General features: G+C 39.5%; 3 protein-coding genes across 3 annotated transcripts; 2 read left to right on the top strand and 1 right to left on the bottom strand.

Annotated features, from left to right (window-relative positions):
- The first annotated feature begins 23,903 nt into the window (after positions 1 to 23,903).
- LOC134748772 (probable phospholipid-transporting ATPase IM) lies at positions 23,904 to 86,078 on the top strand. Its single transcript, XM_063683551.1, has 26 exons — positions 23,904 to 24,187; positions 34,692 to 34,750; positions 36,316 to 36,528; positions 43,161 to 43,366; positions 51,039 to 51,169; positions 54,222 to 54,421; positions 58,956 to 59,174; positions 59,633 to 59,741; positions 60,354 to 60,493; positions 62,063 to 62,185; positions 64,281 to 64,460; positions 65,351 to 65,461; positions 65,793 to 65,966; positions 66,396 to 66,567; positions 67,136 to 67,240; positions 67,419 to 67,571; positions 67,945 to 68,101; positions 69,477 to 69,572; positions 70,959 to 71,123; positions 72,166 to 72,317; positions 72,976 to 73,199; positions 74,067 to 74,292; positions 75,045 to 75,148; positions 82,498 to 82,671; positions 83,397 to 83,576; positions 84,709 to 86,078. The coding sequence occupies exons 1-26, from the start codon at positions 24,007 to 24,009 to the stop codon at positions 84,940 to 84,942; spliced, it is 4,188 nt and encodes a 1,395-aa protein (XP_063539621.1). The 5' UTR covers positions 23,904 to 24,006; the 3' UTR covers positions 84,943 to 86,078.
- Positions 86,079 to 87,656: 1,578 nt separating this feature from the next.
- LOC134748720 (uncharacterized) lies at positions 87,657 to 89,570 on the top strand. Its single transcript, XM_063683493.1, has 2 exons — positions 87,657 to 88,783; positions 88,992 to 89,570. The coding sequence occupies exons 1-2, from the start codon at positions 87,726 to 87,728 to the stop codon at positions 89,521 to 89,523; spliced, it is 1,590 nt and encodes a 529-aa protein (XP_063539563.1). The 5' UTR covers positions 87,657 to 87,725; the 3' UTR covers positions 89,524 to 89,570.
- Positions 89,560 to 142,808, bottom strand: LOC134749099 (unconventional myosin-IXb-like). Its single transcript, XM_063684003.1, is given in 41 exon segments — positions 89,560 to 93,131; positions 96,311 to 96,495; positions 97,092 to 97,233; positions 97,369 to 97,484; positions 98,016 to 98,198; positions 99,503 to 99,640; positions 100,194 to 100,895; positions 101,945 to 102,106; positions 102,497 to 102,766; positions 103,314 to 103,500; positions 103,688 to 104,332; positions 104,572 to 104,736; positions 105,457 to 105,616; positions 106,802 to 107,031; positions 107,068 to 107,430; positions 107,467 to 108,001; positions 108,140 to 108,369; positions 108,406 to 108,768; positions 108,805 to 109,167; positions 109,204 to 109,485; positions 110,617 to 110,729; positions 115,255 to 115,426; positions 116,036 to 116,158; positions 116,603 to 116,683; positions 117,692 to 117,783; positions 119,064 to 119,265; positions 119,456 to 119,627; positions 120,120 to 120,367; positions 121,001 to 121,195; positions 122,758 to 122,946; positions 124,475 to 124,558; positions 126,032 to 126,142; positions 128,367 to 128,515; positions 128,962 to 129,097; positions 130,226 to 130,472; positions 130,792 to 130,931; positions 131,920 to 132,100; positions 134,063 to 134,976; positions 137,575 to 137,687; positions 139,698 to 139,841; positions 141,965 to 142,808. Coding segments are annotated over 41 exon segments (9,411 nt in total). The 5' UTR covers positions 142,001 to 142,808; the 3' UTR covers positions 89,560 to 92,983.
- Positions 142,809 to 144,179: the final 1,371 nt, after the last annotated feature.

Here is a 144,179-nt window from a genome sequence, read left to right as displayed (position 1 = left end):
TTGATGACATTTAACAATCTATACACCTTATTATAATGAAATAAGGTCCACGGTCCACGCAACGGTCACGTAGCGAGTCGTGCTACGAGCCACTTGGACCTCTAAGTGCGCCGCCGGTGCACGTGTCCGTGGTTTGCACTTGGCCTCAATGCCCGCCTTCACGACACTTACCGGCCGCTTAGTCATAACGAGACAACTTTAAGTCTGGCATGTGATTACACATAATTGCTACGAATGTCTGGTTCAAGTTATAATAGGGTTTTGCTAATCGCCAAGGTTGTTGCTTTGTAAATTAAGCTAGCAGGAAAGAGACAAAAAAACCTGATATGTCCATAACGTTACTGGAATTTCATTAACGATACGTTTCGCATGTTGAAACTATGAAGATTCCTATTTTGACCTTGTTTTGATTGATTTAGGAGGGATTAGTGTGATTGTAGGCTAACCTTGTTACGAGAAGTTGCAACATTAGTGGATGTTGCGGATGACGCGTTATGAATGGACCATGGCTCATGGCTATAGGTTGTGCAGTGTGCTTAAGAAGTAGTTACTCTGTAAAGATTTTAATATGTATTTTTAATATCTCTTACAAAATTGACAAAACGGGACATTTAAATGGCATTATTTCTTGGTGTCCCTTTTCCGTCGGCCACAGGGTTTTATGTAATTGACACATAAAGTTCCTTAAGTGTTTCGTCGTCTAGTTATTGTTGTAAGTATTATAAACAACATACATGTATGTATGACATTAAATATGAATTTCTAAAAAGTACAAATTGTCAGGAAGGCGGTATTTCGCATGTAATCTTAGGTACCTATGTAGATAATTAGGCGTTTTCTAAAATAAATATTGAACACCTGATTCTTTCAAATCTATTCTTGGGCTCATTCTACTCAGAATCGACAGCATTCTCCATTCTCCATCCTGCCATTAAAGAAAGATGTCCCAGCAAAATGTCCATATCATTACGTCACGTTTTAGTGTGAAAAACTTTTTACTTGTACATATGGTAGAAGAGCCGGCAGTAAAGTTTCGAACCAACGTGATACCGCGATGAGATGCACAATGGTTTCCCATAAAACTGATGCTAAGTCCGAATTTGATAGTCTGCCACGGCGGAACTAGCCGAAAGTACAAAAAAAATAGCCACTTCCGGTGCGAAAAAGGGGGGGTCATTTAACCATTCTGATACTGCAATAAAAGCTATGGCATCAGTTAGAAATTTACTGGTAGATACAGAAAAGCGAAATCTGCCAGTATGATTCCTGCCGGAAGTGCTTGGCATACGCTCTCAAAGGTGACCATCAGGACCCCTAAATTAACCCATCTGATACCAGCATGAAACCAATTCCAGTCGGTAGATATGAACCTTCTCTTCAGGAATATATAAGTCTGCCAGGGCGCTTTTAGCCGAAACACCTTGACATACGAGATTATGTGAGCAACATCCGTGGAACCCGTATTTTGGAATTGTACACATTACAGACATTTTAATTATTGCAGGCTTATGATTTATTACCTAATGCTTATATTTGTATATTTTTATGCCATTAATAACATATATTTCAAATTTATTAATATACACAATATAATTTGGGCATTAATTTAATACCTGCTTACGGCTTTGTACTTCTTTGTTTGCCTTATAAAGGTGCTAACAAATTAGCTACCGATATCTTTACAGTTGATAGTACTCGGCTCCTGAAGTATATGTAAGTATGAAACATTATAGGTTTTATGATGTTATTTTGAGAAAATTGGAAAACAAATTTGCTTTGTAAAAAAATCTCTGTTAATGAGATAATTAAATGAGACCTCATTGAACAGATTCTAAAACCTCTTTTAAATATAAAACTTAACTGGCCACTTCACGCTGATAAATCAAATGACACGTTGACAATGACATTTAAGACAAACAAGCAGTTAAATACATGATGATTATTTTTTAGATAGAATTATAATCCGTTTTCATAGTTTTATTTCATGAGTAACTATCGCGGTAACCGAAGACAATATTATATAATTTATTTATTTTGTTCGGTAAATAAAATAAAAATTATGAGAAACTTTCTTAATTTATATTAAAGGTTAATTGTTCTAGTGTTCTAGTACCAACCATCTCGTAAAACCTTATATATAAATAATACAATAATTTCAAATTACAATATCCTTTATTTACCAAAATGAACAAAATTATTATTATTACATACTTATTGTAAACGGGTGTAAAAAGACAGGATTTTCAACGTCAAGGACGATTTTTACCAATAATCCAAATATGAACATTTTAAATAATTTTTAGGGTTCCGTACCCAAAGGGTAAAAACGGGACCCTATTACTAAGACTCCAATAGATTATATTCTGTTTTTTATTCCGTAATCCGTAGACTAAAATGACATTTCATGTGGTACTAAGAAATGTCATGTCTTACATATGAAACGTCATTTTAGTCTACGGAATAAAAAAACAGACCTTAGTTATCTCAATTTGTAGTGTTATAAAACAACACCCTGAATGTTAAACTACGTCAGTTTTGCGTCAACGTCAAGAAATGTAGGGGAGAGGTGGGCATGACGGGATACTTAATGTTTCAAGTCCAATAAAACTAAAAATGCTATTTTTTTAAGTTTTTGTTATTTTTATTTTTATCTTTGGTAATCAGTCTTTCATAATCAACACTTGCTAGGAACTCTCTAGTTAGATAATTAAATTAAAAATAAATTAAAATGGCCAAAAGTGCCTTCTCTCCATCTTGCCCCCAATTATGGTAAGATGGGGAACCCCTAAGGGACAAGATAAGAATGATTCATATAAATATTATATTTAGGGCCTAAACAAAACTTAAATTTTTGGCTTTTGGGTCCATCGTCACGAACTGTTTTACTTTTATTTCTTAAGTCGTCTGAGAGACAGAAAATGTGTTTACAGCTAACATGTACCCCATCTTCCCTTGTTAATTTTATTGTTTGTTGGGTTAATTTTATTTTTATTGTTTGTAAAAATTGACATGTAAAAGTGCCCCTGTGGCCTATTTGCTGAATAAATGTTTGATGTTGATGTTGATGTTGAAGAATAAATAAATTCAAATCCGCAATTCTTCATCAGTTTATCACTTTAAAACTACGGCCGTCAAGATGTACCCCATCTTGCCCCATGTGCCTAATGAAATTCGAAAGTTTTTTGTAAAATAAACCGTACTTGAAACCAAACAAGTCCTTAGCTGTTGGCGTGATTGCTGGGCCATAGGAATAAATTAACAGTATATATGTGCTGGTGATAATAAGGAAACAAACGCAAACCAAATAAAACACAAAAACCGGCCAAGTGCGAGTCGGACTCGCGCACGTAAGGTTCCGTGCCATAATACCATTACGCAAAAAATGGTAAAAAAGTCACGTTTGTTGTATGGGAACCCCACTTAAATATTTATTTTATTATGTTTTTAGAATCATTTATTCATCAATTGTGCATTACAGGTAATGAATACAGGTGTTATAAACAATTAGCTATAGTTTGTTATAACGGCAACAGAAATACATCATCTGTGAAAATTTCATCTGTCTAGCTATCACGGTTGATGAGATACAGCCTGGTGACAGACGGACAGACAGACAGACAGACAGACAGAAAGCGGAGTCTTAGTTATAGGGTCCCGTTTTTACCCTTGGGTACGGAACCCTAAAAATAACAAGGGATATGGCAAAAACAGTTTTTTGCAAATAAATAATTAACGACACCATTTGTCTAGCCGGTCACTGTGCGAACTGATTGCTATGATGGTGACGCATCGTCATGCGTTAACGGGATTCTGATGGTTGGTCAGTCGTGTCGCCATATAAAGCCGCTACCCCGTCTTACTCGTCTTGCCCCTCTCTCCCCTACATAAGATAGTGATTAGATACACCAAATAGGTGAAAAAACGCCTCAAGCGTAAAAGAAACCACCAAAAATCATTTTATGTCGCATTACAAGCCTGATTTAGCTATGAATACTAATACCCCCTTATTCATAAAACTTTACGAGCCTGAATTAGATAAATTATGTTTTATCCTTTTCTTACAAATACATAAGTCAAAATGACAGACAAAGACAAACGATTCATATAGCTAATTCAATGACTATTAATCATATTAATCACATTATTTAATTTATTTTAACTTAATTTATTATAAATATGTGTTATTAATAACATAATAATATACAAATATAAGCATAGAGTAATAAATTAATAAGCCTGCAGTATTTGAAATGTCCGTAATATGTACAATTCCAAAATACGGGTTATACGGGTACCACGGATGTTGCGCCACATAATCTCGTATGTCAAGGTGTTTCGGCTGAAAGCGCCCTGGCAGACTTATATATTCCTGAAGAGAAGGTTCATATCTACCGACTGGAATTGGTTTCATGCTGGTATCAGATGGGTTAATTTAGGGGTCCTGATGGTCACCTTTGAGAGCGTATGCCAAGCACTTCCGGCAGGAATCATACTGGCAGATTTCGCTTTTCTGTATCTACCAGTAAATTTCTAACTGATGCCATAGCTTTTATTGCAGTATCAGATGGGTTAAATGACCCCCCCTTTTTCGCACCGGAAGTGGCTATTTTTTTTGTACTTTCGGCTAGTTCCGCCGTGGCAGACTATCAAATTCGGACTTAGCATCAGTTTTATGGGAAACCATTGTGCATCTCATCGCGGTATCACGTTGGTTCGAAACTTTACTGCCGGCTCTCCAACCAATATGTGCGTGACGTAGGTAGTGGAATGTAAAATTTTCATACAAATTTTTGGGACACTTTTTTATCATCAGGATTGAATATGCTAGTGATTCTGAGTTGAAAGAACCCAAAACATCAGGATCTTTGAGAATCAGGTTTTCAATATTTATTTTAGAAAACGCCCAAATTGCTCGTCATTTCCTAGTAATCGTTTAGGTAGTGTGGTGTGAAGACGTCCACCGTGCCAGGTGCCAAATGAGTCTTCAATGAAAGTATGAAAGTACGGCGGAACCCAACCGGCTCACCTTGGGCTTGCTTACGCTAAATACACAAACTATGAAACAGTGCGTCCCGACCGCCGCGCCGAGCACACGCTCCACTACCGCGCCGTTAAAATAAAACGCGTTAATAACGCGCGTACATATACCCGTTATTTGGTTCTAAATCAAGTGCCTTTAATTTTGTGTGTAGTTTTTAACATAACTGGATTTAAAAAAAAAACCGTTTATGTAAATAAAAGTGACGTGTGAATGGTGTGATGAATAAAAAAATAACTTCTCATTCGGATTGTATTATATTATCTTCGGTAAATAAATTATAATAATGTAAGTATTTACCTGGTTTTAAAGTTAAATATGCCGTTATCGATAATGTCGTCAATTAACCTGAACATAGTTGAACAAATTAGGTTTGCTTCACAGAAAACCGTTTGCTTTAACGATTTGTAATATTTTGTTAATGGTTAAAAATAAATTTCCGCAATAAATACCTAATTTGAAGTGTTATAATAGAAGACTTAAGCGCCAGTAGGGTATTTATGGCCCTTAAAACCATTGTTAGTTCGCTGTGATATTGACTTAATGAAGTAAGTATTTTTTCACCACACCAGCTGGTAAAGGCTTTCTTGATTGTTCAAAAACTATTAAGAAAGTTGCATTTTATTCACATGTGAGGCAAAGTAATCAAATGCAAATTTTGAGTTGTTTTAAATGATGATTTTTGAATGATAAATATTTAACATTAATTTTGAATCGATTTGCTTTGATTTTGTTTGATATTTTTTTTAGTACTTTCCTTCTGTTGGTGTGGTGAAAAACTGTGTTTCACTTGGTGGCAAAATTTGTTTAACCCTCGTGCCTTGAAACCCTCGCCACGCTCAAGATTCCATTTTTCGAACCACTCGCTACGCTCGTTCAACGGTATATTGACGGTTTATAATAGACCCCCGAAAAACGTCAGAACGTATCGTTCCAAAACACGTACGAGTAGGAATTCTTCATATTTAATTAATGAAAATAAAGTTTTAAATTTGATAAAGACGCTATATTTTAGGTATTTTATTGTACAATTACAATAATGAATAATGAATTTTAAAAATACACAGATTATTACGCAAAATAAATAATTCTACTTTTAACAACCTCTACTATAGTTGACAAATATGTAGTAAGCGTGGTGGTAAGTATATCTGCAATTCGGACCGTATCTTACAAAGTTTTTTTATTTAGAAAAGAAAGTTGTCGATTGAAGTGTTAATTGATGTTCATTATTTCCATATTATTTTACTGAAATTTATTTCGTTTTGTTTTTGTGTTTGATTGCGGTAATTAATCTTAATTATTAAAATATCTTAAGAAAACATGAGTGAATAAGTGATAAAGAAGGATTACATTTTTCAGGTTGTCTAATATGTTCGCACTGCTGAGGTGAAAAGTTGTGTGTACTACAGTCTACACGAGATCAAAGTTATTTACATCTCATGCGCTTTTAAGTCCCTTACTACGCTCAAGATTCTAAATTAGAGATTATTATACTACATATTGATTGGAACTAACACGATTTTCACTCGTAATTTTAAACTAACACAGGACTTAATCGCGTAAAAACTTACGTTTATCTATGGCCTGACGTTTTGAACGTGACGTTACGTTCGTGGTCACAGGAAGACTGGCGAGGAATTGTATCAACATCTTCTTGCTGCGCGGGTTTTGCGAACTACCCGCACTTGATCTTGATTATTAACTTGATTGATTGATATTGATATTCAGATTAATTTCACTTCCAGCAATAAATTACCGTAGCAAGCCTGTCGCCTACTCATACTTAGTATACTTAAATTACCTACATGCAATTCATAGTATCATTACAATTGCATTATTAGTTAGGTAATTAAGTAGGTATTGCAAAGTACGTATAAAAAGCATAGTTTTTATACACTTTGTTTTCCAATTTGCTTTGCAAGATTGTATATGGTCTATTTATGGATTCATGGTCGTTTCAATTTTGGACAATTTTACAGTTGATTTCTGTTAAAAGCCTTCGTCTATGTTGTTTATACACTGCTTATTAAATTAAATGAAACAGTTGAAATACGAATGAACGTTGATGATTAATTAGTAATGTAAATTTAACTATACAACCGCTTGCGTTTTCTCGAGTTACGTATAACCTTTCTCGGTTCGGTTGCATAAAACTTTTTGTTTTTGACTGAAATTAAGTATTTTGTAACAGCAACTGGTTCTTTCAAGTAATTCGCCAATTTCACAATGCACAAATACTGACATTATTGCTAAATTCTGTAACTATTCTTTGTGCAATGCCGATTTCCCTAGAAACATTCAGGGCGGTTCCAAATATTGAGTTGCCAAAATAATAATAGATTTAGATTTAGATATTTATTCTCATAATATAAAATTACAATATAAATTATCTTAGACTAATCTACACAAATTTATATTATGATCGTCAGTACATACAATTTACATTATTTGATAAATTCAAAAATACAATTTTATTACATAATATACATTACATTATCAAATAAATTCAAAATTATAATTTAAAAATGTCTGAGTAAGTAATCATAATTTTATCCACTTATGTCAAAAACAAAATTTTTTGAGTAACTAGTTACGAGTATCTCTTAAGGGGCCCACTGACTATCAGTCCGCCGGACGATATCGGCCTGTCAGTTGTTCGGAACTGTCAAATTTTTGTTCTAACTGACAGGCCTATATCGTCCGGCGGACTGATAGTCAGTGGGCCCCTTTAATGATCGTCAAGTTCTAAGTAAAAACTAGGTACAAATTATAATACAGAACAATTTATGAAAAGCATGTCAGTTAAAACTAAAAGTTTAACGCAAATAAGTAGGTAGATGACTAAATTTGCAAAGTAGAGCACCGGTGGACCGGTTCATGCTTGTGCAACATAACAACATGGTTGACCGTAATGTCCCCCGCGTAAAGTTACCCATTATTAGTATATTATCCTAGTTATGTTCCACAGAAAAATAACAAAAATATGCGACCACGAAAAACGTCTGTTCTTAAAATAACCCTGTCTCTACAAAAATATGATCATTTTAAACAGTATAATAACCAGAAACCGTTTTTTTACGAAAATAACTAGTCAAACTTATTTTTACTTCAACATTTGAAATGGACCTGCACATTATATACCTAGACTACCTAGTACCTAGTTTAGGGTTCTTTTATTCAAAGCAAATCGTTTTGCAGTTACAAAAAGTTGCAGATTAGACAAGTTATAAGTTAAAATCACTTTGCCAGTGAATTATACCATGTGTTACAACATGTAAATTATTCAGGGGTGTTATCAGGAAACCCTTATCAAACCATTTTAGAGCAATCATGACAAAATAATCCAATTATATATAATAACGACTTTTTAACTATGTATTAGGCACTTAAGAGTTTTGAATGATTCACGGTTAGTTTCACTAGACTTATATTGACCGGGATATAGACCGTGGTCGAAATATAGGGAGCTCATAAACAATACAAAAGGTAATCACGGTTTATTTCCCGGTCAATATAAGTCTAGGTCAATATTAGGCACTTACTAGCAGTTCAATCAGGTTTATATCAATCAGGAAAATATCACATATGTACATTACTTATCATTTTCCTCGTAATATTTCATTAGAGCTGTTCTACAAATCTGTTGCGAATTAAATTGTGAGTTCATTAAGTGCGAATGCGAAGGTCTTATACCTAGGCCAGAGTGTAGGGACTTTACTTACCTACAAAAAAATGTGTCAACATTATGGAACGCTTTTAACTTCTCGTGGATTTCATGGACGTGGAACGTGGATCCGCGTAGGTGGGAGGAAACTATAAAAGAAGTACTCGCGGCAGTCACGGCCGCCGTACACGAAAAAGCTTAAAAAATTAAGACACTTTTCTACAAAGAAAACGCGCGTTTTCTACACAATACATTAAATTAAATTGTACACATAAAAACATTAATTCTTTAAATTGTAACTGAGCACGTTCACTAAACTAAGTGGCGTTTACGTGGAACCGGATAACATCATCAAAATAAGGCCACGGCCTTCTCTGCTGTGTAGTGTAAGAATTTACAGGTGCGATTATGTTCCTTGCAAATAAATAACCCCCGCTTCGGCGCCTTTGGCCCACTTTGGCCCACTTTGGCGAGGGAATTCCTGCCTGACAATTACTGTACGAGTGATAAATGGGTTTAAAAACTTTGCTCACTAGTTAGCAGGTTATTGCATTGCGATTATGATAATCCCATCAAAAACATTACATGTAAAAAGATGCAAGTCTCGCAACCCAGTTCTTCTACTACAAAAAAGTTTTGAGATGCAATGTGATACCAAGTCGGTTATTTTAGTCAGTGCCAGGGGGTGTTAAAACCGTAACAATATTAGATACTTACCTTTATTTTTTTAATACTTATAATGACTTGCAATCGCACGGATACATAATGACATAAAGATAATTCGTCAAATATTTGAAATAATCCTAATTGAACATAGCGCCAGCCCTAATAATGACATACAGTTTGAGCAATACACATACAAGTAAAGCATTGTGTGCGATTGCCAAGTCATTATATGTATAAAATAAAAAAAAGGTAAGTATCTAATATTGTTACGGTTTTAACACCCCCTGGCACTGACTAAAATAACCGACTTGGTATCACATTGCATCTCAAAACTTTTTTGTAGTAGAACTGGGTGGCGAGACTTGCATCTTTTTACATGTAATGTTTTTGATGGGATCTCATCTCTTTTTGTAGGCAGTCCTTCTTTTCGTGAACTCATACCCATACCATACTCATGCTATGTATACACATATCATAATTATACACATCTTCATTCATACTCACATCGTACAACGTAGTGTATCTATACTTAACATACTAATTTTAGGAACTGCAAAACGTAACTTTGTTATTGCATATGTTTATATAGGATTACAAACTTACTTGTGCAGTTATTAAATCTCTAAAACGTGACTGATATTGCAGTATTTTTAAGTTTTTATTGGCTTAATACGCTAAAAACTAATTACGTTTCAAATTTGGAGCTTGTGGGTCTGCTAGAAGTACCTTTAATTATGATGATCGTGAGTGAGTGTGTCAGTGACAAAACTAAGGAACTTTGACATGCAATAACAATAATTCTTGAACTACATGTTCAAATTACATGCTATTGAGAATATATCTAAATCATGTTATGCTTACGTCAATGAAAATTCAGGGTTCTAGCTTTAGCTATCACAAAATTACAGAACGTTGAAAATGGCCTGAGTCGCTTCGAGAAAAGGATGGTACGGCCGTGCCTCTTTGTTTTGCTCGACTTGGCGGGGGCACTGCCGTGCCCCCAGATAGAAACCTAAAAGCGCCAACTGGGTGTAGCGCAAATTTACGTTTTCGTTTAAAACTGACGGCCAGTACAGCTGTTTTTATTTATTTATTCAAACACTGCAAGGTGTTCCGGTACGACCGGTACGTTAGTCCTGTTATTTATTCAGTGGTTGGATTGGATCTAATGCAGCTAGCCGCCCTTTGCAATATTTTACGTTTTAACTCCATTACTTACACGCAACCGCTGAAATTTAAGCTGTTTAAATCGTAACTTATTTATACTATTATATTATTATGAATACTACGTAGATTATTAGAAATGTAGAGGTCGCGTTGTACATACCAAGGGGTGAAATAACTGATTGCATTAAGAGTGGATCTAATTAAATAATACTTCGTCTATCTTCGGCTAGAGAACAGTATCCGTACCATACCTTGAGTCACTGACAGTGTCAAAACTGACATATACTCTAACGTCTACGTAATTTACTTTTTATACATTTCGCTCGCACTATATGTCAGTACGAGCGAGATGCATAGAAATAAAGACGTTCCCGCTAGCGTATGTCAATGCCGAACTGATTCCGTGATAAACAAAGATAAATACGTCACCACAAATATTTACGAAGCGCACAATTTTAATCATACTTACTGAACAAACTAATTCCTATTAAATCACATTTAGAAACGGGTCTATCGCGAATTTATTTTGTTACCTTTATTTACCGACGTTTCGACACAGGTTTCACTGGTCGTGGTCGCGGCTAACTGACGTCCCAGCAAAATGTCAAAACAGAGATTTGTGTGAATACCCCACGAAAAGTGCATTTAAAGTTTGAGGTAGACATCACATTTTCAAACCACCCACTACACATAAAAGTTAATTATTGTCAATAGTCCGACACACAACACTCACAACATCCACGCACACATCCGAAGATAGATCCCTTGGCTTTAACTTCTGGATCACTGGTCCCCAAGTTGCTGATAAGTTAAAACCATCTTCCCTATTAAAATTTCTGGGGTGCTTCTTGATTTCAATCGCTTCTCGAAAAAAAAAAAACTAATTCCTGCCTCCGAATATTTTGTACACCACCAACATGCATGTTTTGTAAAATACGAGACGTAATGTATCATCAATTCATCAACTATCTATATACCTATATTACATACGTATCACTGAAAGATCATTAATAAAAATGTCGAAAAAAAAAACATCAGATCAGATCTTGTATTATTTTATTCGTAATAAGTAAAAACGCAAATATATATTATGTTATGACACGGTTCAAACTGAAGCATAATACACGATACACGACACGATTATTAGCTGGTACTATACACCCTCAGTATAAGATTTGATATGCGCATTTATATCGTTTATCGGCATAAATAAAACATCTGTCACGTTGTGATAAGTATATAGGTACATGCGAGATTTACCGATATTTTATTCTGTGATTTATTGCAATATTAATATTGTTTAAAGTTTTTTTTTTATATCCATTGAAATAGACTTGTGTATTAGCTTATTTTTCTGAGCTTTTTTCGTGATAGTTATACATGCAGACAATTAATTATTAACGGCTATTTAATTTAACAGTCATAGAATTTGATTTATAATATGTACCATTTCGTACCTTTTCTCAGTGATAATCAATATGAAAGCCGCTAGGGCTATCACTTCACTGCTGCACTGTGACAAGGTACGATATGCTATAGTAATCAAATTCCTTGACCGTATCTATATGGCATGACACGTGACGGCTATCAAGCAGCGCATCTCAATTCACCCAATGAAGTCTAATTTGTCTCATTAGGAGCACTGCTTGACGGTCAGTCTCTAGGCGGGACTTATTAACGGTTTGAATATACGGTGGAACGAGGGACTATGAGATTGACTTCTGAAGCTTCGCTTGTTTGGCGAAGTGGTTCGAAATTAGCACTTTAAATTTATAAAATAATAAAATAATTTAATAAAATTATTTTATTTTATTTAGAAGTGTTCAAAATACCTGTGAGGAAAATAATTCTAAAGATATGCTATGTGTGATATACATATATGCATTCTTTTTGTATGTGCCTTTAAAGACACTTTAATATTTCGTTATGTAATGATCATGAAAACTTTTAAAAACGTACAATTTCCTCATAGGGATTTTAACACAAGACAAGAGCATAATAACGGAGTTGTTATTGAATATTTAAGTGGGGCTCCCATACAACAACCGTGATTTTTTTGCCGTTTTTTGCGTAAATGGTACGGAACCCATCGTGCGCGAGTCCGACTCGCACTTGGCCGGTTTTTCTAGGGTAATATTTACCTTTATGCATTTCGTTTAGCTGCGAGTAAGGCTGTACTATAGGACAAAACTGAAACACATGTCATATACGAAAGAAACATCATTGAGGCCTCCAGTTCTCAGAGCTGCTGTGATCGAATCAAGACTAGTTACATTTGTGGCAAGGCTGGTGTCGGTGATTTAAAATTTGACGGGCGCGAGATGTTTACGATGAGTGCTATAAGTAAAGCAGTGATGTGGGACATATTTGCGGTGTGAAATACTGCGCCAATCTAAGAAAACGAGAGGTACAAATGCGGTGCTAGTTTCTTAATCCACTTATTATTAAAATGACAGACGAAACGACAAGAAAATGCAACGAACATTCTACGCCCGCAGCCCCGTACAATGTACTATATATTTAAGACCTATGATTATTATGAAATATTGATATGATTATGACCTAGAAATTTTACCTATGATTTTCGTCGTGAAAACTTCAAATAACTCATAACAACAATGGGTTGTATTATAAGATTACTATGATAACGTTATATTGTCGAGACTAAGATTTTGCGATAAGCAACTATATAACCGGTTATATTAATACCTATTAAGATTATATTAAGACGCCAAAGATTAGTTAGGTAGGTATATCTCGTTCGTCGTAGGTCTTAGGCTGACATTTTCACATCGTTCGTCGTAGGCTGACATTTTCAGTTTGTAATACCCGATCGGAAAACGGGATCTCAGTGTTGTAGTTATTTACATGCCTACGTTTCCGCACCTGAAAATGATGAATACCTAATTTAAAATTCCACTGGATAATAATTTGACGGTCTAATTTTTTATGAGTTACGTTGAATGCCGTCTTCTCAATTAACGGGGGAATTTTATCCCATAGGCACGTGTTTTGCCAAAAAACTCAGGGTGTTTTTCTTGGTAGACCAGGATTCAGTTTGTTGTAGGAATCATGTTCATTCAATGTTCAAAGCATATTCCACGAAAAATGGAACCTCTTGTCTATGGGCAGTTATAGCCCTGATTTTTGAAAGTACAGCTAATACATGCCTGTATTAGCTGACACTGGCCTTTCCTGTACAGAAATTACAAAATTGCAATTCAGTGACAAATCCTTAAGGCAGAATGCGACCCGCTTACTCGTAGGAGGTAACAGTTAGCTATAAATAGTAAATACCTAATATTTAGTGGAGTTTAATATTGTGTGTTTATGTTGTTACAGGAAGGCGACGTGCACCGGGGGCGCGCAGGATGCGGTTCGCGCCGCGCGGTCCTCCGCCCTTCACAATACCACCTTACCGCCCGCTACGTAGAAGACCTAGATTACCCTCAAGTGTCCTTTCATAATATAACGTGTAACTTTTTGTACGCCGCTTTTATACCGACCTTTAAGTATAAGTACGCACAAAGTGTTAAGTGTGTGTGTTAAGTGTGTAGAGTGAGCGTGTGTAAGTGTGGATGGTGCGGCCGACATGGGAAAGTCCTCGGTGAGAACACATGGCCAAGGTGAGTGACGTTCGGCCTCGGCACTTGTCCTCAAGGATGACTCTAAGTCTATTTATTTTGCTCATCTGCTTATTGTTATAAAAGTAATTAACGCTTTAGATTGTATAAAGGAAAGACGTACGTACTACTTTTATTAATGAGGTAAAAAGTATGCGGCCTTAGGGCAAAGATTTTTAAGTACCAGTCAGCTTCAAATAAAAAGTGACAGTCAAAGTGGCCAAATTTATCGCAACATATCTTTGTTACTTTCGTAGGAAGGGTGTGTTGCGAATGTTGCGATATATAATTTAATGAAATGACGGACTGTACTGTACATAAGAACTAACACCGTTATTCATACGTTTATTAATAACGTAATAACGTAACGTAAAAGTCACTCATCAGACAACCTCAAACATGTTATTGCAGTCCTTATTTGTCTCTTTGACATAAGTGTTTGTTAGAATGGGATAAAATAAAACATACATTAACCATTAGACGCTTGTTAAGTTTTATGAATAAGGGATTAATCTATGTACAGTAAACAAAACTATTAGCCTAGCACCCAGTGCTAATATTTTCCTGATTGTACGTACACAATATGCCAAGATGCTGTCGTAGACCAATGCTCATTTGTATTTGTGTTCTTGAACTTTCGGCTTGGACGTGTTGGTTTGCTTTAATGGCACTTGTTCATGTAGCATCTAGCTTAGATACAAATGTCGCATGTAGACTAATTCAAAGGGTTACGTATTCACTAGCCTAACGACTTTACTTAGCTAGTATTTGAGAATACGCTTAGCTCTAATATCCAATATTTACGCGTAATAACTATTATTTATTCTATGTTCTAGTACTTCTATTGCCTATTGATTAATTCACTGTCCATTAAAGTATACGTTACTATAAAAGTATACACAAAAAAATGCAAGCTTGCTTAAGAGCCAACAGGAGTGGTCATTTCTCCATACAAACGTACTCGACTGTTTCCTCCCTGGTTTTTGAAGCTAGAGGAATGATTTTTTCAACACAGATTAATATTGTCAATATCTGTGTCGGTGTGTTTTGCTTTTTTTGATATTTTTGTTTTTTAAGGCGCTAGAGCCCTTCAAACATGGCCAAAAATGGCCTCACTGACTATGCCGCAATGAGAGGCGTGGTATTCAAAACTGGTATCAATTAGCCAAAAAATCAAAACAGTCCGACACAGACAATTTCATAATCATTTAGATTTCCAAATTTGGTTACGATTGCTTAAGTTTTGGAGGAGGAAACAGTCGAGTACGAAACCTCGATTTTTGAGATTTTTACGCAGGATTTTTCGCCTAAGCTGCAGTTGTCCTTATCGCACTAATTTTAGGGGCGGGGTCAAGTTTCTAAATACGTACACGGACAGAAAAGTGATGGGCAATAGTCGACATTGAAAGTCGATAATCTAGTGATGTGATAAGTTATCGATAAACCATAACAAAGTCGCGATTTGCCTCTTAGTAGGCGAAGTAAGTAAAGTGAGTATGCACTTTGGCCTCAGGGGATATCGTTTAACACTATTTATTATTCCTTGGTTCATACAAAGCTGAGCTGACGCACTAGCTATGGTAGAAGAGCCGGCAGTAAAGTTTCGAACCAACGTGATACCGCGATGAGATGCACAATGGTTTCTCATAAAAGTGATGCTAAGTCCGAATTTGATAGTCTGCCACGGCGGAACTGGCCGAAAGTACAAAAAAGATAGCCACTTCCGGTGCGAAAAAGGGGGGGTCATTTAACCCATCTGATACTGCAATAATAGCTATGGCATCAGTTAGAAATTTACTGGTAGATACAGAAAAGCGAAATCTGCCAGTATGATTCCTGCCGGAAGTGCTTGGCATACGCTCTCAAAGGTGACCATCGGGACCCCTAAATTAACCCATCTGATACCAGCATGAAACCAATTCCAGTCGGTAGATATGAACCTTCTATTCAGGAATATATAAGTCTGCCAGGGCGTTTTCAGCCGAAACACCTTGACATACGAGATTTTGTGGCGCAACATCCGTGGTACCCGTATTTCGGAATTGTACATATTACGGACATTTCAAATACTGCAGGCTTATTAATTTATTACTCTATGGTTATATTTGTATATTATTACGTTATTAATAACATATATTTATAATAAATTAAGTTAAAATAAATTAAATAATGTGATTAATATGATTGATAGTCATTGAATTAGCTATATGAATCGTTTGTCTTTGTCTGTCATTTTGACTTATGTATTTGTAAGAAAAGGATAAAACATAATTTAACTAATTCAGGCTCGTAAAATTTTACGAATAAGGGGGTATTAGTATTCATAGCTAAATCAGGCTTGTAATGCGGCATAAAATGGTTTTCGGTGGTTTCTTTTACGCTTGAGGCGTTTTTTCACTTATTTGGTGTATCTAATCACTATCTTATGTAGGGGAGAGAGGGGCAAGACGAGTAAGACGGGGTAGCGGCTTTATATGGCGACACGACTGACCAACCATCAGAATCCCGTTAGTGCATGACGATGCGTCGCCATCATGGCAATCAGTTCGCACAGTGACCGGCTAGACAAATGGTGTCGTTAATTATTTATTAGCAAAAAAACTGTTTTTGCCATATTCCTTAACATTTCTAGGGTTCCGTACCCAAAGGGTAAAAACGGGACCCTATAACTAAGACTCCGCTGTCTGTCTGTCTGTCCGTCAGTCACCAGCCTGTATCTCATCAACCGTGATAGCTAGACAGATGAAATTTTCACAGATGATGTATTTCTGTTGCCGCTATAACAACAAACTGCTGCTGTTATAAAGGGAAGATGGGGTACATGTTAGCTGTAAACACATTTTCTGTCTCTCAGACGACTTAAGAAATAAAAGTAAAACAGTTCGTGAGAAGGTATTAGACGATGGACCCAATATCCAAAAATTGAAGTTTTGTTTAGGCCCTAAATATAATATTTCTATGAATCATTCTTATCTTGTCCGGTAGGGGTTCCCCCATCTTACCATACCTGGGGGGCAAGATGGAGAGTAGGCACTTTTGGCCATTTTAATTTATTTTTAATTTAATTATCTAACTAGAGAGTTCCTAGTAAGTGTTGATTAAGAAAGACTGATTACCAAAGATAATAATAAAAATAACAAAAACTTAAAAAGAATACCATTTTTAGTTTTATTGGACTTGAAACATTAAGTATACCGTCATTCCCACCTCTCCCCTACATTTCTTGACGTTGACGCAAAAATGACGTAGTTTAACATTCAGGGTGTTGTTTTATAACACTACAAATTGAGATAACTAATCTATTGACGACCGGTCTGGCCTACTTACTGCCCGCAAAGCCGATGGTCTTGGGTTCGAATTCCGATAAGGGCATATATTTGTGTGATGAAAACATATATTTATTCCTGAGTCATGGTTGTTATCTATGTATTTAAGTATATATTTATATATATAAGTATGTATGTATATCCTCGCCTAGTACCCATAATACTCCCAATATTTATAAATAACAACAGAAATACATCATCTGTGAAAATTTCAACTGTCTAGCTATCACGGTTCATGAGATACAGCCTGGTGACAGATGGAACGGACGGACAGACGGACAGCGGAGTCTTAGTAATAGGGTCCCGTCTTTACCCTTTGGGTACGGAACCCTAAAAATGATGTACAATGCTCATATTTGGATTATTGGTAAAAATCGTCCTTGACGTTGAAAATCCTGTCTTTTCACACCCGTTTACAATAAGTATGTAATAATAATAATTTTGTTCATTTTGGTAAATAAAGGATATTGTAATCTAAAATTATTTTATTATTTATATATAAGGTGCTAACAAATTAGCTACAGAAATTTTACGAGATGGTACTTTACACTAGAACAATTAACTTTTAACAGAAATTAAGAAATTTTCTCATAATTTTTATTTTATTTACCGAACAAAATAAATAAACTATATACTACTAATATAAAATCTAAAAAATAATCATCATGTATTTAACTGCTTGTTTGTCTTAAATGTCATTGTCAACGTGTCATTTGATTTATCAACGTGAAGTGGCCAGTTACGTTTTATATTTAAAAGAGGTTTTAAAATCTGTTCAATGAGGTCTCATTTAATTATCTCATTAACAGAGTTTTTTTACAAAGCAAATTTGTTTTCCAATTTTCTCAAAATAACATCATAAAACCTATAATGTTTCATACTTACATATACTTCAGGAGCCGAGTACTATCAACTGTAAAGATATCGGTAGCTAATTTGTTAGCACCTTTATAAGGCAAACAAAGAAGTACAAAGCCGTAAGCAGGTATTAAATTAATGCCCAAATTAAATTGTGTATATTAATAAATTTGAAATATATGTTATTAATAACGTAATAATATACAAATATAAGCATAGAGTAATAAATTAATAAGCCTGCAGTATTTGAAATATCCGTAATATGTACAATTCCGAAATACGGGTACCACGGATGTTGCGCCACAAAATCTCGTATGTCAAGGTGTTTCGGCTGAAAACGCCCTGGCAGACTTATATATTCCTAAATAGAAGGTTCATATCTACCGACTGGAATTGGTTTCATGCTGGTATCAGATGGGTTAATTTAGGGGTCCCGATGGTCACCTTTGAGAGCGTATGCCAAGCACTTCCGGCAGAAATCATATTGGCAGATTTCGCTTTTCTGTATCTACCAGTAAATTTCTAACTGATGCCATAGCTATTATTGCAGTATCAGATGGGTTAAATGACCCCCCCTTTTTCACACCGGAAGTGGCTATCTTTTTTGTACTTTCGGCCAGTTCCGCCGTGGCAGACTATCAAATTCGGACTTAGCATCACTTTTATGGGAAACCATTGTGCATCTCATCGCGGTATCACGTTGGTTCGAAACTTTACTGCCGGCTCTCCAACCACTACGAGATTAAGTCCTGGCTACCCCCCAAAAAGGGAGGGGAAAAGTCGGCTTCTGCGGTCCAGTTTGCCTCTATTTCTACCTATCTCTTGATATGAGATCAAATTTGGTATAAATTTTGTGTAAATTAGGGACGAATAATTTATTTTAGAAATAATAGTTTCACATTTTCATACACAAATCTGAATATACGAACGAAAAATTAAAACTATATATAATTTTTGGTCACAGATTTGCTCTTTAGAAGCAAATTGTGGTGATTTGCACTAAAAATTAATTACACAATTTAGTTTATTCATTCTTTATTTAGAAAAGTATCAGTTCTAAGTATTATATATTGCTTTATATTTTACAAGTTTCACTATTATTCAAAAATTGATTTTAAACAAAGTATTAATTTTATTAAAACTTTTGTGACGTGATCTCATGAAAGGGGCTCCACGAGGCGAAATACATTTTACGCCAATTATTTTCTTTTTTTTTTTAATTTACAACAAAGACGAAAGTTCGAAAAAAATGTGGTTACTTAATAAAAAGTAAAACTAAAAACATGATATGTTTTAAATACACCATATTATTTCCTAATTTTTAAAAGAATATTTAATACCTTTAAAATAATATCTGTCTGTCTGTCTGTCAATCTGCCTGTCCGTCTGTCACCAGGCTGTATCTCGTGAACCGTGATAGCTAAAAAGTTGCAATATTTACGGATGATATATTTCTGTTGCCGCTATAACAACAAATACTAAAAACAGAATAAAATATTTTTTTAAGTGGGGCTCCCAAACAACAAACGGGATTTTTTGCCGTTTTTTGCGTAATGGTACGGAACCGACTCGCACTTGGCCGTTTTTTGTTAATAGCTTTGAACTTTTTTTATGTGGGAATAAACGCTTCGAATACATTTTTAGACATCATTCTGAATCCAATGAGGTATCATACGTATTTTTAGGAGTTAGTATCTCTATTAGTGGCAGCCGTACAAGCCCAATTTCAAAGAAAAACCGCAAATCGATGTACAGGTTAGCCGTTTGGCACACGCATACTAAGAGGTCAAAACAAAATTTTTGACCCGCAGTTTCTAAAAAAAAATCCCTTAGGAGGGGTATGCTAAAACATTTTTTTTGTATGAAAAAAAAAAACATATTTTTTTTCCAAAAACCTATCGTGTGTGGTATCATACGAAAGGGCTTTTTGAGGCGATTCTAAAATTATACCACATCATTACATTTTAGCCATTTTTTTGTAAATTAAAACAAATAGAATTTTCAAAACACACCAAGTTTGGGGTCAAGTTAAAGGGTTAAGTAGAACTGTGTCACTTTGTATTGAAAAAAAAAACTAAATAATTTTTTTATTGCTTTTTTGGGGTTACATATGAGGATATCACGTATCATTTGTACAAAAAAAATCAGCCATATCGTATCTGGAGGAGCCCAAACTTGGTATGTTTTGAAAATTCTTTTTCTTTCAATTTAAGAAAAAACCGGCCAAGTGCGAATCGGAATCGGGCGCCGAGGGTTCCGTACATTACACAATTTAAACAATGTATTTTTATGTGAAACGTGAGTGAAAGGTAAATTGCGGTTTACGATTTATAACGTATTAAAAAAAAACTACTAACTAGATCTCGTTCAAACCAGTTCTCGGTAAAAGTTGGCAAGGTAATGTACATCATATATTTTTTCAGTTTTATCATTCTCTTATTTTAGAAGTTAGAGGGGGGGTTACACATTTTACCACTTTGGAAGTGTCTCTCGGTCTCGCGCAAACTATTCAGTTTAGAAAAAAAATATATGAGAAACCTCAATATCATTTTTGAAGACCTATCTATAGATACCACACACGTATGGGTTTGATGAAAAAAAAAAAAAATTTTGGGTTTCAGTTCTAAGTATGGGGAACCCCTAAAATTTTTTTTTCCTATTTTTAAGTGAAAATCTTAATGCGGTTCACAGAATACATCTACTTACCAAGTTTCAACAGTTCTTATAGTTTCGGAAAGAAGTGGCTGTGACATACGGACGGACGACAGACAGACAGACATGACGAATCCATAAGGGTTCCGTTTTTTGCCATTTGGCTACGGAACCCTAAAAATGGCTAAAATGCAATGATGTGGTATATTTTCAGAATCGCTTCAAAAAGCCCTTTCGTATGATAGATGAGAAGTATACGATAGGTTTAAAAAAAAGTTTTTTTTTATACAAAAAAAGGTTTCAGCACTCCCCTAAGGGAATTTTTTTTAGGAACTGCGGGTCAAAAATTTTGTTTTGACTAGTATATACGTGTACCAAACGGCTAACCTGTACATCGATTTGCGGTTTTTTTATGCGAACAGCTTACACTATTTTTTTCACCACCTTGAACCTTTTGTAGACTAGACTATTGTCCCAAAATATTGGGCGACGACCGGTCGTCTGGCCTAGGAGGTAGTGACCCTGCCTGTGAAGCCGATGGTCCTGGGTTCGATGATATGATATGATGAGCACAGATATTTGTTCCTGAGTCATGGGTGTTTTCTATTTGTATTTAAGTATTTATATATTATGTATATCGTTGTCTGAGTACCCATAACACAAGCCTCCTTGGGCTTACCGTGGGACTTAGTCAATCTGTGTAAGAATGTCCTATAATATTGATTTAATATTTATTATTATTTATTTATTTATTGGGTTTCATATTTATTCCGATCAGAATTAGGAGCTCTTCAATTTATACCTATTTTTATCAAAATCTGACACATAAATAAAAAAACGGACCATCAATAAAACTGTATAATTACATCAAAGTAAGAAATATCACATGTCACATGTTTCTTTATTATGATAATTTTATCTAACCTGAGGCTTTCTTTTTTTCTATTCAACGGAGCCGGAGAGCGGCAAATTTGTTTTTCAAGACGCTTGCTCGAAAAGATCTTATTTCATGCAGGTGTACTGAAGGGAAAAGGCCTATATTGTTCCCGAGGGAGTTATAGCTTTCTTTTTTAATTAGGTATGTCACTAATTCATACGAACCAAGTAAGTTATAAGTAAAATACTTTGTTTAAAATCAAGGTATAAGGGAGTTTTACTTTTAAAATACTCACGACTATAATTTAATATTTTTGTTTATCATATTTAAAAATATTTAATTGGATTAATTTAACAGCCGTTATCTTGTATGTTTTTATACAACAATGTTTTCTTGTATGTCCATATTGTGTTATGTTTTTTTACTATTCTGTAACTCGAAATGTTAATTAGATTGCAGGTTGTAGAAGGATATTGAATTTAGTTACTAAAAACGCGAGCGGCGTGAGGCCGGCGAGGAGCGCAAATAACGTGCGCGTCGGTGTGCGTGCACCACACACACTGGGATAGTCCCTCGGTACGCAGTACCGCCCCCGTCGGCGCGACGACGATATTCTCTTTCAAATCTCAAAATTGAGTTTGGTCTCGGCTCCTGTTGGCTCTTAATAATTAAAAATTGTCGTTGATAATAACTTAAATACTTATTAAAAAATCAATAAATGCACTGTCATGTCAAAGTAATGAACAAAAGAATATGCATAATTTCAGCTGTTTCAGTTGCCCCCGTGGACATAGAGTAAAATTTATTGGGTTTGATACCATCAATGCCATAAGTACTGTTTAGATTACTACGTAGGTAATAGTTGTAGGATCAAGGCTGGCTCAAACCTAAAGTGACGTATTATACAATTCATATGACTAAAACTAAATTATAAACTTTCGATCTTTTTATTAGTTTAGGTTATATATTTTTTAGATAGCCAATGACTATAGGCAATAATGGGGTGTTAATATAAGATTGTTATAATTTAATTAATGTCAATAAAATCCTACATATAGATCCTAATAGGTAATACCTTTGGTCTCCATCATCAGACCAGCTTGATGATAACATGACTTTGTATATAAAGTAATAATACATTATTGATTTACCCAACCTTCCTTTCCTAGTCTAGTGTTCAGCTTGAATAGCGTGACGACCAATTTTTTTTTAACTTATGCTACGCTCCCAAAATAAATTGGAGCTGGTCATAAAAATGGTTAAATCTCCATAATTAAATTGTGTATCCTTGACGTGTTTCGGCTTTATAAACTATAATAATTTTGTTAGTACAATATTAATTTTTAACTGTTATTAAATCTTTTTTTGTTAAAATTATATGAAAAAAAAAAATGGTTTTATAGCCCATCACGCACATTAACTCGCCGTTTACCGCAAAATACCAATTAGTACAAAACTTTACAACAGTAGAAGTCAATAGACTTTACGAAAGTTTAATTTAGTAGCAGATATAAATGTAATAAAAAACAATAATCGGATCGGGATTCGTATTGAGCTCGTTGTGTTTTTGACATTGTTTGCTTTTCACGGACATGTGAGGAAACGGACGTAAAAATCGAATAAAAGCCCAGGAGTGAGTAGACTAGGTTACGACTTGATTTTATTCTGAACAGTTAACCCCATTTGAGTACATACGTACAAATGTACATATATATAAAATATAATATTTGAGATTTTGAGCTTCAAAAGTGCCGCGTAAGTTTTCAAGGCGTTCACGACTGTAAATGTAAATAAATATAACGCGCGATAATCGTGTGTGCTGAAGCCGTCAAACATCCACTGCGCACGTTGCTTGTTGTGTAGCCGGAAAAATCTCGTTTTGTCGGTTTTTCTAACGGCAATGCAGGAAAACGTAGAGAGTTTTCTCGATTAGTAGCGGCCAACACCGCGCGAGATGAGAGGGCAACACAGGTCTCAGATGCGCGCGCCGTTCGGGCGGCGCTAGTGTGTGCTGCGAGTCTCGGCCCTGCGGCTCGGCGGAACGCGCGTGCGGTCGCTGCTAGTGCTCAGTGGTACGGTGCACCGGGGTGGCCGGGCGAGACGGGCGGCATGGGGCGGCGGTAGCGGCGCGGATGTGCGCGCGCTCGGAGGCGGTAGAGCTGGAGGTGCTGGGCGCGGAGGGCGAGCCGCGCCCGCCGCGCCCGCTGCGCCTCTCCCTGCTCGAGCTGCTGGGCAAGCTGGTGCGACGCGAGCCCGCGCCGCCGCACCGCCGCAACCGGCACAACCATCGCTTCCGCACCTTCGTCTCCTGCGGTTCGTCTATTGATTCCTAACCCTATTTACACTTGTGCATTGTGTAGCGATAGGTAACTATTACGCGACCTTTGTGCGTGTCATGAGTTTTCCGACTGAAATGTAGCATTATTTAAATTAGAACGTCCGAATTGTTGATACTTCACAAGGCGTAGAAATATAAAGGGAGTGGATGGTGGCACAGATTGGCCAAGGTTAGCGTCGCGCCCCCGCACGGTCAACGGCCGAGCGTTTCGGCGCGCACAGTATGAACCGCCGTCGCTGTTTGTTATCGATTCACCGCCGACGTTCTTCTTAGCGATATTGTTTAACTTACTACTACAGTGTAGGGATAACTTTCAAGGAATCTATTTAACAATTCTATTAAGTAGCTTACGAGTTTGTGCAAGTTACCATAGTCTACCAATATTTCCTGTTATTTCTTTACTTTTTAACTCATGACTCATGAGTCATGAGTAACTGAGACCAGCGGGACCCTATGATGGCTGCGTTTATGACGTGATAAGTACTCACAATACCTTATAGGTATGTAAATACAGAAGGTTCACTATTTAACAAACCCGACAGTTGGCAGAAAAATACCGGTATTGTACCCTTTTCGTGACTTTTATGATAGTAAAGATCTAATCTGTTCCATTGTTACATGTTGTCATTGTAACAATGAAAAACATTTTCTTATGCTACACCACCCATAAATGAGGTCCATGAGCAAGTTTACACGACATATCTCTTTAAATAAAATAAAACCCCACTTAAAGCGAATTCAATTTTTAAAACGCCGCGAAATATGTGAAGGGTATCATAGGAAAATGTTTTCCATTGATTCCAATGACGAAACAAGAATGTTATGCACGTTACAATGTTAACAACGTGGAACAAATGAACAGAATACATCTCCATTTAGCAAATAGGTCAACGCGTAGGTTGATCGAGCCGCGGTCGCTAAAACAAAACTCACAGATTTATTAGATTTTCATATCCCAGATACTATATAGAATGACAGTGCGACTGCCCAATCCGCTCAATCGAACTCATTCTAGTACAAAGCCTGATATATTGAGGTGGACAAGCGAACAGTTTAAATATGTACGAGTAAATACGTTGAGTAACCCTATTATTATTATTATTTGTGTTTGGGTGCTTTCTATGTATTTATGTATTTGTATATTATAGGTATATATATCGTTGTCTGAGTACCCATAACACAAGCCTTCTTGAGCTTACTGTGGGACTTAGTCAATCTGTGTAAGAATGTCTTATAATATTTATTTATTTATTTTTATTTGTATGGGAGTTTGGGAGGAGACTAGCGGACACCTGCCGCTGCCGTGACAATCAGTCTCAAAAATTGTGTAAGACAGGTGGTGACTGGCCAACTCATTGAGTGGGCCCTACAACGGCCGCACGCACAGTGCGACAATAGATCTACACTTCATAGCGGCTGTGAGGTTGTAGTGAGGTGAGGCTGCGGTAGCCAGTTCCCGGTTATCCGTTCAGCAGGCCGCCGGCGTTATGACATTTTACACTTCCAACCTGGAGCATAGGTCCCGCTCTTGCGACTCCACCCTGGCCGGCCACTCAAGGCAAGCACAGAGGCGAGGGCCAGATGAAAGGGCCCTCTGGAATAGGGGTCCGCGGTGTCGCCACTCACCGTCAGCTCGCCACAAACTGCCCCCGCTACATTATTATTATTATTATTTTGAATAGCAAATTCCTTTAAATCAATGAAAATTACTTCACTTAAAAAATCTATTTGAATCTTCTTAATACCGTAGACATTAAGGTCGATTATTCCTTTTTTTTTATCTCAAACAATATCAACCATCATAAGCAACAAGTGGAGCTCTCAATCAGTGTTCATTCATCTCGTGTAGGCGGTTGCCCATCTTGCTGTGAAATAATAACTTGAATGTCAAATATAATTCAATTCAATTTATTTATTTAAATAACTCCAATGGCCCTTAATGGTTAGTATAACAATTAAGATTAAAACTCAAATTTATTTTGTTCAGAATTTTAAACCTACGCAAACTCGTGTAAAACTTGGAACGGTCTGCATTTATTTGCAAGTCAATGATATTGTCACATCTTGGGTTAATTCGATCGAATTTTATTCATTATTAAAAATCTCCGCCTAGTATCCCACATAACTGATTTTCTCCCTTTTTGGATATCCCGTACGAATACGTGAATAAGTTATTGATGTCCCGTATCGCCACTTGATTATATGACTGACTAGGCACAGTTCGTTTAATTTCGAACGCTTTACGTTTTTATCCTATCCAGTGATGTTAAATTAAACCTTTGATCCTGTATGAAGGGATTTTTACTTCAAAAGGGAAAAAACTGAAAGATTTACTCATCCAGTTTTTCTGTCTTAAAGATGTATTTCTGCCTACACTAAGCTGAACTGTACTGGTAAGTATACTGACAGCATTTGAAAAACACATTGTCGCACCACTGCACTATGCAATTTAAACTTCGCCTGACCTAGCAACTGCACTACAACTACTTACTACTTTTTATTTACTTACGATAGGCAAGGAATAAGGAATAGACGAGTTATTGCTGTAGTTACTAGTTGCCCATGATGGCCACGATCATACAATTTAATGCACTCAGCTTTGGGTTTCTTTACGAGTCTTGTTGTTAGTCTTGAGTTATATTCGAGTTGAAGGAAGGCATCGCAAACCGGACTAATCCTATATAGTACACAACCTAATTTCCCTCTGGGCTAGCAGAACGTCTGATGGCACTGGCAGTCGTATTCGTAAAACCTATACTAATTCTTAGGATTATGTTGAAATATGAAAATGAAAAAAAAAAAGGTAAAAGGTTGGGACTTCCTATTAAGTATATTATACTACCTGTATCAGGAAGCCCCGCTCCTTCGTAGCAACAAGTTGTAGGTTTAAGAAAAAGTAAAGACGTAAGTGATGTTGTAAAGAGGAACCTTGACTCCTTTAGTATGCAACCGGGAATACGGTAATGAGGAGAAATTAAAATAACAGTTTTCTCAATTAAAATAACAAATAAGTACAATTATGCTGCTTTCACGTAGTCCGGTCACGCATTGCAAATGAAATTTCGCAGTCGTGTCTGGAAGATACGCAGCTGTAGTTTATCGGGCGTACTGCTAACGCGCGAAGTGCCCATGAAAACATGATTAGTCGTAAACCGGGAGAAAAATCGATCGGCGTCTGCTTGGCGCCCGCCCCAAGCGACGCGTCTAACACTTCAGCGAGGGCGCTATAGCAACAAACCGCCGCCACGCCCCGCGGGCGCGTCATAACACCGGCTTCATAAAATGCACTCGGTCGATTTCTTCTACAAACGTATACAGACGTAAAAGTATACCGAGATTTTAACTACTTAAACTTCTCGGGAATCTCGATGTATTTGTACCAGACGTTAGGTTATGTTGCTAAGAATTTTGCCCATTTGTCTGGACCGCCGTCCGTGCGTCAAATGCGTGTCGTTTCTTATAATGAAACACTGAAGATTTACGTAATTAAATATGTACTTGTTCTTTTATTTTGCAACTATGCTGAATAAATAGGTTAGTTAATGAATCAAGTAAAATTGTTCTTAGTAATTTAAAACTTAAAATCGATCGACAAAATCGCGCACGCGATGAGTGTCACCTGTAGTGTGTATTTGGGTTTTTCCTTATGGTATTCACTGACGTCACGACTTTTTTTATTTGGTAACCCTATGTATTCCTAGCGATGTTTTATCTCTTTGTGGGTGTTGTTAGCAACTTAGCAAGGCGACCCATGTTTAAAGCGACTAAAACAAAACAAAGCCTTAAGAGCACGGCTAATTACTCGAGCTGCCCTGCCCGTCTATCCCGTTCCTTGCCGAGTTGAATACTCATTCGACCAGTGTAACTGCGACCTTAAAATCCGTAACAACTATTCATAATCAGATGCCACTTCTTTACTGATTTGGCTCATTTGGCTGAGTTGAGCGTTCGCTAAGTAAAGTGAAATAACTCCTGTTCGTGACATAGCCTGTATTATGTCCGTTCTTTAGAAAGCTTTGAGCTTAAGCTTGCATTAATAACTTCCTGATCTTTATGAAGATGAATAAGGACACGTACATTTAATGACATTCGTAGGCAGTTCGCGATGTAACTGCGACGGCCTATATGTATAGGGAACGTTGTTACTTATTATCACATGCATGACACGTCGCTTTATTTAAATAATCCGCACCACATTAAATTTGTGATATTTACTACCGACGACCGGTCTGGCCTAGTGGGTAGTGACCCTGCCTGTGAAGCCGATGGTCCTGGGTTCGAATCCCGGTAAGGGCATTTATTTGTGTGATGAGCACAGATATTTGTTCCTGAGTCATGGGTGTTTTCTATGTATTTAAGTATTTATATATTATATATATCGTTGTCTGAGTACCCATAACACAAGCCTCCTTGGGCTTACCGTGGGACTTACTCAATCTGTGTAAGAATGTCATATAATATTTATTATTATTATTTATTATTATTATCACTACTATCATCAGAAATAATTATGTTTTGAAACGAAAGACACAACGATGTTTTGGACGTTTAGTATCACCTTGGGCTTGCGTAGCTAAAACTAAAATTACTAAGAGTATTTACAGCCGCAATAGATGAAATATTTTATTTATAAATATTAATTACATTTTACATTTTCATACCAATTATGATTCTACGTGTAAAACGTAGCATGATTAAAGTCCACAATTTAACTTCTAGGCGTTAATAAAACAATTTAGCTTGATAAGTAATTCATAAAAATGCGTCAAATAAACACACTCTTCTTTCGTGTATACACAAAAGCAGTGTGCTTGGAGAATGTACCTACTCTACGACAAATAGGTATTTATTTGACAAATATTTTTTTTTGTTCTACAGACACGTTCAATAACATTAAAATTATGCAAAATGTTGAATCCGCGATGGTGATTAAATTTTCATAAGATTTGCGAGTTTAAAAACTTAAATGTGAGTTTGTGAATGTCAACTTTTCAAATGTTAATTGTTTGACATTTTCCAAAAGATTAATGTAAATACCCAATTAGGGTGGAAACTCCGCAAATAAACCCAGAATGATGCCGGATTTAATTACGTTTATAGCTCACGAGATAATGATCTATTTACCAAACAAGATAGTAAAGGACTATTGACTGTTTATTTATAAAATGATTACACGGGTACCTTTTTAATAAGTACATTTATGCGCATTTATTTGGTAATCGTAATTAAACTAAAACCATACAACATGCACACGTGCATAAGAGAGACACTCGGCAAGACACTGAACAACCTTTAAATTTAAATACATATTTATATCAAATTATTAAATAATTACCTAAATATGGCTAATAGAAGGAAGCTCAAAGAAATACATTCTCATGGTTATTAGTGAAAATAAAAAGTTTTCCTATCGACTTGTTGCAACTACTTTCATTGGGGGTGGTCTGTGTTTGATCCCTACACAAAATACATATACTGATATTACATTTTAATTGATATTTCGTCACGATTTTCATCAACGTGTAAAACTTTTGATGGACGTGATCATAATTAAATAAATATTATAGGACATTCTTACACAGATTGACTAAGTCCCACAGTAAGCTCAAGAAGGCTTGTGATGTGGGTACTCAGACCAACAATATATATAATATCATCATCATCATCATATCAGCCTTCTATCGCCCACTGCTGAGCATAGGCCTCTCCTCGCGTACGCCACTTATCCCGGTCCTGAGTCAATCTCATCCAGAAGTGACCCGCAGTCTTCCGAATGTCGTCCACCCAACGAGCCAACGGACGCCAGGCACTCCTTTCGTCTGAAAGCGGCCACCATTCCGTTAACATTTTGGCCCACCTGCCATCACTCTGTCTGGCAACATGTCCCGCCCAGCTCCATTTAAGTTTGGTAATGACGTATCTAACGTCTTGCACTTTGGTGGTTTGGTGGTGGTGAATATACAAATAAAAAACACCCAAGACTCAGAAACAAATGTATCTGTGCTCATCACACAAATTTCATTTCATTTCATATTCATTTATTTATTGCATTCCATATGTTATTACAGATGATATCCTAAACTAAATTGTCACAACATGGACCCTGAATAGGGTATAGCAAGTTTACCTTAATAGCTAAAAACTTAAAATTACCTTATAAAATATATTACCTATTGCTTAATATCTCAATTTACTACGTATACTTTCAGCAGCATAAGCAGTAATGTCAATAAAAAATAACAATAATCGAATTTTAAATTGTTGTGAGTCATACTAACGCTAAACTGTCATAATAACTAGCGTGTAATTTAGCATAATAATAATGTCAATTCTTTAAATCATTCCATTACATCAAGACAATAAAGTTATTTTTAGTAAAGTAGAAATTAATACTTATTCGTTATCAGATGTCATAAATTCCTGATATGAATAAAATGATTTATCAATTAACCACGATTTCAGTTTGTTTCGAAATATATTATACGTTTCAACTTCTTTAATATAGTCTGGGATTTTATTATATATTTTTATTGACTGGTAATGTGGCCCGTTTTTATATATGGCTAATTTAGGTTCTGGGAGAACTAGTTGTCTATTTCGACGCGCGCTTTTGACGTACTGGAAGTCAGATATATGTTTTCTTACAAATAGTCCAACCTCCAGTATGTAAATACAAGGTAAAGTAAGAAGCTTTAGGTTAGTAAAATGTGGTCGGCAGCTTTCTGGTTGTCGGATGTTAGCTATAACACGTACGCATTTTTTTTGTGCGATAAATAGATCTTCGACGTCTGTGCTATTCCCCCATAAGATTACTCCGTACCGCAACCATGCGTAGGCATATGCGTAATATGCAGAAAGTGCACATTCTACGCTTGTGTTCCTTTTTAGTACACTTAACGCAAACAAAAAACGTGATAGTTTGTTCCTGACCTCTTCAATATGCGTTTTCCAATTTAAATTCGTGTCAATGTTTAGTCCTAATAGTTTGAATGAACTAACCTCTTCGATGCCAAGTTCTTTTGACGTTGCCGATAAATCTAAATCTTCTTTTTGGTACGGGTGAAACTGAATTAATTTGGATTTGCTCATATTAAGTTCCAAATTATGTTCATTTAGCCAGTTCCTAATTTCTGCTAAAGTTTCGTTGATATCACTTTGAAAGTTATGGTTTATGGGACTTCTTAACAAGAGGGACACATCATCTGCGAACATGATGCAAGTGTGTTTTGTAATTTTGGGCAAATCATTTATATAAACTAAAAACAGGATACATCCCAAAACTGACCCCTGAGGTATTGAACAATTGGTTATTAGGGTGTCTGATTGTATGTTTGAGATAAATGCCCTTACCGGGATTCGAACCCAGGACTATCGGCTTCACAGGCAGGGTCACTACCCACTAGGCCAGACCAGTCGTCAATAGCCAGGTCCACACAGGGCGAGCATACGCGCGAGGAAATTTCCTCGCGTATAAAACGGCCGGTGTAGACTGTAGACGTGCCTCGGCCGAGGCGGCGCGCGCGTGTGTGGACCCGGCTAATAACAGCAACTTGAAAATATTTGTAGACCGGATCAATATTTACTGATTTAATCACCCGCATTAATTGTATTTACAGTTTCTAGGATTCCGTACTTCCGTAGTCAAAAATAAATCCTTATACTTTAGCCATGCAGGCCAATGGAAACTTACATTTTTATTTCAAAATAATGTATTTTTTTATAAATTGCTCGTGCGTCTCGCTTGCTTCAATATATGTCTAAAGAAGTACTAGTGACATGTACGCGCGTATGATACAATAGTTATTTGTTATACAAGGGTGCAAAGTTGTATTTTACCCGCGAGTGTAGAATTGAAACACAAGCAAGCGAAAGGATTCTATAGGTGAACCACGAGCGAAGCGAGTGGTTCTAAAATAGAATCCTGAGCATAGCGAGTTTTTCAACACACGAGAAGTAAAATACATTTGCGCCCGTGTATAACACAAAACTTTTCACCTCACTATAGCGAGGAAAATGCAACATCCACAGGCGTTAGATCATCTTCATCACTGGAATTACTCATTTCTTTACGATATTATAACAGAAAACTCTGGAAGTTGTGTATTTTTACGCGAGTCTGTGAGAAAAGTTTTTTAAAAAAAAATTGGTCGACAATGTTGACTAGTGATGTACCGACTAGTGATTTGGCCGACTAGCCGACTGGCCGACTAATCGGCGCTCAGGTGGCCGATTAGTCGGCCGACTAGTCGGCTAGTCGGCCGAATCCGTAATCATTACTTTCTCTATAAAGTTTACATAGGGATTTTCACTGCAATAACTTTGTCTTATTATGTAACACTAAACTCTCGCGTTTTGTACACATATTTAATGATATTAACGGGTCTACCGCGATAAAAATTCACTATTTTCTACCTGGTCCAACACAGCAAAAACCATTTGCGTCGCGATATTTATCAAATTACTAATTGAAAGATGTTTCCTGCCGATGTAAAGACTTAACGACTGGTCGTGTGGAATAACAATTCAACTATTTATTACCATCCCCAGTGACCATAGGCTGTAGAAGCATTGTGCTCCGCCATTACTCATAACAGTAATAATTCCTCTGCGGCTTGAGTGATATAGAATTTCCTTATGAGACCCGCGTTTTGTAAGGTTGGTAGGTCCTACCTAGCAGCTTAATTAAAGACACCTCAAGTAATAGAAATAAAATTACCTATAATTCATATTACTTACTTTCGTAAATGCAACCAAATACAAAATATGATACGGTCTGCGACGACATTACGATAATAATAATTGTGTATGTACAAAACATTTCGTACGCAACCCAAATAGATATTTATCATTTGATATTCGCTGTTTATATCGTTTATGTCCTGTTTTTTCTGTAATTAAGAATAGGCCGACTAATCGGCCATTTTGGCCGACTAGTCGCCGACTAATCGCCGACTACAAATGTGGCCGATTAGTCGGCTTTCCCGACTAGTCGGCGACTAGTCGGTACATCCCTAATGTTGACATTTCTGACGTATGAAATGTCAACGATGCGTTTTGAAATTGCATCGACTCAACTTGTGCATTCAGAATTATATTTAACATCATTATAAAAAACAAACGTTTCTTATGGAATTTTAAGGTTTATGACTTAAAATCATTAAATAAAGCTAAATTTGGTATTTTTCATTAGATTCTCAAACCATTTATTTAATGATAATTAATATCGAACGAATCATTATCATAAACGATTTACGTTTTGTTATCTGTCAAGCTACTTAAACACGCTCCATCCAAGGTCAAATTACTTTCCCCACTAGTGGATAAAACGCGTTTTTCCCCGCTTGTATTGAAGGATAAAAGACAACTTTCCGAGCTAGTGAGGGGAAAAATATTTATCAGTACGGTTTTTACTCACTCCGCTTTTTGCCGTACTGATAAATATTTTGAAATATGTCTCACGATAGTTTGAGCGCGTATGATACGTTTGAATGTTTGAATTGATCTTATGTCTGTCTGTTCGTCTTGTACATCTTAGCGCAATAGTTATCTTGGTACTAGTTTTGGTATATATGATGAAACTGTAAAGAAAGATTTATTTACAATAGCAATATTGTTTTCTGTAATGAGGTGTGCAATAAAGAGTATTTGTATTCTATTGTATTGTATTTCGATTCATAAATCCATTTGTGATTTTTTTTTAAGTTATGCAACCCATTTCCGCGGTTTCATAAGACACTATAGATAGAAAAGAACACATAACAAAATGCAAGTTAAATGTGAGCTGAAGAAGCCCAATAAGTACATCTTTTGCTGCAGCGCGCTATTTAGGTGTCAGACACCTTGGCGCGTTGTATGTGGGTAAATGTATCCTTTAATTTATACCCATTTACAAGGCTTTTGCTACCACTTCCCTGAGAGTTGATCCATAACATCTATAGAAGTATTTATTATATACTTGTATTTGTCTACGTCGATTGTTTTAAATATCCCGTAATATATCAAAATTTGATATAATAAGTTGCCCGTTTTCCGTTTTACAATGAAACAGGCCAAAATATAACACCTGAAAATATTCCTTGCAGAATTTTTTGCAGGTTCATACACGAGGCATTTTGTGTTTCTGTCGAATAAACAGCATTCAGCCTTTCCACATAGGTTTTTTTCTGTATTATGATCCTGAATATAATAAATATAAAAACTGTTTGTTGTAATTAAAATTTAGCATTGTAAATGTATGAACTCCCACTTATTAGATACTCGTATATGTATAAGTCTTAAATTTACGTAGTATGTCTGGTGTAGGTATAGTAGAAGTTAAGCATCTATATAGACGATATACATAAAAATCTTAACTGTGTACAACTTTTTACACACATTATGGCCCTTCTTATTTTTAACTACACAGATCTTTAATGTTATTAATGAATTTGATATCTAACGTAGCTATTTATTAACAATGTATCTGTTTTCTTGTTTCAGAGAATGAACGGAGAATCAAAGCTAACAATAGGGAATACAATGCCCAGTTCCGTTACGCTGTAAGTCTATTTATATTATATCAGTTATATCACACACAAAATGCAGCCGTATTATTCTTTCACGGCACTGTCGGCTCCTTTGTTTCATTCGCTTTTAGTAAATTAGATTGTCACTTCACACACGAAATGTTATTAGGTAAATCATAGAGGCGCAGTCTTTGATGTATAGGTATAAAGTCAACAAAGAGATACAATTGTAAATGGCTGCATTCGAAAAAAGCTATAACTAATAATTAATAGAACTATAAATAAAGCTGAAGCTTTTGTTGTTGAGGACGAATGTTGCTTAGCAATTATGACGAGGTCAATTCATTGATTGATTCGGAGTATCTCGGAAACACCTTACTTTTGTTGTAATTTGATTATCATTTATAGTTGTTATGTCATTTCCGTTGCTTCCTATTTTAAAGTAAAATAAATAAAACATAAACATATCCCATACTTACTAGATACTTAGATATGAGAAACACTGCTAAAATTATGAAAGCTCCTGTTTCAATTTAAATAAAACCGGCCAAGTGCGAGTCGGACTCGCGCACGAAGGGTTACGTACATTACACAATTTAAACAATGTATTTTTTATGTGAAATGTCTTTAAAAAACCCGTAGGGGTCGGATCAAAAACTAAGTAATTAAGTCCGACTCACGCTTGACTGCACATTTCTAATAGGTTTTCCGGTGATCTATAGGTAAAGATCCATTTTGTGTATTTGTTTTCAAAATTTTTGACCCAGTAGTTTCGGAGATAAAGGGGGGGGAATGGTCATTTTCTTGAATAACTTCTAAACTGTTTATCTTAAAATTATAAAAAAATATATTTGAGATTCTCACAATGAGCTCTTTCATTTGATATGTAACACGATATAGTTTGACAAACTTTATTTTTTAATTTTCTCATTTACCCCGTAAAAGTGGCCCCCGTGTTTAAAATTAATTTGTTTACGTTACATGTCCATCTTCGGGTCACAAACTTACATATGTGTACCAAATTTCAATTTAATTGGTCCAGTAGTTTCGGAGAAAATAGGCTGTGACAGACGGACAGACAGACGCACGAGTGATCCTATAAGGGTTCCGTTTTCTTTTTCCTTTTGAGGTAAGGAACCCTAAAAAACTCGAGCACATTGTACTCTACTATGTTATTGACTCAATTTTGAACTGAACAGAAACCTACATTCCGAAAATAGTGGTGCTTTGAACATTCTTAGTCCACGAAAATTACCCTCCCCTTTTTCTTTGAAATAAAAAATAATATGCACACTTAAATGCAAATTTGCTCATTTCACACCAAACAATCCACACATATCCTTAGTCGTTACACATACTAATGCGCACTACTTACACTTTAATGTTTTGGCTACTACTATTCAAAATATTGAATTTGTATTATTTTACTCACTGTTATGCATATGGCATCATATGGCACAGGAAGGTATGGTATATAAAGTTAAATAGATTACAATAGAACAATGAGTGAGACGATATGGTCCGTCGCGTGCCAAAGCAACATTTCTTTAAAGTTTAAAGTATTTAGATACGACTGACTGTTCACTGCTTTGTTCCAGAACAACTACATCAAAACATCGAAGTATTCGATCATAACGTTCCTGCCGCTGAATTTGCTGGAGCAGTTTCAGCGGCTAGCCAACTTCTACTTCCTGTGCCTGCTGGTGCTGCAGCTGATCCCCGCGATCTCGTCGCTCACGCCCATCACCACTGCCATCCCGCTCATCGGCGTACTCGCACTCACTGCCGTCAAGGACGCCTACGACGACTTCGTAAGTTGATCCATCGTGCTGTGACTTTAACGAATAAGTAGTTAACTTCTTTACTCCCTGTGTCTGGTCCTGCGAAGAGAGATTAAGAGTGCAATTTAATTAAAATAGGATATACAATAGCAATTTTTTTAACACATTCATTACCACCCACACAAGATATCCGCGCAAGGCCACAAAAATTTAGTCATATAAAGCTGTAGTACAACGATCCCGACTACCGGGTCGTCCGGCCTGGGAACGAAAGTCGAAACCATAAAATACCCGATAGTCGGGTTTTCGGCATTGAATGTGTTAATGGTGCTTTGAATTGTAACAACACATACAACAATATTGAAAGCGTCAGAAACACGCACATAGATATCACATATCGATGTTTCAGTTTTATTGCTTTAGTTAGCATTTGGCATACAAGTAGGTACTCTGCATTGATTGTAAATTCACACTACTAAAATAAACAACAGCGTCTGGAAATGCACAAATTTAAGTGATTATCGATATTTGGTACAGGAAATAAACACGTTCCACGACTTTAACATGGTTTTGAACTAAATACATAATAATAAATATTTACTTTAATTAAATACCCTGGTGTATAATGGTGATAGGGCTTAACTATAGATAATCGCACGGTAGAGGGTATATTTAATATTCAAACGATTATTCTAAGTAGAACAGGGTTTGGTAAATCATCAGTTTTAGGAATGTCAAATAACCACAACAGTTGGCTGGTATATCTTTCAGAGCCGCAATCATAGGTCCAACCAAATAGCCGCGTAAGGCTCGCGAGCCGTGGTTTGACGACCCATGTTCTAGAATAATCTAGAAAAACGATCTTCAACATACATAGAACATTGATAGTCTGTCTAAAAATGTAGCAAAAATCTCCCATGCTCCCCGGAGCCGATCTTGCAGACCGCCATCGCAGCCTAGCTCCTTGCGGCTAATTGGAGTGCCCTCGCCGTTGTCAAAGCCTACTTCGGAAGGGCCTCCACCTAATTCGACACATACTATGGACTGATCTATTAGCTAGGAAATTTGCTTTAAAAATAGAAACAATTTCAAAGATCGAGAGGGTGATTAGAACATTGTAATCTTGTTATGAATAGGTTATATTTTTTTGGTGGAAGTATTGTGTTGACAGCTGACAGATTATTTTTGTAATAACTATTAGTATAACCCGTTCGTATAAAAATACCGCAAATCGATGTACAGGTTAGCCGTTTGGCACACACATACTAGAGGCCAAAACAAAATTTTTGACCCGCAGTTCCTAAAAAAATTTCGCTGCGGCTTTCGGGGGGTGGTAAAACTTTTTTTTTTTGTATGCAAAAAATAAAAATTCCAAAACATATCGAGTGTTACGAAAGGGCTTTTTGAGGCGATTCTAAAAATATATCACATCATTACATTTCGGGCATTTTTTTTAAATTAAAACAAAAAGAATTTTCGAAACATACCAAGTTTGGGCTCCTCCAGACACGATATGGCTGATTTTTTTTGTACAATATACCACAAATGATACGTGATATCCTCATGTCTAACCCCAAGAAAGCAATTTTGAAAATAATATCATTAGCAATTTTTTTTTAATTTTTCAATTTTACAAAGTTACACAGTTCTACTTCAATACCTATTTCACGAGACTTATGGAACTATACTGCAGATACGGTACATGTTAATCATAAAATGATACGTAATATCCATATATCCAACGGGAAATACCTCTTTAACCCTTTAACTGCGCCTTTTCATCAGTTGGTATAATTTGTTTAGTTATTGACACAAAATATCAAGATTGTATCCTTCAGAAAGCAATTTTGAAAATAATTTCATTTAGATTTTTTTTTTAATTTCTCAATACTGTAATATTGAAAAATTATACACATGAAAAATATTTTAAAAAATTCTTAAAGAAATTATTTTCAAAATTGCTGTATTGGCGTTAGATATCAAGATATTACGTATTACTTATGGTATATTGTTCAAAAAGAAATCAGTAAGGTACATATATCGTACCTGAAGGATACAATCTTGATATTTTGTGTCAAAAACAAAACAAACTATACCAACCGATGAAAAGGCGCAGTTAAAGGGTTAAAGAGGTATTTCCCGTTCGATATATGGATATTACGTATCATTTTATGTTTAATATGTACCGTATCTGCAGTATAGTTCCATAAGTCTCGTGAAATAGGTATTTAAGTAGAACTGTGTCACTTTGTAAAATTGAAAAAAAAAAAAATGCTAATGATATTATTTTCAAAATTGCTTTCTTGGGGTTAGACATGAGGATATCATGTATCATTTGTGGTATATTGTACAAAAAAAAAATCAGCCATATCGTGTCTGGATGAGCCCATACTTGGTATGTTTCGAAAATTATTTTTGTTTTAATTTAAAAAAATGCCCTAAATGTAATGATGTGATATATTTTTAGAATCGCCTCAAAAAGCCCTTTCGTATGATACCACACTCGATAGGTTTTGGAAAAAAAAAATTTTTTTTCCATACAAAAAAAATAATGTTTTACCACTCCCCCGCAGCGAAATTTTTTTAGGAACTGCGGGTCAAAAATTTTGTTTTGGCCTCTAGTATGTGTGTGCCAAATGGCTAACCTGTACATCGATTTGCGGTATTCCTTTGAAATTGGGGTCGAGCGGCTTCCGCTATATGATAGGAAAATGAAAATAAGGAGAAAACTATAATCTTTGATCAATTATATTGGATCTTTTTTGGGGTTCCGTACCCAAAGGGTAAAAACGAGACCCTGTTACTAAGTCCGTCCGTCTATCCGTCTGTCACCAGGCTGTATCTCATGAACCGTGATCACTAGACAGTTGAAATTTTCACAGATGATGTATTTTTGTTGCCGCTTTTTTTGTTTATAGTGTCACATAATAAATAACCGAGTAAAGTTGGATTAAAAGTCCTAGTTAGAGGTTACTTTGGGAATTAATTGTATCAAGGGAAGTGTCATAATTCTTGTATCGGAAGGTTATAAATTAAAGATAATATGATCAAGAACTACATACATTTTTCCCACGTCTACGAATATCAACGTCTCTTAGAAAAATATGATCATATAAGGAGATTTTGCGCCTTCTGGCTCAGGGAACCGCCTTAATCAAAAAGCATTGCCAGTCAACATTTTTAACACACACCACGCTTAAAACCTTTAGGTACTCATTCAATTACAAATATTAACACAATTTGAGAGCAGGTAAAGAAGCTTGTAGTGCAGGTAGGTCTGAGGGTGATACTTGCAGAGTGAGGTATGTGTATAAATTACAATTGGCACTTGATCAAAGATAGACTGATCGAAATGTAGATATACTCTTATAGCGTGTTTGCGTCACTAACGTAATAAGTATGATCATTATCGCAGAATGGAATGATCCACTTCTTTATAAGCTGCAATTATCATTCCGTGATTCATGCACAGTCAATCGACTGTTGCAATGTGCGATGGAAACTACCTACTGCATGTAGAGCAACCCCATTGTATTGCATAGTTACCAAGGACGACGCGTTATCTTTAGGTGGGCTTCACTTGGCACAAATTTTATATTAAACATCTCTTAAATTTTTAATACCAAAGGCAAACAGTAACAAAACCTTAAGGTCTACTTTATCGACTCGTCAAAAACATACAATATACGCGATGTAGTCAATCTTTTTATAGTATTTCATGCAATAGTTATATAAGATAAGATAAGGCAAGAAAGGCCAATGGTTGTGGGTTAAGATGTGAGCCGAAGCCGCAAACCGTCCTGAAGTGAAGTCTGTACCGCGCTATAATAGGGAATAGATGAAAAAGTCAGCGCTGGTGGCTTAGCGGTAGGAGCGTGCGACTTTCAATCCGGAGGTCGCGAGTTCAATTCAAACCCCGGCTCGTACCAATGAGGTTTTTCGGAACTTATGTATGAATTATCATTTGATATTTACCGTCGCTTTTCGGTGAAGGAAAACATCGTGAGGAAACTGGACTAATCCTAATAAGGCCTAGTTTCCCCTCTGGGTTGTAAGGTCAGATGGTAGTCGCTTTCGTAAAAACTCGTGCCTACGTCAATTCTTGGGATTAGTTGCCAAGCGGACCCCAGGGATAACGCGAGGAAGGAAGAAGAAGATGAAAGTCTTGCAGTTTTATTTATATATTTTTATATGACATCAAAGTATAGGAGACCGAATATGGTTTTATACGAATAAATACGACTCACAGAAACTACGGCCACGTGTTACATAACAAATGATTAGGTATAAGCGTTACTTCTATGCCCTCTCATTACTCAAACCGCCCTCGTAAATCCGTGCTACATGTAGTTTTTATTTGTCACTTTAATACAGTCCAACCAACCATACAGTACACCATAACTGCCAGCATGCAGCTGCATATTTTATATATGTGACGGCGTCGTTTTTCGGAATAGGTAATGCCACATTACGTGTTGTCTATAAAGTCAATTTATATTCTAAACCTACGGTATACCATATTTTTCTGATATTTTAATAATGATAATAAAACCAACACACATGATTTTATAACTTACAAAAGTAGCAACTTAAAACATCATTAATAGGCTCGCCTTCACAAATAGGTATATAGGTACGTACAGGCCGCATGAGATTTGGTTCAACATCCTGCGCGTACGTCACGCCATATTCACTAATACAATATCAGTTAGTCATTCGCATTAGTCTAACTATCTATAAGTCGAGGGTGAGTCAGTCGTCAAACATCGTCAGTCAGTGAACCGTGAATATAAACATTAGCAATTTAGCACGTCAGTATTACGTTTTGTTCCGGAAATTACTTTATAACAATCGATCTATTAGACAAAGTTCCTACCGCGGACATAGACAAATAATATTGCAATAGGCAGATTTATAGCTATTCCGTAACGAGAGAAATGGCAAGTTAAAATTTTTGGCGAAGGTGAATTTTCAAACCCTTTTTAGGGTTCCGTACCTCAAAAGGAAAAAACCCTTATAGGATCACTCGTGCGTCTGTCTGTCCGTCTGTCCGTCTGTCACAGCCTATTTTCTCCGAAACTACTAGACCAATTAAGTTGCAATTTGGTATACATATGTATGTTTGTGACCCAAATACGGACATGTAACGTAAACAAATGAATTTTAAACATGGGGGCCACTTTTGGGGGGTAAATGAGAAAATTAAAAATAAAGTTTTTCAAACTATATCGGGTTTCAAATGAAAGAGCTCATTGCGAGAATCTCAAATATATATTTTTTTTATAATTTTAGGATAAATAATTTAGAAATTATTCAAGAAAATAGGCAAAAAATGACCATTCCCCCCTTTATCTCCGAAACTACTGGGTCTAAAATGTTGAAAAAAATACACAAAATAGATATAAACCTACAGATTACAGGAAAACCTATTAGAAATGTGCAGTCAAGCGTGTCGGACTTAATTACTTAGTTTTTGATCCGAACCCTACGGGTATTTTAAAGACATTTCACTCACGTTTCACATAAAAAAATACATTGTTTAAATTGTGTAATGTACGGAACCCTTGGAACGCGAGTCCAACTCGCACTTGGCCGGTTTTTTTACTGTTTTTTTTTTTAAACTACTATTTCTCGGAAGGACAAATGCACTAAGTACCACCTAATACAACATAATATCTGCTGGACAATGGGTGTTTTGTAGTCTTGTGTTTTTATTTATGAAGTACATAGATCACAGATTGTTATAAATGCAGCATTATGTGGAAATCAAGTAAAGCACTCAATACATAATCGATAAGATATACGAGTATACATTATAAATACCACACTTCTTTCTTTGAGTTTACTTGTGTCCCCATTTGCTAAGTACCTGTTAGCTGTATACTTCTAACTGTCTTATATCAACATGTACATCATATGTCAATGTATTGTCTGTCACAGAAATAACTTACAATTAACCTTAACAGTTGTGTTGTTAGTAACTTTGTACCCTACCATTCAAAAATCATTAGTACGTAAATTAGCCTTTCTAGTTTTAACGTAGTCCATAGCTAAGTGATTACGTAAGTGGCTGTGAGTTATCGAGCAGATGTCCGCGGACTGCGACCTTCATACCTGATTTACCTTTGTCCGAAACGGAGCTTCTGAGGTCAAAAGCTTGTCCCGAATCGCTTGGCCAATAGATACCTGTAAATATATCGGGTTAATCGGGAAGGTATCGTTTATTTGGAAAACTAGGACACAAGGCCGATTCAATAAGGTGTCAATGTTACAAGGACATTTATTAATTTGGGAATAGCTGTGATTATTTCTGCGAGTTATTTGAATGACGTTTATTTTTCAAATGAAAGTATGAAGTATTGAGTATGTACGATCATTATTTCTCATTTAATTTACTCTAACCCTAATAGTACAATTGACGCTGACAGCAATTAGCTTTGCCTGGTCAGGAGCCTAGTCGAAAAATATAACTACAATCGAGAACGACTTTTCCGTCTTAGGGTGGTATTCCACCTGCCCATTTTTTTGTCCAATGTGTATTTGCGTCTCACATTTTGCTTAGTGAGAGAGTGATTCGCAATGCACATTGGACCAAGAAATTGGACAGATGGAATTCCAACCTTACATATATAACCTTGTATAACGTACTATTTTGTTTACAGCAACGTCACCAAAACGATTCCCAAGTGAATCACCGGCGCGCGAAGACGCTGCGCAATGGCAAGCTGGTGGAAGAGAAGTGGGCGTCTGTTCAGGTGGGAGACGTCATCCGGCTGGAGAACGACCAGTTCGTGGCCGCCGACATCCTGCTGCTCAGCAGCTCGGAGCCCAATGGGCTCTGCTACATTGAGACTGCTGAGTTGGATGGGTAAGTGTTCATATTAGGAATGTGTATAGGCCAGAGCACACCGGCTGCGTGTGCGTAGACATATTCAGTCAGCAATACTATAATCTTAACTCCCCTGCATACATTTTGATATGTACGTGCGCGTAAAATGTTGGAGCCGTGCCCGCACACGTCACGCAAGCGGTGTGCCGTCTCTCATAAGGATCTGTATAATACAATAACGCGCAAGTCCACGCGGACGCGTCCGGTGTGCTCAGGCCTAATTTTTTTTAATTTCGCTTATACATGACGGGCTATAATAAATAAGTCTCAAATTTTGTATCAGCTACAGTTAAACCGTGTGACTTCTACATACGATGAGCCAGGCAACCACGCGTAGTAGCCGCTTTTATGTTATCGCTTTTTCTAGATAGTTACGTTTTTTACTGTAATTTGCATTTATTCTTAGTTCCGTATTGTCCATATCATTATACTCAAACTTGACAAGTCAAACAAAAAAATAATAGATGACCTTTAAGTCTAACAGATAAAAACTTTATGTAGGTGGGTAGCGTATGGCTTTTTAGAAATAAACTCTGTGTGATCCCGCTCTCTATTAACTAGTAAATTATATTTTTACTGTAACTTAGTTACGTAAAGAAGATAAACTTCTAATTTCCCTCTGTAGATAACAAAAGCAAACCGTTCGTTGAACATGTTAATTAACTTCTTTTTGCGTAGTTTTTTTACGACTTAATTAGCGTGGGCTGAACTAATGCGGGCAGCTTATGCTTATAACATTAATGTCTCTACCTTCGGTAGAAAAAATAGGCAGGAATTCCATGAAATAGTAGGGCCTACACTAATAAAAATGCGCAATGAGACCCTGTACAATGTATGTTTTACTACGCACTGTACATGTTTACAGTGACTAACAGAGTTACGTTTGTCATGCGGTTTGACTGTGGTTTTAAATGACAAATGACTGTTCACAGTTCACTTTGCACTGCGGAATATTTTTTTCACAATTAACACCTTAATCCCGAGGTAACGTGAGGCAAATTATTTACACAGGTAAAACGTATGCAAAAACTCTAATCCGACACAGGATTTTTGCAATAAAACCTTTTCGGAGTCGGCGAAAATGTCATGTTAAAGAAGAGTTGATTAGTTTCGGTGGATGACACACAAAGTAAGTAATAAACACTTTTGTACAAAAAAGGATTGGTTATAGCAGATAATATAATGGTGAATAGCAGAAAATCAATGTTTACATACAACCAGTCAATATATTATAGTGTATGTACATTACATAGTTATGTATAAAAACTGTCTTGCCGGGTTTGTGCCAACTGCCAACGATCTCAGCCAATAACAGGACTGAAGTGCTACCGCTCTCAGGGGAATCCCGTCTGTACAGCGATAAATAAAATATAGGTGTCGTATAGTTGCGACATGTTAACAGCAACTTAGTGCACGTGCACAACTGCACAAGTGATAAATAGCAAAATAGCATACATAAACAGTGTTCGTTCATTACGTACACGCAACGCGTTGTATACTTGATCAAGTATACAACTATCAGTAATAGTGCGACAATCCTTTTTTCCTCCCAATTATTACATATTTCCCGCTCATTTCATGTAGGTCGTAGGTACACTAATGTACAGTCAGCAAAACTTTCAGCTTAGCACCCCTGCATACAATACATATTTGTATACAGGTGGTACTAAACTAATAATTTTGCTGACTGTACTTAATTTTAAATACTTCAGGCGCGTCACGTTTAGCATGAACTGACATTACTCGTATCAAAGACATATATAGCTCCGTATAAGATGAATAAAGGCTAAGGAAAAAACGTGCCTCGGAAAGCAAGAAAATTTCATTCTCGCATAGATGGCGCTACCACCTTTGGCCTCTTCTCGGCTAGATGGTGTTGACACTGTTGACGGTTTCGTTTGTTATTTAACAATTTTAACACATCGTAACAAAATCATATAAAAATAATAAATAGGTACAAATTAAAAATCATTTATCCATATATACACGGTGGCTAAAAATAAGTGCATTCCCGTTGCCAGGGAGGTTTTGGGATTATACTGAGCAACTTTTACTATGGGACTAACCCCAAAATCGCGAAAAAAAATTTGGCTGTTTCATAAATTTTGGCTGGTCCATTTTGTATGGGAGCATGGGAGGGTAAATTTTTTTTCGCGATTTCGTGGTTGGTCCCATAGTAAAAGTTGCTAAGTATAATCCCAAAACCTCCCTGGCAACGGGAATGCACTTATTTTTTAGCCATCCCTGTATATGTATACATTTTTTGATATTTTTATACATTTTTATTTTTAGTTTTTAGTTTAGTTTTTATTTTTATACATTTTAATCTTGTGTCGATAGATGGCAGTAAAATTCACATATTTATGAGCCATTTGTCTTGATCGCTATTTTTGACTTCGACTGTACATAAGTTTCGAAAAACTCATACAAGCCGGGGTTCTAACCGCGAACCATAGGAACATTCGGGTCAATTACGAAATTTCTGATAAAGGGTCCTTTCATTAGTTTACAAGAATAGGTGTAAGAAAACCTATTCTTGTAAACTAATGAAATGACTAAATAAAACTACTTTTACAGGTTAGTAGGTACACGTTATTTTGTTCTCGTGCAATTCTATTTAGCGTGATTATCCTTACTATAGGGTTGTTGACACATGTTGAATTCTGTAACTAAATCTACCTATAGTTCAATATACTAAGATAGAAAATGAGCAATTAATTTGTCACAATAAAGTGAAAACTTGAAATAAATATGGGTATAATAAAGAAATACAAGACCTCATAGGTTCAAAATTGTAGTTTTTTTTTTAAACATCCAAAAAGGAAAAAAATAATGGTACCATTCGATTCCTTCTTCTTCTTCTTCTTCTTTGTGTTAGGGGCTATATAAGGCTCTAAAGCCTATGTGCGACCATCCCTGATCTATTGTGATCGCCACCTACTACAACTCTCGATCCAAACGACTGGTACCATTCGATTCCTTACAGTACTATTAGTTATTCTGTGTCCTTACAGTTTATTAAAAATAATATTGTACAGCAACAATATACATAAACCACAGAATAACTCATAAACGCAACATTTCACCGACAAAATCGCACCGCATTCATTGTTTTACATACATCGAAACGGTTTCTATGCAATAGCGACGTTACATCGTAAGTATCGTAACGTCACGATGTATTGCCATTTTCTTAGTAGGAGCGTTTCGTCAGTAAAGTGCGGGTGCCAGACTTTGATCATCATTTGTGACTTTTGTATTGCTTTAAGGCAACGGGTCCCATACAGACATTTTATCATCGAAAACAAACCTGATACCTAGTAAAAATTTGTCAACTACCCTATTAGTACTATTAATACTTCATCTGTATTCTTTGTTATTAAGTTTTCCTGTTTCAACGCTTCACTTACAAGCAAGCCATTGCGTGACCTTCGTCAATCCGCAATCTTGTATGCATACTTTATGGCGGGCGGCTAGAGATTTTCCCTACTCGCGTAATATGCTTTCAGCTTGATTACTTGTATATTACTATGTGGCAGGTTTTAGCACTAAGCTATTACATATTTACTATACACAAAATAATTATTATGGAGTAGACAGACATACAGAGATGACGAATATATCGTGGAGCGGTTGTGACAGTTATGTTATGGCACTATTTGTTTTGTACCTGGATTTCAAACATGAGCTTTTGACAAGTTTCTATAAAGTTGCTCAACGTTGTCGCCACACGCTACGCCAAACGTTGCATGGCATAAAAAAACAGTGATTCTCTTGTTTCTAATATTCCAAACAGCTGTATATAATTATCTAATTTCCAATAATATATGTTAGAAAGGTGACCGCTATTAGGAATTAGATGTAGACTGCTCATTGGTAGATAATATATAATCACTGTATTTTCAAGCCTAGAATTTATTTAATTTATTTATGTATTTGATTTATTTGTTTAATGACGGAAATTTTAATTTAATTTAATTTTAAGATTTGTTTTCATGTACCTATTTATTGGTATTTTAATTGTGCTCGTGATTTTAATGTAATATGGATCTTGTTATCTGCAATAAAGAATACAATACAATACAATTTATACAAAATGTACGGCAGATGTGCAGTAGGACAGCGCCACCTAGTTGAAGTTCATAAAACCTCTCGATATATTTTTCACTATGTACAGTCAGCAATACTATTCGCTTAGCACCTTTGCATACAAACTTCTATGCAGGGTCGGGGGGGGGGGGGGGGGAGTCACTTTTCTCTGCAGCTGACTGGTCTGCTTCAGTTTATTTCAGTTCTATATAGATTTACTAATATGGATGAAAAATTGTTTGAATGTCATGACCTCTATCCGTTGAATGCATTGACACTAGGGCTCCCGGTATCCGTGTTACACGCCGATACGAATACCCGTGTTCTTAAGACCGGCGGTACTAAGAACCCGGTTTACACGGAACCGCCGGGATTCGAAAACGTTTCGAAGGAACGTTCCCAAGAAACGTATCTCAGACACGTATCTCCGTTTACACGGGTACTTAAGACCGTTCCGAACGGGTCTGAATACTCCGAACCAGTTTGAGCCCATGTACAATGGTAACAAGGTCCACTATTATTATGTTGACTTCAGATGAATTCGTTTGTCGTACGATTTTTAAAGTGAAGCTTTTATTCTATCGCCCCAATTTATTAAGTTAAGATTAAAACCGCGATTTTAATACCGTAAATCGAATTAATTTCCGATTTTTTTTAGTTAAATGCCTACAATCCGAAAAAAGTTTCACTTGCATCGTGGTTTCATAAAACCGCACAATTACTTTTTTTTTTTAATTGTTTTTAACCGTATTGATAAAACATAGGTACTGAGCCATCTTCCTAATCTTCCTATGTTTAATAGTAGGTATACATAATTTTTATTTTAAACTATTTATATCATTTAATAAAACCGATTTCTTCTAAGCTAATTACAAAATTTTGATATCGATCATAGTTTTTTTTTATAATTACGTAATGGTATAGTATTTTCGTTAATAATAGGTGTGCAGACAGAATACAATATTAATTAAAAATAACAGTTTAATTATTTCGTGGTTATTTTTATCTCGGAACTATTACTGCTTTGCGAAAACAACAAACCTGCCAACGGCGCAAAAAAGTTATTAGTAGGTACACAAAAGCGGGATTATCGAGTAATTTTACCCAAGAACCATAAAAACCCATACTACCTTGGATAACTTGCGATAATATTGCTAATTACATTAAGATAGATCTTTAAATTGGTAATCATTCATAATTCACTTTGGTCACTTTCGCACTAGCGTTCAGGTAATAAACTTAAATGCGCACGTTGCCGACCGGTGGTCCATCCATCCATTGTTTTCCAATATCCTTTTGTTTGTCATCGTCGAAAACATGTAGGTTCCCAAACTATTATCACAAGTGTCACCGCCAATTACAAGCTTTATGTCGTTGTAATAAGGTCAAAACATCTGCACAAGAAAATGTTTTCAATTGTTTTGTAGCTGCACCGCACTAAAAAGCGTTTTACTGTGGTAAGAGGTACCTAAAGTAAAAACAATTAGAATTTATTGAGAAGGTGCAATTTTATCAAGTTGATTTAAAGTGTTTATTAATAACTATAGCGACCCGCCCCGGCTTCGCATGGAGAGTCAAGCATAATAAAATACATTCTGTAACAAGTATTCACTTCGGAAGCCTAATAATACTAAGAGTTCAATGTCCATTTATCTGCCACCACTCACTAGGCTGTATCTCATGAACCGTGATAGCTAGACAGTTGAAATTTTTACAGATGTATTTGTACGGAGCCTTCGGTGGGCGAGTCCGACTCGCACTTGTCTGGTTTTTTTTAGAAGTTAATAATGGGTTAATTATTCTTAAAATATAGACAGACAGCCATGGCGCACTTTTTTGTAGACCAATGAAAAAGAGACAAGTCCACCATACATTGATATCAAATAGATTGGGCAGCGTTTTCGATTAAGCCAGCGTGATTTTTTCTAACTTCATTAGTAAACATCGTCATATTTCTACCAATTTAAACAAAACCTTAACAAAATATACACATAAACATTCCCAAAGAAAAACTTCATTCATAGGTGAGGTCTGGTTATCGCGAACATACAGACAGACATACGGATCCGGCGCGGGACTTTGTTTTATAAGGTTTACCTACATTATATGACAAGAAATACAATTTCATATCATGTTCTTAAATTAAACTTAAAATAAAGAAGCAAGTTAAAATTGTATTTTTTTATAAATACTTACTTAATGCCAATTTCGAACATTAGTTTGACTTCCTGCCTGCCTACATACTGAACTCGATGGTTCTAATATTTTTTTTAAATAGGTACTAGCAGGTTTTTATATTATATTGCTAACCCGCAACGTAAAAAAAAGTAGCTATTTAAAGTGCTATATAAAATACTATACTTTGATAAGAAGCGTGAATACTCTTAATACCTATTGCAAGCAAAAACTACATGCTCAAGAAAGGAGTTTCTAAACCGTTTATTGAATTTCGACTCTATGACCCACGGAACAAGGTTAAATATGACAGAAACTCGTCATGAATCTTTTGTCTATTCATTTGTAGCTGGCGTTCGTTCCTTCGCTACTATCGTCAAGGACGTGTCCGGAGCCACGGATAAATAAGATACGTATCTTCGAATACCCGTTTATCCGTGTACACGGGTCTTAACTACACGTTTCTTAATTAAACGTGTGGAACGGGCCAGAAAACCGTTTACGTATTATTCGGAAACGGGTATTCGAAACGTGTAAACGAAACACGGATTCGACCGCGAGCCCTGATTGACACTATAGCGCCAAGTGGTGGTAATAGCAATTACGCCAATCAAGTAATTACCACCTTTGTGCATTGATTATGGCCGTAGAGTAACTTATACTAGAGCGGTACTGTCATAGTAAATTTTGTAACCCCAGTAAATTCACTGCCATCTGTCGACACACTTTAAAACTAAAAATGAAGATTTATAAAAATACGATAGAATGTATTTAAACATAGATAAATGATTTTTTTTATTTGCATTGATTATTTTTATGATTTTGACCCATGTTCTTTCACTCATATGCGTTAAAATTGTTGAAAAACAAACGAAACCGTCAACGCCATCTATACGACTGTAGGCCAAAACTAGTAGCGCCCTCTGAACGAGAATCAAATTTTCTTGATTTTCGAGGCACGTTTTTTCCTTAGACTGTATCCATCTATTACGGAGTTATATCTATCTTTGTTATGACGATACTAGACGTATAATTTCTACTAAAGAAACCCGGTTTAAGCATTGTATATTCTAGAATTTATTAAACAATAAAGTAATTAATACCTTTGTGCATTTATAATACCGTAATGACTTATGACGATACTAGGTGTGTTATTTCATTGCCGATAAAAAAGTTAAAAATCGAATTAAATGAAATTGTATAAGTTTTAGTTACGCAATGCCAATTGACTAAATTGTAGGCGAATTAAAATTTAACTTATTTTTTATTTTCGTTGATGATAAATTATTAAACCTTTATGCGATCGTTACAATCGCTTTTTGTCTGTAAACTTTAAAGGCGATGATGCCCGCTTTAACTGTCTATTTAAACTTTTGTTTTGTTACAGGGAGACAAATTTAAAATGTCGTCAGTGCCTTTTGGAGACGGCCGCGATGAGCCAGGACGACGCACAACTGGGCGCCTTCGACGGCGAGATCGTCTGCGAGACACCCAACAATCTACTTAATAAGTTTGATGGTAGGATAGACGCTAAAGAGACACTGGGTGGTCATTTCTTGCCCTGTGAAGACAGCCGCGTTGGACCTAGACGACAACTTGGCGCCTTCGAGGCACCAACCTAAACAATCTACTTAACAAGTTTGAATGTAGGATATAAAACACTAAGGGACACTGAGTGGTCATTTCTTGTTATACAGAGACGCGCGATGCGCGATGGGCTTAAGGCTCGGCCAAACACAAGGCGAGACGCAGCGCCGCGGTCGCGCGACGCGACCGCCGCCCATGCTAACAGGTTAGCGACGTCAAACAGACTGCGTCCCGCCGGTATCGCGCCCCGCTTCTGTCGCGCGCCGCGCCGCGCGGCCCCTTGCGTCCACGCGGCGCGGACACAGCGGCACGCTGGGTCACATCAGTCGGACGTGAATGAGAAACCCTCCGCGCGCGCATGCTGCTGTATCGGGCGCGAGTCACGCCCGCATCGCGCCGCGTCCGCGCCGCGTTCGCTCGCGCGATGAGAGCGTGTTGAGAGCGCGAGGCCGGCGCGATCCGCGCGCGACCTGTTTGAACAGGCATCAAACGGCGCGGACGCGGCGCTGCGTCGCGCCTTGTGTTTGGCCGAGCCTTTAGACTTCTGGGTGCCATGGACGGCTAGGCACCCATTGAGAAAATTAACCAACAAGAAATAACAAAAAAAAGAGAAAAACAAATAATTGTACTGTGTAGCCACAAATTTTTGAAAGATGAATAAGGGGATTGTGATTATTACGAAAGGCTGTTTTGGGGCTTCTTTTACCTGGTTAATCAGTCCTTGGAGGATATAACCAAATGGAGACGCCTTGTCTGTAATTCTCTGTACAAAACAGTCGGCCGATTTTTTCACACGTCAAATGTATACGTAACGTAAAAATAGCCATGTCAGATAAACGTCAGTCCATACAATGTGTATTACCATTGGTCATAGAGTTTCATCAGAGGGGAACGCCTGTTAATGGCTACTCCCTTTGGTTATATCCTTCAAGGTTCATGCAGTAGTAGTCCCTATCGTAGTTGTGGTTTACAAACAAGCGTAGGTAGGTACTTACATTTTGGGAACCCAATGACCTTTTAACTGACCGTCAGTCGTAAATCTCCTAAAACAAATATTGACCAAGTACTCAACTTCCCGCGCATGACGCCATGAAGTCCTAAAACTACGCTTACGTAACCGACCCAAATATTCACACTTACATCATAGGCTTTAGGTATAAAAGTTTTTATCGGCCTATTAGCCGTAGGTCGATTTCTGCCAATTCCTAAAGGTTTAAGAACTTTTGTTCGTATAAACAACTTACGTCTTTTTAGATCAGAAACCAGATCAGATTGAGTATAAAAATGTCTCATTCGGTCATTCGACCCCAAATAATTTAACAAGGTGCAAGGTATTCATTAGTTTGATTGAACTACATGTTGGAGCGGCCTTTTTCGAGGCGTGTACGGCTCAGTGGGCCAGTAACCTATTTTTGTAGACCACTTCGCAAATTGTGTTAATTAAATGCTAGTCATTTTTATCATTCGGTCAGCTAAATTCAGTATCAAGCGGTAGTAAAGTACGAGTATGTTGAATTGTATGATAGTAAGTATCTAGTGAAATGGACAGTAACCGAATATTAGACTCTAGACGTAGCTGCAAATCTCGTAAATCTTAGTTGCTATGCGATGCGAGTTCTTTAGATTAAATGGTCATGCGGATAGGGGATTGCTTTAGGATGCAAAAGCGTTATGCTGTTATGACAAAGACTTTTAAGAATTAACTGTCAGCGAAGTGCAGGGACTTCCCCGCTAACAGTTATAAGCGATAACAACTTGCGCCATGGTATGGATAGGTTGTAAACTTTGGTGTGCCAGTTTTCATACTATATATTTATTTGCTAGTTGCTAATAACGGATGTGAGCCATAGGCTCCGGGAGGGTCCTACAATGGCAGCCGCGTAACCGATAGACGTTCACACTACGGCACACCGACTGTGAGTGTAATGTGAACGAATCCTAAAATAAATATTTATGGGTTGATACGTTGATTTCAGTCCGTTCACCCGCATTCGAAACAGTATTTGCGAAACGGCTGGAAGAGCGCTATTCGCGGATGTCGTAACGATTGACGACGTTGGGTAATGTAATGGTACATACCCCGATAATATTACATGCTGGCTCGAACGTGCCGGTGCCGACTATTGTGATGTGTGCATTTACGACTATAACTACCTGTGGTCTATAATTGAATTTTGACTTAACTGCATACGGACTATTAGTTTTTTACAAAACGTCTGTTAATATAACTCGTAGGCATCTTTATCGCAACAACATATAAAGTTGATTGAACAATATAGTTTTAATTATAATTAGCACGTACGTTTATAAACGAATGTGAAAGGAAGCTTGAGGAATGTTAAATTATACCCAATTAAGTAAACTTTGTTAAGGAAAACTTGAATAATAAATGGATAAAATATGTAGTTAGAAAAAATTAACTTGTTAAACTACTCACGTTTTATTGAAAAGGAATTATTTTAACTAGGTACGGTACATCAAACATACTACCTGGGCCGTGTTGCATAATAAACTACAACTAATATTATAAGCGGAACTCCTTTTCTAATTCCACTTATTAGAAAAGGAGTTCCACTGGTAATATTAGTTATAGTTTATTATGCAACACGGCCCTGCACCCTGATCTGATTTTAGAGGTCTTAAATTGGGAACTGAAACTTTCCTCTTCACTGATTTCCAAATCGCAAAAGTGATTAACGTTAACGTGAAGTTATAAAAATTGGTGCCATTCTTGTCGTATGCGATTTGTTGTTGCATTATATGCGATATATTTATATGCAAACCCTTTTTACAATTACTGGCTCACCCCTAGGGAGTAGGTAATTTAAAACCCTGCCTTAGCCACTCCGGGTCCACCTTTGGTATGGTAGCCAAAGGTTGACCCCGAGAATTAAAGAAACAGCTCCGGCGATCCAGTCAGCGCTCTATTTTTACGTCTCTGGTTGCATTTATGACATTTATTTAAATTGTTGATTATTTCCAGGCACGCTGACTTGGCGCGAGCGAGTGTTCTCTCTGGACAACGACAAGATCCTCCTGCGGGGCTGCGTGCTGCGCAACACCTCGTGGTGCTACGGCGTGGTCGTGTTTGCCGGCAAGGACACCAAGCTCATGCAGAACTCCGGCAAGACCAAGTTCAAGCGCACCAGCATAGATAGGCTACTTAATTTTCTTATTATAGGGGTAAGTGTTCGCACAGAAGAAAAGCTAATGCCGTATAAAGGAGACCGGGTATTGTCGTCTGACAGGTTGGTTGTCACAGCAGTCCCCCGTCATCCATGTATCGGAGTGGCCCGGGTATTCACAAATATCATGAACACGTCTCTATTGAAAAGACTATTAGAGTGTGCATGTTTTGATATAGATGTGCTCCACGTCGATGAAAGTCGTGCCATATGCCATATGATTAGAGGAATTGAAGGATATGGAAATGAGGGACGAAATGACCAGCATCAGTGAGGGATGTAAAAAACATAAAATAAGGTCGAACGAAAATAACTAGGTGATCCTCGGTATAAATTTATTCAAAAAGTCCATCATTCGAAGTGGCTGATACCTACCCATAAAATTGTCATGAGATATGCAAGTGTCTATGCGTGTCAGGTGAAATTTATTTAATAAATTTTATCAAAAATGTACCATAACTCATAGCAACAGTGTCAGTGTCACACAAGCTGAATAATAAAATGAACCTAGGGTAGGCTGTGCTTGTCGTCGATAGGTTCTGTTCTAGGAACTGTTAAAAGTAATAAAACCATATATCTAAAACAATTATAGAGCGAATGTCCGCTCAAATATTGTGATATGGTGCGATATCGGAGTAAAAAATAGCCCTTGCGTGATATAATGTCGTGTTTGCACTCTGCGCCGGTGCCGTGCCGGATACTCCAAGCCTGGCCGGGTTGACGCACACATTATACTTCTAGTAGCAATTTTTCATTAAGCATGGCAGTATACTATGCGTACATGGCAAGCTAAGTATGTCACGGGTCTCTTATTTTTATAAAAAAATGGGAAAAGATATTTAAAAATGGATATTTTATTGGTAATTCCAACATAGAACATAAAGGAAAAGAAGGAACGTAATTGTATGTTTCCAGTGCTATTGCACTTACCTCAAATGAAATTCCACAACTTTTCCGTGTTTATAAATTATTTGTTCTTATTAAAATGTAAACAAATTGACACCACACATTGTCAAATTGAATACAACATTCTGACAAATATGGCCATAATTGTCAAGCTCAGGGACAAACATTACTCACAACCGTAATGAGAATAAGGATAATTAACTTTGCAAACATAAAAGCGAGCTCTTTATTTCAAATCACAGTCAACGTAGCGAGTCAATGTATTGATTTTGTTAAGTTATTTTTGGCCCTGCGTCATCTTCACATATTATACGGACGGTAATCTTTACGTTTAAGTATTAAACTGCGCCTTATTCCTACCGCTTTCCTACCGAAGCCAAACTAGGCGCGAGCTACTGCGTTAATATTTATCGTTTCAATTTAATGGCATTTTGTTTTTGTAAATCCATACTAATATTATAAATGCGAAAGTGTGTCTGTCTGTTACCTCTTCACGCTTAAACCGCTGAACCGATTTAGTTGAAATTTGATATAGAGATAGTTTGAGTCCCGGAAATCATCCTATAAGGGGGTGAAAAGGGGGGTGGAAGTTTGTACGGGAAATCGATAAAAAGCAGATTGGATAAAAAATAAGCTACTCAAATTAGTAACTCTACGCAGACGAAGTCGCGGGCAAAAGCTAGTAATATTATAAATGCGAAAGTGTGTCTGTCTGTTACTTCTTCACGCTTACTTAGTATGGGGATAGTTTGACCTGTGGGGCAGGATATAGAATAATTTTTATCCCCGAAATCATCTCTTAAGGGTGTAAAAAATGGGGTGGAAATTTATAGTCGACCAATTTGGGGGTGAAAAAGGATGGATTTAAAAGCAGATTTGTTTAAAAATTAAGGTACCCAAATTACTAATTCCATGCAGACGAAGTCGCGGGCAAAAGCTAGTTTGTAATAAACCTAACCCAAGCGATCAAATTACCCCTTTTTTATCGGAGTGGGAAGGCCATTGATGGGGGGGGGGTGGAACTCGCCGCTCCAGTCCCCTCTCAGCTGGCGAGAGGGGAGGGAGAACATGGCCCTACCCACTAAACCCACTCCGGCGTTTCACCCTCTTTGCCGTTCGCGAGAGCGCCATGGGATCGAGTACACTTCACTCCACCATGGCGCACTTAAGATTACATTACCCTACTACGCATAGAGGATTTCGCAGCCATATTTACGAGTATACTGGTTTACCTCAGACGTTTCCTCGCGGCGCGGCGGTTAGTCCGCAATAGAAATAACATCTCTGAATGTAAACAAACGCGTCGCGGTGTCTGGTGCTCGGCCAAATGGTAATCGAACGCGATTGATTGCCTGCCACGTTACCATTCTATTAACAAATAGACGGGATAAAACGATCATCGCGATTATAACAGTTCCCTACTTGTTAAGTGTGAGAAAGACAACGTTTTACCAGGGGGGTGTCACTTCGCAGTTTAGGTATATTTGGCCGGCGCGCCTCCCGGGCAGGCGTATGGCAATGGGCTGCCGCTCGACTCGCTCAAAATTGAAAATACATAATGCCTTCGAAACGTAAATCTATAGATATTGTTCTGTTTACGGATGTCTGAATAAACGGAAGAAAAAGTAAGCACAAATAACATTTTTTTAAATTCCGGACTATATTAACCGACATATTTTCAAACGAATAAGTACTTCTGTGGCATACCTACTTCCGTGAGAATCAGACATACTATCTCCGGATAAAAAAATTATGTTTACAGAATCAACGTTTGTAATTCCTACATATTTATCTTAAAAATAATAAATCAGTAGGTATCGGTACAAAAACTTGTCAAGTGACAACCCCGTGCCGACACTCGCAGCTCGGTCATAAAACTGCGGCGCGCAAAGAAGATTCACGGTTCGTGCGCGGTCATAAGTTTCAATTTTGCTTGCAGGCGCCGAGTATAGGTATTATTTTATACCTAAATCTGACTTTTGTGGAGGAGTGAATTTTCTGTACGGTAGTACTACTAGTTAATCGGTGGTTTTACATCCATCCATACTAATAAATGTGAAACTCAGTCTGTCTGTTTGTCTGTCACGCTTAAACCGCTGAACCGATTTAGATGAAATTGAATATGGTGTTAGTTTTAGTTATGAGGAAGGATATGGAATATTTTTTATATCCAAAATCCTTCCGTAAGGGGTTGAAAAAGGGGCTGAAGTACGGGGAATCAATATAAAGCAGATTGATAAAAAATAAGGTAAGATAAAATAAGATAAGATAACTGACTGACTGACTGACACTGACTGGCTGTCTGACACTGACTGACTCACACTGACTGACTGAATACCTACATCACTATACATTTTCTATATATTCAAAGCTTAATAGCATCGATCGCAGACGTTTCTGCTTGTTAAAAATTAATTTTCTATACCCGCTTGTTTAAACTAATCAATTTAAAACCTTTTTAGAGAAACGTGTTCATAATAAACACTGGCCACTTATAAAAATTATCAAAATCGGCTGGCTAGAAAAAAAATTTAAAGAAAGATCATATTTCGTTTTTTTTTACATAAAACTATAAAGTAAATGAAATTTTGCATATTTGTCAGTATCACTTGAAAGCCACATTATCAAAAAAAAAATACAACCCAAAACTCGCTGGGGTCAGATTCACTTAGCTTATCCTGACCTTTGGTACGGAAATAGTTTAGAGTTGTGGGGAAGGATATAGATTAGTATTTACCTCCGAAAACATTTACAGGATATTTTTATACAAAATATTAATTGACTTACTTGACTTATGGTCCTATATCTCCTAGATGGGGCAGAGGGCATCCACAGTGCTCCGCCATCCCGTTCGGTCTTGAGCTTCGCGCTTCATTTCGCTCCACGTCTTGCCAATGGTCGCCGCCTCTGCGATGATCGTCCGCCGCCAGGATTGCTTAGGGCGACCACGTTTCCGCTTTCCTTGGGGATTCCAGTCTAGGGCTTGCCTCGGGATGTGAAAATATAAATTAAATACCTAATAAATATATGAAAGACCAAAGTCAAAGTCCAAATTAATTTAATGTATAGGAATAATAAATATATTTATTTTCTAACAAAATTTCCGTGAGGCACTGACATATTAAATATATTAAACCGGGCACGCAGTCTGCGTCGGGCCACCAATGCGAGCGCTCATTAAAACTGCTCCTCGTTATGGAGCGAAACATATCGAGCAATCATCGACTTTATAAACGTGAGCCGGTTTAATATATTTAATATTTATTTCCTCTTGACATTCATATGTAAAGAGAAAATAAATATATTCATATATGCTAGAATATCATCATTAAATTTAAATTACATTTAAACGGAAAATGATTTATTGAAATATATTTATTATGCATTTATAATCATATAGTGGTAATCTGGTAATTGGATGAATGCCAGCCATATACATACATTTCAACTTCAACCTACCTGTCGTGGGAGCAGTCACAGTTGTTGATGGATGAACGAGTGAATGAATTAAATTATGTCCATGTGTTCTGCACGGTGGCGTGCGGCGTGTGGGAGTGGCTGGTGGGGCGGCACAGCCAGGCGGACCTGCCGCGAGCGAGTGAATGAATGAACGTTTGTCATTGCAGATAGTGTTCTTCCTGCTGTCAATGTGCGTGTTCTGCACGGTGGCGTGCGGCGTGTGGGAGTGGCTGGTGGGGCGCCATTTCCAAGCGTATCTGCCGTGGGACTCGCTGGTGCCCGTGGAGCCCGCCTCGGGCACCGTTGTCATCGCGTTCCTCGTGTTCTTCTCTTATGCCATCGTGATGAACACTGTTGTGCCTATATCGCTATACGTTTCCGTCGAAGTAAGTACAATTCTATTTTTTTTTTCATTTAAGTTTACTGTTTACCGATATCAGGGCTGACATCAATCATGACCGGCATACTGTCCGCGCGCGAATTCCGTGCACGGCTGAGGAATGTTAAGAATGTTGGGTGTCATGACAGAGTGGTGTCATTTTGTACGTACGGGCGCGTACATCCCCCCCCCACTTCCTCGACCTCCGAATGCACGGAATTGGCGCGCGGACAGTATGTTTGTCACATGCTTATAAAATTTTTACTAACTTGCCTGTGCCTCAATAAGGGTTAATTCATATTTGTATCTGCGAGATTTAGCTACTATTAAAACAATGAGTATTATAACTGAAAATTACAGTATTAAAGCTGGTTTAAATGAAAAATATACATTTTGTTTGAATGAAATTAACAATAACTTTAAGACACTACTCTAAAAGTATGAAGTACAACTGTCCCGTTGCAGGTAATAAGATTTGCGCAGAGTTTCCTTATCAACTGGGACGAGAAGATGTATTACGAGAAGACCGGGACGGCCGCCAAGGCGCGGACGACCACGCTCAACGAGGAGCTCGGTAAGTTTTTTTTTCGATTTATGTAAACTTGAGATTTTAAGGTCACACATGGGCTCGTAGAGGTCGATTCACGAAAGCTGGCGCGAATGAAATGAATGAGTGAATGGAAATATCTATGTGTGTATCAGATTAACCAATAAAATTATGACTGGCTGTATACCGACTTGTTAGTCAGTCACACAATGACAGATACAATTCGTTTCGTTCATTCCATTCGTGCCAGCTTTCGTGAATAAACCTGTACGCTTGCTAGTGCAAAGGCAAAGCAGCGGTTGTAACTCACGCACTGTTTAACCCTTTGAAAGCCACGTTTATCGTGTACGGCGCGTCATCGTGAACCTTGTCGCAATGCACGAAGGTTGATATTGGGCTGTAGCCGCACGCGTCATTTGACGTCTTTGGCGGTCGAAGAGTTGAGGCGGTTGTATGCTCACCTCGCGGCAGCAATATGGGTCGCGGAAACCCTTTTAACCGGCGCTATTGGAAATATTTGCGGTTAATTGCGTACGACGTGACGTACAGCGAGACTGCGTTTGCTTAGTTAAAGAAACGAGGACTTACGTTACTTTGAAAAAGCAACCACCAAGATTGCAATCTACATATTTTTTTTAGGTCAAATCCAATACATATTCTCGGACAAAACGGGCACGTTAACACAGAACATAATGACGTTCAATAAGTGCTCGATCGCGGGCGTGTGCTACGGCGACGTGGTCGACGAGCACACGGGCGAGGCCATCGAGCTTAACGAGGTATTTATATCACTATACCACTCTCTTAGTATGATATCCTAGTGAAGAACGCACTACTTGAAAACGCACTCGTAAATTTGTATAAGATTTTACCTTACACTACCTGTGTCAAGACACACAAAGGGGAGCAATCGTAGGCGTGGCTTTGACAGCTGAATTAGGTAACGCCGTAAGATGATATTAGTTTAGTGATAACTGGATTGTCAAATAGTTGACAACCTAGTTACCGCTAGATGTTTGACAATATGCAGCGATATTTAGTTCAGACGTGGAAATTATGCCTACGATATATTTCTCCACTTTTTTACCTACAAATAGTCCATGAAAGTACCTCGGGCACATTAGGGGCCTTTAATCAGGTAGTTGTAAAACACGTGTTGACGCGGTTTGCGCCATGCGATCTTTCTAACTGAATATGAGCTTTCATCGTGCCCGAAACATGTAACCTACAGAGCCGTTTCACATTAATTAAACGAGGGAATGTATATTTTTGGTCATGTAACTCACACAGTTTATAGTTATACTTATGACTGCGTTTGAAAGTTTTGCATTTTTCATTATAAGGATTGTAAACATTTTTTTTTCTCAATAAGACTGTAGTCGAGCACTTTTATCATTCTAGACATCACGAGCATGTAGGCATTCATATAATGTTTGCGCTGCGACTGCACAGCGCACCTAGCGACCATAATTTTGTTTTGCATGGAGTGGTTTCATAAAGTTTGAATTCTTCAAGTGAAGATTGTGAATTGAAATGTTTTGTCCCCGTCTAGCTTTGGGGTGTTTCGTCTGAAACGTAACCTTTAATGTTGAGTTTACCTTTGTTTTGTTTACCAGTTTAGTTTGTGCATGTTTACTGCACAGGTTTTGTATAATTTGTGTTTATTGATACTCGCATCCTCGGATGCGTAACATCACATAATGTTGTTTACACTACAGTTTGCCATCCACCGGTCACAATATATCACACGTATTGCATGTACACACAATGCAGTTTGGTTTAGTAGCTTTATTTGCAATTATTATAACTATTATAAGTTATATAAAGCTCGCCTACAGGTTCCTAAGGATATTTTATCAATATATTTTTAAGCGCCTAATTTTTGTTTTCCCGCGTCATTATTTTCTTTCCACATCGATGCCTCGCGCTTTTTTCTGGCTGAGATCATGACATCTATTTTTATTGAAGAAAATATTAAGATACGTAGGTACTAATTAGGATAAGCCAAGCGCTAGGTAGCTGAATTTAGCAGAGAATAGATGGGATGGCATAAATGGTCGTGCCACAAACATAATTCAAATACAGATATGTATCAATATTTGTAAAATCACAGAACGCATATAGGTACCTAAGTAGAGGCGATAGAATTAAATGTGATCGATGTAAATCTAGTAATGTGTTTTAATTTTTCTGAGTCTGCATCGATAATTCTAAATATAACTTATATTATAAAATATGCAAGGTGTAGTAGAAAGCGTGACACGGGAATATTTAAATGACCATATTATAAGTAGGTATGATATAGTACTCGTACCAGGGTGGCATAAATAGTGAGATGTATTGGGCAGCGCGGCGGGTCGCGGCCGGGGCCGGGCTCGGCGTCGCGCGCGCACCTGCTGGAGCAGGAGCACGAGCAGGGCCGCAGCACGCCCGGCGCGCGCCGCCCCATGGACGCCCAAGCCCGTCCGCATGTACGCGCACACACAACATTCACTACACTACACATACCTACTTACACACACACACACACACCACACACATCACACATACTGCGTCAAAAGAGACTCGACGGATTCAATTATTGTTTTACTTGAGATCTATGGAGTTTACACATACGATACCTTGTAGGTACGCCAGGCTTAGGTATTATCTATAACGCGTCATCGTAAACCTTATTGAAAAGTCTATATTGTATTGTAAACGGTTACATTATAGACCTTCATGCGTTTCAATAAGGTACGCGCACGGGCGCATCTGTTCCATCTCTGGCGGCCAAAGGGTTAATAACATATAACTAATACAAACCAAGTATATAGTAATATACTCGTATTAGTTTGATGTCGCGAAACATACATACATACATTTTTGGTTTTTCTTTCTCGCAGAATCAGAAAACAAATATAATTATATAAAGAAAAGAACCTGTCGAATCTCGTTAGCCGCAATATTGCAATATATTCATTCAGTCACGTGTGTAGTCTATGTATAATTGATCCTGCTTTAAAAGATATGCCGTCAGATAATGTATCGGTAATATTGTGATCAGTTATTTGTTTTACTTTCGATATTTAATTTATTTTCGATTGAATCAGTGAAAGAGTCGATACACGTGACTATATACAAAAACATATCCGTAAACGTATTTCACATGCTCAAATACTCAAAAGAAATTCTAAATTAAAAATATTTATGAATTTCGTTACAATTTACCACCAACCACCAACATTTATGTCTGTTTGACCCTATGGTTGACTGGTAGAGAATGCCTTTTGGCATTAAGTCCGCCCGTTGTACATTTTTCTTTGTTTGTGCAATAAAGTTTAAATAAATAAATATTTATGCAACGATCGTATTGGATATTTGAGCAAAAATCCTAATGGATGCAATGATCCTATTGGATCCACAGCACACCTGGAAGTAGTTCGACGCTCTTTTATATCTTTACTGGAATGGTTATAGGCTAACACATCTATTCCTTGGTGTTCCTTGAATTTCTCTTTCGATAACATCTTCGTTATCATCACTAACTTTGAAAATCACAACAAAATCCTTACAACACGTAAACTATTCGAGGGCTAGTATCTTCCACAAACTGAATAAACTTAACCCACCTTACTGTACCTGTTGGTGAATGTGTAAATAACGTTTTTGTTTGTGTTGCATGCGCTTTGCATTTTGTTGTTCTCGTAGAAAGCTTCTCTAATGTTTAATCTGTGTTTGTTTGATATAATCGCGCCGAATATCTAGTTCCGCCTGAAGTTGGTTCACGCAGGTGTAGGTACTGCTTATATGTTACTAGTGCGCGTTGAATCGTGCTTATACTCAGAGAGGACTAGATGACTAGCGCGATCTGTAAAGTCTGCTTCACACCCATTATGTCGGGCCCCGGAACTGGCGCCCGTGTCTGAAGTTTCATATCGGGGATTATTGCAACGAAGCTCGCTCCGCGACGCCGAGGTGATGGGTAAACAAATTTGCTCTAAACGTCCCCGAGATCGATGGTTCGACTTTATTACTTTTGTCGTAAAATCAATCTTCCTCTATGTTTAAGTTAAAGTAAACGATGGATTGATTGTAAATGCATTCACATGCATAACATTAAATCGGTGGCGGGGACGCAAGTCTATCGAACGATCGTATCAGAGGTTGGCAAATAGTTGGATATGTTACGATGTGTACCTATCTATTAATTTTGTTTTGGAGTAGTTTAGTTCCCCTCACAGTTTACATGGTTGTCCCCTTTATTCATATTTAATTTATTATATTCTATCAAAAAATAATTTAAATTTAATAATGTATTTTCGAAATCCACATATTTGACTTGTTAAAAAAAGATACGATCGTGACACACCTTCCTTTGGATCGCATTACGGATTCAGCTTATAAAAAAAAGTGCGGTCGATCGTACTTTACTTGTTCCCGTTGTTTTTGTATACACATTTCTGCTAAAATGTTTCTGCTATAGATTTTTTCAAACAAACCGACAAGTAAAAATGAATCACCTGCACAATCAGCTACTGACGTAGTCACGCTAAGCAAGTTTAGCAAGAACATCACTTCCCACAGAGCACGCAGCCGCTGGACTTCTCGTTCAACCCCGAGCACGAGGCGGACTTCAAGTTCTTCGACGAGTCGCTGCTGCTGGCCGTGCAGCGCGGCGACCAGCACGTGCACGACTTCTTCCGGCTCCTTGCGCTGTGCCACACCGTCATGCCGGACCAGAAGAACGGTCGGCTCGAGTATCAGGTACTAGCCCTGCCTGTAACTTTGTCGGGGTAGAAGATAACCCACTTCTGGAGTTTCATACTGATGCGCATCAGCACCGCGCCCCATTCGGGTGTGAGCGAAACAATACTGCAACTGCACCTATATATCGATGTGCGGATCTGCATCGAATTTGAAGACCACCTTAGTACCGTACTTTCTAAACTTCTGTTAACTTTGCGTCCTCTTAGGGGATGAATATGCCATATTTTACCTGAATTATGGGATCAGTGAGGATGAAATGGTCAGCACTAGACTTTTATCGCGGACAGATTTGTGACCTTTCCAAAAGACTCCTCACTTCTTAACTCTTTCGACGCAATAAATGTTAAAGTCGTCGGGACTCTAGGGCTTTATTACCTTATTCATCTTTTACCCTAGGTATAGAACCTGCCATTGAGATGCATTAAAGTGTGAAGAAAAACTACGCAGTTCACATTCTTTTCTGCTCCATTATCGAGTTCGTTTTTAGGGTTCCGTATTTAGTATTAAAATCAGCCTTCCTTACCAAAACTTTAGATCAAAAATTATTCATTCGATTTTTTTTGATAATCATGAAATATTAAAAAAGCGGCCAAGTGCGAGTCGGACTCGCGCACGAAGGGTTCCGTACCATTACGGAAAAAAACAGCAAAAAAAATCACGTTTGTTGTATGGGAGCCCCATATATTTATATTATTCTGTTTTTAGTATTTGTTGTTATGGCGGCAACAGAAATACATCATCTGTGAAAATTGCAACTGTCTAGCTATCACGGTTCAAGAGATACAGCCTGGTGACAGACAGACAGACAGACGGACAGCGGAGTCTTAGTAATAGGGTCCCGTTTTTACCCTTTGGGTACGGAACCCTAAAAAGCGCTTTGTTTCCAGGCGCAATCACCAGACGAGTCGGCGCTGGTGTCCGCCGCTAGGAATTTCGGTTTCGTGTTTAGAGAACGCGCGCCTAATAGTATTACTATAGAAGTTATGGGTAAGACAGAGGTGAGCACATTTTATTTTATATACCATAGTATCGAATTTATGTTGTGTTACTGAGAGTTAATTTGGTCTCAATGATTTAAAAAATTCTTAGCTCAGTTAATTAGGTACCTAATTAACTAAATGTATTCAAACTATACGTAATTTATGTAATGAATTTGACATTTCGGTAAATTGCCTGGCTATGGTTATTTAAGTTTGATATTATTGTCAAGGTCATTCAAATATCTATAACTGGTAGTTTAGTATAATTAAAGTTACAAGCATACTAATTTAATGTAATTGAAGGTCCGTCCTACTTTAATTCAAAACTAATCAATATTTTTTGTTTCAGGTGTATGAATTGTTGTGTATATTAGATTTTAATAATGTTAGGAAAAGAATGTCCGTGATATTGAGGAAGGATGGTGAAATTAGGTTATATACAAAAGGTGCTGATAACGTAATATATGAAAGGTTAAAAGGAAACCAAGACGGAGTGAAGTCGAGAACGCAGGAGCATTTAAATGTAAGTCCACTTCTATTTTAATTTGTGCTAAATCATATTCATTGCGTGTTATTGTTAATAGAAGAAAATGAATACAGGCAGCGAGTGTACCCTCGATAGATATAGTTGAAGTACTGCTAAATATCATAATCATTTATTTGCACATAAAAAGGGTTTTACATAGATATTATAAAAGATACATGGTCTAGCCTAATCATTCAGATTATTCAGGGAAATTTATTTAGATTAATCATTTCTGATTGTTACTATCATTGTTAATAACAATCAGAAATATATTTTCATCGTAAAAAAAAAATCTGCCGCAATGCAGTTGGACCAGTTGGTAAACTGCCGTTTACAATGCCGCAATGATTTTGTTTAATGCAACATTTATATTTAAATAATGTTTTTAGTAAGACCCACCATTAACAGATCCTGTAACACTTGTAGAAATTCGCGGGCGAGGGTCTACGCACGCTGGCGTTAGCGTGGCGGCCGCTAGACGAGCGCGGCTTCGCGGAGTGGAAGCGGCGGCACCACACGGCCGCGCTAGCCTTACACGACCGGGACGAGCAGCTCGACGCCATCTACGAGGAGATCGAGACCGACCTGCTGCTGCTGGGTACGTGTTGACAGACCTCTACAACAGTTCTACTAACTAAGTGCCAGTTGCACCATCCGCACTTGACAGACTGATCAACGTCTCCCGGCGCGCCGCGGCAGTCTACTATGAAACTTTCCATACAATAAAATTTAGCGAACTCTTTAACGATGACAAACAGTTTGGTGCAACCGACCCTAAGTCGCCGGCGAGGGTACGGACGTTGGCACTAGCGTGGCGGCTGCTAGGCGAGCGGCGATTCACGGAGTGGAAACGACGGCACCACACCGCCGCGCTCCTCTTACACGACCGGCACGAGCAGCTCGACGCCATCTTAGAGGAGACCGACCTGCTACTGCTGGCTACGTGTTGACAGACCTCTGTAATAATTGTACAGTTGCGCAGGCGAGGGTCCTCTAACACTCGTGCAAGTGTAGTGAGAAGATCTACGGTTTAGACGCGAACAACATATAAACGATAACAAAAAGTTTTACCTACTTTAAAAGTCAAACTTGGGTAATCATTTATAGACAGTCACTTATTGAATTGCTGAATTTCGCATTAATGTTTCATGTTCTGTTGTCCTCAGGTGTTACAGCAATTGAAGACAAATTACAAGATGGAGTACCTGAAACGATAGCAAATCTTAGCATGGCGGGAATCAAAATATGGGTGCTCACTGGAGACAAACAAGGTACGAAAAATACCTAATCAATAAAGTCGACATTGTTTTATATTCCATAATTTACTGTCAACACAACGCTTCTTTGTCTATTCGAATAGCTGACACGCACCCGTCTGTTCCAGTTTATTTTTAACCTCTATTGTGCATTGTGGCTGAACTTTAAATAAGGATAGAAGTGTTTTAACAGAGACGGCGATAAACATCGGCTACTCGTGCCAGCTCCTGACGGACGACATGGCGGAGGTGTTCGTGATCGACGGCGTCGCGCACGACGACGTGGAGCGGCAGCTCGCCAAGTGCCGCGACTCCATCCGCGTCGTCAACACCTTCCTGCCGCCCGGTGAGAATATCTTCCTCTTTGGTTTTGCGTTAAGCCTAAGCTGCGTCAACATTGTGATGGACTAGCGCACCAATTCTATAGAACTTGACTGAAGCTCTACCGCAATGGACGCCGGCAACCTGACTCCGAGGCCTAACAGGAAGAAGTTTAGTGTACTGTAAGAATACAGAAAAAAAATTGAGCTTTTTCAGAACAGAGACGTATCGGCCACCGCAGCCGTATTTAAACATTGTTTGGCTTGTGTGTAGATTTAAACCTTAAGATTATGTTATCTGACTGACCTTCCGATCCAAGGCAGGTGGATGAACATATGATAAATGTGTTCTATACGGTAAATAAATGAATGAAAGCTAACAGTTATGTTTGTTGACAGGCACAAGTGGTGGTACCCCGGGCGGGACGGCGGCGGGCGCGCTGAACGGGCTGGGCCGCGGTGGTGGGGGTGGGGGTGGGGGTGGGGGGGGCGCCTCGCCCGGGCGCGCCGCCGGCGTCAAGCTCAACGCGCCCGCCGTCTCCGTCGTCACATTTAGGTGGGAACATAACATGCATGAGCACAGGTAGAGAGAACAAGAGCTACACTTATCACTGCTACCGCGTCATGTCGCCCGCCAGCCGCCACCCTTCCCTCCCGACCTACCGCCGGATGGATACGCAAAAAATTACACAGTGCCTACATTAATACCTACCGGCAAAGATCCATTCACATCTACAGATTTTTTTAATTTCGACTGTCGAATCCGATTTGAAATGTTTTTACGAATCCATTCATCGATGTTGTGTTAGTGATCATTGTGAGTTAATAACCTGTGCATTTTGTAGATCAGTTGACTGCATCGCTTTATTATATACCCTATAACCTAAATCACGTTATGTGTCTATGTTTAGCTAAAATTATATGTATGCAAAAAGTTAAAAACTAAAGTAACTTCTGCAAAATAGTCACCAGACGAATATTTTTTCCTTGGATGCTACTGTAATATGAAGGCAATAATAAATAATGTTCTGAACTGAAGAACGATTACCATGATTAATTATTTATCAAGGAAGTTTTTAGTTTCAGACCTGTTATCTTTGGAACTCGAGTACAACGCTATTGCCAATGTACAAAAAATATGGACAAGATCATGGAACGTCTTCAAATATTGTATACTTATAAAATAAGGAACGGCCTGCTTGTATTTATATATTTGTTACAATTTAAAGCTTCGTATCACTTATATCATGGCAGTATTGTGTAATTCATTTATGCCTGTCAATTATATTACTTATCTTAAGAGTCCCCGGCAAGCTCGGCCGAATTGCACTTTCCCATACAAACGGAGTTCCGCTCTCATTCTAAAATTACGTGTAGGATTGTAATGAAACTTTGCACATACAATGACATGAGATATATCTAGGTCTGAAATTAGTTTATATCGCTCCAGTTTATAAAACAAACGAAATAGATCAAAAACAAGTTTTGTATGAAAAACTTAAATTCGCTGTATTTTTTTAACTATGGTATCTGAAGCTATATAAACGAATGACAGAAATAGATATACCTTATCCTATTACAAAGTTTCAGAGCAATCTAGCTAGTCGTTTTAAAATGAGAGCGGAACTACGTTTGTATGGAGAACCGAGCTTGCCGGAGACCCTTAAACGAACAAATCGAAGTATTATTTTGTAAAAAGTAAACCCGCAATATAATGAATGCCGTGAGGTATATAATTATTAGATTTGAAAATGAAATAGTGATGAATATTATGCGATGGACTTTCAACTGACATTACTAATGATGTTTCCAGCACTATCCTACTAAACCTTCTTCAGCCATGTGACATGCAGCACCTTTCTGTAACACCTCCACGCCTGGATGACCGCTCCAAAACAAACGAATTACATGTTTATTTGCTTTGTACTTAGAGCTTCAAACCCCGTGGCAGAAAACGTTTCGTTTGAGTTAGAGCGTTGGTCAAGCGGAGACACGGTCCAGTCTGTCCTATTTGCCCCATACTCCCAGTAAGAGTGCTCTTTTTCTCTGTAACCTGTACGGCATTTCTATTTAACCTACACAAACCTCTAGAAGCTAATAACACAATTAATATTGAACCTTAACACGCTGTTTTTAGAACCATAGTCGAGCATCACGCGAAGTCCAGTGGTAGCGCATCTGTGTATCATGTATTCGTGCGTTGGCTTGTTATTTTATTTTTATTTACCGTTACGCTGTGATATTGATGGCTGCTACCATTGGCGCTTCAGTAAATTGGTGCAGTATTTGTTGTCATTATTAGCTAGACTAGTTTTTGAAGTATTGTGTACAAAATTTCGTCAAAATACATCATCTATAATTATTGTCGTCTCAGTAGCGTACTGCCTTAAAACAGTTGGACCTATAATTTTATTAGACATTTTATTAAGACACGCAAGTTATGCGAATGTTGGTCTCTATGGCAGTTCATTTTTATGGAGTAACCAAGTGAGTGTTGGGAGTTTATCACAGAAATGTAACATTGAGGTAATAACAATAATACGGTAAAAACATATTTCTTAAATTATTTTTTTAATTAAACCCACCCAAAAGAGACTTGAAGGAACTGTCATAGGAACCATCATTCGAAGCAACAGATATAGAATATCAGTAATATAATATCTATATACTTCCATGTACAGTCAAGTGTAAAAATATGAGTGCATACAACTTACTCAAAAATATGTCCCATAGTTCTTAATTCGCTGACATAAGAGCTATGGGACATATTTTTGAGTATGATGAGTGCACCCATATTTTTATACTTGACTGTATATTGAATAGAGACGAACTGACAGAATATCTGAAAATGTTTTTACCCAAAATTGTTGTACTGTAAATTTATCGACGCCCTCGTGCGACAGATACATTTTAATTTACATACTGTTTCGTTTAGACATTATGCTATGTCACTTATGACGTATGTAATTAAAAAAGTTTCATAATTATTGCCAGACTTGCCTCGCTGAAGTAGTCCGGAAATCAGACCCTCGCAAGTCACGACGTATCCACTGTAGATATTCGGTATCGACCACAAAACTAATCTAAAATCTTCCATAGAGCGAGTAACCCTTCTTAAGTATTCAGTTTGTCAATAAATGAAGGAACGCTAGAACAATACAGCCTAAAAGTAAAATTTCACATTAGAACTTGACGTAATAGAATGGACATTTTTTTAACATTAAAAAATTTAATATTACTTATTGCCAAATTTTTGGCAAGATGGAGAATGCTGTCGATTCTAAGTGGATTGAGCCCAAGTGTGTCCAGATTTGAAAGAATCAGGTTTTCAATATTTATTTTAGAAAACGCCCAGTTACTAGATTCCCTTGCCCTGTGTCGTACGCTGTGTGTTGTAAAGTATGCCGTTACAGCAACGAGTACGCGGCGGGCGGCGCGGGGGCGGGGCCGGGGGCGGGGGCGGGGGGGCCCGCGTCGGCCGACTCGCACGAGCACGGCAACGACGACACCAACGGCTTCGCCATCGTCATCAACGGACACTCTTTAGTTCACTGCCTTCACCCCAAGCTCGAGGAGAAGTAAGTTAAGCGAATTACTACGTTCGAGGTTCGCGTTGATGGCGCGTTTTAGCTCCGTTTGTACCCTGTTTTCGCGTGCTTTCCAGGGTTTAATTTCTTAAACGATTGTAACTTAATCGGATTGTAACTTGCAATACAAACTATTAGTAAGTATCATGTAATTCATGTACATTACAAGCATGAGTACCTTCGCAGTTTTACTAAAAAGATTTTTTGCAATAACTCAAAAACGACTGGACCGATCATGTTCGCTATAGTTTTCATTGAAAGTATATGGCTTATATTTCACGATTTTTTTCATATTTTTTGGACCCATGATTCAAAAGTTAGAGGGGAGGACACAATTTTTTTTTTCTTTCGGAGCGATTATTTCCGAAAATATTAACTTTATCAAAAAATGGTTTTTGAGACCCTTATTCGTTTTGATAGACCTATCCAACGATACCCCACACTATTGGGTCAAAGAAAAAAACCGGACAAATGCGAGTCGGACTCGCCCACCGAGGGTTCCGTACTTTTTAGTATTTGTTGTTATAGCGGCAACAGAAATACATCATCTGTGAAAATTTCAACTGCCTAGCTATCACGGTTGATGAGATACAGCCTGGTGACAGACAGACGGACAGACGGACAGAGAAGTCTTTGTAGGGTCCCGTTTTTACCCTTTGGGTACGGAACTCTAAAAATAAATAAAAATAAATCTTTTTTTAATACTTTTTATATTTCTAGCACTAACGATCACGGAGCAAAGCCTCGGACAGACAAACCGACAGACATGGCGAAACTAAGGGTTTCTAGGTGACTACGAAACCCTAAAAAAGGACTCCGGCTTGTTTTACAAGTTACAACCACTAGAAAAGGAGACTAGCGCGCCAGTCGCAAGCCATTTGCGAACTGCTCGCTATTCGCATGCGTTTCGTGGTATGATGAACAGCGAGCGATACACGAATGGCGCACTAGCGGCTCTTTTGCCAGCGCAATAATCATTTTAACTAAGTAAGAAGAGTTTATGTTGTAAATCAAATTGTTTTTTGTGGTACAGGTTTCTAGAGGTGGTGCTGCACTGCCGCTCAGTGATCTGCTGCCGCGTGACGCCGCTGCAGAAGGCCATGGTGGTGGAGCTGATCAAGAAGGCGCGCCGCGCCGTCACGCTCGCCATCGGCGACGGCGCCAACGACGTGTCCATGATCAAAGGTGCGTGACTCTACCTTATACACCTTAGTTACTAGGTGGGGCATACAAGCCGACTACTAGGTCACCACACCTTGGCGCTCCCTACAGATTATCGAAACTACAAGATAAAGTTTGTAAAGCCACTCGTGGTCACCACACATAGGGGCTTCCGTACTTTCGTATGAGAACGCAAGCGCTCATTTCAGTTGCGTGTACGTTTATGATATTCAAGTAAACTACAATTATCAACAAAAATATGAAGTAGGGGTAAAAGTGCGCTCTTGGTGTGTCTTAGACGAGGCTAGTTCAAATAGCATAGTAATTAGTGAAGACAAAATGAAAAACAAAATACATGGCTTTAAATCATGAATCTAGTAAAACTGGATCGGTCATGAGGGGCGGGGAAAATGACCGAACAGGATAGTCTTGTGTATCTTCAAGCAGGAGTAGCAGAGAAAGCGCTGTTATTGTTTGTCCTTGTCACAGTCTCACAATTTTTTTAATTCCGCACCGTAAATTTAGTATGGGTTATGGTGGGCTACAAATCTTCTCTACCAATCATATTGTCGCATTGCGTATGTTTTGTCCCTCACGGGCACACGCGTATAGCTGATTTATGTAATGCTAGGTCTATGCTTTAATTTGAAGACGCCGGTCTAACAATGATGTAATGTTTCAGCGGCGCACATCGGCGTGGGCATCTCCGGCCAGGAGGGCATGCAGGCCGTGCTGGCGGCCGACTACTCCATCGCACAGTTCCGCTTCTTACAGCGGCTGCTGCTAGTGCACGGCCGCTGGTCCTACTACCGCATGTGCAAGTTCCTGCGCTACTTCTTCTACAAGAACTTCGCCTTCACCGTGTGCCACTTCTGGTTCGCGTTCTTCTGTGGGTTCAGCGCGCAGGTTAGTTGACTTAGCTCTAAATCCGTTATCGTGTAAACATCTGTACGAGTATTAACAACTATGGTTCAACGACTAAAGCATGGGCTAGCGCGAGCCATCTGCGCAAGTAACGCTTGCGCTCTGTGTTACTGCACAAGTAGCCCATGCAAGTAACTTGCACGATGGACAAACACACGCGAGTACCCGATGCGCAATCTACAAGGGTGTCACAATAACCCTTTGTTAACCAGATAAAAAATACACGATATTAAAGACTCATCACCTCTAGAAAGTCCAAAAAAATCTGAATAAGAAAAAATACAAGAAGATGATGTTATAAGGTGGTAATTTTTGAAAATCATCTGCTTAAAACATGGTCAGTACAAAGGTATTACAACCAGGGATCGAATACCAGTATATTTTTCATACAAATTAACCAAATTAAATATTCAATTTCGGTATCTCGGTTGTTTATGTATATTTTTCCATTTCATTTAGGTGATCTGATAACTCTTGTCCTTACCTAAATACCATACTACAATATCAAAGAAATATTTCGAATGCTACGTGATATTTTGATTTTAAGTTATACCGGTAACGATCCCTGATTACAACAGAGGTATTGAGTTTCACATGCTTTGTCAATAAAGACATGCAAATAAAAATACTTATTCTAGTCTAACTAAACTATTATAACGAAACCATAATCAATTCATTATTAACAATTTAACATTACACTTACTTACAATTACACTTTAATTATAATATCTGAGTGTGTCCTATAAAGGGCTTTACGGTTACTAACACGGGCTAACTCTAACCCCCTAAGGGTCCGCTCTTTATACAACGTTACAATACATCGTTAGTAACCGAAGTACTAATTTACAGACGGTATTCGACGAGATGTTCATCTCAGTGTACAACCTGTTCTACACGTCGCTGCCCGTGCTCGCGCTGGGCGTGTTCGAGCAGGACGTGTCGGACGCGACGTCGCTGCAGTTCCCCAAGCTGTACGTGCCCGGACACACCTCCCAGCTGTTCAACAAGACAGAGTTCATCAAGTCCACGCTGCACGGCTGCTTCACCTCGCTCGTGCTGTTTCTCATCCCCTATGGTAGGAGTCGAGAAAGGCTATTAAACTTCAAACAACTATGTTTATTCTAAAAGTTGGACATATCGGAGAGTAAGTGTTTTCACATTGTCCGATCCGATATCGGATGTAGGATCCTACAACAAGCGTTATGCTTACACACATACGCACACAAACAAATATTAGCGGTCCGATAGCTGACGGGGGGCTCCGATATGGCTGAATTGATCGTAAGCGCCTTTCCGATATCGGATGTCGGAAGGCGCCTATGACAAAAACAGCTGCAGGAGAGTGCCATTGGCATTTAGTCCGCTTCTTTTGCGTTATTTATCGTTTCTTAGTAATAATGATTTATTAAATGCATAAATAAATACAGAGAAACACATATATCTTACATTTTACTTGCTTCCGACATCCGATATCGGATCGGACAATGTGAAAACGCTCTACGGGAGAGACAATTAAAACCAAGGCCAGATTAAGCCTGATGAAAATGAAAATCACGTGTGGTATTGTGATACAGATTATAGTCCGGTTTTATTAAGATTAGAATTTTTGTAACCTCAAAAGTAGTGGTAATTCACTTTTTCTTCTAAAATGCTAGCAAGTGTTCCTATGATACCTAATATTGCGGTATAATAACATGTAAACGACACTATAATTCAGTGCACCACACTACTTTTGAGGTTATAAAATTTCTAATCTGTAAAATAATGGGGTATATAGGTAGAATGTTTTTTCCATTACATATTTCTAATAGTGGTTTGCCGCCGCAGGTACTTACAAGGATGGACTGGCGCCCGACGGCAAGATCCTCTCCGACCACATGCTGTTGGGAAGCGTCGTAGCGACGATACTGATCATAGACAACACTACGCAGGTGAGAAGGTGTACCCATACCATATAGGCTATTTGACTAATTTTTGAAAATGGTTTTAATTTATTGTTTATGACTTAATAATTACACTACATTGATATTTCCGTGAAATTTCCTGTATTAAATATAAAAAAACAATGTTAAAGTTTATTTATTTTGAACGCGCCTTAAACGCTGTTTTTGCAAAGGGGCTAATCACGTGACACGTGTGACGTCACGCGCAAGTAAACTCAGTCAATGACCTTAGTTAATCTTATGGTTTATGTGCATTGAATTCATTATTTCACTGTAAAATGGTATATAAATGGTGTATAGTGCCGCAATGTTTAAGTACGCCTATAAAAAATCCAGACAAATCGTTTGTTTTCATTTCAACGAATCCCAAAAAAAGAAAAATGTGTAAAACTAGCGCGAAGAGACCCAAAGAGCATTTTAGCGCATATAAATGTTTTTATGTGTGAAGACCACTTCGATGTAAGTAATATTTAACTGTAAATAAATATGGTAATTAAAGCAGCGGATTTTGTTATTTAACGAAACAAGATCTAGGTATTTAATGTATTACTACATAACCTCATAACATAGCTCTTTCAGCATTAGTAGGTAGTTAGTAGCATACTTTTTCTTTCAAACTAAAGTGCAGTATGGAGATATTATTCTCGTCATCGTATTCTATATATATATATCGTCGTCGTATTCGTATCATCGAAATCGAAATGTTTTTACATTTCTATGTTCCGCAGCATAGTAATCCGGATTATCTTTGAAGAAAAGTGTAACCATTGATGCGTCTGTCTGGTAGGTTGCGCTATCAGCTTTCACATATTTCGGCTCCATTTTGAGATTCTTATGAATATTGTGCTACTAGATATACGGATAAATAGGAATATATCAGAAAACTGTGGAACAATAACTAAAATTAACTAAATACAAATAAAACAGTTAAAACACTCAAGGCAAGCAAGAATTTTTACCCGCGTGTGACGTCATCCGAGCGTTGACCAATCACAGAGCGTTCACGTCCCTGATGAAATTTCAAAAAATATTAAATTTTCTTTCGTTTATTTTTAAAAAAATAAACATAATTTACATTCAAATATAGTGAAATATACTTTATTAGTTTATTATCTTTCAGGATGACAGCAATTCGTTATATATTTTTAATGTTGTCAAATACCCTATTGTAAGATTAATAAAATAAGCGCTGGTGGCCTAGCGGTAAGAGCGTGCGACTTTCAATCCGGAGGTCGCGGGTTCAAACCCCGGCTCGTAACAATAAGTTTTTCGGAACTTATGTACGAAATATCATTTGATTTTAGGTGAAAGAAAACATCGTGAGGAAACCGGACTATTCCCAATAAGGCCTAGATTAATTTCCCCTCTGGGTTGGAAGGTCAGATGGCAGTCGCTTTCGTAAGAACTAGTGCCTACGTCAATTCTTGGGGTTAGTTGTCAAGCGGAACCCAGGCTTCCATTAGCCGTGGCAAAATGCCGGGATAACGCGAAGAAGATATTGTAAAATTAATCGACTTACTTTTTCAACGTTCCGGTGGTTTCCTAGGGGCCTTTCGAATACCCAATGTCAAAGTTCGCGCATCATATCTTACGAAAGCGATTGTAATCTGTTCTGTGGTCCATGTCATAGACCCAGGAACGCCGCATGAACGCCGCTTTGATATAAAAAAATACTATTCTTCGTCACTCCTTGTCACTCAAATTATGTTTTCTCAAAAATGGACGATAAAGTCGACGTTGCCGGTTAAAAAGTAGGTCGCGAAGTGCGTAGTTTATGGTCAGTCAAAAAATTAAAAAGTTAAAAACATTGCAGTCTCGATTTCGGGACTGCAATGTTGCATACAAATTCCATTATTTGTCGAGTTCCAAACTTTTTAAAAGTTGAAGTGACCATATCAAATGAAGGCATAGGTCCATTAAACAGCCAAACAGATGATCAGTACTTATTATTATAATGTTAGTACCGCGACTATTTAGGTGTCTCAAATAGGTTGGCGTATTTTCAGCAGAAAAATACACTTCCATATTTAATATAAAAAAAAAAACGGCGGCAAAGCAAATCTTTTTACTTTTTTCTGTGAAAATATATACATAAGAATGTTGCTTCTGTAAAATATTTCTAGTATATTTGTATTCATTGCGTCATTTTTGAGAAAAGCACTATATATGACTCGGCTGGAAGGCTACTTGCTGGCTTCGGATTCAATTAAACGGACTCCCAAGGTCGTCCGTTTAAAACGAATCCATAATTCATAATTCATAATTTATTTATTGCATCCATGGTTTACATTTGGTGGTACATACATAGTGGGTTTCACATGGACCCTGGTAGGGCACAGCAATAGTCTTAAATCTAAAGTATGCTAGGTATTAGTATTAATGTAATCATTATATAAACTTGGTCTTATGACAATGGTTAAGACATTGTAATTTAAAATTATATTGCAACAAATTTATTAATGTCTTGGAGATATTATTAACAATTAAATTTAACATTGAAAATGTAGGGTATATGTATAATATTTGTTTATTTAATAGTTATGTCAAGAATGTCAAGATTAAGAATTTGTATGTCATGCAATGTTTAATAAGAATTGGTAAAAAATAAATCGAATAAAAATAATAATGTGGGTAATAATTAAAACTAATAATTAACAATTAACATTAAATTCCATTTAAAATAATACCATTCGTGATCATTAACCTTAACATTAAATTCAATTAAAACTAGTAACATTCGTGATCATTTTTATCTTCCAAGAAATCATTCAATTTATAGTAGCATTTGTTAACTAATAAGTTCTTCAACAGTTTGTTAAAATGTTTATCTGATGTCTGAAGTTTAATATCGTCGCCGAGTTTGTTATATATTTTAATGGCCATCATTTTTGGGCTTGTTTTGTGTAGGTGTAGTACTGAACGTTCGGGTGGTGCCAGGTTGTGCTTGTATCTACTTTCATATCGTCGAGGATGGTCGGCAAATTTTGGAAAAAAATGTGGATATTTCCTAACGAACTTACAAATCTCGAATATGTAGATTGATGTTAATGTCAGGATTTTATATTGAACAAAATAGGGTCTACAACTGTCTGGTACCTTAATATTAGCCAGTGTTCGTATGCATTTTTTTTGTAATACGAATATTTCTTCTATATCTGTACTGTTTCCCCAAAGGATTATCCCGTAATTAAGCCACGAAAAGGCGTATGCGTAGTAAGCCGCTAGAGCGCATTCGAAGTTCGTTGATCGTTTTAATTCTCTTAGAGCATATAAGAATGTCGAAAGTTTACTGGCTAATTTTTGGATATGTGATTTCCAATTAATGTGCGTATCAATATTTAAACCAAGGAGGGTGAATGTATCTACACATTCTATTGTTTGTCCGTTAAATGAGTAATTTATATCCAACGCGTCTTTTTGGTATGGTCTAAATTGCATAATTTTGGTTTTTGAAAAATTTATATCCAAATTATGGTCAGTCAACCAGTCTGTCAGTTTTGTCAGTGTATTAGTTATGTTATTTTGTAAATTTTCGTCGTTCTGACAAGACGTCAAAATCGAAATATCGTCCGCGAAGAGTACACATAGGTCATCCAGATTACTAGGAAGATTGTTTATATATATTTAAAATAATAAGCATCCGATACACGATCCTTGGGGAATGGAATGCTTGACTGATTGGAAGTCCGATTTAATATTGTCGATCATTCCAGTTTTGTGGTCTAGGTATTGTATCTCGACGTATTGTTTACGGTTCTCTAAGTACGGAGTGAACCATTTATGCGCTGTACCTCTTATACCTATTTCGTGTAGCTTGTCTAGGAGAATTTTATATTGTACTCGATCGTAGGCTTTCGTCATATCTAATAAAATACCGACCGCGTATTTTCTATCATTTATAATATTTAGCGCTTCTTGTATATATTTATAGGTGGCCAGTACAGTTGAGCGGTTTTGTCGGAAACCGTTCTGGCTTTCATTAAAAATGGAGTATTTTTCGCAGAATGAGTTCAGGCGTGTGCACATAGCTAGTTCGAAGATCTTTGACGAAGTCGGTAGTAGAGCAATAGGCCTGTAATTGTTGGGATCTGACTTAGCACCTTTTTTATGGATCGGCTTAATAATAGAAGTTTTTAGTTGATCTGGGAATATTCCATCAGAAAACGACTGATTTACAAGCAAATAATACGCTAAGGTTAATTCATCAGCACAGCTTTTAATTAATTTAGGCGGTAATTCGTCAATGCCGTAACTACTTTTATTTTTCAAGTTTCGTATGATCGCCTTTATTTCGTGCGGCTCGACCGGTCGCAAGTACATGGTGTTGAGTGTGCGTGGACCCGGCCGCCCGCGCGGCTCCTCCCCTCCGGTGACTCGCCCGACGGATGCAAAAAAATGCATTGAACGCGTTTGCTACTTGTTTCGGGTCAGACGTAAGATTAGTATGGATCGCTAGTTCAATGTTGTGTTGTGGTCGTTTGGTGACTTTGTTTGTGCGTTCCTTAATTATTTTCCACATAGCTATAGATACGTTCTCGGAGTTTAATAATGATGTTATATATTGATTCCTTTTGGATTGTAAAATGGCGCGTTTTAGTAATTTTGCATATTGCTTGTAGTGTTTTGTAAGAATTGGATTTTTTGTATAAGTAACTAAAGTTTTTAAGATTCTTTTGTGCTTGCATGATAATTTGATCCCTTTAGAAAGCCATTTTCTTTTATTGTTTGATTTTATTGTGGTTAATTTTTTTGGAATGCATTTGTTTAAGGTTTCCTTTAATGTACTTTCGAAGGTGAGATAATTTACGTTAACGTCATTATCTGGATGTAGTTTTTGGTTCCAATCTATTTTTTGTAGCTCTGACTTGAATTTTGATATATTATCCGTATTAAACAACCGCTTATATATTTTCCAGGCCTTAAAATCCTTTTTTTTTATTATTATCCGTAATCTCTGTATGTAGAAGAGTGCCTTTGTGGTCAGAAAATCCGAAGTCATAGACGCGCGTATTTAAATATTTATTTTTAAAGTTAGTGAAAATCAAGTCTAAACAAGTTGACGAGGTGTTTGTCACTCGTGTCGGTTCTTTAATGTGTTGTGTGAGGTTGTACTCTAGCATTAAGTTTATTAGAGTTGAAGAACTTTTATTATTTTCTAATACATTAGTGTTAAAATCGCCTCCTAGAATAACTGATTTCTTATTATATTGTTTACTTAAGTGTTCTAAGACCGATTTCAGCTGTGTATAGAAAGTATCAACATTTTTATTGTTCCAATATATTACAATAATGATTGCATTTAATTTAATAAGTTCTACGGCAGCGATTTCAATGACGTATTCAACCGAGTAATCCACAATATCCTTTCGCTCCTCGTACAGCATGTCGTCCCGAAGTAGTATGCAAGCGCCTCCGCCCGCGTAGTTCGCTCTGCAGTATGATGATGCGAGGACGTATCCTCCGATGTTAATGGTCTCACTTTTTTCTTTCGACAGCCAAGACTCGGAAATGCAAAGTGCTTCGTACTGGTGGCTATTATCGCATTCTAGTAGTGACTCGAGTAACGGTATTTTATTGCTTAGACTTTGCATATTTTGATACAATATATTAACGTTAGTGATATGATTGTTTGTGTGCGGCGGTGTTGTTGCGAAATGAATAGTTATTTTGCTCGTTACCGGTATCTAGGCCGGGAGTGTTAGGAATAGTGCCGTTTTGTGAGCAAGCCGAATTGGAGTCTTCGTGGGTACTGGTCGAGGGATAGGTCTCGTTTACATTTTGTGACTGTTGTTCTGGCGGCTGTTGCGGTTCTAGGTCGGTGATCTTCCCGTCCACTACGAGCATGTTGTCCCGGATAACAGCGTGATGACCGTTTTGTCGAGCTAATCGTAAATTCGATATTAGAAGCTTCCTTTGTTCTAGTGACTTTCCGGTTAAGTACTCAGAGATAGATATGCCAGTGTTCTTAAATTGTCGTGAATTTTTTAGGATATATTTTGCCATTCTTTTACTAATTAATTCAATTTTCAGTGGTCTAGTGGTCCTGGTATTTTTTCCTATTCTAGAGATATCTTCTATGTACCCAGTTAGATCAACGCCCAAGACGTCGTGGCATAGGTATATTATACGGCTCTCAAGGTCAACTTCGTGTTCGTCTCGATATTCAGGTAGTCCGTGAATAACTAGTATTTTACTGTTATTTTCGTAGGTATCCTGCGATTTATGAGTTATTTTATGATCCAGGTGGCTTAGTTCTTTTTGTAGTGTAGTGTTGTTCTTTTCTAGGAGTTTTATTTTACTGTCTATGATTTCTATGCTGTTTTTTATGCTAGTTTGCTCCGTAGTTATTTGGTTAGTGCGTGAGGTGATATCTGTCATTAGGTCGGCAATCGTTTTATTTATCTCGAGCTGTATTGTATTTTTGAGATCGCTGAGTATTGACTGGTTGTTTTCCCTTAGTTTAAAGTCTAGCAGGTTACTAATGCTCTCGAGGGTAATAGGGCTCTCCTTGCTAGAATACGCATTAGGTGGGGTTTGTAGAGAGTCCTGGGGTCCTGGGCTAGCATCCGTACGGTCGTGTACGGGGTCATCGACTGACATTGTAGTGTCGTTCAGATTTGGTGCAGCAGGTTTTCGAATTGGTGTATTATCATATTTTGGCCTGCGGGTCACGTTATTGCACAATTCACAGAGCCAGGTTTTTTTTAGTTGGAAATGGTTTGCCATATAAAATGCAGACGTCATGTTCAGGCAAGATTGGTGACAGTGCTTTCCGCATGCTGTGCATTTTATCATTTCGCTAGCATATTTAATTTCAAGATCGCAAACAAGGCACTTCATCTTGCTATGGTTTAGTTACCTTTCAGCCAATCAGCGCGAAGGAGGGAAGATATCGGCGGCAGGTTTCCTTTTAGTAGAAGCGGGACAGACGTATGATGGACCAATGGCGAGACGGTGAAGTTTGTCGTTTGTTAGGTTTCAAATGTATCACATTCGTTGGGGCACTTTAAACACTGATTTAAGAACTGTTAATGCATATTTTAGAAATAATTTTAATGTTTTTTTATTAATTCGTCACTTAACTTTCACTTAATATAACTTTTAGTAGGATGTTCTTAGGTTTTGTATCATTTTGAGATTTTTTTCGCGGGACACACGAATACAGGTGTGCTATCTATCGCTCTCGCTCTCGCTATATATCCTCAGCCAGCAAGTAGCTACTTCCGAACCTCGACAATAATGTACTATTATCACTGCAGTTTATGAAAATAGTTGTTAGGAATTACGTCGATTAGTGTACGATTATTTTCCGTTGTAATAATTTCGTTGATCGTTAGATCGCCCTGGACACGACGTACTGGACGGTGTGCAACCACGTCACGATCTGGGGCTCGCTGGTGTCGTACTTCGTGCTCGACTACTTCTACAACTACGCCATCGGCGGGCCCTACGTCGGCTCGCTCACGGTCGCGCTCACGCAGGCCACCTTCTGGTTCACGGCTGTGCTTACTGTAAGCACTGTCAAACTATAAATATATCCATATTTACCTATATATTATATATGTGAAAGTGTGTCTGTCTGTCTGTGAAGTGTGTGTGTGTGTGTCGGTTACCTCTTCACGGTTAAACCGCTACACGGATTTAGTTTAAATTTGGCATAGGTATAGTTTGAGTCCCGGGGAAGGACATAGGATAGTTTTTATGTCTGAAGTCATCCCTACAGAGGATGAAAAGGGGGGTGGAATTTGCATGGGGAATCGATAAAAAGCAGATTGGATAAAAAATAAGTTATCCAAATTACTAACTCCACGCAGATGAAATCGCGGGCAAAAGCTAGTATTATATATATAAAGCAGTCCCGTTACATAGATATTGTCGGATAATGTGCAGAAATTGAAATATGATCTCTCTCCTTGCGGAGTAATTTTTATGAAATTAGTCGATAACATATGAATCACGGCATGAATATATTATATTTCCGCTCCTCAATTGTTTGTATTGCACGTAAATTTAGGTTAGTTTTTCGGCTTCTTTCGATCATAGAAGTGGTTAAAAATGAGTACTAAAGCCAAGTGACTATCATTTGTAGAAAACGTCAATCGTAATATGGAAACGAACGCGTCACTTATTGTCGCATCTGTCATTTGGATACATTTTTACTTGTTGAAAGTGCATTTTGGCAACGACCCTCGAGACGAATGTTAACGTGTGCGTGTGTGTGTGTGTGTGGCCGCAGATGATAATCCTGATGGTGCCGGTGGTGTCGTGGCGGCTGGCTTGGGCGACGACGCGGCCCACGCTGGCGGAGCGGCTGCGCGCGCGGCAGCGCTGGCGGGAGGCCGCGCCCGCGCCGCGCACGCCGTCCGCGCGCCGCGTGCGCCGCTCCATGCGCTCCGGGTACGCCTTCGCGCACCAGGTACACATACACATACACATCCCGCACCACATTCATCTATTATACAAGCATTTTAAATCATTTACTACATTCTACGAGTACCCGTGCACGGACCTAAAGTAACTTCAAACTGTGATCACAGAGTAAACTTTTTTGTAATTAAGTAAGTACTACTGGTGAAAAGACGTTTTCGGATTTTTAACATTCATAAAGAAATTCAAAATGGCGGCCATTTTTTACAACTGACTTTCGTAATTAATATATTAAGGTACCTTACGGATCCTCATTTTTCAATTTTTATCATAATTAGAACAATTTTTTCGGCTGACGTACCGTTTTCGATCTACAAGCAAATTCGGATTACACGCATTTAGGACCAAATTTTCATTGGCCTATAATAAAATACCGTTCGAACCATTTTACATACTAAAATCCCCCCCCCCCTTTATCTCCGAAACTACTTGGTCTAAAATTTTGAAAAAAATACACTAAATAGATCTTTACCTATAGATTACAGGAAAACCTATTAGAAATGTGCAGTCAAGCGTGAGTCGGACTTAATAACTTAGTTTTTGATCCGACCCCTACGGGTTTTTTAAAGACATTTCACTCACGTTTCACATAAAAATACATTGTTTAAATTGTGTAATGAACCCTTGCAACGCCCTTGGCCGGTTTTTTTTATGTCAAGTATAATAATAATATACACTCTGTATTTGACTTCTGTAAATAGCTTAATATGATAAATATCAAATAGTAAGAAAAATAGAGAGCGGCGCTACGGCGCTAGCGTGACAACCAGATAGTTTCCAGGGTTGAACCACTGTCAGTACTGTATGTCACGCACATACAATAATAACATCAGGAGGAAATAAAAACATCAAAAAAATATCCCGGAGCGAATACATTTTTTATTATTTAAATGAAATGAAATGAAAAATGCTTTATTGCCACAAAAAAGTAGGTACAGAATATAAACTAACCTAATTTAAATAAACTATTCTAATAATATTAAATATACCTTATAAATCTTTAATATATATATTTTTCTAAATAATGTGGCAAACGGTTTTGGCGTCAGCATGATGCTGAAAATGCCCGCCCATATGGGTATTTACTCTTTACTAATACGGACTTAAATTGTATTGTGCAGGAGGGCTTCGGGCGTCTCATCACGTCAGGCAAGATCATGCGGCGCATCCCGCACGCGGACGCGGCGCTGCACGCGCTGGCCGCGCTGCCCGGCAAGTTCAGCGCGCGGCCCGGCACGCCGCCCGCCTCCCCCGCCTCCCTCGCCTCCCCCGCCACGCCCTCCTCGCCCGCCTCCCCCGGCACACCCCCCAGCCCGAGGGCACCCAAGCAGGACCTCGACTCCGTCGACTTATGAGCGCCGCCGCCGCCGACCCGCAGGACTGTAGTTCGCTAGTGCCCGTGTGTGTGAGCGTAGCGTAGCGGACTGTACGTGTACACTGTGCGTACGTGTACACGACCCGTGCGATCTCGGGGCCGAGGGCCCCTTTTGTACTTTAATATTTATTCGGCCCGGGGCGGCCGTGATTTCCTTAAAAAGACGAAATGTACAATATAATATCGAGAGTAAAGTTTGTAAATACTGAGAGGGTTACGAACGAACCATAATTTTTTAAATAGACGGCATAATGTCGTCGCGACTCATATTGTGATAACGTTACTAGAGTTAAATTTCGTATTATATTATTACCTATATTAAATTATATTTGTTGATCGAGAGTATATATTGATAGATATTTATTATGTACGTGCTAAGATTACTCTTTTATATCGGAAAGCGTAGTATTTCGTAATATTTGTTTACGTGTTAGACGACCTAGTTCAGTTCCGCAGCACTCCCGATCGTTCTGTATCGTTTCATTAGTTCCGGTCCCGTTGACCGTTCGCAATCAATCCATTAGAACAATATTAGTCGTAGTGTCACGATACCTTCTATAACCTCGATGATAATTCCTCGAATCGGCTTTTTGAATTTGTTGTTTTCTACTAATTTCATTGAACATTGTTACATGTTTTGTCTGTTGATTTCCCTTAAGAGCTTAATGTTTTCAAATGATATTTAATTGTCGTCTGTGTCCGAAAACTTAGTAAAATGTGCATTTAAACTGAACTGTCCAATTCCGCAAGCAGTGAAAACGCCACATTCATTTAAAATTTAAGAGATCAATTTGTTATTGTTGTGCCAACAACATCGTAGCCTAAGTGTAATTAATTACTCACTGTTTGGTAGATATTGAAAAAGTACCAATTGAAGTATGTAGGTATTTATTTATAAGCTGTACAGTTGAAAATTAAGCTGTCGTCCTAGTAGTTACTTAACCGATCCGTGTAAATGATTTATCGATGCCGAAAATGAAACTGTTGATGCCGTACGCTCGAGAGCGCCACATGCCTTAATATCATATACATTTGGATGTTGCATTTTAACTGCATGCGAATTGAAACATGAATTTGCTTTGGAATCGATTTTTTAATAAAAAAATATAATTCTTATGGACTGCGTTTTTATTTTCTCATCTACGTGCCTTGACCCGTTCCTAGAAGGATATTAGGGGCTCAGAATATCATGAAATCATGAACAAAACAGGAGATTTCTATGGGCTTTGGCCAATGACATTGGCAGATTTCCTTAGCCATAGAGAATTCAATTCAATAGGGGTTTTTTTTTCTAGGGACATTCTTACATAAATTGACCAAGTCCCACGGTAAGCCCAAGGAGGCTTGTGTTATGGGTACTCAGACAACGATATATATAATATATAAATAATAAATACTTAAATACATAGAAATCACCCATGACTCAGGAACAAATATCTGTGCTCATCACACAAATAAATGCCCTCACCGGGATTCAAACCCAGGACCATCGGCTTCACATGGAGGGTCACTACCCACTGGGCCAGACCGGTCGTCGATATTACTGCAATGTTCTGCCACCAGTGCAGCAACTGGCCTTTTTAGTAAACCATAGAGTAACTTATACATACTGTACCTTTCTTTATTTTATTATATTCATTTTTCAAGGAAGTTTTAGAGAAATATACCGATGACAAAATACTATTGCACAGAATAATTTGCAAATCAAACATCATGATGCATCAAGGCGGTTTGTTTGCAGAGGACCTACTGGGAAACGCGAATCCGAAATTTCGCTCTCTACCTCTATCGCTCAAATATGCAAGTGAGAGATAACGAAATCAATTTTTATAACACTTTGTTTTGCGATATCACAACACATACAACTTACAAGACGATTTTTGATTCATAATAATAACAACGAAGTGTTCTAATTAGACCTTTAAATTTAACTGATCTCATCTATTAAACACATCAAATATTTCTACGTTCTCCAATAAACCGGTAACGAAGGAGAAAATGCATATTTTTTAATTTCATACAAAACCAGAGGACAACGTGTGTTCAAAAATTTTCTATGGGACGATTATTCATGGGTCAGGGTTATTATTCAATAGTACATTATGATACAAGTGTGCTAAGTTGGTCATTACACAGGAGGCCATATTGTGCGCGCGAGCTGTAAGCGAGCGCGCAATAAGAAAGCCAATGTGTGTAATGACCAATGCACACGCGTTTCATACGACGTTTTTCAACACACTTGCGAGAAAAAAAAGAAACTTATATTAATCAAATTTTAATAGTTAAAACAGTTAGTATTGTGTTTCATCTGTCATACTCGTACTGCCGGCCGCCCCTCGCCCCGGCCGCGGGCGGCGCGGCGTGCGGGCGGTCGGGCACGCCGGTGCCCGCCAGTCTGACCAATTAAAGAAGGCTCCCTTTCCGTGCATATTATTAGCAATCAGTTACCTTCTTAACTCAGTCGGATAATATAATGAAAAAGCACGAGTGGAATAATACACTAAAAGAGCACGCGTGTTTAATATCTAGGATTATGAGCCAAAAATCGGTGGAATAAAAACGTCGTTTTGAGCAAGTGTGTTGAAAAAATTATTTTCAAACGCCCTGAAACGTTTATCGCAAAGGTTTCTGAACGTACCCTATTTGACATAAAAATAAATGACAGAGGAAGATAAGATAACCTCAAAATCTATGGTCATTTGCTCAAAAGCATCTCAAAAGATTGGATTGCTATTAATTACATATAATCTAAGTTTAATAAAAATGAGTCAGTCTTGTCAAATTGTACCCTGGTTTAAAAGCAAAGAGTGGTTTGAGGTGTATGAAAAGATTTATTCTTCGCCCTCGTTAAAAAGTAAACAAGAAGCACTTGAAATATTATTAGTGTGGAAAGCTAGATGCCCCTCTCTCCCGGCTGGCATCGAGTCTACCCTTGGTCTACTGGAAGTTCACATTCAGGATTCTACACAAGTAAATGAAAAATTGCTTCGCTTGGCATATGCCACTGCAATGATGCGGTTTGTAAATCACATGCTTGATGCAGAAATAGCCAAAGGCGCGAGTTTACATCAGGCGGCTAAAGTTTCTGATGTTCCAGATTGGATCATAGATTTGAGACATGACACTGCACATAATAATGTTCTACCATCACTTGAGATACTCAGAGAAGCATCATTAATAGGCCTGGAATGGTTAAACAATAATTATTGGTCAAAGCATAGAGATTATATAAAAGATTTTGTATCTGGCCATAAGGAAATAAATAGTACAGATGAAAATAAAATATCAGTTCTAATTAATTTCTGTACCACATTGAGCATATGTGCAAGCCCCAGTTGTAAAATAAAGAATGTAAGTGAAATTGCTGACAACAATATGAGGGAAGCAATAATAAATGATGCACAGGATTTATTTGCTAATAGTATGGACTTTTCCAACCTCAAAACTGTATCTATTGTGTCTTTAGTAAACACTCTAAATATCAATGCTAAGAGGCTGCTAAAATCTAAAAATACACCTGCTTTAGTGAACAAAGCTTTGACTAGTGAGGATTCACTATTCCTTTCTTCCGACCTGTTACATTATTTGTGTGAAACTGATTTTTATGTCAAAGGCAAGCTCAGTTTTCAGTATGTTCAGTGTTTTGAAGTATTGCTGACATTCTTACAAACAAATGATTTGCTAATGGACTTTGTCCAAGATTTAATTAAATTTACTAATGAAGAAAATGATAGTGAAAAACGCAAGCTTGCTGCTCTGTGGGTTTCAGAAACTTTACAAGCACTGAAAAAATCTGTGTTATTCAGTCATAAAATAAAAGGGTAAGTAAATTCTTTCATTTTGAAATATTATCAATTTACCATGTTTAGGTGTATTCCATGGTTTCATGTAAGTACAAGTTGAGTATTTATTGTAACCAAATAAATTGATTTTGTTTGATGGTTTTATATAAACAATGTATACAAGAGGTATATCACTAAAATCCACTTGTATGTTTACTATTTAAAACAAAGCTATTTTCACTTTCAGATCTGATCCTGATCAAACCAGAAATAAGAAGAGGAATGAGTTGAAACTCTTATATAAACATTGGTTCCCAAATGAGAAACGAAGCGGACTGTTGTTGGACGTCCACAAAGGTGTTCCCAGTGAATGGATGGATATAAAATTCATTCAACCTATCATATCAGCATACAACCCATATCTGATTTACTTTATTAAACCCCTACTTGATTTGGTGGAGCCAAGTGTTTCCAAAATAAATATTGAAAAAATTTGTAATTTAGCTAAAATAATCTCAACACCAGAGTCTGGTCCCGCACATTCAATTAAAGTATACACCATTGAAGACTTGCAATCAAGTCAAACTAGCAGAATAGTAGCTCAGGGTCAGGATCCAGACTCTGACTGCATGGAAATATGTGAGGAAGAGATATTGGAGAATACAACAGTTTGCGAAGAAGAGTTTCAAACAGGTATTTGGCAAAGAGCTTCCACAAATTACAATTGGTCCCTATGTCCTGTTGGAATTTTGCCTTGGCAAATACGTATTAAACATTAGGACCTTATAATTTTGGATACTGAATAAAACATGTGATTCCACAGCAATTTTTATTTTTTCATAGTTTGTATACAGTATAACATTTTGGTTACATTTCATTATATTGACACATTATAGGATCCCTAACAATAAATTGAACAATATACATGTTATTAGTATATTACAAGATTAACAATTACATAGGGTGTTCACAGTCAAATAGCATACAGATATATGATCTAACCAAACTTGAACGGCATAGTATTGGTCCTTAGCACACTAATCATACTAAACAAACATCTCTAGATCATATTTAGTAATTGGTAAAATATCAAAGTAATATCATGTCAAATATTTGTTTAAATATATAGAATGCTATTTGCCGCAAGCGATAGACACGATAGAATGGCCAAAGCGTGTTAAATTTACATTAGACATGATAGTGTACATGATAAGTTGGTAGTAGACATTGATTGACAGGCCATACCATACGTAGTACCACAGCAACAGTAACAGGATCAACAACGACGTAACGTAACGCCTCCAAACAGGCCACCTCAATACATTCGTTAATTACTATATTCTGATAAAAATTTCATTTTGCTATTTTTTTTATAGGCACCTGAAGGGCATATACATAATTATGAAACAATAAAATTGATAGGCACTTTTAGAAACTAAATTGTTTACGTAATAAAGAGTTTTAGCAGTTTCTTAGATAAAATGTGGTACTTTGCTAAAATCGTTTTAAAACGAATAAAAATATTTACATAATTATAAAATGCTAAAAGAAACTTAATTTACACACACTTCTAAAGTGTCCATAGGTTTTAATCGTACAGTTAAACTCTATACAAAACGCATAACTTATGTTAAAATGACCTATGAGTAGAGTATGTTCCCATTGCTCAAGGTACTTTGAAAATTGGGGAATCCTACAAAATACCTAGAAATGAAACATAATAACAGGGTAGCGATAAAATAGAATTTTACTGGGAGTATCGACACCACAGCAAGCACCAACAATAAAACACACGCCAATGATTGCAATTCTCACAAAATATAAAAGGCACAGAAAATACACGCAATTTCGTCGGCGTCGCCCTGGCAGTGGCAACGTAGAACCCCAATGCTTTGCACTTAATTTTTAACATAACAAGTGTCTGAAGAATAAATTTGTACTAATTTATAAATAAGTCATTGCCCTTTTGAGATTCTTATTGATTCTTCGGATATTATGGCATAATAAACGTTGTATTACCGATGCAAATTAAACTTAATAAAAAGCGCCATCCTGAATATAATTGAGCGACATACCTTGTCCTTGTCTCTGTCAAAGGTACAACATGAATATATAAATATAGTTAAATGATAAATTTCTTAGATATTCGTTGTATAATAGTTGACTAAGTAATATAAGAAAGCAGGTAAAACATTTGTGACTTAATAGTAAATTCAATAGCTTATTAATAGACAGTCTTTAGATAATGAAGCCAAATTAAAAGTATAAAGCGAAGTAGGTACATTTACTAGTTATTGTAATCTGTTTGTGTAGTCGTATATGGCAACCTGACTGCATATGTCATGGCGGAAGTATAGAAAAAATAAAACGGCTAATATAATTAAGCATGATCATGTTAAAAATGGAAACAGCACAGTTAAAAAAAGTTTTAGAGTGGAAAAATATAGTGATTGTAATATTTGATAAAAATAGTTATTTCTTCTAACGATTGCGGAATTTAAATCACAATCGAAATACTATCGCCTAAATAAAGAAAAATCTCAATTTAACATTTCCCAACATACTCGCATCGAACTATAAATCAATATTGCTAATCGATAAAGGTTTACATATGTACAGACAGAAAATATATCTTAAAATATAATGTCGGTGCAAAGATAAAATTTGTATGAAAAATACTTTTCATAATTATTATTGGGACACGCGCAGGACGACGTGTGCACCGCCCCGAGTAAGCTCTTTCTAATGCAGTCGCAGCGACACAAGGGCAGTCGACGACGCGAGTGAACTCGGCGTTTTAAAAATGGTTTTTCATTTTTTTTATTAGTATTTGTTGTTTTAGTGTGTTTGTTCTTCAAATCTGGCAACGATTTTGAAGAACAAAACCCTCAATGCATGTTTAAAGTTCTGAAACAGATTTGTAAAAAAAAAGGAATTACTCAAGAACGTTCACCGCAGAGCTCAGCTCGCTGCCGGCCGGAGACAAACTATTAATTCGTTTTCTTCCACTTAGTTATCTGGAAGGACACATTTCGCCTCAAATCTTTAATATGTAAAATTTGGAATGTTTCGCGTGTGGTCAATGCACATCGGAATGTTAAAGTTGTACCATACACTTTTAAATTATTGTATGAGATCACTATAACTATTTAAGTACTCGTCTAGATTGCCTTCGGCCACGGTCGTGACTGCTCGTGGCTCGACTACTGGCAAGAATATAGTAACTTCAATAACGAGGGAAACATCAACATCTTGTAGGAATAACAGAACCAAACATGAAGACATTCTCATGTCAACAATAACAAACCGAGGAACGAAAATGGCGTGTCCGTTCAGGACCTGAACGGCCTTTGAACATTAACGTAATAAAGACACAATGATCACATTTCACCGTACGAGTAAACATCAACACTAATGACTAACACATCTCCTTACCATAGCGTAAGGTACCACGGCAAGAATATCGATGCAACTGGTCGGATGAGTTTTGTACACAACCTCCTAATAGGCTTCATTTCAAACTTTCAGACTTTTGGGCGTCAACCCCTACAACTAAAGAAAAGATTGCTTTTTGCACCATAAAGCCCCTAAAACAAGTTTATAATGGCGAGTAGCTTGAAAACTCGAGTTTTCAGAATAGTTTTATAGCTCCATCCTTTTTTAGGGTTATTCTTATAGAGCTTGATACTAATTTTACCATAAAATGGGCTGACTGATACAATTAATATTAGGACACAATTTTTTTTTCAGCACCAGTAAAGTAAATTTTTACCAATAAACTTCTTATTCAAATTGATCCAGTGGATTAATAATAATAATTTTCTAAAGCAGATCTAATTTGTCTCTATCAAGTATTGCGGTCTTTTGTAAAGTCACCCCATTTTATAGAATAATATAATAACCAATAGGAAGAACAGTTTTTTTGTCATTGCAATGTAACGACATTAAGGTCGCCGGACATTAAGAAGTACATTCTCAATACAATAGAGAGGTCAGTGTCCTGTCGTTCTTCAAATAAGTAGTTTTCTAAATATTTACCTAAAAGTAACCCGGCAGCTCTCGCCTCTCGTTGTAGCGGCAGGTTCACTATTTATTTGTCATAAAAGCGGCACGCGCGGGCAAGAGGCGGTATTACGACGCTCATGTGCATCTAGCTGAGAGTTGGGTAATCTCACGTGCAGCACGGACTGAGTCCGGAGTCGGACAGACGCCGGCACACCTTGCACCGGGGCGCCGCTGCTACACCATGATGGGGTCGTCGGAGGAGAGCTGGCGGTGCAGCAGGCGCTGCGAGCGCGCCGCCGCCGCCAGCCCGCTCAGGTCGTCCGTGCTGCCGAACTCGCCGTCCTGCTCCGTGGCCGACAGCAGGTCGTCGTCCGACGTCGCCCTGCATACATCACACAAAACACGTCACCGTGCGTTCACCAAACAATAAAACATATACTTCAGATTATCTAATGTACGAATTGCATCAAAGTGCAAAAAGCGACTTTATCAACCTTAATAGAAGATTCAAAATCCTGTAATTTTATAACAGAACCGGACATTTTAAATAATGTCTACTATACACCTGACGTAAGGCACGTATCCAACCGACGGCGATCAGCGAGTAGCGTCTAGCGTTGGGCGAGTGGTTTCTTCATCCCTAGGTAACGTATATGCGGAGTGAAATATGGACAAAATTAAATGTCGTATTAAATAAAAACAACATGCTTATTTTTCATAAATCTTCATGTATTTTAATAATGTATTTAACAAGATTAAGTTAAATGTAAGATAAAGTTTATTCAAATGCGAGATTTTTAACGGAAGTTGTGGTACTGTGTCGAAAACACAAATGTTGGCATTTTTTTAGTTAAAATTTTATCATCCTTAGGAAAACTTTTGTAGGAAACTACGTATGCTCAACATATTTCACATTCTCGTCCGTTGGTCCATTGGTGATCTAAAAATAATAGTAACCTTGCCATAAATTTCCATTTTAAGTGACATGATTAGTCCCCCATAAATTCCATTACGCAAAAACAGTTGTTTTTGTACATTCTTGTCGGTATGACGTACCCACATTTTCAAAGCTTTTTATTTTTGGAGACGGTGACCTTCTCTTCTTGAATGTTTGCCGATGCCTATACCTTCACCTCTAACCTGCTTCCACAAAAAGTTCAACTATCTTCCCTTTCGGCCATAGGAAAATAGTACTGGAGAAATTACATACAGTTTCGCGATGGTGCTCTTCTAGAGTGACCACAATTTCTTGCCCAGATTTCACTCCGCATACGTTACTTGCTCGCTGTGTAAACATCTAGCGATCAGTGGTTATAATACATATTTATTTTGTGTACACTACACGGTATCTACACGTTAATTGCTTGAGCGAGAAAATATTTCATTGCTTCTAGCTTCATCGCCGCTGGTACCAAAACAAACCAATGAGTGTGTCGATAATACGACACACTCATAAGTTTTTGCATTAATTAGAACGGTTTCAAATAAATAATAGGAATAATTTAAAACTATGTCTATGATTAAAAAAGTTGTTACCTAAATATACATTTCAAAATGTATTAACTAATGTAAATGATTTCTCGTAATTCCATATACTTAGGTATAAGTAACAAGATAAAAGTACTAGCGAATCTGTACGTATACGATCAATCGGAAAAAGCCTCAGATGCCGTGAATGCCTCGCCGCGTAAAATTCAATTGGGATATTACATGAGACAGTTTATGTTAGTTCGTCGATATATTCGGTCGACGTCTTCGGACAGACTGTCCAGTCTAACCGGAGGAACCTTCGTCGATATATTTGGTCGGTGACTTCTGAACGACTAGACACTCGGAGGAATCCTGCGAGGACAATCTTCGGTAACAGCAGACGGGGATAGACGTGGCGCCGAGCACGTGAGAGGGTTCGGGATCGCATTCCCAAATAGTCCTGAAATTAGTCGCATTTAGGAAAGGTGTCGCCTTTATAACACTGCAAGGCTTACAGTTAGTTACAATGTAAGCCAATTTTCTAACTTTAGAAGATAAACGTGTATTTTATTTGGCCCATTGAGATTAGAAAATGAAAGGGACCAAGAACTTCGGTACAACAAAAATTTTCTGCTACTGAACTTTACTGGGAAAGTATGATTAATACGAACTGATTGTAGAAGGGTTGTGTTGTAAAATGTAAGAAAACAATCGTTCTTCTATATTAAATGCCGGTGTGGATGGCGCTGTAAGTACGGCCCCGTCCGTCCGTACATCCACGAAACAATAGCGCCATAAAGCGCTTTCTCTCTCGCGCCATAAACTCTGGGCACGTGTATAACCCCCTTATTCATAAAACTTTACGAGCCTGAATTAGTTAAATTATCTTTTATCCCCTTTTAATACATGAGTCAAAATGATATAAACGATTCATAGTAGAGTTAGACCAAGACAAGTCTGCAACGATTTTAATAGCACACACAGTGCAAGTGTTATTTTAAACGTCAAACTTCTATGAAATTATGACGTATAAATAACACTTGCACTGTGTATGCTATCAATATCGTTGCCGACTTTTCTTGGTCTAACTCTAGCTAATTCGGGCTTGTAATGCGCATATGAATAACGCCAGTAGACTTTGCCAATTTTCTGTAAACAAATCCTTCTTTGTAGAATTGCAAAATTGAGTAAGTTTAGGAAAGTAAATGCCGATTAATTTCTGAGAGAGATATCTGTAAGAAATTTTATTTGTTGAAAAAAAGTAGGCATCATTTAAGGCCTATAAAAGGCTTGATTTTCTTTTAAATATAAGATGAGGTTTTGTTATGACTTAAAAGCTTATATAAGGCGGGCTGGCAGCAGCGTATAGCTAGTCGGAGCTGTCATGCAAGATAATGGCGACACGAAGCGACACGGGTTTAGAGGCGATAATCATTATTTTATGAGGCATCCGCAGATCAATCGCATATTATACATAAACGCTAGTACGATAAACGTATAAAAACACGTATGTAATGTTTAACCTGTAAAAGCAAAAATATTGATATTACTTGTGGTTATTTACAAAGCTTGAAATAGTCAGCGGCCATCAGTTAATATGCCAACACTTATCCACTCTGTTTCTTTTAAATATGAGTTTTCATATTTACGGCCAAAATAACTATTTCTATTTTAAACTTTTTGAACGCCACGAATGAATGAGCGAGAACTTCCAACAAAATTTGCTCATGTTCAATGAAATCCTGATCTGCTGAATAACTTGGGCCAAGTTGTGCTTCCAGGTCTAGCGAATGCGCCGCTAGCGTGCCAAGTGCCAATCGCGACCCATTTTCGAAAGGATTGCTAACTGCTTGGCTGCATTTCGTACAGTCAAGGTATTAAATATCGACACAGGAAAAGCTCCAAAAATATGTATACACGACCTTATTACTCTTACGTTAAGGTGTACATATTTTGGACACTCGGTGGATTTCATACCTTGACTGGAGTGCAGCGCGCGAACTGGCGTACGAGCGGTACACACAAAGTTACGGTTCACCTCATTACAAATGGCGTCGAAAAGGCAAACGAGGCGGACAAAAGCTGCCTTACCTGATAAGCGTAGGCAGGTTGGAGGTGAGTATGGCCTTCTCCTTCTGTATCTCGCAGATGTGTCCGACCAGCAGGCGCTCCTCGCGGCGCTCCCCGGGCTGCGCGCTGCGCAGGGACGACAGCCGGTCCGTGGCCGTGTGGCACGCCGTGTCCAGCGTCGCGATGTCTTGCAGCATGCCGCGGACCTGACAATGTTCGATCAGTTGCCGTCATTCCGGAAAACTAAACGTACGGCTACGGCTACGGCTTCAGTGGCGAGTGAACAGCGTCAAAGTCATCTGAGCAGCATGCACTTGGGCCGCTTGTAAACGTTTACACTTGTTTAACATGAACGCCGCAATTTCCTTAAATTAAGAAGTCAAAAAATCTAGTCAAACTCTTCCTAAGCAATGGCGCTGTAGGATCTGTCGCCATCTTGGTCACAACGTTTTATAACTGAAATACTGAATTATATTGAAATACTCTACCCTTAACTGACTCTAACAAGGACCCTTGAGGCCGACATTTCTCTAATAAAATACCTAATAATAATAATAAGGCATTTTTTACACAGCTAAAACAAATTGAATATTTTGATCCAAAAAATTACTAATTTAAATTTCAAAATTCAATTAACATGTTATAACAATTTTAATCCGTAATATTAATAGAAAGACGTGGTTAATTGTTAATTTTTTCGAGTTGTTCTTGGCCACTCCTACAGGAAGTTTATGACGTATTGTATTAGTAGGCGCGTTTAGTTGCATGTACTGTACGTGTACAGTGGAGTGTGTGTACTCACGGTGCGGATCTTGTCGGACAGGATGGCCTCGAGGCAGGCGGTCTGGCGCGCGATGTCGTGCAGCGAGTCCTGCGCGGGCTGCACCTTGTGCGTGCGCAGGATGCACGGCGCGAACACGATCGCCAGCGCGTTGGGGCCCATTCTGCATCAACAGACATGCTATAACTGATTTAAATAACTATAAGTGAAAAAAAGTTGTTTTTCCTCGACATTAAGCAGCTTCCTTCTTCCTTCACAAATGTTTATCTATTTTTATTAGGAAGAAACTATTGTTTACCTGTTATTTTCTTCCCCTAAAGCTACCCTCGCTAAGTGGAATATTAGCCTCTCCACCAGGTCGAAATTGGGCTTGGGTAGCTTCCTTAGAATCGTAAATATACTGGATACTCGTTCCTGTAAAAAAAAATTCTTATTGTAAAAATACAACACACTAGATTATAAAGAAAGATACTTCAATAAGAGTTGGGAGTAAACACACTTGGATGTTTGTTAAGTCATGTTTGAAAATTAGGCTTTTATTCCACCACCTTATTGAGCCAGACATCTCCAGAAAAGAATCAGATCAGAGGGATGAGTCAAGATATAGAAAGACGGTAAATAAAAAGGCCTGTCAACAAATTTAAATTTTGCCGCTTATTTGGCAGGAAAAATTGTCGTTATTATAAAATAAAACTATGAAAACGGATTATATCGCGTATATTGAATTTATAATACATCCCGACGTTTCGAACCCTTTACAGCGTTCGTGGTCAACGGGTGGGTGAGTTTTATTTCATGAGTAACTATCGCGGTAACCGAAGACAATATTATGTCGTTATTATAGTTTTAAAACATAGCTTGTAACACGACTCGCTGGCTCGACCCTATTCTTTCTGTCCGTCGGTGAAAAAAAGGCAAAGCTAAATAAGTGATCTAGTGACATACCGCGGGGTCGGAGATGTCGGCCGCGATGATGAAGTCGTCGTACAGGTCGAAGGTGAGCAGCGGCTCGGGCAGGTCGCGGAAGAAGCCCTTGAGCACGGAGGCGCGCACGTGCACGGCGTACAGGTCCAGCCGCTCCACGCCCTCCTCGGGCCGCTCGTCCAGCAGGCGCCGCAGCTCGCGCACCTACATATCATAACCTTGTTTATTACCTACTAAATTAGCCTCGTGCATGAAGTTTATATTTGAACGAAATATGTTTTATTCGGATGTTTGTTACCGTTATATCATGTTACAAATGCATTTCCGTTTTTAAATTACCATTTAATTACTTAAAATTATAAATAAAAAGTACAAAAATTTGCCCGCGAAAAGCTAGCGAGCGAAACGCTCGAAATGCCACGTGACGTCACGCGTTCGACAGATTAGTGTTATTAGTAGCAAATGTCAGTTGGGCCGCCCAACGTGTGACGTCATCACGCTCTGTCGAATTCGCGCCAAAAATTATGAGCGTTTCAACCGCTCAAAAATTTTCAACATTTTAAATATTTTTTAATAAAATAATGTTAAGGTTTACAAAAGTATTTTTATCATTTCCGGTGTTCCAACGATATAAATTATGAATCCAAAAATAAAAATAAATTCATGCATGGAGCTAATTACTTCGAATTCGCGCCAAAAATTATGAGCGTTTCAACCGCTCAAAAATTTTCAACAACTATTTTTTAATATAATAATGTGATGGTTTACAAAAGTATTTTTTTTTCCGGTGTCCAAGCGATATAAATTATGATTACCAAAATTAAAAAAAACCGGCCAAGTGCGAGTCGGACTCGCGCACCGAGGGTTCCGTAAATTACATAATTTTAACAATGTATTTTTTATGCGAAACGTGAGTGAAAGGTAAATTGCGGTTTACGATTTATGACGTATTAAAAAAAACTACTAACCAGATCTCGTTCAAACCAATTTTCAGTGGAAGTTTGCATGGTAATGTACATCATATATTTTTTTCAGTTTTATCATTCTCTTATTTTAGAAGTTACAGGGGGGGGGGGGGGGGGGACACACACATTTTACCACTTTGGAAGTGTCTCTCGCGCAAACTATTCAGTTTAGAAAAAAATGATATTAGAAACCTCAACATCATTTTTGAAGACCTATCCATAGATACACCACACGTATGGGTTTGATGAAAAAAAAAAATGAGTTTTAGTTCCACGTATGGGGAGCCCCCAAAATTTATTGTTTTTTTATATTTTTGTGTGAAAATCTTAATGCTGTTCACAGAATACATCTACTTACCAAGTTTCAACAGTATAATTCTTATAGTTTCAGAGAAAAGTGGCTGTGACATACGGACGGACGGACAGACAGACAGACAGACATGACGAATCTATAAGGGTTCCGTTTTTTGCCATTTAGCTACAGAACCCTAAAAATCACGCATGGAGCTAATTGTCCTAACATTCGATTAAATAAGCGTGTACCTTGGAGCTGAGTCCGCTTTTCCTGTAGAGCCCCTCGGTGTAGAGGCCGGTCATCTCGATGGTAGTTATGAGGCGGTCCACCACTATCGGGATGTTGCTCTCGCCCGTCGGCAGCTCGCTTAGAGGGACACCGAACACCTGAAAGTAAACAATTGTTCATTTAATTAACTTCTATTTTATTGTTAGAAGTTACCTACTTGGCAAGGATATCTTTGATTTTACTATCGGTAAACATTGTGATTTAAAATAATTTTCAACACACTTCTTCTTCTTCCTCCAGTCCGTGCTGTAAAATTTAAGAAGGCTCCGTCTCCATACATATTATTAGCAATTAGTTATAATCTTAACTCGATTGGATTATCATGCATTACCGCACAAGTGCGATAACATAATAAAAAAGAAAAAAATATACCCGTAAACACTGTACTGCGCCATATGTTTTGCGGTCACTGAATTGGCAAACGACAACTTTTGACAATTAGAGTTACCGCAAAATGTACGGAGCTGTATAGCGCCATCTCGTTTAGGGCATTTTCACTTAACTGAGTACAAGTTACAATAAAAATGCCCGTACTTGTCAAATTCGAAGCACAAAATTGTCTTAGATTTTACGTATCTTACTCAATCAATGTTCTTTGGTTTGGGGCTAGACCGATCTGTGTAAGATTGTCCCCTAATATTGTTGAATGACCTTTCCCCGCTTGCAGACGCCGAGCTGCTCACGGCCGCCCGCGTCCACGGCGCCCACGATGGCCGCCGACGCCGCGCCCGCCTCCTTGCGGCACTGCACCACCTGCCACACAACCACTACCTTTCCCCGCTTGCAGACGCCGAGCTGCTCACGGCCGCCCGCGTCCACGGCGCCCACGATGGCCGCCGACGCCGCGCCCGCCTCCTTGCGGCACTGCACCACCTGCCACACAACCACTACCTTTCCCCGCTTGCAGACGCCGAGCTGCTCACGGCCGCCCGCGTCCACGGCGCCCACGATGGCCGCCGACGCCGCGCCCGCCTCCTTGCGGCACTGCAACACCTGCCACACAACCACTACCTTTCCCCGCTTGCAGACGCCGAGCTGCTCACGGCCGCCCGCGTCCACGGCGCCCACGATGGCCGCCGACGCCGCGCCCGCCTCCTTGCGGCACTGCACCACCTGCCACACAACCACTACCTTTCCCCGCTTGCAGACGCCGAGCTGCTCACGGCCGCCCGCGTCCACGGCGCCCACGATGGCCGCCGACGCCGCGCCCGCCTCCTTGCGGCACTGCACCACCTGCCACACAACCACTACCTTTCCCCGCTTGCAGACGCCGAGCTGCTCACGGCCGCCCGCGTCCACGGCGCCCACGATGGCCGCCGACGCCGCGCCCGCCTCCTTGCGGCACTGCAACACCTGCCACACAACACGTCTTTACAAAAAAAAAAAAAACAGATGAAAGAGGTGGATTCATTGTCTTTTTTCTCATGGCAACTTCATAGTTATAGACAATAACTTCAATTGGGGACCACACATAGATCACATATGTTCAAAACTTAGATCCGTCATGGCCAACTTATCATTGCTTAAATACAAACTCCCATATAATACACTACGTATGCTATACTTATCACTCGCCGACTCAATTATATGTTATGGTATCACAAGCTACGGGCGGACATTCAAAACCTACTTGAAACAAATCTATAACCTACAATCAGCACTTTTAAAAACAATTGTACCAAATAAAATTAAAGGAAAGTATAAAAATGATAAAAAGGGTCTATTTAAACATTGCAAAGTTATTAACGTTTTTGATAGGTTTTGCTTGTCCTTAGTTACAGAGGAGTGTGGAATTATACCATCATTAGATAAAAATACTCGCTCCAGTAATTTGCGTACCTTAGATTATCTACCTGCATATACAACTCCAAAAAGTAACAATGTATACGGTAAAAGAGTAACTGACTTTCTACTCCCATGTATACTAAACACCTTACCTAAAAATGTACTGTATGATCTCATTAACATTGTTGAAAACCACGGCAGATGTATGCCAAGACTAAAAAAATACTACCTAAGTCTAGAGTAATGTATAAAATAGATGCAGAGATTTGATGTGTATAGATTAGTTTTACATATATATAATAGTATAATATAATTATATACCTAATAGTATTAAGCAAACGCGGATCGGACCGCGCGAACTCGCCAACTATTACATAAACCAAAGAGGTTTACAATAGTGGCATACTGGCAAAAGTTGTATGAATATTTAAAGTGAATAAATAAATTAAAAAAAAAAAAAAAGTTACCAGTCACTTTGATCTTTTATATCGAGTATTTGATTTGACTTGCTAGGAAGGCTAGCTTATTGTGTTGATTTTTATTACTAAGAAAACGAATAATGTATGGACACGACTGGATCTGAATCTGGAACTGAAGAACAAAAATAAATGGTTTACCTTCATATAGCATTTCTTGTGTGACGCGAGCCTACACGTCTGGCAAATGAGCGACCGCTCGATGGGCCACATGAAGAATGTCTTGCAGATCTCGCACTCCGTAGGAATGTTTATCATTGAGAGAATAAACGTATGCCCTTTGTACTGTATTGGATCGTCCACCTAAAAAAAATATTTAATTATTTTCACTTTAACATGTTGGTACACAATAAACAATGTTTCCCACATTGTACACGAAACACGATTGGCCGGCTTGTTTTGAATGTGGACCTTATTTAGTTTCAATGAAATTGTAACCAATCATAAACTGGCTTTGTAATACCCGTATTTTCTTTGACGTCTGTTAAGAATATACAAAATCTGTCCAAATGAGAAACTAAAAATGAGCATCATACCAATAGTAATAGGTATCTTACCTAAATATTTGACCTTTTAACCGCCTTTTCGCCGCAGTCTGATAAATAAGACAAAACGAGCCGCGGCGACATGAGCACGTTCAATGAAAAATTGCAAGCGGTTAAAAGATGGACTATATTCGCTACGTGTACTCACTTTTCTCTTCTTATCCTTTTTCCGCTTGGTCCTCCCCTTGTCAACGTCGTGCTGGCTCATGAACTCGTCCATGAACCCGCGGAAGGCGTTGACGCCCATGGTGATGGACAGCGTGGAGCCCTCGCGCGCGCACACCGTCTCCATCACGTGCAGGAAGTTCCCGATCAGGTCCTTGTACTTGAGCGCGGAGCCGCGCGTCTCCACCACGCTGTACGTCGCTACTAGGTTGTCTTTGAACTCGCGTAGCGCGTGCTTGAATACCCTGTCCACCTGTGGATGTCACCGTTTAGCATTACGATTGTAGATTCGGTGAAGCTTGGAGACGCGAGCAAAGACGTATGGAGCGGTGCTGCGGTGCCACTACTAACTATTGACTCTTGAGAACTACATCTGAAGATCTGTGCTCCGAACCTTAGCCGCTTGTTATTGTATGTAGAAATGATTCGTACACAGTATGCGTTTTATATGGAATTTGCGTGAACAGGGCAGCACAAAAGCCCCGTTTTAAAGCTTGATCAGGTGGTAAATTCAGATTTAACTACAAGATGACAAATACTTAGTGCCAGTTGTACCATCCGCACTTGATAGACTGATCAGCGTCACCGGGCGCGCCGCGGCGGTTTACTTTGAAAATATCGATACAATAAAATTTTGCGAACTCTTTAACGATGACAAACAGTTTGCATACGTGAACTGTAATTAGGTTGCTACCTGGGGTGCTCCTATTTATTGGCGTAAAGTGCGAATGTCAGGTTATAGATTCCAATTGAGACCACAAGGTGGCGGAGCCGTCCTCGTTTCACAATGTAGTACTCACCTCAGATTGCTTCTCATTTTCGCTCGACTCCATCTGGAAGATCTTCTTGGTGATGAAGTTCTGCATGGCGTGCAGCTCGTTGGCGTCCGAGATGATCTTGTCCGTGCGATCCATGAACTCGGACGTGCCGGTCAGGTTGAAGTTCGTCGAGCACGAACTCTTGTGGTCAGCGCCCATGTGTGGTTTCCTGTGATAATCCATAGGTTTTTGTTACGTATATTTTGTGGCCTTGTGTATGAAACAGTTTTTCATATTTAAACATTCAGTTTTGCCTTCTTTAGGTACTTGAAGACGGTACCAAAGGTAATTTGAAAAACACATATTTTGCAAGGAACGGGATGAACCGCTCGTTCATATTGACAACACAGCCCTACCTGTATTTGTGCCTGCCGCGGCCGGGCGCGGCGACGGGGCTGGAGCAGGGCATGGTGATGACGCCCTTGTTCTGGATGCACTTGGTGTGGTACAGCTGCTTGCAGTCGATGCAGCGCTGGCCCTGCGTCACGAACAACTCAGCCCTACCTGTATTTGTGCCTGCCGCGGCCGGGCGCGGCGACGGGGCTGGAGCAGGGCATGGTGATGACGCCCTTGTTCTGGATGCACTTGGTGTGGTACAGCTGCTTGCAGTCGATGCAGCGCTGGCCCTGCGTCACGAACAACTCAGCCCTACCTGTATTTGTGCCTGCCGCGGCCGGGCGCGGCGACGGGGCTGGAGCAGGGCATGGTGATGACGCCCTTGTTCTGGATGCACTTGGTGTGGTACAGCTGCTTGCAGTCGATGCAGCGCTGGCCCTGCGTCACGAACAACTCAGCCCTACCTGTATTTGTGCCTGCCGCGGCCGGGCGCGGCGACGGGGCTGGAGCAGGGCATGGTGATGACGCCCTTGTTCTGGATGCACTTGGTGTGGTACAGCTGCTTGCAGTCGATGCAGCGCTGGCCCTGCGTCACGAACGCGTCGATCGCCTGGTGGCAGTACACGCATTTGTCGCCTTTCGCGAACCGGGTGCCTTTTCGAAACCTGGAAGATGGAAAAAGTGGTCAGTTTTAGCCTTTTAGGCCATCGATCGACACCGGGCCGGGCGCAACAGAAAAAATAAAATAAAAACGTACAGCGCCTAGTAAAATAATTATAAGCGGGCTGCCTACATGACGAGCGTCTAGCGGCACGTTTGGTGCAGGAGGCAAAGGACGCCGAATGCTGGACGCCTCGGTAGTTACCCAGCTCGAGTGTCCACTCAGTTCGTATAGTCTGCATACCTGTGTCCCGCTATCCGGAAGAGGCCGTTGGTGGTCTGTCCGATGTAGTCGGTGTCGCGCGGGTCGGCGACGCGCGGCTCGGGGTCGGAGTTGCGGCGCCGCGCCGCCGTGCGCGTGCGCAGCCCCGGCGCCTCCAGCAGCGGACCCATCATCTCTGACGCCGCCCTGTAACAACATCACCTGTAACTCATCGGTGTGAGTATAGGTATCTAACAAAACTCTTTGCTACCGTATTTTTTTTTGGTGTGACTGCTCTCTCTCTCTCTCATTGGAAAGTTTAGAACAAAAACACTCGCTTGGTCAATACGCGTTGTTTATTTAATTTCGCTAAAAGGGAGCGTGCGTGAACAGTATGGAGTTACAGGCACCCTCTGTCTATTGGCACGAAATGTACATATATGTTAATGTAAATTATTTAATTAAGCCACAATATGGCACAGTCTACAACGTGCAAGGGGACGTCCGTAAATCGTAGGAGCAGCGCCTGCTTATTAGCGTGGAGCGTTAGAGCGTTTTCACATAATCCGTTCCGATATCGGATGGAAGTAAAGTGTACAACATGTTTATATTTAATTTTTCAGTCAAGAAATCATTATTGCTAAAAACGATAGGTAACGAAAAAAAGGCGGATTTAAATGCCGCAGGACACTCTCTAACAGCTGTCTTTCTCATGGGGGGCATCCGACATCCGATATCGGATCGAATAATGTGAAAACGGTCTTAATGTCAAGTTTTAGTTTTCGATTTATGTCACACGGTGGCATATCTTTCAACGCGTACGGTTGCTTATATTTTTCCCTATAAAGAAGTATAGAGATAGCGAGACAGCGAGTCTCGTTCTGAATGAGCATCACTCGCGTAACGCACTCGGGTCGGGTAACGCACCGCTTGATGTCGTGGTGGTCGTTGTGGTCCGCGTCGGGCAGGTCGGGCGCGCGGCGCGGCGAGCGGCGGGCCGCGCGCGCGGGCACGGCGGGCGGCCCGCGCTCCGCCGCCGCCTCCGCCTCCGCCTCCGCCTCCGCCGACCGCTGGAGCGTGGAGCACGCTGGAACAACAACACAGATATACGGTTTGATGTTGTCATACCTGACGAGTTAAGCGTGCGACGTGCATGTTAAACAAATGCAAACGTATAGGAGCGGCCTTAATGCACGTTGCTCAAATCACCTGTGACACGCTGCACGCCCAGCCGAACGCTCCGCTTCGAGCGTCCACTCAGGCCTTACACTGAAGCTTCAATGGCAACATTAATACATCAATATTTAGAACGACATTAAATTTCCGTCAATAGATGAGCAGGAATTGCAATGCAAAACTGTCAACACCACTAACTTTTGTTAACCTACACGCCTTTATCACGTTAAATAACCTAAAAACTAAATAAATACCACCCACTTTTGAGTTTGAAATGCTTACTTTGGGATTGGGATAAGAGCGTAATTCTTTTTATAACGATATCGTTTCGCAGGAAAATTTCAATATGTACTCATCAGCTGAGGTCAGTTTTCTTAGAGAGTAAAATGGTAGTGAAACTTTGTACGAAACGGAGCAATTAAAGGACAAAGATTAATTATTTGAATTAATTAATAAGATCTATATATTTAAGAATAACGCAAACATCAAATTTACAGACGAAGACAAAAAAGTGTTACGACATTTATGAATAAGGGCATACAATTTATGCCATAAACGTATAACATGCATAACTTACCAAACTTAATACACACGTTCACATATCCCATCAAGAGAAGGATCACGGAGAACAACACAATATATGCAAAACATTTCTCATCAGCTGTGGGTTTGCCCGTTGGCACTACTCGCACTGACATTCTGTCATCGCTATATGTACTACACTGACCGAATATTGGCATTTTCTATTATAAGAAAACAAAAAAAATACAATAGAGCGTAAACACATTAGCGAAGGGATCCATTAAATATGGACTTCCAGTTGCAGATGATAAGACTGTCTAATGTAATGAGTTTAATGCAAAACAAATTTTGCTAATTAACTTGAAACGGAAAATCTTGTGTTATTCAAAATAGAGCTCGTAATTACGGGTTTCTGTTGTTTTTTGCTTTAGTTAGATCATAGACATAAATCAAATTTGAAATAGATCGGTGCTTAGACTTGGCATATCATATCACACAATAGTTCGAGAGCGATGTGTGTGTGTGTGTGTGTGTGTGTGTGTGTGTATGTGTGTGTGTGTGTGTGTACACTGACCAGTGAGCTGTGTGGGTGGGCGGGCGCGCGCCGGGTCTCTCGGCTCGCGGCGCACGGGCGGCAGGCTGAGCAGCGCGCGCGGCGACGCGGCCGGTGGCTCCAGCGTCGTGTGTGTGTGTGTGTGTACACTCACCAGTGAGCTGTGTGGGTGGGCGGGCGCGCGCCGGGTCTCTCGGCTCGCGGCGCACGGGCGGCAGGCTGAGCAGCGCGCGCGGCGACGCGGCCGGTGGCTCCAGCGTCGTGTGTGTGTGTGTGTGTACACTCACCAGTGAGCTGTGTGGGTGGGCGGGCGCGCGCCGGGTCTCTCGGCTCGCGGCGCACGGGCGGCAGGCTGAGCAGCGCGCGCGGCGACGCGGCCGGCGGCTCCAGCGTCGTGTGTGTGTGTGTGTGTACACTCACCAGTGAGCTGTGTGGGTGGGCGGGCGCGCGCCGGGTCTCTCGGCTCGCGGCGCACGGGCGGCAGGCTGAGCAGCGCGCGCGGCGACGCGGCCGGTGGCTCCAGCGTCGTGTGTGTGTGTGTGTGTACACTCACCAGTGAGCTGTGTGGGTGGGCGGGCGCGCGCCGGGTCTCTCGGCTCGCGGCGCACGGGCGGCAGGCTGAGCAGCGCGCGCGGCGACGCGGCCGGTGGCTCCAGCGTCGTGTGTGTGTGTGTGTGTACACTCACCAGTGAGCTGTGTGGGTGGGCGGGCGCGCGCCGGGTCTCTCGGCTCGCGGCGCACGGGCGGCAGGCTGAGCAGCGCGCGCGGCGACGCGGCCGGTGGCTCCAGCGTCGTGTGTGTGTGTGTGTGTACACTCACCAGTGAGCTGTGTGGGTGGGCGGGCGCGCGCCGGGTCTCTCGGCTCGCGGCGCACGGGCGGCAGGCTGAGCAGCGCGCGCGGCGACGCGGCCGGTGGCTCCAGCGTCGTGTGTGTGTGTGTGTGTACACTCACCAGTGAGCTGTGTGGGTGGGCGGGCGCGCGCCGGGTCTCTCGGCTCGCGGCGCACGGGCGGCAGGCTGAGCAGCGCGCGCGGCGACGCGGCCGGCGGCTCCAGCGTCGTGTGTGTGTGTGTGTGTGTGTACACTCACCAGTGAGCTGTGTGGGTGGGCGGGCGCGCGCCGGGTCTCTCGGCTCGCGGCGCACGGGCGGCAGGCTGAGCAGCGCGCGCGGCGACGCGGCCGGCGGCTCCAGCGTCGTGTGTGTGTGTGTGTGTGTGTACACTCACCAGTGAGCTGTGTGGGTGGGCGGGCGCGCGCCGGGTCTCTCGGCTCGCGGCGCACGGGCGGCAGGCTGAGCAGCGCGCGCGGCGACGCGGCCGGCGGCTCCAGCGTCGTGTGTGTGTGTGTGTGTACACTCACCAGTGAGCTGTGTGGGTGGGCGGGCGCGCGCCGGGTCTCTCGGCTCGCGGCGCACGGGCGGCAGGCTGAGCAGCGCGCGCGGCGACGCGGCCGGTGGCTCCAGCGTCGTGTGTGTGTGTGTGTGTACACTCACCAGTGAGCTGTGTGGGTGGGCGGGCGCGCGCCGGGTCTCTCGGCTCGCGGCGCACGGGCGGCAGGCTGAGCAGCGCGCGCGGCGACGCGGCCGGTGGCTCCAGCGTCGTGTGTGTGTGTGTGTGTACACTCACCAGTGAGCTGTGTGGGTGGGCGGGCGCGCGCCGGGTCTCTCGGCTCGCGGCGCACGGGCGGCAGGCTGAGCAGCGCGCGCGGCGACGCGGCCGGTGGCTCCAGCGTCGTGTGTGTGTGTGTGTGTACACTCACCAGTGAGCTGTGTGGGTGGGCGGGCGCGCGCCGGGTCTCTCGGCTCGCGGCGCACGGGCGGCAGGCTGAGCAGCGCGCGCGGCGACGCGGCCGGCGGCTCCAGCGTCGTGTGTGTGTGTGTGTGTACACTCACCAGTGAGCTGTGTGGGTGGGCGGGCGCGCGCCGGGTCTCTCGGCTCGCGGCGCACGGGCGGCAGGCTGAGCAGCGCGCGCGGCGACGCGGCCGGTGGCTCCAGCGTCGTGTGTGTGTGTGTGTGTACACTCACCAGTGAGCTGTGTGGGTGGGCGGGCGCGCGCCGGGTCTCTCGGCTCGCGGCGCACGGGCGGCAGGCTGAGCAGCGCGCGCGGCGACGCGGCCGGCGGCTCCAGCGTCGTGTGTGTGTGTGTGTGTACACTCACCAGTGAGCTGTGTGGGTGGGCGGGCGCGCGCCGGGTCTCTCGGCTCGCGGCGCACGGGCGGCAGGCTGAGCAGCGCGCGCGGCGACGCGGCCGGTGGCTCCAGCGTCGTGTGTGTGTGTGTGTGTACACTCACCAGTGAGCTGTGTGGGTGGGCGGGCGCGCGCCGGGTCTCTCGGCTCGCGGCGCACGGGCGGCAGGCTGAGCAGCGCGCGCGGCGACGCGGCCGGCGGCTCCAGCGTCGTGTGTGTGTGTGTGTGTACACTCACCAGTGAGCTGTGTGGGTGGGCGGGCGCGCGCCGGGTCTCTCGGCTCGCGGCGCACGGGCGGCAGGCTGAGCAGCGCGCGCGGCGACGCGGCCGGTGGCTCCAGCGTCGTGTGTGTGTGTGTGTGTACACTCACCAGTGAGCTGTGTGGGTGGGCGGGCGCGCGCCGGGTCTCTCGGCTCGCGGCGCACGGGCGGCAGGCTGAGCAGCGCGCGCGGCGACGCGGCCGGCGGCTCCAGCGTCGTGCTCGACAGGCTACGCTGGTACACCGCGGGGGAACCTCTTCTGGGGACAACGACCGATGTCAACATATCAGGTTGTTTACGCACTTCTCAAGCGAGCGCAAAACCTATGTACGATCGAGTGATACAAAAATTTGAATAAAGAACACGCTTGGGTTACACTCTGTGTTCCACGACCATCGTGTGGAGCCAATAAACCATAGATTCGAAACACTCCGAGCTGTGGAGGTGCTATCTTGAAGTAAAAAGCCCAGCACCAGCTCAGTTTTCTTTCTAAATTGAGGGCCGACGCCAGGCTTTGGGTAAAAATAAATGCCTATTCTTACCCACCACATTCCCCTCTTCCCATGTAGCGCAGAGTTCCTCTCAGTGGGGGACGCGAACATTACAAAGGGTTCGAGACAAGACACAAAGCATTACAGGTGATTGGTTCTCTTGTGGGCAGGGACCGGCCCGCTATCCCTTATCGGGGTTTTATAAGGGTATTGCATAAGGCTTAACTCACCATACCCTTTGCCAGACGAAACCCTTTGTTTTGGTTTTAAAAACCCTTATATAAAGCTACCACATTTGAGTAATCGGTAGCCCAAATACCCTTACAAAACCCTTATCATCCGCTCACCAACACCTTGCATATTGCTTATAAGGGTTAGCCTTATAAAGGGCTTCCCTCTTAGCATATAAGCGTGCTAATTTAAGTCGTCTACCTTGTTCATAAAGCACACATTACTTCGAATCCGAGCGATCGTCGGCGGCGACGGCGGCGTTCTTTGACTAGACACGTATTTTCTTTCCTTTTCATACACTACCGTAGATATATACCAATCCTGTCTCTTTCACGCAAAGGGAAACCTTTATAAAAAGCGCTTAAAGATAAGGGTAACCCTTATTAAGAGCTAGCCTTATTTTTGGTTAGCTTTTCGGTAAGGGTTAGTCAAAGGTAAGGGTATGAATGGGCTTGCAGTTCAATAGGGAAAGTCTTTCAATGTGTTAGCCGTGTTTAAGTGTCGCCCATTGAAAGGGTTTTATCGCGGAAAGGGTTGTCCGGTCCCTGCTTGTGGGTTTAGAAAATCTGCCTTGCAATAAATGCTTGAGAAAGAATTTTATTTCTTGAGAAAGAGGTTTAGTTTAGGAAATAATAAACCCTGCTGTATAGGTGTATATTATAGTTTACCTGGAGCCACTCCTGTTCGTGTCTGAGCTGTCAGCGGGGCTCCAGTCGCCGGCGTGCCTCAGGTACTCTTCACTACTGCTTGCTATCGATTCTGCTAATTCTCTTTCTCGAATCTAAGGACCAAAGTGAATATGAAGGTAAAGAAATACTGTCGCGGCGGTAAAGGGGTTCAAATCTATCTCTATGACATTGGCAAATGAAAGTCAAAGTTTATATTCTTCAATTTAGGCATATTACAACTTACAACGCACTTACGAATGTCATAAACTAACACCGGCGAAAGCTTGTATGAAAGGAAAATAAAAATCAAATTTTTGCCAAAACCTTTTTTGCCTTTTTTGCCCTTGCAAAAACGCATGGAAAAATCATTAATACATTATATTTATACTTTTAAATGGGCTTCATTTTCCAAATTTTTTATTTAGTGCTAATCGCCACACTGTGATTGTAACAGCCAAAATTGTCACAAAAAATTACATAACATTTTCATTTTTTGTACAAAAATCTTTTTTTAATATTTATTTCAAAAATAAATTCCTCGTCCCTAAATTATACCAAAATGATATATAACTTGCTCTCGTTGCTAAGAACAGAAGAAATAAAGCATAAATTGGACCTCGGGAGCCGACCCTTTCACCCCTCCTTTTTGGGGGGTATGCACGGTACGATCTCGTGGCTACCGGGCCAAATCAGCTTTGTTTGACTTAAGGAACAATCGTGCCAAGCAGCATTGCCTGAGACTAAAGTGCATACTGCTTCATACATTTCTCCTCATTACAGTCATTACTTACCTTACTATTAGTGAACACATTTCTATGCAAAAGGTAAACTTAATAGAATTGGTTGACTAAGTAAATTTTAATAGCGTTTTCGGATACCTAGTACAAAGTAAATTACTAAAGCCCGTTGCGTGTGTGTGTGTACAGATTGCAAAAAAACACATAAGCATAATAAATTATATTAATATTTAATATAAGGTGTCTCTTGGTTGAATTTGTCAACTAAGCAGTTCAAAGTCAACTGTGGATTGTGAAAATTTTGAACGTTTTTAATAATTTGTTAGACGAAGTAGTGAAAATGTTACAGTATGATATATATTTGTGATCTACTCACAAAGCCCTTTCATTTGGTATGATAAAAAAAAAGTAAAAAACTTATGACGTCACAGCAACTACCCCCACCACTTTTGCGCTTGTCATCTCATATATTTGTGTTCAGGACCATAGATTAGTATATGTTATTACTGTAATAGATAAGAAACTCTCGGACATTTCACGTTCACGTCTCTACTAGTGCTGCCCCTAGCGGTCCTGCTCTCAACTAATGAGACTGTATATGCAGTAAACACGCACACATGTACACACACACACACACACACACACACACACACACGTACTTATGGGTTCTTTACCTACATGTAACAACTTTAATATTGGAAACTGATTTATGTAGTAATCTTTGTCGTACCAATTTCCATTTGCTTAGAAAACTACATAAATCAGTTTTTCAGAATAAATAAATGAAAACTTATGTTGAATCAAGTACAATATATTATTTATAAGTACCTACTTATTTACATACGTTCCATTCCAAGTAACTAAGACACATGCAAATACAGCGACGCTTTAAGCGCACTTCCGTGAAAATAACTTAACAGCAAGTATGTAACAATTTATTTCCTGACTATGTTTTAAACAATAATTAGAGGCAACCTAATTCATTTCTTCTTCTTGATCCCAAAATAACTTGGAAAGCTTCAATAGTTTGATCCAACTTTTTTTGATTTAATTTAGATCCATTTTTGTCGCATATTTCATAGTTTTGAGAACATTCAAGCTTTTTATCCACAATTTGTGGTGCGGTGATCTGGGTGTTACAGCGCATTAGATTAAGTAGATTTTCCTTTTTTAGGTTCACTGAAATTGCCATTGACAACATCGAAAAACTTATCGAAGAAAAGCACGATACCTGCCGTGTCGCAACTTTATTCTGAAAGCTTTTTAATACCTGAAAATATATTAACAGTTAAGATGTTATCAAAAGTATAAAAAGGTTATTTTACAGCGAAACAGGACAAGTGTTGAGCATGCATTTTAAGGGTGTGCTATTGTCACATTTAATGTTAGGTAACAAGAAATCAGTGAATCGGGATATTATTCATGTAAAATGTCGACAAAGGTAACGTATTGTGGTTGGATTTTATCAGTAGATGTATGTCTTTCTAATTTTGGCAGGTTGTAGTTGATTTATCAGATTAAGACCTAGGCACGGAAAATAGTATCTTAATTATGATAATCAGAGCAACGTGTATGACGGGCCTTACGGGCACTAAGAATGGTGCTAGTTCAACGGCTGTTATTTGAAATGTTACAATGTTCCATGTTCCATCGCCAACATTTCATAAATATGCTTTACCCTAAGCCTCTATCAAAGCTTTTGATAAAGATGAAATAATAAATAAATGTTCAGGAGGTATATATATATTATAAACTCGAAAATTTACTTACCTTGCCCTTATACCGATGTACATACAAGAAGGTACACAGATTCGGCGCGGCCCGGCCGGCATTGCTTTTCATCTTGCCTGCGTTGGTTTGGTTGAATGAGTAAGAGCACAACTCAACACAACTTACAAGGTTGGTTGTGATATAAAGAAACGCTGTTTGTTAATATCTTAACATAAATCTGACCAAAAATATGTTTAAACGGAATTTATATTAAAAAACAACTTAGAAATAATTTCAAAATTTCCCGTCAAACCAAACGTCATTTGGTTTTTTTATTCATCTAAATACGTCAGTCTGTCATTGTACGGTGTTTGCACTACATATTAAAAAAACTACTTTTACGTTTCAAATTTATTTTGTTTCCTAGTTCATTTGCAACGTAAGGTTAGTAACACTATCAAAACATTTTTTATTAAAATATATTCTTCTAGATTTAATTAAATACGATTAAGTTACCTGCTTAAATATTTGTTTTGGTATATTTTGTTTTCTACTATCTACACACAAGAATGATATCTAGCCACACTCAGCCCTCCTTATGCTAAAGGCGGTATCTCAAAAACGAATGAACTGGAAATGGAACGTTATGATTCAAATTTAAGGTACTTATTTGCATACAATCTTCAATTGAGATACCGCTTTTTAGCTCAGCAGGGCACCACGGCTGAGGAATATATGTCCAGCATAACCCAGAGATGGCATTATTATCAGCATTACATTACTCCTCTTCAGAGATACCATGGCTCTATCTACCAAATTATCGGAAATGTCAATCAACAGCCAAATCGCCAAAGATTGTTCACAAGAATAAGGCAGATGACACTCAAATATTAACTCAAACACACTTACACGATTGGCATAGTCTTCATAGTGTATAATACGTCCGTAAGTCCGCAAAGATATGTGCACCATCTCAAATAATATGTATCAAAATATCAAAATAAACACGAACGGCTGCACTCGTCTGCACTAATCCTCGACCACTGCAGAACCACGTAAATGTATAATCTAATTTATGCAAGGGTGTATTAGTTATGATTCCTTACAGCTCAGATTGAGTCATACTATACAATGATCTTACCTGCTTAAGTTGAAATGCAATAGGGTTCACATATGAAGTTCTATCTCAACTCTTCCGTGATTAACCTCGCAAGTCTCCGCGTACTAGTACAAATACAATTCGAGTTTTGAACTTTCATAGAAATAAAAGAAAGATCCAATTTCAAAAACACAAAAATTGGCCTGGGTCTTCGGAGGATTACTAAAGTAGCGTTCCTTATTAGATTTTAAGAATTTTCATTAATGGTATTTATTTTAAGGATCAAATGTCTATATGGGACCCATTGCATTACAGCAATACAAAAGTCAGAAATGATAGTCAAAGTCCGACAGTCGTACATTACTCGCGAAACGCTCCTAACAAAACGATAAGTGAACGTGACGTCAAGGTCACTGACTTGAGATGAAAGCCCATCTTGAATGTATGGATAAAACAAGAAAATTGCGTTTTTGTCAGTGAAATATTGCGTTTATGAAATGAAATGAAATGAATATTCTTTAATTCAGACCATGTCCATATACAATGTAAAATTAATATTAAATTATATATTAAATTTCATTTGTTAGTAGCAGTATTAAGCCTCACAACTAAGGTTAGTATATATACACAGCATTCTATTTTTTTTTACATACAGTAAATTGGCTTGCCTGTCAGCACATGTATCATATGGCAATGGTTCATGTACTGACAGTCAAACCTTGACGCAAATGCCCTCAGTACGCTGTTCGTGCTGCCCCGCACCCTACGTGCCATATATATATATATATAGTATGCGTTTATGTATATAGTTGCCATACAATCTTTTTTTGGATAAAATGTAAGGAATCGAATGGTACGCTTACTTTTTTCCTTTTTGGAAGTTAAAAAATAACTTAAATCTTGAAACGTTCAAGTCTTGTATTTTTGTATTATTTCCATATATTATTTTAATATCTACATTATTGCGATAAATTGCTCATTTGCTATCTATATAAATAATAACAATAATATTTTGTTATAAAATTTAACATGTGTCATCATCCCTATTGCGCTAACAATAATGAACATAAATAGGATGCATAAATTAAATACCTTATTCTTTTCCGCCATGAGATAGTTCTGGTCTATCCTAAGCCAGAGGAGCTCATTGGCCAGGTCTTCGGGAGTAATTTTGTTGGGCGGGATGACCCCCTGCGGGTACTTGCTCGTGGTCACACTCCAGCTCTCATCTGGGGATGATTCGTTCGCCTCCAACTGGTTCACGCTGCAAGCGACAAGTAAAATGAACCCTAAACTCGTAAACATAGATGCTAAGTTTGTACTGCATTGGGTTTATAGTAGTCAGGCGCCAGTGACGCGAATCTATTGTTGTGTTTCCTGTGACGTGCTGACTAGATTTATTGACTGTGTTTTAGGGTTATGACTCAATTGCGTAGTTGGTACCTTACAAGTCAATTATCCAGTAAAATTTGTTTACTTATCTTTACAGTTCATGGTAAATAACACACTTGTGTATTCTTGGATGTTCCAAAATATAGATCTACGAACTCAAGACGGTTGGTGAGAAGTTGTCATGGTTATACTATTGGTATGGTTGAACATCATAGGCGGTGACTTTTTTAAATTAGGTACTAGTTGGTACTAGCGACTCGCCCCGGCTTCACACGGGTTACACAAAATCTTAACAAATTATATGTACACTTAAACCTTTCTCAAGAATCACACTATTTATAGGTGCAAATCGCATGAAAATCCGTTCAGTAGCTTTTGAGTTTATCGCGAACATACAGAGAGACGTGGCGGGGGGACTTTGTTTTATAATATGTAGTGATATTCTGTTTAGTACCAGCTCAGCTAGACCGGATTGTCTTACCTCGAGTTACTTTGTTTTAATGCCTGCTCTGTGATATTCTGCGTTTTGGAGACTCTTCGCTTGCCATAAGTCACTTGCGTGGTTGTAGCGTCTGTGATTATGATCTCGCGCTTTTTCTCCAAACTGCCGAAAAAAATAACAAATTGTGCTATAGTCATTGTCTTTGATTCCTTTTAACGATATATTTTTAGACGAAATTTATTATCTTTGAATAAAATCACAAAACAAACGGTTAGTCCTAGATTTCGCTATAGGGACCGTGCGCTTTGTAATAGGGTCTGCCATCTTGTGGCCTAAATCGGAATTAATAACCTGACATTGACAACTCAAACGGGGCCCCTACAGTTCACGCTCGGTGGTGTCCCATAGGGCTAATCACCCATCCCTACGGCATGTGTGTAATTGCCCTTGATGCCAGTGGTCAATGCCACTGTGCGAGAGGGACCGCAATATAATAAAGAGTGTGCGATAGAGATAGGACATGGCGGGTCAGTATTCTGCGTCCTAACTCTAGATATGTGTTGAATCACAATTTTTTAGATCTTACACCAATCAGAAATTATTTACCTCGGAATGGGCAGAGATTGCGTCACCCTTAGTTTTTCTCTCGTTTCTTTTCTCTCCGCCTCTTCTTGTATTAGCCTGTTCCTAAAACGCAACAGAGCACGTGAGGTATATTCTAGGTTAGTGGCAGGGTTTATGAGTGAAGTGAACAAAGTTGTAGAGCTCCGAGTTAATGTCAGTCGTAAATATCAATGACGACTCACTCATATTTGAAGTTTGGGTCATACTCATATTTGGGCATAACATAATACTATTTTGTTATAAAAACATGTTTTATTTTTCTATTCTATCTGTATGTCACGTGACCGAAAATGCCGACCACCAGTTTTTTTCCCGTGGGTCACGTCATAGCAGAAACAAGTGTAAATTTGTAATAACGGAGAATAGATTGCACTGCAAATTTGACGTTTCTGTTACGGCACTGCTATTATGACGTCACAAGGATGGAGGCTGCCTTTTTGGCGCGAACATTTATCATTTAAATTTTAAACAGATCTTCTTTGCATATAGTATTATTTTCAGGAAATAAAAATACCAGTTGGCTATCGAACCTATACGAACATTTATAAATATATTGAAAAAAATAATAATATATAGAATAGCCTACTTTGGTAACGGCAAAAACTACGTTAGGATCAGTTTGGAAAGGCAGAACCCTATTTGTATCTTACAACAAGCAAAGTAAGGCTTAAGACGAGAGTGCATGGAGGACCAATTTCATACAAACGTAGTCCTCATTTTCCTCTCTGGATATTAACATTATTGAAAATATTTTGACACAATTTGTGGTATAGCAACGACAGCTATGCCCCTAAGTTTGACTTTTTCGAATTTTTAATTTTTATAAGAGTTAAAAGCATTTAAAAATTTGTATGAAATCTGTTTTTCGCTCCTAACTTTTACCATAATCAAAAAGTCTAACCCCTACGTTAGACGTACGTTAAAATCTAACGTAGGGGGGGCATAGCTATAGTTAATATACATCCAATTATGTAAAAATATTTTCCATAATGGCAATATCCAGAGAGAAAAATGGGGACTACGTTTGTGTGGCGAAACGGCCGTCCCCTTAAATTGGTATGAAATACTTACAATTGTAAATCAATAATATTCCTAATTTGGTCGATGCTTTGCCGTTTGCTGAAGCCGTCGGTCTCCGACACGATTGGCGCTTTTCTGTCATGCTGTCAACACATGGATCACGACGGTGTATATACAAATATATGCCATACAATCAAACACATAGAGTTCACTTTCGTATGAATTTCATTTACGATTAGTTACAGTAATTTTAGAAGGCGTTATGAGATGAAAATTTAGTCACAATGTAGATGCAGGTCGATTCACCGAAGTAAACATGAATGAAGTAATACATGTGTAATTTTGCATGTCAAAATACACAACAACAGGTTATTAAAGATGTAGTGCATAATTGTTTTGCTATCGTATTTTCTCGGAAACGTTCGTATTTGTCATGCTACTTCAGTCAACCTCAGTACTTTTTGTACCGAGACTGACTGAAATTCAATTCAATTTTCTTTATTTCAATTTAGGCATTAACATAATGCACCTATGAATGTCAAAAAAGTACAGTTGTACAAAATTAAAATTAAACATTCTTCCAAATAATCACAAATCACAACATACATTACAATTAACATACTTAATAAAAAATACAGAATTATTAATAAAATCAATTTCAATTACCCATTTAACAAATTAAACATTTCAATTAATACAAAAAATATATAACAGAATTATAACAAAATCAATTTCAATTATTAAAATTAATTTCAAATAGCAAGACACATACGTGTTTTAGATAATATTTACCTTAGATGACATTGTATATGTACTCAATTTATGTAGCTTTGGTGAATAGGCCTACATTAAAAGTTGCATACTTTGATTTAACTAAATCTATAATTGAACTCAAATGTTAAAATATTGATCTTATAAAGAACGACAATTTCAAATCAAACTGTTAAAATTTCTTATTTACAATTACTAGCTGTTTTGATACATCTCAAACTCATGTACAACCATTCCACATACTCGCACACGTTCAATACGCCCTGACGGCTTTCCACTACAAACAATTGCTTTCCAATACTAAACACAATCCAAATTAAGGATGTTTTTTTTTGTAGTTAAAATATCCCTTTTTCACAGTGGCGGTTAGTCAAATATAACAGTCGGCTAAGCCGGACAAAGTCGATAAGGAAATAGCATTGTTGAGAATTTCTTCTTCAGCAAGATATTCCTTGAAAAAATACTAACCGGCAGTGTGAATACAAAAGAATACTTTTCATGTGTGAGGGAAGCGCGTGTTACACGTGGGGCTGAATGCATCTGCACATTTCATGCGTAAGAAAAATATGTAATACTACTCGCTATATTGATGACCGCGTGGAAACCCGTCAGGCGATACCTGTGGGGTACACAGCCTACATACGCCTCGTACCTCATTAGCGGGTGCGGGTGCGGGTGCGGGTGCGGGCAGCCTCCGGCGGTCGGGCAGGCGCCGGCGCAGCAGGCAGCCGCGCGAGGCGGCCTGGAACGCCACCACGGCGTCCCGCAGGCGCACGTACCAGCGCCGCACGCGGCTGCCGCGGAAGAACGCTTGCACCTTCGTTGCGGCCTCGTGCCGCGCTTGGAGCCATTGTCTGGGAACAAATAGTGTGTTAGGATGTGCAGTATACCTATGAGTAAGGATCGGTTGCCTGTCACTTGTTGAGCTTGCGTATGATACTGTACAATTTTTGCTGTTCGGTGCGGTGGCGCTCCAGCACGGCGCGGCACCAGCGCTGGATGGTGATGATAGACGCCATGATCTGTCAGTCATGTTTAGTATACCTGCAGGCGCCCTGGATGAGCAGGCTGGCGCGGCGCAGCGCGAGGAAGCGGTGGCGCTCCAGCACGGCGCGGAACCAGCGCTGGATGGTGATGATGGACGCCATGATCTGCTGGTGCAGCTTATACTCCAGCTTCGTCTGCTCGCTCTCGCGCATGAAGATTTTCGTCGCACCTGTGTCCGAGAGGAATTGGTTTTAATAAGTTAAAAATCGAAACAATTAATTGATGATTTTGATGACGCAGTGATTAGTAAAGCTATTCCAAAGAAGTCACGAACAGGCAAACTTTTCTACTTCAGTGTTACGCGGAGAAATGAACAATACTATGAAAAATATTATCTTTATTTGTGGCTTTCCTAATAGTGCCCTAACCTAATCTAGATATCATTTGATCCTGCATAGAAATAGAATAGATCGACTTAATAAAGCCAAAATACACGTTTTTATGGCTGCCTATACTTTTTCTAAAATCTATGATTGTCAATCGTCGTTAATTAAAAGGTTAGGGAAGGTCTCCTAAGCTAGGACCATTTTCGCGTAGCGGCACGGGATGTGGTAACTGTCCTCACGGACCCATGAGAACCATCCATGGCCAACGGTATTTAAAAACCAGAATATGTTTTATTACAAACGATATTTCGATATTAAATATTTAAATGACTTACCGAGCTGATAATTATCCCTATCCAAGTTCAACTTGGCCAGAAAGTGCCTAACATCAATCTGCGAGCTGAGCAGTCCCTTCGGCAGCAGTATCCGGTACAATTGTATGAATTCTTCATAGGTGAGCCGGACATTGTATCCGGCCTGCCGGATCCGCACCGTCTCCAGCATGCCCGTGTATCGCAGTTGACGTTGGACAGTTTCCTCGTCGAACACATTTGGGACTTTGTCGCTGTTTGACTTGATGCATCTGTGGGGTGAAGGGTAAATAAAGATGTGGTCTATGGTAGAGACTTAACAGGCGATTTTAGTAATTCGGTTTTCGAAAAGGGTTCGATAATATTTTTTGAATAAGTGGTGTTAAAGCAGGAAATTATTAGTAATAACGGCCATGTTTTATATGTGATGCATGCATCACGTTAATTGATCTCTAATCTCTATTCTACTAGTATTTCTTGTTAAAAATGTTTATTGCAGACTGATTATTAAATCGTTGATTCTACAAGTAAGTACTTGTTTATTTTACAAATTATACATCACCTCGAAAACACCGAAAAAACCAGAAACCCGGTTTTGCTGTTCTACAAAAACCGAAAAACCGGCTTTCAAAAATATGCACGGTTTTGTGACCCCTACGTGGTACGTATTGTATTGTCACAAGAATTCAATAAGATATATGTAACGACAGAGGTGTTTCAATTTTCTTGTGTGTGTCATGGCGACCCTGTGAGGACAAGTCCGCAAAGTTCTAGCCTTTAATGATGTATACCCTCAGCCTTGTGAAATATGTACATTTTAAAATATTAGAACTGTCTAAGATTTTCCCGGCGAGGTCGCCTTGTACGAACTTACACTCTAGTTCCTCAGACCAGGTCAACATTACCTGATGAAGAAGGGGTTGGCCTGGTTGAGCGTCTCCATGAGCGCGGCGAGCGAGTGCTGGAACTGCGCGGCCACGGTGAGCGGCTGCTTCCTCTTGCCGGCCAGCGCCGCCGTCCGGCCCGCGACGGTCTTCACGGACTGCAGGTTCTTGAGCCCCTTCTTGGCGCGCTCGCGCGGCCTGAACGACTTGTATTTCCTGTAACGCTATGCCAATTCAGTACGGGTGTCGGAGTAGGAGCGCATGCGCATACAGTGATAGTGTATCGAATATACATTGAAGGTCAGTGAGGAATAAATGTGTTTTGAAAATTGTTACGGCTGGAATATGGGGTAGCTATGCCTTAGGGCGGTTCAGCTACTAGCGTATAATTCTACGCGGGGTTACGCCGGTGTTGAAGAGTTTTTTGACATATTTTTGTATTGCATAATGTTTAATTGACAGAAATGTCGTTTGGCAGAATTACCTTTTGCATCATATCATTTAGCATACAATCACTTTTATAACCCAGAACTATAGTTTGGCATACTGCTGATGTTCATAATAGTCTTTTAAACGAATATTAATTTCGCAGATAAATGTATTGCATAATATTATCAAGTTGAATTAAAGTTGATCAGATGAATGACCTCAGTCATTTAGTAGGTATCTTAATGTTATGCTCTAGCCTAATCTATTTTTCTTTTTTGTAGGAGGTCGCAGTTCTAACCTAACATACTTTTCAGACAGCCGTCCGTTTTTTTAGTCGGCAAAAGAAATCTTCTGCTGAGTATTATGCTGCAAAATGTATTGTATGCGTAGTAATAGTTATGCAAAATTATCATTCGACTAAAAGTGTTTCTGCGATATATGTTATGCGAAGTGTATTTCTGAAAAACAATATTATGCCAGATGAGGGTAGTCCTTCTGCGGTACGAGCGGGAGCGGGAGTAGGGAAATGTAACGAGCTGACACGCGCGCTACTTTCCCTACATTTGGTTTTTACGAGCTTACACACGTGTACGCGTACGCTCTTATAAAACGCTGGTCTGAAACCGCCCTTATTATGCTAATTGCATGAATGACAATGAGAATTGTTTAAAATGGCACTGAAAACATTATTAGAATTATTTTTTACTTCAAAAGTTTGTGAGAAATTCGCAATACCAAGAAATTTTTCGAAATTAGCAACAACAGTAGACTGTCATCTTATGAGTCTTATTGCCCCATAATCCGTATAATAAATTAAATGTAGGACAAAATGACTTTGAAAACACATTTATTCAGCTTGTAATACCCAAAATTTGTTTACACATATCCGTTGATACCCTGGATAGAAACGAGTTATCACATGGAAACACAAAATGCACGGAAAATTAAAACCCATAGCCGACACCGGAAAACAAGAGCAAGTGTAGATCCCCAACCAATAGCTGCGAATTCATCAAACAAAATCGTCAAATCGATTCGATGGCAATATAAAAGATCGTAACAAGTTAAAAGTAAATACATATTATGTACAACGTTCTATTCTAAGACAATAAAAGATAATGGTACTAAAGTACTCTACAGAGGCTTTGTCAAAAAAAGTATAATAATCTATTCATGCTGCAAGCTAAATTTAGTTGAAAAGTGACTAATTATGAACGTGTAAAGAAATCGTAAATTATAGATATGGAAACGCGATGTGTTCGTCTCATGGCCGCCGGACGTTTGTTTGATGAACGCTGAAGTGCGAGACAGACAGAGAGCGGGCATATAGTCGGAGACACCGCACGTACATAACGATCTGGCTGGCGCGCTGCATGACGTCGGTGTCGTCAAACGTGCGCTCGTCCCGCTCGCGCTCGAGGCGGCGGGTGCGGGTTTCGGCGAGTCTGTAATGTTTTGTCCCTTTCCCCCCGAGTCTCGGCGGCGGCTCGGCGCGCCGCGCGTCCGTGGCACGAGCGACGGCGGGCGCGCGCGGCGTGCTGCGCGCGGTGACGGTGAAAGGAAATGACGATTACAAAATTAATGAAACAGAAAATCTAAACAAATTAAAATCTGATTAAGGTGTGAGTAGTATTGCTTCGCGCATGCATTACTGGTGCCGTTTAGAGTGATTATATGCGCAGGATCTACGGGTGTGGTGATTATGGTACTGGAAAGTCGATCCGAATGGCCGTTAGAGCGTCAGGCTGTGTTTAAAGCGTCTAGATTCAAAATGGGTCTGCGATGAAGCATTAAGCTGACGCAATCGTAGGAGATTTTCAGGATAAAATGTTTACTAAAACTGGGACGGTTACTATATATTATCTAAACACAGCCTCTAGATAAAGATAAAAGGGGTGACTAGGTTTACCGGAGTTAAAAACGACGTCCATGCGTTTAGAGTGCACATAGAACAAAATATAAGCATGCCTCGGTCGGTCACTTACGCAATGCGGTTGATTGCGAGATTGATTGACGACACTGTCGCCAGTTGGCTGATCAACAAGACACATTTCATTACGTCACAATATTGCATAAGCTTACAATACTTATATAATAATACGATATAATCGGGAACATTTATATTTATCAGGTTTCAGACATGCTTATAACACTTAAAATGGGGCGCGAGCACCTAAATATCAAATTTAACCTTTTCGACGCCGTGTCAAACACAAAAGCCGTCTCTCGGACGCCACGTCACCGAAGTGTCACAACTGAAATTGAACTTTATGCACATGCACGTAGGTATATGTTGCTCTGTGGTCTGTGACGGATTAATAAGTCTTTGGCGTTAGACTCTGCGGTGCCGATATATCCGCCATTGGCGTCCAAAAGGTTAAATCGATCGTTCTAGCCGCCAGTTAAAATGTTATCATGTTAGACATTAATAAGTTGCAACTGTTGCAAGTTAGTGTTGGATATTTAATGGTCCTGCAGTCTCATAATAGTCCAAATGTTATCGTCCTTCGGTTTTAAGCTGAACTTTATCTTACAATAATGTACTTACAAAGACATGTTACTTTGTGTGTGACCATTCGATAATTTCGCCGTAACAGGTTGCGTAAACGCTTTCAATTTTAATTTATCGTCTATAAATTATTCAAAAACTCATGTCCATATTAAGATTTCTACTCGGAATGGCGCGATGTGGCACCGTCCTGCCGATCACTGGTTATGATAGATTTAAAAATTGATAAAATATTCAAAATAGTGACTATTATTTTGACTGGTATTTTTTAACAATTAGTGAAAGTATTGAAACCCAAGGACTATGAAGGCTAGAGTCTCACAGAGTCACAGGCGGGGTGTCACACCAATTTGAAAGCAAACCGGAACTTCCCTTTCCTTAACCTCTTGAGTCACGGCTTTTCTGGCTTTTCATACATCGAATCCGTGGGAATTGAAGTTAACTTTTTTGTCGACATGATTTAGTGTCCGCGGTGCTTGAGGAAGTATGGGAGACAAAGTGTCTCGTTTCGGCAAGATGGGGATAGTTAGCCCGGCCACTGGTCCCACTAAACTCACCCGAGAAGGTCAGAGGAGGCGAGCGAGCCGCGCGGCCGCGAGTCTCGCCTGTGCTTCCCCGCCTCTAGTGATGTTAGGTTGCCTCTGCAAGTACGTACAACGTGTAAGTGAAATAACAAAAAACCTGATTCTTATTGTTTTTGTCAGTTTAATGTGATGAATTAAATTATAGTTAGGTGTAATTCGTTTTTTTTTGGCATGACAAATAATGACATCATGTAAATACCTAAATGCATTTTAGATCTAAATTACCAATTCTATTCGAGATCTTATTTATTTTATAACAGATTAAAGATAACTGCAAAAAAAACATAGCATAGCCTAGTCTCAGTCAGATCGATCAGGTTTTTAGTTATTTTAGTTGCACGTCGTATATCGTAGCACGCCGTCGAACGTGGCATTCTCATGGCTGTTCCGATTAGTTTTGTCACGTAACACATAAGGTCGAATTTAGCGTGAGGCGTTTGCACACTTTGACAATTAATGAACCTTACTGGGTGATAAGATTGAGTGATGGTATGTGTGTGTGTGTGTGTGTGTGTGTGTGTGTGTGTGTGGTGAGTAGTGTACTGACCCCAGCAGGCTGTCGTGGTGGTGCAGCGAGCCGCGCGGCAGCGCCCTGGCGGCGCCGTCGCCGCGCAGCCCGCGGTGTGTGTGTGTGTGTGTGTGTGTGTGTGTGTGTGGTGAGTAGTGTACTGACCCCAGCAGGCCGTCGTGGTGGTGCAGCGAGCCGCGCGGCAGCGCCCTGGCGGCGCCGTCGCCGCGCAGCCCGCGGTGTGTGTGTGTGTGTGTGTGTGTGTGGTGAGTAGTGTACTGACCCCAGCAGGTCGTCGTGGTGGTGCAGCGAGCCGCGCGGCAGCGCCCTGGCGGCGCCGTCGCCGCGCAGCCCGCGGTGTGTGTGTGTGTGTGTGTGTGTGTGTGTGTGTGGTGAGTAGTGTACTGACCCCAGCAGGCCGTCGTGGTGGTGCAGCGAGCCGCGCGGCAGCGCCCTGGCGGCGCCGTCGCCGCGCAGCCCGCGGTGTGTGTGTGTGTGTGTGTGTGTGTGTGTGTGTGTGTGTGTGGTGAGTAGTGTACTGACCCCAGCAGGCCGTCGTGGTGGTGCAGCGAGCCGCGCGGCAGCGCCCTGGCGGCGCCGTCGCCGCGCAGCCCGCGGTGTGTGTGTGTGTGTGTGTGTGTGTGGTGAGTAGTGTACTGACCCCAGCAGGTCGTCGTGGTGGTGCAGCGAGCCGCGCGGCAGCGCCCTGGCGGCGCCGTCGCCGCGCAGCCCGCGGTGTGTGTGTGTGTGTGTGTGTGTGTGTGTGGTGAGTAGTGTACTGACCCCAGCAGGCCGTCGTGGTGGTGCAGCGAGCCGCGCGGCAGCGCCCTGGCGGCGCCGTCGCCGCGCAGCCCGCGGTGTGTGTGTGTGTGTGTGTGTGTGTGGTGAGTAGTGTACTGACCCCAGCAGGCCGTCGTGGTGGTGCAGCGAGCCGCGCGGCAGCGCCCTGGCGGCGCCGTCGCCGCGCGCCCGCGGTGTGTGTGTGTGTGTGTGTGTGTGTGTGTGGTGAGTAGTGTACTGACCCCAGCAGGCCGTCGTGGTGCTGCAGCGAGCCGCGCGGCAGCGCCCTGGCGGCGCCGTCGCCGCGCAGCCCGCGGTGGCGCCGCCCCGCCTCCAGGAACGCGAAGTACCCTCTGCAGGACCAAACACAACACATACTTAGACACGTCAAGACAAAACCATACAACTGTTTCATCAACACTCCCGCTATATGTCGTGTCGCTTCCCGATAGCGTATGCACAACTTACTATAAATATACCCAAATCGCTGTAAGTGTGCCCGTAATATATATTTTCAACACATTGCTCAAAACGACGTTTTTATTCCACCGATTTTTGGCTCATAATCCTAGATATTAAACACGCGTGCTTTTTCAGTATATTATAACACAAGTGCTTTTTTATTATATTATCCGACTGAGTTAAGAAGGTAACTGATTGCTAATAATATGCATGGAAACGAAGCCTTCTTTAATTGGTCAGACTGGCGGGCACAGACGTGCCCGACCGCCTGCGCGGTGCGCGGCCCGGCCGGCAGTATGACAGATGCAACACACAATACTAAGTGCCAGTTGCACCATCCGCACTTGACAGACTGATCAACGTCACCCGGCGCGCCGCGGCGGTTTACTATGAAACTTTCCATACAATACAATTTAGCGAACTCTTTAACGATGACAAACAGTTAGTGCAACCGACCCTAACTGTTTTAACAATTCAAATTTGATTAATATTAAAGTTTCTTTTTTTTCCTCGCAAGTGTGTTGAAAAACGTCGTATAAAACGCGTGTGCATTGGTCATTACACACATCGGCTTTCTTATTGCACGCTCGCTTACAGCTCGCGAGCACAATATCGCCTCCTGTGTAATGACCAACTTAGCACACTTGGATTACAATGTACTATTTTTTATTTATTGAGAAACAAACAGTCTTAAAATAAACATATGAGCATCTTAGGTAATAGCTATAACTGTTTTTTTCCTAATTATCGTTTAATTATCATGATCGAAGTACAATTAAAAAGAAAAGATAAGTAGTGTAAACTTGTAGTTGTACATAACAATAGTATATGAATGTATAAAAAAGAGAAAAGACTCAAATTACAAGTACTGACTATCGGGTTGCTTGCAACATTTCACCCTTAATTTAATAAAGAATATTCTTAATAAAGAATATACAGTTATTTTAAACAGGCCTAAATGGCCCAATGTACTGCTAAATAAATCTGCGTCCATACATTTTCATTGTACTGCCTACACGTGCGCCCAATATACGAATGCAATCATGAATGTAATATTTGAAAATTATTTGAAAATTTAAGAATACCAACAGATTTAACACTCATTCAAAATACAATAAAAATAGTGTAGAATTCGAGTAATTGGCCGGGTTTACAAAATAATATTTTAAAAGTACAAGGGCACCTAACAACTTCACTATCTTTGAAAACGTTCTATTAAACTAAATTCAAACAATCAAACGTAGACTTTTGTTCAGCAGAATTTAGAAATGTCAATAAACAATAAGTTGTAAGTACAATAAACAATATTTATAATTATATAAAAAGTCATGCTAATTTAAGTAATTAACTAAATCCAAATCCTGTAAACTCGCTTTTATGTGTATTCCATAGCAGGTTAATATTTGTCATTCATTACCAATATTAAAGACGACACTGGTGCAATGTGAAACCTAATAACCTCAAAAAACTAAGTCTCATGCAACTTTTATCTTAAAGTTACGCCTCAAACAAGATAGATACTGCTAGGTATAGAAACTAAAAAATAAATTAAATACTTCAATCTTTATTTGCAACCAAGTAGATACAGTTTACACCAATACACATGCAACTTAATGCTAGGTAGGTACATACTCAAATCGAAATGATCTTTACAAAAATAAAGATGAGTCTTAGGCAATACGGCCGTTGTCTCGCCTTGCAAGTTTAAGCTACTTGTTTCGTGTTGTTTTATTGTGTGGAACATGCACAAAAACTTCTTATGAGTTGTCATTGATGTGTTATTACACTGACGAACCGCACAAAATTAATACACTTTGGTATTCATATTTAATAATACGAAATAAACAAATTGTTTAATAAGCTCCTAAGGAACGTCTAGAGCGTACGTTTTGTTTATATGACCTTGACGTCACTAGGGACGCCATGACACTTACAAGCGGTTTGGAGCTAAGCGACTTAAAATGTAAAAACTAAAATGTAGTATTTTCCTACTAAACCTTTATTAAATGCAGAAATATGTTATTCATTGTAAATAATTTATGTTTCTTAACATTATAGAACAGTTTTTCAAAATCTGTCATCATGCGTATTAAAATCTACGAAGTCGGTACAGACCTGAAAAAGGCACGAACGATGGCCCAGCGGAACACAGCGACCGGGTCCACACCGACCAACTCACGAACGAACGCGAGGGATGAGTTCTTTAACACGCTCACGATATCTTGCCGCATTAAGTCCAGGTTCTTTTCGCGCATCGCCGTCGCCTGCAAATATTCATGCTTGAGTATCGAAGAAAAGATTGGTTGTTATAATAGTGTGGCTGTAATTCGACGAAAATTCAAACTTTTTTTTGATGTATGTATGTCAGATAATATTTAACCTCTACCGTTCCGTAAACACATTAACGCGACAAGTTACTTCGAAGTCTCACAGACGCGACATCGCACACAAAATTTATTTAATAACCCAAAACCTCTGGGTTTTGAGCTTTTCGACATTTTCTGTGGCTGGGACTCGAGGGGTACAACCCAAACAATACAAAATCCCCCCCCCCCCCCTACATTTCATTAAGTTGCAGCCGCGTTGTCGGTGCGCTTCCATTCTATACTGTAAGCTGGCGATTATGTGTTTTGATTATCCGCGGTTGAATACTTGAATATCGGCTGTAACCACACGTTCGTATGACCCTAAAATACAGTGGTAAAGTAACCTGGTATTTGACCCGGCCGGCGTAATGCCGCACTACGAACGCCGGTTCCCTCCGCTGCGGCTTCTCATAGAACGGGTTGTCTTCGTGCACGGAGTTGAACTTTTGTAGTAGCGTGTCGTTCGTCGCCCAGGGGAAACTGAGAAAAAAAGGCTTTGATTATTTTGTTATACAATTTGTATTTTCAGTAGCACCTCACCTGCCAAACGTAAAAAGTTGTTTCTTTCATCACATTGACACATAAGCGTAGTGCAGTGTACGAACAATTTGTTCGTCACTTATAGAAGAGTGACTCTTCCCTCATTTTTAATCAACATTACAATGAACCTACTCGAATAAAAATGAAAATATATTCTTGTCGCCCCTTGAAAAAGGTGACTAATTCATCTACAGCTTCTTTATTCAGTCACCTTTGACACCTCTGGAGTTGCAGGCATTCAAAGGCGGTAACCCCTTATCCTCAAGCGAGCCGTATATTTGTTCGTATGAAAAAATAATAAATTTAACGCCTGGCCACTTATAGGTATTATTGGACGTGAACACTCACTTGCACTGGTCGTCCAGCACGCACAGCAGGCCGCCCGGCTTGCCCTCGATGAGCTGCAGGCAGCCCGTGTTGTCCGAGAAGCCGATGTCCGTCCACCGGATGCCCTCCCGCCGGTACTCCTCCTGTCCGTACTGGAACACTCACTTGCACTGGTCGTCCAGCACGCACAGCAGGCCGCCCGGCTTGCCCTCGATGAGCTGCAGGCAGCCCGTGTTGTCCGAGAAGCCGATGTCCGTCCACCGGATGCCCTCCCGCCGGTACTCCTCCTGTCCGTACTGGAACACTCACTTGCACTGGTCGTCCAGCACGCACAGCAGGCCGCCCGGCTTGCCCTCGATGAGCTGCAGGCAGCCCGTGTTGTCCGAGAAGCCGATGTCCGTCCACCGGATGCCCTCCCGCCGGTACTCCTCCTGTCCGTACTGGAACACTCACTTGCACTGGTCGTCCAGCACGCACAGCAGGCCGCCCGGCTTGCCCTCGATGAGCTGCAGGCAGCCCGTGTTGTCCGAGAAGCCGATGTCCGTCCACCGGATGCCCTCCCGCCGGTACTCCTCCTGTCCGTACTGGAACACTCACTTGCACTGGTCGTCCAGCACGCACAGCAGGCCGCCCGGCTTGCCCTCGATGAGCTGCAGGCAGCCCGTGTTGTCCGAGAAGCCGATGTCCGTCCACCGGATGCCCTCCCGCCGGTACTCCTCCTGTCCGTACTGGAACACTCACTTGCACTGGTCGTCCAGCACGCACAGCAGGCCGCCCGGCTTGCCCTCGATGAGCTGCAGGCAGCCCGTGTTGTCCGAGAAGCCGATGTCCGTCCACCGGATGCCCTCCCGCCGGTACTCCTCCTGTTCGTATTTGAACACGTGCTGGTTGAAGTAGTACTGCAGGTGCTCGTTCGCGTAGTTGATACAGAGCTGCTCGAAGCTGTTACTGGGGCCGAAGTCTTCAAAACCGAATATGTCTAGCACGCCTGAAATGGTTATAGTTTATTGGTCAGATCAAATCGTAATTTAAAACAGCTATAGCAATAAAAAAAACATTTGACAAGGCTTTATCCCAACATGCAGAGCTAACCAATCTTTGAGGAACGCTTTTATACAGCCTGTGGTGGTGAGTTGGCAGATATGACGACGACGAATTATTGTATGGATATTCGCAAACAGGAGAAAACTAAACTAAACTGAGTACGCTGCGCTCTCTGTAACACTCCTGACGCGACTAGAGATATGGGCCATTGGGCGCATTTGTTTTATAGAAACAGGGAGGCAATTGTTGCCTATGCTACATACCGATACTGTGGCCCTGGTGGTCCCGCAGCGTATCCTTCTTGGAGAGCAGCGCGTGGTTGACCTGCATGACGATCCAGTCGAACAGCGCTCCGTACAGGCACTTGGCCATTGCGTCGCGAGTCGCTATAGCTTCTCCCATTCTGTAACGAAACAATATTGTTATTTGAGATAGTGTGATGTATATTGAATGCCAAGGACCGCGTGTAATATGATTCGAGCCCTACATCCCAGAGTGAAAGAGAATGAAAGAAGAAAAGAGCATAAGGTTTCCACAGATGCCATCTAGGGACATGAAGTTCCGAAGGTCGTAGTTATGGTACCTACTCAAATAATAAAAGTAGGTTTAAAAGATTTTTTAAGTTACTATCTTGTCTGTGACAGCTGCCAGGGTCAGTGCTTATATAACGTAAGCAACCTTAGTATACTAAAACATAAAATGCCATACTCTATACTACGCTTATTATACACGCACTTGCACTCTGTAATTAACTATGGTATCTCTAGTTATGGGAGAACATATAATACATACCTACAAAAAATATACAATATTCAAATAAGATTACTAAAAACCATTGTTCCTTTAAAAATAAAACTTCAATATAAAAATAATTATCATAAATTGTTTAAATACTGTAGAATATTTAGTGTATATGATAAAGCAAAACTAGCTGTGATATTAGAATATAAACACTTGTTGGGGCAGCTGGACAGGTATAAGAGACCATCCCACCTCCGGACCTTAACCAATGAACCATACTTTAAAACACCTAAAAAAAATACCAATGAATATGGGAATAGGCTCTGGCCAATATACCTACCTAGAATCCTGAACAGCTTACCCAAACAAGTAGTAGAAATGTTAGAAAAACATCCTGATAAAGCAAAGAATACACTTAAGAAAGCACTGATTAACACTAACTAATGTAAGTTAAAACTAATATAAAATAACATGTAAGCACTATAGAACTAAAACAAATAACACATATATAATTAAGGCTAAGCTTAGTTAAAATAATCTTAAAATATAGAGATTGTAACTGAGTAAAGACGAATGTTTACCTCTTATGTAATAAACAGTTTAAATTTTAAAAAAATTTAAACGATCGTGTTTGATCTCTGCTACTGTACCTGTAGTTGATGACGAGCGTCTCGCCCGAGGCGCGCGCGCGCTTGGACGTGAGCGCGGCCAGCAAGGTCTCCTGCTTGACGCGCAGCAGCGACGAGATCAGCGACACCACCTCGGGGTTGCGCACGCCCACCGCCTCGTCGTGGTGATATGATTTGCGTTGAGGTTGGAACTCGACGTTGCCTGAAAACATTCAATGATCATCATTCATTATATCATAATGTACGATGTGCAGTCGGGTGGCCATTTACATATGGAATGTAACTGCCCTCCAGAAGGTTCAAATCTCTTCGACACTTGTAAGCCGTGTCGTACCCCGTCTCCAGCCAGACTGCCAGCAAGGAGGTCGTTGAATTTAGCAACAATTAATAACACATTAATAACAGACTTCAATGGCTGTGCCATCCAAAATACTCAGTTAAGAACCAGTAAAAGTGGTATTCCGTGCTACTGATGCGATTGGGATGGAAGCTCCTACCCTACCACTTAACTTAGTTGATGAGGAAAGTGATAACTTAGTTTGGAAATACTCTGGGTGACAGTATTTAATGTATGGTTACTTAGAGTTTAGAGTAATATTACAGGAGTAGATAATCGTGGCTTCACCATAGACCAGTAATGTGTAGGTTGCTATACCATACACATCATCGTATTGGAGGAACTATGTGATATTATTGTTAGGAGCAATGGAAACTTCACATACATCCGTAAATCTTTTACCGATGTAAGCGATATGTAACTTATATTGCCTGCTTAGCAGCAGGAAGGCTTCTTAACAAACGGATTAAATTGACTGTGTCTTATCCGCGATCTTGAAGAAGGAGATCAAACTAAACGGAACAATATACGACTTGCATTCTGGGAATAAACCAGTTCGAATAATGGCTGAAACACATAAATTTGTTGACCTCTTTTCTATTTACATTTTAGTTTCGCTGAAGCGTATTTTCCTCAGTAAGTGATAAAAATAGTCTGTTTATTAATATGTATAATGCCAAAACACCTTGAAGTGACTTTGAACCAAATATTTTAACTAAATATTTATAATTTCTCATTGCAATTATCTCATTCCAATTGCAAATGTTATCATTATGCAGTTATTTTTTCAAGGAATTTGTAACAAGCCTAAAAATGCATTATTAAACGATATATTGAACCTTATTTAGTAATTTTATACTAAAGCAATAACTAATTATAATTACTTTTATTATAATAAATATTAAGTAATTAACTGATAAATCAAGGGTCAACAAACTAATTCGTTTGTATAATGATACCTTGAACTCATTGCAGATATCAGTGTTAAGTATTTACGAGTAAGCGATTATCGAAGGAGTTATCTATGTTTATCTCACAGATAGGCAAAACGCGCGTAGATAAAGAATAATTTAATCCGTCGTGTTGATTTGGATTGGCACAAAAGAAAATTTATAAGGAATTGGAATTTTGGTACATATAGTTGGTCAAACCAAATTGTCAGTAAATAAGAATAAAATAAACTATACTCGTTCTTTTTTTATTTGGGTACTAGTACTAGTGTAAGACAAAGATAGTATGATTCTCTCTGTCTATGTTTGAAATGAGACAGTTCCTTGACAAACTATATGTTTTCTTACGTTTAGAAGGCTGTAACTTCGTACCCAAAAAGGATTTCCACCTCAATCACCTCAATTCATCAAAATGGGCTCCATACCTTCGACGCTATAGTGAACAATAAATACCCAATAAATAATAGTTATAAATACGTAGAATGCTAAATCCATAAGCGTAAATTTAGCTTTGTCATTATTAGATTAAAATTGTTGACATGCTTAGATTCCTTCCTTCCTTAGATTGTCGGGTCCGGTATTTGACGGTATTTAAAACAAATTATTTTACACCATGCATGAAATAAAAGCACCAAAAGATTAATAGACAAACATAGACAGCAGTTATTTTTAGACACAATTTCTATTTAAAAACCCGTATAAAACTATAAAGAGTAGGTCATTTGATTGTGACGTCACATGCTAGTGTTTCATATAAATTCCATAGTTGCAAAATCATTTTGACAGTTCGAAAAAAGAAACCGATTAGTCAAAAATGAATGAATAAATGTTGAATAGTCAAATACCCTATTCAAGAATCACAAAACTGGAAACATACCTAAAAGTAGAACTGCAGATAGAACTGCGAAGAGCCTCCTCTGTTTGTCCATGGTAAAGCCAACCATCTCCATGGACTGCTTGAGGCGCGAGAACTCGTACTGCTCGTCCACACCCGGCACCACGCTGCAGCCCGTGCGCGACAAGTAGTGGTACTTGTCCACACTGAGCAAATGCAGTTGCTCTCTTTCCTGCTCCGATGCACCCGCCAACAAGTAGTAAAACACATGGTAATTCCGCTCGTTGCGCCCCTGACTGCATATCCTCGACTTCTCCAGCAGATACTTTTGCACAACAGCTCCATGAACCATGCCATTCTCCTTGTAATTTACTTGGATGAACTTCCCGAAACGACTGGAGTTGTTATTGTGGGCAGTTTTAGCGTTTCCGAACGCCTCTAACACCGGCCCTGCGCTTAGTATCGTTTGCTCGACGCCGCTGCCGTGCGAACCCTTCTGACTGAGCGCCGTCAAATGATGCAACAGGAAATTCGTACTCTCTGTTTTCCCGGAACCACTTTCTCCACTGATCACTATGCACTGGTTGTTTCTCTCGCGGACCATATGATGGTAAGCCGCGTCAGCGACCGCGAAAATGTGCGGCGGAAGACTTGACCCTATCCTCTTATTCTGGTATAGCTTCACATACTTCGGGTTGTAGATAGGATAGAATTTGAAAGGGTTGAGAGCTATTAATATAGAACCGACGTATGTGTAAATGTATCCGGCGGCAAATCTCGCTCGCAAGTTATCCAATAGAGTCTGTTCATTTAGTTCCGGTAGCTGGCATAGGTCTGGATATTCGCGGTCTTTCGGCTGATACAGAAACCTCTGGAAGTAGTCTTTTATTAGCTGCGGGTCGACCGAAAAGTTCTCCATCCACGGTTCGTCTGGTATTTTCTCACGCAGGTAGAACCTAAAAATAGACATAGAAAATATTAGTTATCTCAGTTGAGTGATCATGAAAGGCCGATATACAGATTTTATTTACTTATGAGTCAGTCAGAGCGGGATGAAATCTAAACATTTGTGTTGCAGAATATTTTTAGTCGTTTGGCGGCGACTTTCAGTCGCGGGCGCTCGGGCAGGAAGGCATACGCGTTATCGGCGCGGAGCAGGATACATGCGTCACCGCCTGACATTAAATTATCCTCAAATCACTGTTCGACTTTTAAAACCCTGTGGGAGTTTAAACGAGCGCCTAATTATTAGACTCCATTAAGATGCTCATACTCATCGAGACCATATACAGAGATTAATTACTATAACTAGCGAGTATGATTCATACCTAGACATTGTCGACATTGCTTCGTTATAAATAGTGTTGCGGCGACAAAGCGATTAAACAAACAGATACATAAACAAAACTGTAGTTATGCAAAAGCGTGTAAGCAAGGTCTCCCGAACGCATGCACTTGCGTGGTAATTATTGCGGACCATGATTGTGCGCGGCTCCGGCACAGCACGTTCATGGGGAAAATGTTCACATTTTCCTAACTTCAGGACAAATAGCTATTAAACATAGAATTATTTATAATGGAATTTATTATTCCTTACTTCTCTCCGTACTGTGTTAGGCATGCGATCACGCGTGTACGTTAGATTTGTAAATAAACGTTCGCGTAGGTACAGGCTGATACTTAATAATCAATGAATAGGATCGAATGTCACGTTGAGATGGATGGCATAACGAAAAGTCCGTTACATCTTTCAAAGAACGATTCCGGAACTGTTGCCACGGAAAAGTAATTATCTGAAGTGCATTAGTTGTCTCAAAGGACTACATACATAATTTGTCGGTACCAAAATATACGTTATGGCGAATGCGCTTAGCGTGGCCCGCGTTAGCATTGGAGCAAAATAAATAACGTAAGCGACGTTATTTTCAAAATAACGTGGGAAAATTTGGCTCGGCCTCTAAGCAATCCGTTGGTTCCCGAATAATTAACAAATTAGGTTGCCTACTAAACAAATTCCTCTCATGGCTCAATTAGTTTTATAACAACAACCATGATGGGTTGATGAGTAATACGGTGCGAACATTCCGAGTTAATCCCCATGACGACAATTTCGGGAAACTATTACCAAATCACAGTCTAGATAACTTAGGTGAAGTTGCATTTTCAACAAATGTAGTAGGATAATAATAAAAATATGACTGAGTCATATGGGCCGCAGCCGCAATTACCTTTCTAGTGTCATTACTTGTTGCAAGAAATATCAAGGTTAACAATTATGAACCGGGCTGTCTACATTCAGCGTTTATGTATACCCTTCGTGTAGTTAATAGATCATTACGATACAAGTGCGAAAAATAAGAAATTCGCAACGAGTGGCTATAAGTGGTTTTAAATCGACACGAGTTGCGAATTACCTTTTCGCACGTGTATTGTACAACGTTTTACAGTACATATGGCCATGGCCCTTTAAATTTTCCACATACGCACGTACATAGTGCTAGTTACCGCACTAGGGCGGTAAATTAGCACCATATGTACTGTAAAGTTAAGTACATATTGCAATGTTAAAAAACTACAAGTTACACGTAAAACAAATATAAAAGAAAATAAAAACACGATTTTGACTATGTCACTAATTTAAATAGTGGCGGATCAAATGAAGCCTAACGAGTTAATATCCTTAAATTCCTTTAGGATGTAGAGCGAATATAAAAATACATACACTCACAACGCTATTTAGTTACATACTACTCATATACCTATGTAATATGAGTAGTATGTAACTAAATAATCGGCATTAGGAGAAAAAAGACAAATAAAATCATAGTTGTCGCGGGCTCAATTCGTGGTTGAGATTCGGGTTGCATTATTTGTATCTTTTTTCTTAATATGTTAAACGAAAGTGACGCAACACAATATTATCGCTGCGTAAACTAGAACTTCCTGAATATAGCACAAAATACAGCCGGCGCCCACCCACTCAGGGTCTAATTTAAATGCTTGCAAATTTACCTTGACCTTACAGATTAACATGATAATCTCTCAACAATGTATTAACTCTGATTTAGTGTGTTACGTGCTTCTTACGAATTTTGGAAACAAATTAAAATGATAATAACGAATCTGAAACGGTACGGAGTCACGCTACTCACTCAGGCACTGTTAGTGCTTGAAAATGGAGACCTAGGCTCTCCGAAACATGTCGCGCGAGTGACTAAAAATACGTGAGTGAAACCGCTAAGTTAGCTAAGGAACAACAGGCGGTCTTATCGCTAAAAAGCGATCTCTTCCAGACAACTATCGGGTAGTAGAAATTACCGCAAGGAAAAATATGTATAAGGGTAGCAAAAATAAATGGAGAATAAACGGGGAAAAAAATCAGCACAAATAAATAAACATGTATAACAATACAAATACATGCATCAATGTAATATATAAACCCTATTGTCATCCGCTTAAAGATAAATTTCAATGAAACCCTGTCTTATTATGTCTGCAACCGTTTAGGCTGTGCATTGTTTGTTTTACGGGACTCTAATATATTGAAGGTTTACCTATAGTACTGTCCGGAGGTGCTGTTAGGCCACAGCAGCATGACGGCCACGGGCGACTCGTTGGGCCCGAGCCTGCGCTCCTTGCACTCGCCGCTGACCACGTCTCCCACCACCTGGATGGTATACCTCATATAAATAACCCTCCTCATCTTAGCCCTTTCCGTTTGTAGTCACTCATGCACATGCAGTACGCAGTACGAATACGATTGTTGTCTATCCATTTAACTCAGAAAATAACCTAGACTAGGCCTACTTGGGAGCAGGCTGGCCTTCTCGCGATGTTTTCTTCCACCGAAAAGTTCACATGATGCATGAATTACAATTTTACATAACTATATACAATATACATAACTTTTAATTTCAGGTGATACTTGGTAGTTTGTCGAAAATATATATTTGTTTATTAATAATAATTCATATTACATGTCAGTTTTCATAATTACATTAAAATTAGTATAAAATAAATTTAAATGGTTAAAACAATAACGAAAATACCTACAATAACATTAGGTAATTGTTCAGTTCATAAAATCTGCAAAGCTGTAGAAAGTCTGCTCGATAAGCCTAGATTTAAAACTGGTCAGTGACGGCGCATCTGTGACGTTTAATTGATATAATTTATATGTGTCTGTGGTATCATAGCTCCAAATGATCATCCACTCATCCCTTTTCATTATTATCTATATACGACACTGCAATAAACACGGAAATTTTCTAAGTAACACTACAATAGCAAATAAACTAATCAGCACGTTTTGCATAACAAAATAACACCTACAAGCTAGAGAGTCAAGTGTTACATTTAATAATTAAGGCCATACTCAGCCCACGGCACAGGTGCAGCGAAGAATGCATCTCGGAATCTAATGTGACTAATGATGTAATGTAATATGACAAACAATAAGGATATGTCTATAAGAGTGACTAAGACAAAAAAGTTTATCATTGTTTCCTGTTACACTTTAACAAATCTGCTGAAACATATCAGTCGGTTCCAGTGTATTGGAGATTGGAGTCATTCCAAATCACTTCTGCCACTTTCGAAATGGGTTCAGAGGGGGCATGTGCCCCGGGCGCCGTCCATAAGGGGGCGCCAAAATAAACCTGGCCCATCTGGTAATCTGGCCCACACCGCAAAAGAGAAAGCCAATCTCAGACACACACACACACACACACACACACACACACACGAATCACACGATGTATCTCACACGCCGCTGGGCCATTGAGTCATGGTGAGGAACTGGCAGTCAGCCTGGATATAGCAAAGTGGTCTGGGTTTCCTTTCTGTCAAAGTTACCATCGTATGGACCGCCCAAGGGACTATGCTAAGCTATGCTAGGGATTGCTAGCTTTTAGAGCCATAGTAGACGGAAGCTGCGTTCCTTCCGTTCCGTTCCTGCTCTCTCCAACCCTGTTTTTAGGGTTCCGTACCCAAAGGGTAAAAACGGGACCGAGTAATAGTACTAAGACTTCGCTGTCTGTCTGTCTGTCCGTCTGTCACCAGGCTGTATCTCATGAACCGTGATAGCTAGAGATGATGTATTTCTGTTGCCGCTATAATAACAAAAACTAAAAACAGAATAAAATAAATATTTAAGTGGGGCTCCCATACAACAATGGGGACAACAGTACGGGATGCCCATGTAAAAAGCATATCGAGAGCACTCTATTCAGACTTTCGAGATAGGGTCATCGCATTTGAAATGATGTGTCCTGCCGAGTTTGTTGCCGGTCCCATATTTGGATACCCACCTCCAATTGAGGGGGGATTTAAATCTTTTCGAGGCAGAGGTGTAGGGTTAGAGCCGGCGTAGCTTTATTTGACGTTCATAAGCGCATCGTAATATGCCCGACTATCTTCTTTCTTTGAATTTCATTTAGTTAAATATTGCTTATTGTTTTTATTAAAGATATATCATTATTCAAGTTTCTTGGAAAATCAAGCAGCATTTTTGAGAATTTTTGTAAAGCTTCTTTACATACATATTTTTCAGAATAATGCATTCTCTTCATTATAAATAAGGAAAAAAGTTTGCCATGGAAATAAACTATTACAATGTTAAAAAAATTATGTCTGAAATACAATAATCCTATTAACTTATTAAAATATGGTTACATACCTCTGCCAGTTCATATGGTCCTCCCGAGCCATTGTTTAAGTTTAGTTTGTCAGCAATGCAACAAACTATCTCATCGGAGCTGGTCTGTTTGGACGCTTCCACGGACAGAGCCTCATATTGTGCTGAGAGTGCACCCACAAACACCTAAACAATAAAAACACATTATATAATCCTACAAAGATAAATAGAAAACTTGGCATTTTCTACCATGGCCATTTCACACCACCCAACTCAGGTAAAACTTGGGGTAGCCTGGCGTAGTGTACTACACTGGATTAGTGACATGATTTCCATAGAATAGGGGTCTGTAATCTTTGAACCAAATCCAATCCATAAGTCCTTGCTTTTGGCTCACGGAATATAAAACAGTAAATGCCTGCACAAACCGGCGGAGCGCAGCGCAGATAACCGAGGAGGATTTATTCCGCGCAGCGCACACCGATGAAATAAAATCCCCCGCGTGACACCGACGGCCGGTGCACCAGGGAGCACTTTGGCGGATGCCGCGGCATCCCGCCGCCTACCGCCGTGTGTACTCTATTAAAAGGGATTATTGACTAAATGTGCACGAGTTCTCCCCCGTCGTCCGCCAAGTTGCGCCAAGCCTTCCCCTCCCGCAGCCCCGCTATCCCGGCACACTCGGAGGGCCTTGGCGCATACCGAGAGATGCCGCGGCATGCCGGGGCCTACAGCCGCGGTATCCTCTAACATGCTCCTCAATGCTGCGGAGGGAGTAACAATCCTCCGTGATGCTCCGAGGTCGGTCTCAGAGCATTCCAATTTATATCTGAATGTCATTGAAATAGGGAAGAATATACATTGGTAAATTTAAAGTGATCAGGCCTTTATTGGTGTTATTGTTCCTGTTTTCTTATCATTTAACAAAAGATGGTGACAAAACCTTTGAAGTTCAAACTTCTGAGGTCATAAACAGCTCTTTATTTTATTATTGTTACTTGCCTTAAACACGTGCATCATTACATTACGTGCATATGGTTTACTTGGAAATGATGATCTCCAATTAAACACACCAGGTGCCTATCTTGTATCAGTCCTAAACCAACTTTGAAAATGTTAACATGGTCAGTAATAATGTTGGGAGATATTTGAACTGAGTCAATCTACTGTTGCTACCATTTGGAAAAACAGGAAAACAATTCTGCAGGCGGAGCTGGAGGGAAAGACTCCTAAAAAATTAAGGAAGCCAAATTTATTTGATGTGAATGTGGTTGTTTGTTTTTCTTCACTCCATATAACGATAACTCTATAATGATAAAAAATGCTTGGTCCCTTGAGATTCGTTAAGAGTTTACATTTTACTTTCAAAGCCCAAAGAACCATAGAGCAAATACCATAACATGAGAATATAACGACTGTTTGTCCCTGACGTTCCCAGGATGGCTCTCAGGCCCCGCCGACGCGACTTATTGGCAGTGCCGGCGGCTCGCACTGTGTCGCGTAACAATTTGCCACTTCTACGTGCTCTCACACTATTGAATGCGCTCCTGACATCAGCTACTGACTGTGATATGTTTGCATGGCGATGGACGGCTGTGTGCAGTAAATGTCTGAGGTTTTGTGAGAGGATGGATGATAGGTGCTCAATGGTAGTAATTTAGTGTTGTAAATATATCATAGTAATAGTTGTAATTTAAATGTAATTAACTTTCATGGTGCATTCGTTTTACACTGTCATGTCATGTAAATGTGTTTTCAATAAATAAATAAAATAAATAATATAAGGTTATCAACATAGGTTTAAGAAGCAATTTTCCTCATCTTTCCAATATTAGTAGATTATTTTTAATACTATTTTGTACCTCTTAGACTAGCATAGCGTGATCTTGTTTATTTACATATATGCTAGCAAGTGAAAACTGCTCGCTTTTTAGATGTTTTTTTGATAATATCTTCAGTCACTCAAATACTTAATACACAGAACTGTATAAGCACAGTGGCCTAAAAAATAAACACAATGGTTGTTGATTTGTGGAAAATGCCCAGTTTTCATAACTGTATATTAAAAATGTATAAGCCTTTTTACAGAAAGATTTATATTGTTTAAATAAACTGGTCATTGTATTTTTGTTGCTCGAAATAGTTTTGGTATTTTGACAAAGATTTGTCTCTCGAATAAATACTTTAGAAAGGGCTATAACTAAAGAGCAAATTTTCATACCACTGTTTGCAATATCACTAAAACCTTATCAAAATGTTGTTTGAGCATCCTGTGGCAGCTAGCCTTGAAAATGTGATGTGTCACTGACCTGCACAATGTATCTGTGATTTTCTGCGTGAGCCATCCTGTGGCATCCTAATGCTGGCAGCTTGATGTCAGCGGTGAATCCTTGATCCTCATTTTGCACTTCCACTGTACATTTGTTGAGCACACACAAACATGCGAATGGGCATTTAAACAACACAAGATATTTATTTTTCTGGTATGAGCACTTATAATCGCAAAAAGATTGACTGCAGTAAAGTCCGAGCGTGCATTTATGTTGTATTTAGACAATATTGCCGAAAAGCGGGTTTCTTGCACCTGACCCCCAGAGAGCTGTACTCAACCGTGACAGATCCATAAAATGTCATGTCCCGACAAATACTGGTCTCTTACGGCGTTGCTACGTTGCTTGTTTGATATCCTGGTGCCTCTCTATTTGTAAAATGCTCGGACCCGTAGTACACAAAGAAGAGAAATCTTAGATTTGGGTCACATGCTGATTAATTGGAATGGTCTCTTGGAACTCTCTTCTCGTTTCTTCAGTATAACTCCTCGGTAAACGCTTCAACGGACGAATTAGCCACCGGTAAGCACACGTTAATGCAAATAAAATAATCTCATTAAAGACAAAAATAACACTAAGTGCAGCGAAATCGGTGTCTCCAACAACCTGTTATTTGTCAAACACGACTTTTGTTAACACACCACGTATTCGCACCCGTTGAACTTCTGCAATTTTTATGACCATGAAACCGTTTTTCACTTTATAAAGCTTCTGTTATCATTAATATTTTACTTCAAGTTACTGAAATTGTTTTCTTGAAATCTGTACTACAGAACCTCCATTTTTATTTGTGTCTGATAGAATTGAATCGTGTATCTAAATGTAATTATTTCAAAGTGCTTTTGAAATGTATAGCATTCGTCACATTGTTTTAGCATTCGTACTTGGTAGTATTATAGCATAGACAATATTACGTAGAGTCCAACATAGACTAACCATGGTTGTATTATGGATGGTATAGAAAGGACGTCAATCTCTTATGGCAGAATTGGGCAGAATTGTTGCAAAAGTGACCGCTTTCAGCTGTAAATAATATAGTTGATCAAACCAAATTGGTAGTAAATAAGAACAAAAAAAACTATACTCATCCTTTTCTTTTGGGTGCTAGTACTAGTGTAAGACAAAGATAGTATGATTCTCTCTGTCTATGTTTGAAATGAGACAGTCTCTTGAAAACCTATAGTTATAGACGCGGCACCGAGCGACCGGGGATAAGAGAGAGAATATTCATATAAAATTTGGGCTGCATAGGATTTTCTCTCTTTCACTCTTATAAATTTCGGTATTTCGCCATCGCCTCCTACCTATGATGCCACCCGGTCGGTGATAAGGACAAAGCATGGCACTATTTACTCTTTCCTCTTATAGGAATCGCAATAAGACTATCTTTTTCTATCAAAGAGTGTCAGGCCCTTGGAAATGAGACAGTCCTTTGACACACTATAGTTCCTAATCTCTCCGGTGGCGCTAGGTAGGCTCTGAGCATGCTCTGAGACTAAAGAGTATTGTAAAGAACACACCGTCGCACCGCACCAAGGTCATTGTGCGACGCATCCATAAGTAAGAGCGAGAATGCGTCGCACAATGAGCTTGGTGCGGTGCGATGGTGTGGTACGAAATTATATATAGGAGACTCTATAGGGCCCTCCACACTCATGCGCGAATCGCGGCTTCGCGCCGTGATTCGCGCATGAGTGTGGAGGCCCTTTTGACATGACCCATAGAGGTATAATAATGTAGAGATGAAATGGGGGAGGGGCAGCAAATAATTCGACCAAAATTACGTAGGTTGTTTATGGTATCTTGTCAGGAATGTTAAAAAGTGTTTTTAATTTTGTCGCATTGCGTATGTTCTGTCCCTCACGGTCGCACGGGTGCACATCTATAAGCCTGACCAGAATATATGATCATGCGCTATGTTGCGGAATTTCATTGGAACTAATTTCTTACACTGGCAATAATTTTAATGATAGGCTGTCACTGTTATCAATGTCATTGTGGCGGTTTACTTGAATAATGCTAAGTGTTGAATTATGGATGGACTTCCGGTTCGAGCGCCATCTTGATAGTTAGCATCGTGATTAATTACTTTGTTTTTTGCTTATTAATATTGTTTAAAGTGTAATATCGATAGCTTATTATACAGTAAACTAATGTGGTAGTGTGCAGTGAATGGAGAATTAATTTTGAAGCG

Source organism: Cydia strobilella, chromosome 17, assembly GCF_947568885.1.
Source record: "Cydia strobilella chromosome 17, ilCydStro3.1, whole genome shotgun sequence".
Lineage (NCBI taxonomy): Eukaryota > Metazoa > Arthropoda > Insecta > Lepidoptera > Tortricidae > Cydia > Cydia strobilella.
This window is presented reverse-complemented; position numbering and strand designations above follow the sequence as displayed.

Bases quoted from the DNA above. Each gene is read 5' to 3' on its own strand.
- LOC134748772 (XM_063683551.1), top strand. From the start codon at position 24,007: ATGTGCGCGCGCTCGGAGGCGGTAGAGCTGGAGGTGCTGGGCGCGGAG. The intron at 69,573-70,958 runs GTAAGAGTGCTC...ATGCCGTTACAG, and splicing joins CTATTTGCCCCATACTCCCA to CAACGAGTACGCGGCGGGCG. The intron at 75,149-82,497 runs GTGAGAAGGTGT...GTTGATCGTTAG, and splicing joins TCATAGACAACACTACGCAG to ATCGCCCTGGACACGACGTA.
- LOC134748720 (XM_063683493.1), top strand. From the start codon at position 87,726: ATGAGTCAGTCTTGTCAAATTGTACCCTGGTTTAAAAGCAAAGAGTGG. The intron at 88,784-88,991 runs GTAAGTAAATTC...TTTCACTTTCAG, and splicing joins TTCAGTCATAAAATAAAAGG to ATCTGATCCTGATCAAACCA.